A 144,179-nucleotide genomic window follows, 5' to 3' on the forward strand; every position below is an offset into this window, starting at 1 on the left:
ATAGTTTATGTAGCAAAAAGAAGCCAAAAGTCAAAATCCTGTTACTTTCTTTATTCTGACCCCAACAAATAGAAGATATCCATCCTACTCTCTTTACCTCAATTTATGTCCTTACCTTACTTTGCTTCATTTTTTAAAATTGTGACAAAATATGCATAACATAAAATTTACCATTTTCAAGTGTACAGTTAAGTGGCAGTAAGTAGAGTCACACTTTTGTGTACTGGTCACCACCATCCACCGCCAGACCTTTTCATCTTCCTACACTGAAACTCTGTACATGTTAAGTGATAACTCCCTCCGGTCCCCAGCTCCAGCAACCACCCTCCTACTTCCTGTCTCCATTAATTTGACCGCTCTAAGTACCTCCTCTAAGTGGAATTATACAGAATTTGCCCTTTTGTGTGACTGGTTTATTTCACTTAACAAAACGTCTTCAAGGTCTATCTATTGTGCTTCAGATTTTTTTTTGTAGAGATAGGGGTCTCACTATGTTGCCCGGGTGGTCTCGAGTTCCTGCCGTCAAGTGATCCTCCCGCCTTGGCCCAACAAAGTCCTGGGATTACACGCGTGAGCTACCGCACCTGGCCTCATTTTGCTTTATTTTTAAAGATCAGCATTTGTAAGATCCACAAGCTTTGCACAAGTGAAGTCCCTAAAGAGGTTTTAAGAGGCATGCTCTCTATGGACTAGTGAACAAAATTACACAAAGGAGGCGCACTGCTTCTACCTCTTACATCCTAAAAACATTCCAAAGTGGAAAACCCATCAGAATTTATTTTACCTTTTTTTTTTTTTTTTTTTTTTTTTTTTTAAGATGGGAACACAACTCCTGGCACTATCTCTGTAGCATGTTTACACACTGGTCTTCTCTACCCCCAGCCCCGCTGGCTCTGCTCATAGGAGTGTGCATTTTTGGGATCAGCACTCACGAGGGCTGCCTCGTAGAAGGGTTCCAAGTGGAAACCCGAAAACCAGCCACAGAGCACTCGTTTTCACCACATGCAAAGTCAACACGTGCCTATTTCAGACAGCGGTTGGGAATGACTTTTGTAGGGTTAATAATATATGGGTTGTTTTGTTCTTTCCTTTTCTTTATGAAGCCAGAGGAAATACTAAGGCAAAGCACAGAGATAGAGCAAATTCAGAGATGCCGGGGCGGAAGCGGGTTCAGGATGTGAAAAGTTTTGCTTCTTCCTCTTTTTCTCATGCTGAGTGCCAGCTCCAAAGAACCCACACTGCCTCAGAGATAAGCAGGGACTGTCATTTAATTGTATTGTTTGGCTTATGTTTTGTATAGAAAGTCAGCAAAGATTAACTAAAAATAATAAGAATTCAAAGCTGCCGGGGTGAGAGGCATTTCTGTATCCATAAAAATGAACTGGGGAGGGGCAAGGGGAGCAGCTGGGGGGAGGGGAGGGAGCTGGAGGGGAGGGAGGATTGGCTCTGCATGTTGTGGTGTGCGCATCTGAGGCATATCCAAGCAGGGTGTGTGTGAAGACTTCTTAATGACATAGGAATACACCTTGTATAAAATACCGCAATAAAAGAAAAAGCCACTTCCCATCAGCACAACAATTAACTATTTCCAAAATCATTTTTTTTTTTTTTTTTGAGACAGAGTCTTGCTCTGTTGCTCAGCCTGTAGTACAGTGGCGCTATCTCAGCTCACTGCAACCTCCGCCTCCTGGGTTCAAGCGATTCTCCTGCCTCAGCCTCCCTAGTAGCTGGGACTGCAGGCACACACCGCCACACCCAGCTAATTTTCTGTATTTTTAGTAGAGATGGGGTTTCACCAAGTTAGCCAGGATGGTCTCAATCTCCTGACCTTGTGATCCTCCCGCCTTGGCCTCCCAAAGTGCTGGGATTACAGGCATGAGCCACCACACCCAGCCCGAAAAACAATTTTTTTAAGCCCACCTCCTTGGAGTCACAAGTTCTATTCAAACTTAGACAATAATTTATAGTCCCAAATCAAAACATCAGCAAATGCATTCAGATCCATTTGTCCAATAAATACTGACATGCATTGCTTACCGACACGGATACGTTTTGAGAAATGTATCCTTGGACGATTTCATCGTTGTGTGAACATCACAGAGTGCACTTACACAAACCTAGATGGCCTGCATACACCTAGGCTATATGGTACAGCCTATTGCTCCCAGACTACAAGCCTTCACAGCATGTTACTGTACTGAATACTGCAGGTTGTATGGAATGATGTTTGTGAATCTAAACATACAGAGCCTAGGAAAGGTACAGTAAAAAATAGTTTTATAATCTTATGGGAACACCGAATGTGTGGTTCATCATTCATTATGCGGTCATGACTATTGTATTCCTACTGCACAGAATGAAGAAAGCAGCATGGCCCTTGCTCTCCTGGAGCTTCTGGTATTTGGTATGTTTACGTGGAATTGTTTTCTATTTTACGGATGTCATCCACTGAATTCGGCTTTCTTGTCTGTTTAACACCATAACCTCTTCCCATCCACATCTGGTGCTCGGATTTCTCTTATCCTACTAACATTTCTCTTTTTCCAAAGCAGGAATCGCCCCCTAACATGCTGTATAATTGGTTCATTTTTGCATGTATTGTCTGTCTGGCAGAATGCAAGTTCTATGCTTCTTTTCTGCTTGTTTTCCTGATATACCAAGAACAGCGTGTAGCCCAGCTCACAGTGAAGATTTGTTGAATGAAAAAATGAAGTGACACATACTATTCCTAAAACAAAGAGAGGTCTGTTCCAAAGTTGATGTCTTTACCCCTAGAGACAGATAACTGCTTAGTATTATTCATTATCCTGCACCCCTTTCAACAAAGTTTCAAAGGAGGTTTCATATTTCCTCCTCAGCCTCAAATTCAATCTGTTCTGCTTCACAACTTTTCTCCGCTCCATCGACTTCTGTCTCCATGCTGCCTGACTCATCCAAGCTCCCACGATCTCTTCCAGACTCTTGGGCCTGGACTCCTTGCCTTGAGTTTACCACCTTAGTAAAGCAATCACAGTCAAAAACTGCAAAACTGCAGTCACAGTCAACTTTTGAAAACGTACGTAAGGTAGATCATGTAGCTCCCCTGCTCAAAGCCCTCTAACAGCTTCCCGTTACCTTTAGAACAACCATCAGGGTTGCGCACAGTGGCTCATGCCTGTAATCCCAGCACTTTGGGAGGCCGAGATGAGCAGATCAACCTGAGGTCCGGAATTCGAGAACAGCCAGACCAACATAGAGAAACCCCGTGTCTACTAAAAAATGCAAAATTAGCCGAGCATGGTGGCGCATGCCTATAATCCCAGCTACTCAGGAGGCTGAGGCAGGAGAATCTCTTGAACCCAGGAGGCAGAGGTTGTGGTGAGCCAAGATTGTGCCGTTGGATTCCAGCCTGGGCAACAAGACAGAAACTCTGTCTTGAAAAAAAAAACAAAAAACATCAGACTGCTAATGGGCCCACAAGACCATACTTAGCCTGGTCCTTGGTCATGTCTTGACTCAGCCCTTGCCTGTTTCTCTGGAAACTCACCAGCCTCTGCAATAGCACTTGTTTATTGTCCCTTTCCATGCTAGAATGTAACTTCCCAGAGAAGCTGAGACTGCGCCTGCCTTTTTCACCCATGCATCCCCAGCATCAAGCATATTAGGTGCTTAATAAATGTTTCTCAAGTGAATGTACAGGGCAGGAAGAAGGAAATTAATGAAAATGCTAACAGTCTGTTGCTGGGTTGATAATTCTAAAAGAGTGAGGTGAGGATAGGCATAAGACCACCAAAAATCCCTGAAGATCCTGGATGCCACTCTGCACCCTATGAGAGCCTGTGGTTCCCCAGGCTCACCCTCCCACAAGTCATTTCTGCCCAGGCCGAAAGTCTCATCGAGTCCTAACACGTCACCATGCAATTAGGATTCTAGGTCAGTGTGTTCAGTGCTGAGTGATGCTGCACGTGGGAGCTTACCAAATGACATGGTTTGGCTCTGTGCCCCCACCTGAATCTCATGCTGATTTGTAATTCCCAATGTTGGGTGAGGGGCCTGGTGGGAGGTGACTGGATCACAGGGACAGCTTTCCCCTATGCCTTTTTCATGCTAGTGAGTCCGTTCTCACAAGATCTGATGGTTTAAAAGCGTATGGCAGCTGGGCAAGGTGGCTCACGCCTGTAATCCCAGCACTTTGAGAGGCCGAAGCGGGTGGATCACGAGGTCAAGAGATCAAGACCATCCTGGTCAACATGGTGAAACCCTGTCTCTACTAAAAATACAAAAAATTAGCTGGGCATGGTGGCGCGTGCCTGTAGGCCCAGCTACTCAGGAGGCCGAGACAGGAGAATTGCCTGAGCCCAGGAGGCGGAGGTTGCAGTGAGCCGAGATCGCGCCATTGCACTCCAGCCTGGGTAACAAGAGCAAAACTCCGTCTCAAAAAAAAAAAAAAAAAAAAAAAAAAAAAAAAAAAAAAAAAAAAAAAAAACTCTTTTCTGGCCAGGTGTGGTGGCTCATGCCTGTAATCTCAACACTTTGGGAGGCCAAGGTGGGCAGATCACAAGGTCGGGAGTTAGAGACCAGCCTGGCCAACATGGTAAAACCCCATTTCTACTGAAAAAATACAAAAATTAGCCAGGCATGGTGGCGTGCCCCTGTAATCCCAGCTACTTGGGAGGCTGAGACAGGAAAATTGCTTGAACCCAGGAGGCAGAGGTTGCAGTGAGCTGAGATCACACCACTGCACTTCAGCCTGGGTGACGAAGCAAGGCTGTCTCAAAAAATTTATATATTTTCTTCATAAATTACCCAGTCTCAGGTAGTTCTCAGGAGTGTGAGAATGGACGAATACACCAAATAATTCACCTCCATTCATCTTGCACTGGATCCTGTCACACTTCTCCAAATTTGCACAACCACTCAAAGTTCATGGCAGACGGTGGCAAGTTGCAGATTGTTGAAGGGATGTATTTTGTGGAGGGAGAAGAGGTCGTTAGAGAGCCAGGCCCACAGGGTAGCATGTGTTTGTTTCTCAAACTCACAGAACTGGAAGGAATCTTGGAATGTCGTTTAGAATCATCTATCCATGCATGCTGAGTGCCAGTCTCTCCCAGCATTGTCCTAAGGCAGTGGGGAGGAAAAATTACATTGCTCTGTAAATCAGTACAAAGCCATTCCCAGATGAGTGCCTGAGGATTTGGGTGGATGCTTGCAGAACTGAGGAATGAGATGAAAGAACTTTTAAAGTAATAACATTTATGCTGATTCTGTATATCCTAGCGTACTTTCATCGCCAAAATGGAACTCTTAGGTAACATAGAATGACTTGGCGTCCCCAGGCTGGCTCCAGTGTCTCAAGTCTCTAAACATGCATAAACTTCCTTGGACAGCTGAAGACGATTAATGAATCCTAATCAGATATGCTGACCATGTGGAATTTAGGAGCCAAAAGAAACTCTGCTAAAAAAAACTCTGCATTCTAAACTGTACAATTAGAGAGCGAAGAAAATCACCACGTATGCTTATGACAAGTAACGTCCAGAGCACCCACTCTCTTTCAGACAACACAGGCTCATTTTCATGTATCAAAATAGTATTTCCAGCATGTCTTACATATGTTTTGGGGTGTTTGTGATCGAATTATCCAATTCAACTCAAAAAATCTCAGGAATTTAGGGCAACTCCTTCACTTTCTGATGAGAAAAACGGTGCTAGGAGGTCAAGTGATGCTGTGAGGCCAGTTCTTCCACCTGTGGCTTCAGACATGGGTGTCCTGGAACCTACTGGTAACGTATTTTTCCATTTCACAGAAGGAAAAGCCAAAACCCGGATCAAGCATCTGTCCAGGATTACCAGGAGTCTGTTCTGGGCTTTGAACTACAGAGAGAACATCAAATCATTGCATTTCTGTTCCAAAGAATACAACACTTTGTGTGAGGCACACTGCTTGGTTTTAAAAATGACTTAAAGCGAGTTAGTAAAGTCATTTAAATTATCCTAGAAGAGAGCAAGCTCCGAGTAATACAAGCTGAACCTGAGCAATCAGATGGGATCTAAGAAGTCCAGGGTGTGAGCCCAGGAAGCTGTTGCACAAGCATGTAACATGCCCTGCCTTGCCCTGCTGCCTGGGGATGCTGCCACTCCCTCAATAAAATGCTGCATCCTTTCCAAACAGGAGACAAGGGCCTCAAAGTGTGCTCCTGTGGCTTTTTTTTGGTGATGCCCTCCTATCGTGCCACCTGCAGATTTTATCCAGGTCTCTTAAGCAGCCTGGGTTAAAGTTATCCATTTTTCTTGTAGATTTCCTGTTTTCATGTTCAGCTAATTCTTACCTATAATTGTCTGTTTAACATCAACTTAGCTGTTGCCATTGCCCTGGACTTCGATGTTTCTGTGATTGCTGAGTGCCATAGGGAAACGTCTAGCCATCCTAGGGGTATGTCTCAGAGGAGAAGCTATTGGTTTGCAATAAAAATCTTGAGATGTATTTACGTAGAAGACCCAGTGGACAGAAGAGTCTCTCTCCTTCTTTGCTGGTTGAACGTAACATGTTTATACACTGTTTAGTACCTGAAGAAACATCTGATACTTTGCCTTTGTTTTTCTAGATCTCCTTACGTAGGAAAAAATTTTAATAGCATTTGTTGTTCCATAATGTTTTTTTCTCTTTTTAAGGTTTCCTGAGGCAAATGTAACACATGATCACTTTCAAATGTACAAACACTGCAGAAAATTGGAGGGTAGAAAGGGAGTTTCCAGCTCTCAAGGACGATTTTGGTTTAGGTTCAGTATATTTTTTGAATGGGTAAGACATTCACATGGCTTAAAAATCAAACATGAAAAAGACATGCAATAAAAATGTCCTTGTCCTCCACCCATCCAGGTCCACCCCACCTCCTCTAATAGCCGCTTTTATCAGTTCCTTCTGTTAATGCCCAATTTCTTTAGCAACTATAAGCAAATACAAATATACAGCATACGAATTCCCTTCCTCGCTTTTACAAAAAAGGTACCATACTGTATGCGTTGTCCTTACCTTGAATATTTAACATAACAAATTTAAGCATATTTTGATTAGGATGTAAAGAAACCAGAAGTAACTGTCCACGTGCATACACACACAGAGATATGCACACTTTTCTTTTTTGGTATTACTTTACAGGATTAAGTATTTGAGCCAATAATTTTTCAGCCTACTCCTCTGCATGGGCTTTAGGAAGACATGAAACCGTAGAAATTTCCATTTCTGAGATAACAGTTTTGGATGAGAAGATCCCATTCAATAGCTAGTCGAAGAAGGTTGGGACAGGTGAGCCTACCTTAGAGCCAGAACAGCTCAGCTATGTGTCTTGCTTGTTTAGAAGACTCTGTGAGACCCAATTTCTTTCTGGGTTAACCAAAATTGGGGATGCCTCTTCTCTTCAGGCAATTTCATCTTGTGATTGTTTTCATCATAGGAAAACAGAAATCACAGCATACTGAGAGACAGAAACTAGAGGACAGGCATTTTTCTTCTTTACCCTCTATGAAATACAGTGTTGATACAGATAAAAATCTCATGGTCTGTCTGAGGGTAAGACTTTTCAATAGTCCGAAGAGGCCGGGACCCCAGAGCTGATGGCGTTTACTCCCCAGCATGCGTCCAATCGTGGGTTTTGCTGCAAAGCCCAGCCGAGCCTATGAAAGCACAGCTGTTCTGAGCAATCCTCTGACCAATTTTGTTATGTCTCTGAACACAAAAACTGAAAGTTCATGATGGTCAACCACTTACAGTCTTCTTTAACTTATTTTGGACACACATACACCTTTTCAAGGGATAAACAAGGATATTTTTCAGAGGGACTTGTCCTTTTGAAGGAAATCATATTATCCTCCTTTCTCACAACATTGACAAGATATTTTCTGAAAGCAATACAGAAACTCTGGTGTGTTTTGCTTAAGAACAGTAGTCTCAGTCTGTTCAAAGTATCTTAAATGGTTATTTTGAGGGAACTCAAGACTTAGGAAATTTTTCCACAGATCTTCCATAATAACTCTACTCTTCAAACAGCAGAAGGCAGCCCCTGGCTCCATCTCCCTTCTATGTCTGGCCATTTCTGTCTTGTGGTAAACCATTAGCTGGTGAACGCCTCCAACCTGGAGACCAGAATATGCCGAGGACCATTTGACAGTTCTTTCTTTTGTCTTCTTTATGCCCAATTGTGGTCATAAATAGATATATTTTCTTTATTAAATATCCGAGTGCTTAGTTTAACTGGGGAGACATAGGGTGTGCTATTTTTTTTTTCCTGTCTTCGTTCCTCTAGCCAATTTAGGAAGGACCAAAAGTTAAATCTTGTTAAAGAATTAAGCAAGACATGAACAAAGAAATGAAGACAGAGTTGAAGTCAAAACCAACAGAAAACTCAGCAGGATAAATCACATTGACACTTAGGTATCTGAAAGAATATCAGCGCTACACGTGGCCTTTGAATGTCTAACCCCTCATTTTACAAAGAGCTGGGATTACAGGTGCCCGCCACTGTGCCCGGCTAATTTCTGTATTTTTTTTTTTTTTTTTTTTTTTTGAGATGGAGTTCCGCTCTTGTTACCCAGGCTGGAGTGCAATGGCGCGATCTCGGCTCACCGCAACCTCCGCCTCCTGGGTTCAGGCAATTCTCCTGCCTCAGCCTCCTCAGTAGCTGGGATTACAGGCACGTGCTACCATGCCCAGCTAATTTTTTTGTATTTTTGGTAGAGACGGGGTTTCACCATGTTGACCAGGATGGTCTCGATCTCTCGACCTTGTGATCCACCCACCTCAGCCTCCCAAAGTGCTGGGATTACAGGCTTGAGCCACCGCGCCCGGCCTAATTTCTGTATTTTTAATAGAGACGGAGCTTCACCATGTTGGCCAGGCTAGTCTTGAACTCCTGATCTCAGGTGATCTGCCTTCCTTGGCCTCCCAAAGTGCTGGGACAACAGGCTTGAGCCACCACGCCAGGCCGATTTCTTTCTTTTTTAACTTTGCTTCTGTCTTCACGTGTTTTATCCACTCGAACTGGCATTCTCCTCAAGCCTATAACCATGGCCAGTGATTATATCATCTTAGCTATGAGAAAAGAAGGGAATCTCTTCCCCTGTTTCTAGGTTAAACATCATCTCTCAAGGACTTCAATGCCTTTGGGTCACACACCCATCCTGTACCCAGGAAAGCAGAGCAATCAGATTGGCACCCACTGAACCACAATACTGAAGAGAGGTAGAAACAGTTCAACCATAAAAGGGGTTCTTCTCTTTGCAGAAGAACCGCAGAGGGCTGGGAAGGCAAACACTACATGCATCTCCCCTCTGTCCTTTGCACAGCTCTGCCCAGTGACCCCATCTCCATTTTCATCAGTGATCTCAAGCCTGAGATGTTTTGCTGATATACGCTGTCTCCCACACAGTTTAGTTCATCATCCACACAGGTAGACTACTTAGAATGAGTTACTACCCCAGCAGAAATCCGAGTTTCAACAGAAGGTCAATGATTAACATTTTATCCCAAACCAAAGTGCTAGGTAATATTATAAAAGCAAGAAGTTTTTATTTTAAAATCACTGAATCCTTATTGCTCTGAATTGCACGTGACCTCAAATAGCTGAACTCAGAAGATGATATCTCATTGAGAACTATTTACCATGCAAGAATTCTTTATCTCTCTAAGCTTTAGCAAAAAGCCCATCTTTCCTACACACCCTGTCCTGTCATCTCAGATTGAACTACTGAGATTTATTAGTTGTATTTCTCTAAGACAACTCAAAAATATTTCACCCCTTTTGTTAGAAAACTACAGAATTGTTTCTTCTGCAGAAATCTCAATGACTCTTCATTTCCATTTATGAACTGCATTGTCACAGATATTTTTCAGCCACAGGATTCCAGAGCTTCCCCATATCTCACTAATTTCAAATTATATGAAGGCCAGCAGTAGTGGACGTTCACTGCTCTTCCCTCCACACAAATGGGGGCTCCTGTGTTCCGAGCTCACTGCTAATTGGCCACAATCGGTTGCATCAGGATAATCTCCTGATCCAGTGGGTAGTCATCAAAAATCTTCCCCAGGATTTTAAAAAATTATGGTAATAAACACTTCACATTACATTTACAACCTTAAACATTTTCCAAGCGTATAGTTTCATAGTGTTAAGCACATTTACACTGCTGTGCCATCAATCTCAAGAACTTTTTCATCTTGCAAAGCTGAAACTCATTAAACACTGCAGCTGAAGCCCATTAAACACCCCTCCATGTCTCCTTTCTCCAGCCCCTGGCAACCACCATTCTACTTTCTGTCTCTATGAATTTGACCACTCTAGGCACCTCCCATAAGTGGTATCATATAGGCTGTGTCTTTTTGTGACTGGCTTCTTTCACTTAGCATAAAGTCCTCGAGGTTCATCCTTGTAGTATGTGTCAGAACATCCTTCCTATTAAAGGTTGAAAATATTGTATCATATGTATTATATATACCACATTTTTAAAATCCATTCATTCATCAGTGGACACCTTCGGGCTCTTGTGAATAATGCTGCTGTAAACACGGGTATACAAATATTTCTTCAAGTCCCTGCTTTCAATTCTTTTGGATATATACCCAAAATTGATACTACTGAATCATACGGTAGCTCTATTTTATTTTTGGTTCTTAGTTTTTGCATTTAAAAAAGTTTAAATAGCTGGGTGCGGTGGCTCACATCTGTAATCCGAGCACTTTAGGAGGCTGAGGCGGGCAGATCACGAGGTCAGGAGTTCAAGACCAGCCTGGCCAACATGGTGAAACCCCGTCTCTACTAAAAATACAAAAATTAGCCAGGTGTGGTGGCAGGTATCTGTAATCCCAGCTACTTGAGGGGCTGAGGCAGGAAAATTGCTTAAACCTGGGAGGTGGAGGCTGCAGTGAGCCAAGACGGCGTCATTGCACTCCAGCCTGGGTGACGGAGCGAGACTCTGTCTCAAAAAAAAAAAAAAAAAAAAAAAAAGTTTAAATAAATACTTTGTTACTCAGGCTGATCTCAAACTCCTGGCCTCAAGTGATCCTCCCAAAGTGCTACAATTATAAGAATTAGCCACTGCTCCCTGCCCTGTTTTACCTTGATGTTTTTGAGGAACCTTCATACTTTTTCCCATAGTGGCTATACCATTTTACACTCTCACCAACAGTGCACAAGGATTCAGATTTCTTCATATCCTTGCCAACACTTATTTTCTGTTTTGTTTTGTTAATAGTAGCTATCCTAATAGACGTAAGATACTTCCCCAGGATTTTTAACTAGAACTGAGAAAATTGGTCTTTCCTATGACAGAAGCTCAGAAGCTATGCTGTAGGGGTGGGACTCTAGAGTTGTCATGTTTCTTTCTCTTTCTATTTTTATTTTTTTATTTTTTTTTCCAGCATCTCACTCTGTTGCCCAAGGTGGTGCAATCACACACAGTTCACTGCAGCCTTGACTTCCTCAGGCTCAGGTGATCCTCCCAACTCAACCTCCCAAGTAACTGGGACTACAGGTGTGTACCACTAAACCGTCCTAATTTTTGTATTCTTTGGAGAGGTGGGGTTTTGCCATGTTGTTCAGACTCGTCTCATACTGGGCTTAAGCAATCCACCTGCCTCTGCTTCCCAAAGTGCTGGGATTACAGGAGCGAGACACCATGCCCAGCCACAGTCATGTTTCTTGACACGTGAAGGAAGATGATCCATATTGAGTGTTTAGGGTACTAATTACTACAATCCTTCTCCCCTCCAAAGTTCTGAGTCCAACTGAAACCTGCTCACAGAAGCATAATAGACTCCAATAAAGACGGTAATAGCAGCTTCAGTACTTTTCAAGGTGGATTGGAGACTGTGACTAGAAGCCAGATAGATGCAGGCTGGTCTTCCCATTCCTCTTCCCCAGCAAATGGAATTTACTTAAAAGGTAGTGGCCGGCCTATGTCCCGCCTTGCAACAGAGGCAGAGAAGGCCCCTGTGAATCAACTGCAGAAAATGAACAAGACCAAAGACAAAACTGCATGCTACTTGGGGACAGGCAAGATCCAAAGGAGAAGCAGAGGGAGTAGGCCAGCCTGTATAATGAGCCTTTTGCCAACCTCAGCAGCCTGAATGAGTCATTCCTTCATCCTGGGAGGATATAGGTAGTCTGAAAAAAAGAAAGCTTGGTCCCCAAAACATCTGAGGACTTTATGACTTAGGCTGACATCTGAAGAGAGAAGGAAATGTCCCTTTTCCTTACCTCCCAGTGTTTCTTATGTTTGGCTTGCTTAGTTGTTGTTTGGAGATAGGGTCTTGCTCTGTTGCCCAGGCTGGAGCGCAATGGCACTAGCACGGGGTTCACTGCAGCCTCCACCTCCCGGGTTCAAACGATTCTCCTACCTCAGCCTCTCAAGTAGCTAGGATTACAGGCGTGTGCTACCATGCCTGGCTAATTTTTATTTATTATTATTTTGAAGATTTGTATTTACTTTAAGTTCCAAGATACATGTGCAGAACGTGCAGATTTGTTACATAGGTATACTGCACATTTTAAAACTTTCTGTAGAGGTGGAGTCTTGCCATGTTTCCTAGGCTGGTCTCAAACTCCTCGATGCAAGCAATCCACATGCCTAAGCCTCCCAAAGTGCTGGGATTCCAAAGTGCTGTGAGCCACAGGGTGCAGGCCTCGTTTGGCTTTCTTAACCCCTAGGGCGTAGCATAACCAGATGCAGCTGTTCACCCTGGGCAAGGGAGCTGAGTGACTCTGAGCCCTCCCCCTCATCCGGGAGCCTTGATCCCGGCTGTCAATCACAACTCCTTGAGGAGTCCTCCTGAGGTCAGTGATTGGACTCTGGAGGTTCTGAAATGGGTAAGAACAGAACATTGGTTGCATTTACTGAAGGTCATAAATGTCCTAGGCTGGAAATTCACTCCCCAGTCTTCCATCTTACATTTTCTCAGGTCAGACATTCAATAGAGTTCACTACAGATTATGCAGTGAACTCAAATGAAGGCATAAAACTTCTCCAAATAATAAATGCCAGCAATATTAAAATGCCCTGACTTGAAATACATGAAATACTTCACATTATTAAATTCTCAGGGAGGTATTAAGGTCTAAAAAAATGTAATTTTTCTTGAAAATTGAGGTCTAAAGAAATTAAAAGTCCCAAAATTATTTCCTCTCCAATTTTTTTTTTTGGGGGGGGTTTGGGGTCAGCCAGAGGGTTCATTTAGCAATGGTGATAGTCTGCCTCCTGAACAGCTGCAGTCCCCTGCAGAAGAACCTTGGCCTCAGGCTCTCCAAAATGCCACTCTCTTGGGCAGCTGTCCTGAGTCCATGACTTGTGAACTTAACTGGCAGAAATCCAGTCTTGTGAAGTCAGTCCTGCTGCCATGGGGCCCTCCCCAAGCCTGGCAGAAGTCCAGGGTTGCCTGAGGCCTGTGTTCCTGCTGGGGTGGCTCTCCTCTGAAGCTGCTGCTTCTCAAAACCATTAAAAGTCAACTGCTTTCTGAGAGGCATCTCTTAAGGTAAGATTTTCCCAGCTCTAGCAAGCATCCTGCCTCATCCACATGGGACTGTGAAGTCCTTGGAGAAATGAAGTTATTTCTCATTTCCCTGGGAGTTTCTCCTGATAGGAGGCCCACTGGTGCTTCAGCCTGCAGGGCTAGGGCAGATACAGGAGGCCAAGGACCAACAAAGGCCAAAGGCATGAGACTTTCCTTCTATGGAGAACAGGTGAGATGGAATAGCCAGATGGATAAGAATCGTGTTTGTAGAGAAAAATCATGGGTTTCCTGATGAGAAACATGGAGAAATCCTAAATGATTATAATATTTGTAAACTGTGAAGATAATTTAACTCAGGTTTGTGGAAAGTTTCATCATGGTCCTCTTGAAGAAAGCAATCACTTGAAAAGCATGGCAAAATCACAGGCAATTGATGGTTTTAGACCTGAAGTTCTGTTTTAAAGTGACAGGTTTAAAACATTAACCCCAGGAAAAGACTCAGGACAAATCTACTCTTGTTAGTGAGAGAAAACACCACACTGTATCTTGTCTTTTATATTCAACATCTAGGGCTTAACCACTATGGACTTCACATGTAGGGTGAATGATTTCAGGGAAAAGTTATTTAAATTAAAATTTTAAATATTTAATTTCTTTTTATTTTGAGATGGAGTTGCCCAGACTGGAGTGCAATGGCATGATCTCAGCTCACTGCAACCTCCACCTCCTGGGTTTAAGTGAGTCTCCTGTCTCTGTCTCCCGAGTAGCTGGGATTACAGGCACTAGCCACCACGCCCAGCTAATTTTGTATTTTTAGTAGAGACAGGGTTTCACCATGTTGGTCAGGCTGGTCTTGAACTCCTGACCTCAGATGATCCGCCTGCCTCAGTCTCTGAAACTGTTGGGATTATGGGCGTGAGCCACTGCACCCAGCAATTTTTACAAAAACAAAAATGAATGGAATGGAAAGCTGTAACAAAACATTTTGAGGCATTAGCCAATTTAAACTTGCAGTTGTTATACCAACTAAATTGGAAAAGAGAGCAACTGTAGAAAGTTATATAAGCCTAGGTGTCCCTGAAGAATAGAAAATGAATACCATGTTTCTTAGCCTCACTTGCTGTTCCAGCCATGCATCACAAAAACAGCCTGCAGTTTCCTCTCCCATGAGCAGCAGTGTGAACCTGGGTGTGACTCACTGCTGCACCCTCTCTGTTACATAGCTCTGTTCTTTTGTTACACTTGGTGACAGTAAATATATGTGGAACAATATTTGTTCAGGAAATATGCAAAGGCCACACGGTGAAGGAAGAAAACAGGTTTAGAAGTCAGCAAATCCTGCTTCTACCTTGTGCTACTTGAAGCCCCCTAACCAAGTTAATCTATACCTCTTGCACCTCATTTCTTCTTCTTTAAAATAATAACAACTGTTACTCCCTATACGTTTGCAAGATTTGGAATAATATACAAAAGTGTCTCCTATCCGGTTATAATACGGAACTTGATTCTTAGGTAAGATGTACATAAAGTTTGGCTTTGGCATAAAGAAATTAGAGCTGGTTATTTGGCATACTGATTTTAGTGTTTTCAAACCCTGCTCAAATTTTATCATTTAAGATGCTGAACTAGGATTATCTAGCTCTTAAGATTTTGTGGAGTTTTCTTGTTTTCTTAAAGAGATAAAAGCTGCCTTCACATTTGAAGGACTTTGAGGACCGTCTTTCTAAGACATTAAATAAACCAACTAATTTTCACTGATCTCTCTGAAACAAGCTAGTTATTATTTAATCTATAAGTGGGTCCTTATCTATTTCTAAACTGTCAGGGTTGCTTTTTTTTTTTTTTTTTTCCAATTCACAGTTGTTTAAAATGTACAAACTGCACTAAGAGAATTCAGGCATTCTCTGAGTCGTTTCAGCCCCAGTCACTCACTATGTGCCTTTGTTAGCAGCCAGGTGTACCAACCCAGTGCCCCAGTCACAGGGCAAAGTCTTACTGTTTTTTAACTTTTTGACCAAATTATATCGGAAAATTCTCAGGTATAGTGTCAATTTGAAGAAGACTCAGGTTTTCAGTGTCACGAAAGGGTTCTGAAAAGGGAAATCTGAAGAAAATTACCCTAAGACTATTGAAAGGTAAAGAGCTCAAGGAAGGTAGGTCTGGGAAGTAATTTGCAAATGCAGAAATGACTTATAGCCATAAAATAAAACAAATGCGGGAAAGACTTGTGCTGTCCTACCAGTAGCAGTTTTGTCAGAGGTACAGCAGATGGTTGAAATGCTAGGCAGTATTTCCCAACAGTAGGACATGTCCTATTAGTGAACTGCGAAACATACTTAGTGGGTTGCCAACATAATTTTCTTTAAAGGCATGGAATAGAAAGCACATGCATGAGTCACTAGAAGTACAATAAGAGTTGTTTGGTGCAATTTTCCATTAATTACATGTGCACACAAGGAAGGTGGGGCCAGGACACTACTTTTTACTTTGCAGAAAACTTCATTTTTACTGTGGGTTGTGATTAAGTTAAAAACCTTTGACTGTGCTATGTAGGCAATTCCAACACTTCAGGAATACAAAGCTCTGAAAAAAGGTTATGTAGTAAAACTCATTTTCATTCAGATTGCTAAGGAAATAGGTCAGACAAACTGCTGAAGAAAAAAATGGACACAGAGCGTAAAGGGTAACTTAGTACACACTTTCATTTACTACGATGAAAAAGAATTTTAAAAATTGTCTGTTTTACATAAAACCATGTTTATTTTCGATCAAACATCCTAGAATCAAACGGAGTAAAATGTGAGAAGCCCCCCTTTATTCCTCCTTCAGCAGATAAAATCACTGTCAACAGCTTGATATGTAGAACTAAAGATTCTTTTCTAGGGTGCACACAGGCATATGTGCTACCAATAGGTAAACAGGCTTTAACTATACAAATGTAAACAGGAGTGTGTGGGTACTGTGCAACTTGTTCTTCCTGTCGATGTCTTAGAAATATTTTCTGTCCACACTAGACAGCTATTGTCTTTATCTGCTGCAGAGTACTATATGTCAGACATTAGTATGTACTAATTCAACAATTTCTGCATTTCTGTACATTTATGCTGTTTCTAATTTTTTATTATCTTAAAAAATACTTCACATAGTCTTGTATCTGATGCTTTAAGCACTTGTGTGATTATTTTTTTAGGCTGGATGCCTACAATTAGTCATTAGATCAAAGGCTGGAGACGTTTCATGTGTTGATAAACAGTTAAACTGTCCATCCAGAAAGCTGCATCAATTTCTACAATGACTGAGAGTACTCTTGCTCCCATTATCTCCAGCACTATGACCAATCTTTAATATCTGCCATTTCAATGTACTGAAAAACAGTATCTCATTTTAATTTTCCTGATTGCTTACGAAGTTGAATTTTTTTATGTTTGTAGTCTGTATTTCTTATTTACAAAATATTTTAATGTCCTTTGCCCAATTTTCATTTTGTTTGTAGGTGCTCTTTATATTATTTTAAATCTTCTGTTTTATTACATATATTTTCCCATTCTTTTACTTATAAAATCTAATTTTATCAAAGTTTTATAAAAAGTAAAAGGTTTTACTTTTTAAAAATGTAATCAAATCTATCATATTTTTTTTCTTTCCTGGCTTCTGGGTTTTGTGTCTTGGTTGGGAATGCCTTTCTTACACTACATTTATTACATTTTTTCCCAGTATTTTCTTCTAGTTACTTTTACATTTCCATGTTTAATTCATTTTTTTCATCCATGATACAAGAACGAGTAGTAAATAACCTCAATATCATTTACTGAATAGTTGAAACCCTTCTCTACCAACTTGCGGTGCAGTTTTATATATATATAATTGCTCTGTTCCTAGGTTCTTGGTTTCATACCTGTAAGTGATTGTTTATTCCTGTGTGAACAGCACATTTACTCTAGCTCCATGGATGGCTGAGATCTAATCAAAATTGCTTTATGCCTGATGTCTTTCAGATGAATGTTATAATCAGGTTATTACATCCATTTAAAAAGTTTTGCTGCGGTTATATGAAATTGCTTTGAATTTATAAATAAATTTGGTAGAACTGATATATTTATGATGTTGGGTCTTATAAATGGCATGCCTCTATTTCTGTGTTTCTTTTATACACTCTAGCATAGATGTATCATTTTATTTATATAGGCCTTACATTTCTGGTTAACCTTATTTCTAGATAATACTTCTTGCAGCTATTGTGGATTGGAGTCTACTTCCTCAAATGTTTTCTAATTGGTCCTGCCGGTGTGCACAAACACTTTCATACCAGTGTGTTGGTGTTGTGCACAGCCTCCTTACTAGGCTTTATTAGCTGTAAGAGCATCTCAGTAAATCATCATGGGGAATTTTTTCTCCAAAAAAACCCCCCCATATTTACAAAAAGTGACAGCCTTGTCTCATTTCCCAAAATGCATACCTTTTAGTACCGTTTTTGTCTTAGCAAAAACTTTTCACCAAGTTTGTTTCCTGTAGATTTCTGTGAGGTATATTTAATCAAGCCACGAAGCTAAGCTAAGGAAGTTTCTTTCTATTTCGAGACTGTTAAGAGTACCAGAGGATGTGGAATTTATCACGTGCTCTTTCAGCTTGTGAAGATGACTGCATAATTCTTTAATCTGTTAATTTAGTGAGCGACAGTGAGTTACTCGACTCAATCTTGCATGTTTTCATATAAATCTTACTTGAAAATGATGTATCTTTTACTACACTGCTGAATGCAAACTTCTAGTTTTATTTTGGATTTTTGCATCTACATTAATTGAATCTGGTTTAGTTTTCCTTGTGCTTTATTTGTGCAGTTTGCTATAAGGATTATGCTAACCATATGGAATGAATTAGAGAGCTTTACATTTCTTTTCTATCCTCTGGAATGGTTTACAAATAAATGTGACCCTGGAAGGTTTCTCTTTTTCTTTTCTTAAGTCGGGGTCTCACTCTGTTGCCCAGTGGAGAGAGCAGTGGTGGCATGATCACAGCTCACTGCAGCCTTGAACTCCCAGGCTCAAGCGATCCTCCTATCTCAGTCTCCTGAGTGGCTGGCACTACATGCACAAACCACCTGGCTAAGTTTTTGTTGTTGTCGTTGTTGTTATGTTTTAAATTTTTGCAGAGACAAGAGCTTGCCTAGCCTGATGTCAAACTGCTGGTTTCAGTGATTATCCCACTTTGACCTCCCGAAGTGCTGGGATTACAGGTGTGAGCCACCACACCTGGCCCCTTCAAAGTTTTTCTAATTGTCTTTGTCTTTTGTTTTATTTTTGAGACAGAGTTTCACTTGTCTTCCAGGCTGGAGTGCAGTGGTGCAATCTTGGCTCACTCCAACCTCTGCCTCCTGGGTTCAAGCAATTCTCATGTCTCAGCCTCCTGAGAAGTTGGGATTATAGATGCCCACCACCACACCTGGCTTTTTGTATTTTTAGTAGAGATGGGGTTTCACCATGTTGGCCAAGCTGGTCTTGAACTCCTGACCTCAGGTGATCTGCCTGCCTCGGTGTCCCAAAGTGCTGGGATTACAGGAGTGAGCCACCATGCCCGGCCTCTTTTTAAAAATAAGTTCTTGTCCTATTTTTTCAATTTCTCCTAAGATGTTTCATTTATTTGCTTTTTCTACTTTTTATCAATTTTTACAATCCATATTTTTTAAAAGTCACATTTCATCTAGTCTTTCAAATTTATTGGTTTGATGCTATACAGTTATTTGTAATAAATTATAAATAGTAAACTTGTAATTTAAAATATCTGTTGTATTTGTAGGTATCCTTCTAAAATTATTCCTAATGCTGGCAATTTTTGTTAGTTACTTCTTGCCCTTTATTCTTTATCATAGTTTGCAATGGTTTTTTATTTTAAAAATCCTGTTTCACTGATCAAAATTTGCTTTGTATTTTACTCATTTCTGCTTTTTACCAATTCCTCACCTTTCTTTGGGTTTATCTTTTTTTTTTTTTTTTGAGACCAAGTTTCACTCTTATTGCCCAGGCTGGAGTGCAATGGTATGATCTTGGCCCAGTGCAACCTCCACCTCCCAGGTTGAAGCAATTCTCCTGCCTCAGCCTCCCGAGTAGCTGAGATTACAGGCATGTGCCACCATGACCAGCTAATTTTTGTATTTTTAGTAGAGATAGGGTTTCTCCATGTTGGTCAAGCTGGTCTCAAACTCCCAACCTCAGGTGATCTGCCTGCCTTGGCCTCCCAAAGAGCTGGGATTACAGGTGTGAGTCACCATGCCCGGCCTGGTTTATCTTTTCCTTAGTTTTAAATTGTTAATTCATCTCTTTTATCTTCTTTCTGGAAAGTAAATCAAATTCTATAAAATTTCCTCTAACACCTATTTGGGTAGAATTCCTCAGCGTTAGAGAAGTATTTTTTATTAATTCTAAGCAGTTTGCAATTTGTTTGGATTTCTCCTTTAAATGAGTTATTTAGAAGATTACTTGAAAATTTCCAAGTGGACAGCCCCTTTGCTATTATTATTACATTATATAAAGAACACATGATCTGTATGATCTTTGAATTTTGTAAATTTTTTTTCCTTCATATGAATCATTTATATGAATGTTCCATTGGTTTTCCAAGAGAATATGCTTTGTATTCAAGACAGATACAAAATATTTATGTTCGACGGTATCTTTCATATCTTGATCTACTAATGGGCAAGAGGGATCTGAGTTTTTTTCAGCTCTAATATTATACAGTAAAACTGATTTTTTGAAAAGTGTGCAGTTCTATAAATTTAAACATATGTATAGACTCATGTTACCACCATATTCAGGATACAGAAATGTTTATCATCAAAAAAACCAAAAAAACCAAAAAACCCCTCCTTCTCACAGCTTTTTTGTAATCAACTCTCCCCAACCCCAACACCTGGCAACCACCAATCTGTTCTGTCACTATAGTTTTGTCTTTTCAAGAATGTCATATAAACGGAATAATACAGAATGTAGCCTTCTGAGACTGGCTTTTTCACTCACCATATGATGTGCAGATTCATCCAAATTGTGACATGTGTGCCATCATATCGATGCATCTCTATCCAGTCACCTGTTGGAAGACATCTTGGTGACTATAGAGCTGCTATAAATATCCATGCACAGGTTTTGTGTGAATGTAAGTTTTCATCTCTAAATACCCAGGGTCATATGGTATGTGTGTGTTAGCATTTAAAGAAACTGCCTGTTTTGAGTGACTAAGTCATTTTGCATTTCTACTAGCTGTGAGGAACTCCAGTTGCTCTGCATATTTATCAGCATATCAAATTGCAGATATATTTCAAAAATCTTCTGCAACACTGATATCAGCCAAAAGAATCTTTGTCCCGTTTACTGATTTTCACCTTGGGTTCTATTTAGTCTGAAGTTAACACAGCCACGTTTACTCTTTAGCATTTGCCTGGTATACTTTTTTCATCTCTTCATAATCCATGACAGTGTTGTAGATTTTGCAAATAGCAAAATGGGATTTCGTGTTTTTACTCAAGCCTAAAGATTCCAGAATTTAACCTGTTCATGCTTATTATGAGGAAATAACTTGATGTTGCTATATTGTGGATTTAAAAAATTTCTATGTAGCTTGTTTCTTTTTTCTTTCCTGTCGTTGGATCTAAAAAATTCATTCCCTCTTTTCGGGTAGTTTTGTAGCTGTTAAAGTCGTTGATATATATTTGCTTCGCTCTCGTCTCATGGCAAATGACAATTATGCACTTTCCTGGTCTGTTGAATTCAGGCATAGCCATGTGACTTTCTTTGGTCAAATAAATGTGAAGTGACAGATGTCACCTCTAGAAAAAAGCTTTACATCACAATATATGCTGCATCACATTCTTTCTTTCCTTGGACACTACAACCAGCAATGCTCCAAATAGTGACGTTCCACCAGCCTCGCTCCTAGATCAAGAGTGGTATTCAATAGGGGCCTCTAGCCAATCTGCCAAAGGCAAATTGCATGGGCACAACTATACCTACGTTGTTGAAAGTAATTAAAATTTGGGAGCTGTTAATGCATCATCACCTAACCTATTCTTACTAACATACTCTTAACTTTATATATATTTTAATATATTTTTTCAATCAACACCTAGAATCAAACACTACCTATATCTTTCCCTTGAATAAGACAAGATCTGGGAGAAGCTTTCACTTTCTATGTCCTGCCCTGCCTCCATTCATGTTAAAACCTAGAATTTTAGTTGGACTTTGTTTTCACATGTTCATTAATATTTATTTAGACGTTTTCTGATTGCAGGCAACTCTAGTGATTATAGAGGGGATTTACAGGTCACAAAGCCAAAGTAGTTTGTCTCACATCTTTATCAGTTTATTTGATTTAAACATCTTTTCATTGGGCTGGGCACAGTGGCTCAGGTGTGTAGTCCCAGCACTTTGGGAGGCCAAGGTGGGAGGATCACTTGAGGCCAAGAGTTCAAATCTAGCCTAACAAAGAGCCCATCTCTACAACAATTTTTAAAACCTAGGCCTGGTGGTGCATTTCAGCTACTTGGGAGGCTGAGCTGGGAGGATCATTTAAGCCCAATGATTGTGGTTACAATGAGCTGTGATCCCATTGCCACACCCCAACCTGGGGGACATGAGACCTTGACTCAAAAAAAATAACAAAAAACATAAAAAACCCCTAATGGATTCATTGTTCATTTTGTTTAGTTACTCTGAGAAACATTTCTTCTAAGTAATTTAGTTGCTGATGAAACATCTAATACCAATTAATATCTTCCATTTCATGAATTTAAGCTTCAACTGAATCCATTCTGCTATACAGTCCGCCTTCTGAGTGTTTCAGTTTTATAATCATATTTTTAATTTCCAGAAACTATAAATATTCATTTTTCATAGCATCCTAGTCTTTAAGGACACAGTGTCTTTATGAATTGCTAAAGGTCTTGATTCATTAATTTAAAATTTTCATGTTTCTTTCTTCTAGTAACTATCTTCTTGAACAGGTTAATTTGTTTTAATTTCATGCCTTCTTTTATGTTACTGGTTGTCTTCAAATTTGATGATTCTTGGCTGCCCATATTTATAAATGAGGGCCTAAGATTAAAGTTTGAAGTGCTGTTTTTTCATCCAAATAGGAATTCTGGTTCACTTTCAATGAACACAAATGATTACAGGCACTTATACGGTGATTATAAACGGAAGTGGCAGGTCACCGTAGTCAGAGAGAGATCATGTGGGCAGCTTAACTTCAGTTCCTCCTTGTAGTCATTTTGGATAATTCCCTTATTCTCCGATCCCAGCTTTCCTGGGTCAGAGCTCCCACTTCAGACAGCTGCTTTCTTAGCCTGGTGGTAAACTCCAGAATCAGATGCTCCAAAGATGAGTGCAATGGCTTAACTGTTCCACCCTTTAATTGACTGGTACGTCAAACATCTGCTTTTTATCTTCCAGAAATTCCACATTGTTCAATTTCTGGTTTTCCAACTCTGCTATCATTTTTAATATTTCTCCAGTCATTTCAAAGGGATTCTAGAAGAGTAAAAGAGTGTGTTCAGTCATCCATGTTAACGTTCTAGCATATAGCTTTTAATCAGAATTTTCCAGAAAACCTAATCATCTCCTATCTTGCTGATCCTCTGAAAATCAAGAGTTACTGTCTTGAGATTAGAGATTCTGTAAAAACCCATTTGAAATTAGACTAACTCATTATTGGACATAGAACTGGATGGGTAAGCAAGAGTGATTTTTGACCACTAGTAATTATGTATGGATTTAAGGCAGGATGACAAGCTCTTTGCTATTATCACATCTGACAATTTTCTTAAAAAAGTTCTGTTTGCATAGATGGTATATGTTCTGCTAAGTACTCAGTAAAGGTGCACAATACACGCTTGTACCTTTCTCTAAATCAAATGAAAATACTATATTTCAAAATTAAATGACGTTATTTCAAGTATATTCGAAGTTTAACAATCACTTACAGGGCTAAAATTGTACACATTTAGCAGCAAAATATCCACATTTATAATTCCAGTGGTACAATTTTCAATGTTTGATAAAATATATGTAAAATATGGAAGAATTTTAAAACATAATTATGTGTACATGTGTATGTCTTTTAAAAATCCGTAAAGAAAACTGGGGCTAGCAGGTACAAGCTCATTTAACTTCTAACTCTTCCCATCTTTGTCTCTGTCCACACTTCCCAGGATCCCCCAACTCTATAATAATTTTTACATATTTTACAATGTGACCCCATCCTTGATTTTATTTTTTTTTAATCTATATTTCTTTCCCAGATTCTCTAAATTACTTATCTAACCATTTTGCACTACATGTATGGGAGCCATCTCAAGTTCATTGAGAAATCAAATATGTACATCCCCATCTGTTCAGATCTGTTTCTTTCAGTCTTAAGAACATTAAAGTATCTCATGCTCCCTCCTTGTCTGAAATCCTGCTGCATAACTGAGCCTCTCCTTCTTTAATTGGTTCCTTCCTTTCACCTTACCAACATTTAAGTCCTTCTTACTCTAAAAAATTCCTCCTCAGCTAACTTCATTTCCTCTTATCATCCAAACTCCTTCAGAGTAGCCTCTACCCAGTCTTCAATCTCCCCTCAGGGAATTCCTCCCCCTCAATTTACTGCAATCTGGCATTTTTATCAACCAATTCAGTGAACTGCTCTCATTAAGGTTACCTGGGACCAAACTGCCAAAATCCTGTGGACACTTACTCTCTGTATTCTACTTCTTCCTTCCTGACACTCTTTTCACTTGTCTCTTTCTCAGAATCCTTTTTTGCTTATCACTTAAACCTTGACAGTCCCCACACCTTGACAGCCCCCACAATTCTGTGTTCTCAACATTATGATTTTAAATATGATTTTAACTACTGCTTATATGTGCTGATGACTTTCAAATTCTTTATTTCCATGTCTTCACATGCACATCCAATCATCTACCAGTGACTTCCTCCTGAAATCTACAGGTGCTGTAAAATTCAGCCTGTCCCAACCTAAATTCTTTCCAAAGCAGTTCTTTATCCCATATTCCCAGCCTCAATGATACCACCACCCAACCTTAGTCACAGAAACACAAATCCACCCCCTGCCTCTTTTTTCCTTTCTTCCCATAACCAAATCTTATTTAATCGCCTAAATTAGATTAAAACTTATTTCCTCCCTTTATCTATACCTTATTTTAGATCCCTTTCTTGTCTTGCTAAGTCATAAGTTACCAAATTGGCATTTCGTGGCACCAGTTAGGCATTCCTATTAAAAAAGGATTCTATAATCAAGTATATTTGAGAAGGGCTGCATACCATATGCCTGTTTTGAAGACTCAGAATGAACACTAGCCTCTAGTACCCCTGAGAAGTATTTCTGTAAAGAAACCTGCTTAATTCTATTTATGCAGGTTCTCCCTTATGTTTGTCTAAAAATTATTTCAGTAGCATAGGAGAGGAAGTGGGAGGATAAATCCTGTTTAAAAATCAAAGGCAAACACTCTTCAGAAGAGTGTGATCTCCATACTTCTTTAATGTATCAGCCTAAAGCTAATGATCTGAAATACAAGCCTAAGCACATCATTTCCATTCTTTACTAGCTCACCATGTACTGAAGAAAAAGAACCAGCTCCATGCAGTGTGGATTATAAGACCCCAACCCATTCCCCTAGCTGCCTCCTTGAGCGACATCTGCCAGTGGCTGATGACGTCTCGGTAACTCTCAACTACTTGTGTTTGTGGTTCCTCAAACACACATACTCACGTTCATGGCTCTGTAATTCTGCTTAGGCTATTCCCTCTGCCCTGAGTATCCTTCCCCTTCACCTCCTTATCCTCGAGCCTCTAACTCATACTTTAAAGATTACTTAGCTTAGGAATTAACGCGACCTTTGGTGTCTTTAGTTGACCTTTCTTGGCCCCATGGTTCTCCTCCTTCTTCCCCAAACACTGACTAAACTCCCTCAGCATTCCCACCATCAAACATAATATACCGTATTACAACATCTGCTTGTGTGTCTCCCCTTCACTCGACTGTTACAGGGTCAAGATGACATCTTGTTCATTGTTTCATTCCCATAACAGTCAATCCATGATTAATGAACTCAGTAGTATTGTAGTAGCCCTTTTGATAACAATCAGGCAAGACCATCCAGAAGGAATCTGACACTCTGGCTTCTCTCTCATCTCATCTCTCAAGTCACAATCTGGTTGTAGGAAAGGTCTAATCTATGCATGTTTTACCAGGGAGGGATATTTGCTCCAAAGATGTATGTTCGTACTCTAACTCTGCCTTTAAAAAATTCAACCCGGGTGTGCTTTCTTGATAGCCCCATTCTTATCTACTTACGGCGTTCATTGGCTTTTTTCTCAGAATCTTCCTTAAGTGGTTCCTCTCTTAACAGAGAAACAGGATAGCTGATTAAAGCATGAGTTCTGGTTCAGATCCCAGCCCTACCAAATATTTACAGCTGTACAATTTTGGGAAATTCACAGAGGCTGTCTCCTCAGACTCTTTATCTATAACATGGGCATAAAAATATTTATATAGTTCCCTATCTTATAGGGTTGCTGTAATCCATGAACATGGGGAAGCATCTAGACATGTTTGCTGCTCTAGTTATATATTCAAATATGTCAATGGCTTCTGGCCATGTGATATATATTTATTTCCACATTTAACCAAATGGTACAATTATTCCATTTATTCACTCCTATCCCTTTCTAGTCATCATACTCTGCTCTGTTGTTTTCTGTTTTCTTCCTCCACAGAATATTTGTTCCTTGAGAGTAAAGGCTTTCTTTTGTTTGCTGCTGAAAGCCATAGCACCCAGAATGGTATTGTACATACTAGGCCCTCAGTAAACACTTGATGAATGAATGCTGTAAACTCTCAAAGGGAAAAACAGATTAAAAGTTTCATTAAAATAAAAAGTATAGAGAAGTCTTCCTTTAATGGCTTCCAATCCTATATTTTAAGACACCATATGCCACAATAAAAACATAAGAAAATTTATTAAAATTTAAAGGCAAAAACATAATTTCAAAATATTTAGTCATACGTCAGGCGTGATAGAGAATGGATGCTTTCTTGAAATTCAAAATCAGATCCAAGAGTATCACTTTCAGAATGTTCTAGTGGATTGGGTTTACTTTTATTTGTCTTGGGTGAAACAGTCACTATTTTACTTTCTTTCTTGACAGAAACGTATTTTTTCAGAGACCCACTTTTACTTGGTTCATTAACCAAAGAACTAGTTTCCCCAATTCCTTTGCTTTTCCGGTTTTCAGGAGAGTCAGAGTAGGAATGCAGGTCCTTTCCAGGGAGTTTCTTACCAGAGTGTTTTTTGGTATATTCACCTGTTTTAGCCTTTTTCTCTGAAGATGATCTGCTATTTCTGGACAACTCCTCTTCTTTTCTTTGATTTCCAGTTCCAGAAGTCGCATCTGCTAAAGGAGAACACATTCTAGCAATGAATCCTTCAAAAGACTCCTGCTGCTGCTCAGTGGCTGGGGCTCCCAGGTTGTCTTTGGAAGTCACTAAGGCCTCTGGAGTAGAAACTGGAACAGGGAAGGAGTCAAGAGGCAAAGGAATTCTAGCATCACCTGTAATTTTCTGAAACTAGAAGGAAAGACAAAACAAAAATTTAGTGACAAATAAAGCCATGCATTAAAAAGTTGAGTTCAAAACGTCAGTGTTATTCTGTGACCTTAGAAGTTTTCCAGGTCATTTTTCCCCTAATTATATCTTGCCAAGTGATTGCCAACTTAGCTATATCCAGGGGTAGGCCCAGCACATTTTCAGACTTGTGTGTTTTACATAATTATTACTCATTTCTCTCTCCCTCATTAAAAAAATAAAACCTTATTCTAGAAGAAAATTAATTTCTTTCCTATCCTCCATACACAGGTAAGCAGTATCCAGTTTGTAAGTAGACTTGAGTTTTCAAGTCATTAGTTGCCAAGACCAGTCTGAGACTGGCTGAAATGGGAGATGGGGGCTCCAAGTAAGGCCAGAGGAAAAGCAGCAGGGGATTCCTGAGGCAGACAGGTTTTCCCCTCCCATTCCCATAGCTAGATGATGCCTATAATATACTGCCTGCTGGTTACATATGGATTACTTATTTTGAAATATTATCTATATCAGTACTTGTACCTTCATTAGTGTTCCTTCATTGTAAGCTGACTGCATACAAATAGAAACCTAGATGAAATATGAATAGAATAGACATTTACAAAATTTAAAATTTAAAATATTTTCTCTTTCAATTCTCCACTGAGGATAGTCTGCTTTAAATCACAAAATTTCAAAAGAACTTTCTTATTTCTTATTTACAATATAATATAATGAAATGGGCACAAACTTACTAATCTCAGTCTTGGAAAGGACCCCAAAGATGCTTCTGGGCCCCAAGCATGTGAACAGATCACTTATTCTTTTCTCTCTGAGACTTAGTAATTCCCTTTTTGCTAATCACTTGTAGAGTCATTAAGTTCTGTTCTATTCACCTACCTGGATATTTTGCATTTGCCCTAGGGCATTCTGCTTTGGTTCTGGTTTTTCTTCTTCAAGTGTCTTCTTTTCTTCTTTAGGTGGATTACTAGCAGTAGAATTCATCTGGGGATGACCTAGTAATTGAAAATCTGACTGATCTATGCCAGCCATTGTGGCAAGCTGCCCAAGCCTGGTCAAGAGAAGAAAAGGAGGAAAAGGCAAGGATTGCTAGAATCACACAAGGACAGCTGACATTTCCCCGAACCTAGAAACATAAAATACTTCTAAAATCTTAAAAGCCATTATCCTACTCCAGACCACACCCCCATCCCTCCCAATTTCTCAGACCTTCCCACATTTGTGCTTTGGGACAAACCGTATCAGATCATCCAATCCTTTAAACACTGCCTCTTCCCCCAGCAATGTAGTAGATGCCTCTTGACTTCATTTCCTTTACTTATTCCCTCCCTATTTTATATACTGTCTCAGTAGAAGCTGCAATTTCCACCACATACCTAGTGCCTCTCACCTTCATCCCCACACTACCAGCTTTCCTCCAGTTCTCAAGAATAAGTTTGTTCCTTCCCTCACCAAACTGTTTACCTACAAATCATAACTCCATCAGTTATCTATATCAAACCCTCTCTTTTAGTATCTCCTTTCAGCAAAATCATTCTTGATTGAGGACCACTGATCTATATCTCTATCTACCCTGTAGATTAATAACAATTTTAATGTCTAAGACAATTTTAATTCAAACTTACTTAACAAGCAAAGTGAATAAAAGAAAAATTCCTATAAATTCCTGAATATTTTCAATTAAAACTACCTTGAATTTAGTCTTTAACAAGAATTACACCTACCAGTTACTCTATCTACAAGTTACTCATTTTTTCTTATTAAGAGATGGGGTCTTGCTATGTTGTTCATGCTAGCCTTGAATTCCTGGATTCAAGAGATCCTCCTGCCTCAGCCTCCTAAGTAGCTCGGATTACAGGTACAGACCGCCGAGCCAAACAGGTTTACTCTTTCATATTGGGCCCTCAACCAAGGCAGGTGTGTCATTTTGCATTTCTTTTAAAATTAATTCCACATTTAAAAAATCAAGTATATTACTTATAATTACACAGTAAATATGACTTAAGGAAGCTATAAAGATTGCTCAAGTTCCTCAGCAAACTACCATTAAAGTCATAGAGGGAAGAATGTCACAGGGAGAAATTAACTAACCCAGCATCTTTAAGGAGATCCAAGAAAGCATGAAACTTCTGAAAAGAATTCTCAATGCTGCCCAAAACACTTTCATCATCCAGGATCATATTTGTCAGTGACTGTGCATGAAGGGCTTCAGACAAAGAGAAATTTATATTTCTTAACTGGGCATTTTCATGTTCCAGCTGTAAAAGAAGATTGAAAATGTGTGACATGATTTTCTCTCATTATCAACAGATTAGTTTTTATGAAACTAAAATAAAACATTTTAAAAATATAATTAATTTGCAATTAATCTAACTCTCTACCAGTAAAGACAGACCATATTACATAACAATCAAAACCTGGAGACACTTGAAAAAACTTCCTACATAAATAATATAAACATTACTTCATTAATGATATTTCAAAACGATCACATTTCTAACAGGTTAAATTCATACCTGGATCATTCTATATTTAAAAATAGCTGTTTAAGGTTTCCTTTAAATTAGACAATGAAATATAGAGTAAGTATATGACAATTTGGCTGTTAAGGACTAATTTTTGCCACCAAGATACTTAATATATAAATTTAAAAGTCTCAAATCATACCCAATTTACTAACTGCACAATTACCAATATTCCCCCTTTGCTTCTGGAAAACATGTACTCTTCTGCACACCATCCACCTTTATCATTTATTTAATACTATACAGATATGTAACTCTAGTATTTCTCTGAAAGGCCATGTGTTCACAATGTACCTTTTGCCTTATACACTCAGGTCTTCAACCTTTGCTGAATGATTACGTGTCTGCCAATCCAATGCAACACTTTCAAAAATTCCTCCTTAAAGTTATTTTGTAATAATAAATTACAGTTACATAGAACTTTCTAGCTTACTTCCTGCTCTTATGCACATTCACCTAATTTAGTCCTCATGGTATAGATTTTTATCTTTCACTGTATTCTTACCAATTTTCCATTATCTTTCATCTTATTTATTCATTTTCCTAATTCACCATCAGTAGGTAGTCTCATCCTCATCTTTTACATAATTGTATATACAGTATAAGCCTAATAAATGCATTCTTGAATTGAAGCATTATGAACAGAAAATAAGTTCCAGTCATATAAAAGCACAGGAAAAGACAACACACTTCAATTTTTACATTTTTAAAAACATGCTTTTTGGAACATAGATCACAGGATCATAAAATATAAGTAAAAAGAAACATTAACATAGCGTGACCAATTTGCAATATATGGTATTTTCTCACTTTAAAGTTTATAAAGTGTCTCTATGTATGGCTCAAAGTTAAACCAAAACCAAAACAAAAAACTCTCAAAAGGTGAGAAAACTTTTATTTACCTCACTGACTCGTTTATCAGCCTTAAGCCTTATCACTCTTTCCTCCTTTAACTGCTTTAAGCACTCCTCCAGTTTTTCCTAGTGAAGTAATAAAGTAAATATTATAATTAATTCACAATATGATCCCCAAAGCTCTTCCAGCTGTTGATCTCACCAAGTGTTTAGGGACAGAGCCAGAAGTGAACTTAGATATCAGGATTATAGCCTATTGCTTATATAATATCATATCATACTAGGAAAATTAATTACCAAAAACATAGCAAATTCTCACATTACAGATTTATTTAAATCCCACTCTTTCCAAAATAAATTTGTGACAGCTCACTATAGAAGGCATGCATATATTTATTGAGTCAGAAATAAAAATGAAGGCTATGAAAAATAAATTCTATTCTCATTTGTGGATCCCTTATAATAGGAAGCCCTATTAACAAATTTAACACAGCTGAATTATGTAACAGCAAAGTAAAAATCAAGTAAGCAATTAAAAGGGACAGGGCTCTTTTTAATAAAGATTGAAGTATAAAAGAAATTAGACATGAGGGAGATTCTCCAATTCCCTCCAGAGTGTTGTGGGAAGGAACTCTCCTGTATACTTACATTAGGAAAGAAAATTGGTACCGCTTTCTGGAGTAATCTTTAGTAAATACTACCAATTCTGTGTCTGGGAATTTACCCTAAGGAAATCATTAAACATGTGGACAAAGATTTGTCTACCAACATAATGTCACAGGACTGTTTATAACTAATCCCTAGAAGCCAAAAGCCTCCAAATTGTGATTGGTTAAAAAAAATATATCACATCCATATGATGAAATGCTCTATGAAGCCACTAAAAACAATGATATGGGTCTTAACCAGAGTTAGTGAATGGTAACTTTTTTTGGGAGATGGTCCATAAGCTAAGTAAGATTCTCTGATATGGAAAAGCATTCAATGATGTGACAAAATATTTTGATACCTTTTTAAGATAAAAGGGCAAATTACAAAATATGCAGGTGTGTGTACCATGCAGAGATGGTTTTCATTTCCCTCAATGTTTTTCACGATTTTCAAACATTTTCTCAAAGGGCGTATATTTTCATACTCAGAACGTATGTTTGAAAAATCAGTAAGTTCCCTAATAACTACAAATTCTTTCATGTTTCATTATCAGTTAAAGCCAACCAAGCTTTTATGGGAAAAAGAAATTGCAAAATTCCTCTATTTACTATTCACATAATGGTTTCAATATTTAGAAAGTTATCAAAGAAGTTCTAAGCAAACATGCAAACAAGCAAAATACTCATAACAACTGGAGAAAGACTAAAATCCTCCATTCCTAACTGGTTCTAAAAAAATCACACCAAAGCACAATTACATGAAATTGTTTCTCCCTCTAGTGGAGGAAGTGAGAACATATGTTGTATTTTAATGAAAGTGCTCTCCTCATTACTCCTTTAAAGAGTAATTCACGCTCCTTAAAGAAAATAAGGAAATATGAAACAAAACAATTAGAAAGTAAAATCACTTAACATTCCACTACTTAAAAACGACTAATGGCAAAGTTTTGTAGTAATTTTCCTTCCTGACAGCTGCTCCCTTCTTCCCTTCTGTATATGGACAAGTTGATTTTTTCCTGGAGCCCAGCCCCAGAAATATCAAATTTTATCCTGTACAACACCACTTGAACATCAGAAACTTAAAGTGTACAGGCCCATTATATGCAGATTTTTTTTTCAACCAAATGCAGATCAAAAATACAGTGTTCCCCAACATAGAACCTCATAAGGAGGACTGACTTTTTATGCATGCTGGTTCTATAGGCCAACTGCGGGGCCTGAGCGCCACAAATCCATGTGTGCATGGATTTGGGTATACGCTGGAGAATGGGGTCATGGAATAACCCAAGTATACTAAGGGAAGACCGTATATAAAATTTTATGCTAGACATTCTTCCATTTAACATTGAATCAATTATGTCTCATCTGATAAGAGAGTTCATAACTTTGACTTTTGTAGTGGGCTACAAAATATTCCACTGAGCCCGCTTATTGATTCATGTAATCATTCCTTTATGGCTAACCAGACTGTTTCCAACTTTTCAACATTAAGATAAAAGAACCGGCCGGGCGCGGTGGCTCAAGCCTGTAATCCCAGCACTTTGGGAGGCCGAGGCGGGTGGATCACGAGGTCGAGAGTTCGAGACCATCCTGGTCGACATGGTGAAACCCCGTCTCTACTAAAAATACAAAAAATTAGCTGGGCATGGTGGCACGTGCCTGTAATCCCAGCTACTCAGGAGGCTGAGACAGGAGAATTGCCTGAACCCAGGAGGCGGAGGTTGCGGTGAGCCGAGATCGCGCCATTGCACTCCAGCCTGGGTAACAAGAGCGAAACTCCGTCTCAAAAAAAAAAAAAAAAAAAAAAAAAAAAAGATAAAAGAACCACTTTTAAGTTTGAAGGCTTTGTTCTCCCATATTTAGAATAACTTTCCTGTAATAAACTAATAAAAAACCAATTTTAGGTCTAGGCAAATAAACATTTTTAAGGCTCTGTGATACCCACATCCAAATTGCTTTCCAAAAGATTTCTAACATTTTATACTGTTATTGGCAATGAAACAGTCTATGACTTGGATATATCACCTCTACTCTAATTGTTGGCTTACCTTCCCATTTAAATAAGTGCAAGATATTTGAGAGAAGGGAGTATATTTTAATAAGTGTTTATCCCCAGCATCTGTGCCAACCACAAAACAGACAACCAATAAATAACTGCTGATAAAGAAAATCCCTGCCAATATAAGATTTATGTGTGTGTGTGTGTATAATACAGAAGATGTGTTTTCCTCTAATAGAAGCTTACTGTCTTCTTTAAATGTGCATTTCTCTGCTTACTAACTAGTATGTACATTTCTCTTTTAGGTTTTTTTTTGGAAATTCAGACTTGCTGAGGCAGTTCTGGCCCTTCCTATCAGCTGTATAACCTTGGGCAACTTGAGTAACTCTAGGCCTTAATTTCCTCACCTATAAAATGGAGATAAATTCATGTATCATAGGGCCCTTGAAAGGAGTAAATTAACACACATATAAAACTGAGAAGAGTGCCTGGCATACAAAATATGTTCAATCAATGCAAAATGAATAAACATACAAATGGAATTAGTAGAGAAGAGCTTAAAATGAAAGTTAATCATCTCCTCCTCACTCACATATCCAGCTTCTCAGAGGCAACCATTTCTTTAAGCAGGTTTTTAATTGCAAAATATGCTACACATATTGAAAAGTGCACAGAACACACTATCGAGGAACACTTATGTAAGCATATACCCAAGTTTGAAAGTACAACCAGCCAGCATCTCTAAATCCCCCATTATCTTCTACTCATCACAAGCTCCTCTCCTTCTCCCAGAATTAAACACCATCCTCATTTTCCTAATAATTATTTCCTTTATATGCACACATCCCTAACAATCTAGTTTTGCCTACTTCTAACTTTATGTAAAGGGAATCATAGTGAATGTAGACTTCTATATCTTATTTTTCTTTCAACACTGTTCTTAAAACTCATCTGTTGTTGCCTGGAGCTCTTGTTCATTCAATTTTTTTTTTTTTTTGAGACAGAGTTTCGCTCTTGTTACCCAGGCTGGAGTGCAATGGCACGATCTCGGCTCACCGCAACCTCCGCCTCCTGGGTTCAGGCAATTCTCCTGCCTCAGCCTCCTGAGTAGCTGGGATTACAGGCACGTGCCACCATGCCCAGCTAATTTTTTGTATTTTTAGTAGAGACGGGGTTTCACCAGGTTGACCAGGATGGTCTCGATCTCTCGACCTCGTGATCCACCCGCCTCAGCCTCCCAAAGTGCTGGGATTACAGGCTTGAGCCACCGCGCCCGGCCATTCAATTTTATTACTTCTATAGTTTTCTCACTGTACAATCTAATTTTTAATTCTTAATGGACATTTGGGTTGTTTTCAGGTTGGGCTTTTATAAATAATGCACATGGACCCTATTGTACCTGTTTTTCTGGTGCATGTACCCTCAGACGGCTTTTTGAGTCATAAGGTATTTATAAACTTTCAATGGATAGGCAATGCTAAATGCTTTCTAAAGTAGGTTTGCTGACTTATACTTCTGGTACAAGTAGAGTGAAAGACTCTTATTACACTCCAGGTCTACAATACTTTCCACTATAAAATTTTATTTTTTGCCAATGTGGTAAGAGTGTACATCTCATATGATTACAGTTCATTTTTCTCTTATTATCTATATGGTTGAACACTTTTCCATATTTATGGGCTACTTAGATTTCTTCTCTTTGTGAGGTTTAAATCAACCATTATGCTTTTTAATTCTTCCTATTTCTAAATAACATGTAAGTATTACATGACTGAATTTTAGACATTATTTACTAACTTCTTGCTTTACTAAATAAGAGTTTGGTTCATTCTTATTTACTTACTTATAGCCACTACTCTCGAAGTTGTATCACCATTAGTTTTTCCAATGGTCATGATCTCATCAACTTCTAGTGATATACATTACTTAAAAATCTAAACTCTCTCAATGCTCTGCTTTGTAAAATAAGGACATATTTTTGTCCCTTCTTTCCATCTGTGTCCACCTTCCAAACTTAGCTTTTACACTGTTCTAGTTAATAATATTTATATTCTGTTCTATATGCAGAGTTGTCTACTTTTTGAGGGACAGACAGATCAGTGTTTAAGAGAACAGGCAGAAAGCTTAAGCTTTAACCCCTGATCCACCTCTAAATTTAAGTACAGTCTGGGCAAGTTCCTTCTTTGCCTTAGCTTCTTTTCTGAAAAATAGGACTAATAATAACACCTATAACAGGTTATTCTGAGGATCAAATGAATTAATATAAGCAAAACACTTAGAACAGTGTCAAATATATGCTACATTTGATACAAGTTAGTTATTATTGCTATTATAAGCAAATTGATAATCAAAGCTGCAGACCACAGCAGTATTTCCATTACTATGATTAAATTAATACTGCCTACTGCAGAGTTATATTGTATCTCCATATATATACAGATTACACAGCCTTTAAACAGTTTCAGTACCACAGCCCTTGTACAGAGTAACCACGTATCTTAAGTTGCCCTGGACTGTTCCAGTTTACAACCCTTGTCTTGATGTTAGTGCTAACAGCACCTGCTTACACTATTAAAGTGCGCTGGTTTGTACAATAAATTAGATAGGTGGTCACCTACTGCTGTGCCACTGAAAAGGGTAGACAAGATGAAGTGGATTTTTCCCATCTGTACATCAGTGGTAGCTCAAAAATCTGTCATAGTGAGAGGGGAGACCGCCACCCCATCTCGCTCCTCACAGGCCTCTACCTCCTCCCTCTGAATAAGGAGGGTAAAAAGAAATAAAATATCAAAGAACTGGAAACCGTGGTCAAGCACTTGCTGACACCACTGACCAGGCCATAATAAGGCCTAAGGACTGGGAAGATAAATCCCTTTTTGGTTCCCAACATCTAAGCTACCTATAAGCCTTGAAAGTGTTGCAAAGAACATTATCGCTACCCACCAGAGCCCGGAACTGGGTCATGTCCTCCATGTTTGCACAATCCAACCCTCTCCCCTTAAAGTTGCATCTGCCACCAAGTAATTTACTGTCTTTGTTCAGCTCCTGTAACCCTTCCCCTTCTTTCCCTCCCATGTGTGCCAAATATAAATTAGCAAATCTACGAAAGCCAAAGACTGTGAGGTCAGCTGCGTGGCCTATGGGCAATGACACAGTTTCACTTCTGCTCCCCCTTTAGAGTTGTGAGCCCTTAAAAAGGGAAAGCTGCTGCTTCTCAGGGAGCTCAGTGAATGAGGCTGTAGCCCCCCACAACTCCCAGCCAATAAAAAGCCACTTCCTTCCTCAGTTCGGTGTTCAAGAGGTTTGTTTCTCACTGCTCCTGCTTCAGTAGTTTAATTTGCTTTATGTTTGTGCCAACAAAGCTTTCTCCTCCTCTGGAGTTTGATTCTCTCCCTCCCTCTTTTCTTCTCTTTCCTCCTCCTTTCTAACAGTGCCTAATACATAGTAACATGCTTCACGGTTTTTTTAAGCTCGCAGTCACACAACCAATGGAAGCCTCTCAAATCCAGACCCAGTGCTCTCTGCATTGAAACCACTGATCCCTGATACCCTATTATCTTCCTTCTTGGTTTATTCCCTCATTTTGCTAGACTACATTTTCAAATAACAAGAAAAGGTGTAGAACAGGTCAAAAACATCCTATTCAGCCCCAACTTATAATTGACAGTTTGGCTGGAGGGGAAACAACTTTGGAAGTATCTTTCTAATTCCAGGATCTCTGATAGCTGATGAGAAGTATGATAAAGTCTGTTTTTTATTGTTTTTCAGGTGACTGGTATTTTTCTCTCGGGAATTTCTTTCTTTTCTCAGTATCTTGCAATAACATAATGAAGACTGTCTACTTATATGCACCTATCTAAGGCAAACTTTCTTTCTTTTTTTTTTTTTTGGTAATTTCCTTCCATCCATTTTTTTCTGCCTTCTGAGTTTTCTTACATGTTAGACCTCTTGGATGCAACCTCGCTACCATATCATCTCTGTCGAATATTTTCCATTCTTGCCTTTCTGTTCTATCTAATGAGAAATTTCCTTAATTCCTAATGAATTTATTTCAACCATTATAATTTCCAAGAGACCACCTTTGCTTTCTGCTATTCCTTTTTTAAAAACGCCCTATTCTGTTTTACAGGCACTGTATCTTTTGTTCTTGTGCTTAACAAACCTAAGGATGTTAAGTAGGATTTTTTCTTAAAGTATATTTGTCCTTTTAATTAGTTCTGGTCCTACCAGGACATATCTTTCACTTTTTATTTTCCTTGCCATGTTGTGAGTTTTACTCAACTATCAGGTGAACCAAGGTTGTTTTCTATTTAAGAGTAAGGGAGCAGAAGATCACTGGGAGCTGATGACTAGCTTCTCTTATGCATGAAGAAGGGGGCAGCTAGCTAGTACAGCAGGATATCCTCGGCTACCATTTTCTAGGGTGCAAAATCCACACTATCTACCCTAGTTCTCCCCAGTTACTTTACTGGTTTTCAAAATCAAATGATCTCATTTCAGGAGAGTGAAGGTAAGGCTGAGAGCCAACTCTTCCATATATAAACTGTCAAGGAGCTCCCTCTATGTCAGTCACATTTCTAGTTCCTTCCTTCCTCCTATATGCATATCTGAGTATGGAGCTGTTTCTGTAGTGGGGATTAGATTCCCTCTGAGCTGTAGGCTTCCCTATACATATTTTAGGTGACGGTTTTCCTTTGTTCTACTGCTTCGGTTTCATACTCATTTCCATCTGTCTTCTGTATTTCAAAAATACGTTGAAATTTCTCCAATTCTCTTGACTATTGTAGGCTTACATATTTCAGAAATTTTGATAACATGATTTTATGGGGTTCTTAAAATAGAAAAGAGCCGAGAGAATTCTCAGTGCATTTTGAATCAGAAATTCTCAAGTTATATTTCCTAACGTTCTTGGTCTTTCCCAATGGCTACAATCACTTTTAGAATACAATTTCCTAATCCTCTGGTGAAGAAAATAAATATAACACATTTAAAACAATAACCGAACATGACTTAGACATTCTAGGATTTTGTTTTTCCTCTGGAACTTGGTAATAAACCACTTAGGTGCTACACACTGTAGGTGCTCATTTATAAAAGGAACAATTCTACATTACCTATAGATTTTTCCCTCTAATATTCTATCATTTTTGTAATTAGTTATCTTAAAAATTCTCTAATTACATATCATTAACTTTAATTTTAAAAATGAAAATCAGTCTTCATTTTTTTAAATCAAAAAGTGACTTCCATCGTCACATAAAAACAAGATAACTGCCCTTCCACCATGTGCGGACATGGCGAGAAGCCATCTGTGAACCAGAAAGTAGGCCCTCACCAGACACCAAATCTGCCTGAGCCTTGATCTTAGACTCCCCTGCCTCCAGAACTGTGAGACATAAATTCCTGTTGTTTATAAGCTAAATACAAGTATATAAAAAAGGGATAATTCCTTCTATATTTGTAAGTTTCATACTAAAAGAAAACTGTATTTATTTTAATAAATTAATTGTGGACTTCCTAGCTTACACAAAAAAGATAAGGGCTCCCAAAGAGTCCTGAATCAGCTGGTTATATTCATTCAGGGCTTAATTTCTTTGAGTTTGTCTTATGATCATTAAGGCCTTCCCTAAATCTAATATTCTATGATTCTAAGGAAAAAAAATATATTACTGATGACGTTTCAATTTTTATTTCTTAGAGTTCAGACATTCTCCCTTTTACCTTGTTGTATGATAAAGAACCATTCAAGGGATATGAGAAAGAAGCAAGGGAAAATCCTATGCAAGCTGTCCAGTGCACAATCAAGCTTTCACCAAAACTAACTGCAGTTTGAAATAAACTTCTCCATATCTTTAAAGTGATAGCTTTGTACCTGTAATGCTTCCTGTTTTATGCTAGTTTTCTCAGGCACTTCATGAACACTCTCTGATGAATCATCAACTTCTTCACTTTCAGAGGATGAAGGACTCTCTACTGTCACAGTCACAGGAAAACCTGGTTGCTTAAAGAAAGAGGACAAGATTGCATAATAATATAAACCAAATACCAAATATAAAGAACATCTAATCAAAGTGATCTTTCTGAAGTGTTAAGTTATAAATGTCTATCACTACACCTTAGCCTAACATAATCAATAACAAAGTAAAGACACCTATTCTTGCCATGTCACTGACAGAATTCTCTCATACAAGGTTTATGATTAATATTGGAATTGCCCATATTACTTATTTTCTTTTTTCATAAAATCTTTCCAAAAAGAACCCCTATTATTTTATTACATTTTTCTCACATAAACCAGGTGAGGAGGCGGGATAAACATTTTTTCTCAGATCAACTTTATAGTGCAGATGAGAAATTTATTCTGTACCATTACACACAGTCTTAAAGAAAGTATAATTATTAGGAGAAAAATCCATCAGTGAAGGCTTCATAAACAATTGGAAGAATAATTAAAACTGTGAATAATAAACACTAGAATAGCCTGTAATCCCAGCACTATGGGAGGCCAAGGCAGGAGGATGCTTGAGGTCAGGAGTTTGAGACCAGTCTGGAAAACATAGCAACACCCTGTCTCTACAAAATAAAAACTAGAATTAAAAAAAAAAAATTAAGCAAATATATACACACAACTAAAACTGACACATCAAAAACCTCATCTTTTCCTCATTCTTAAGCCAAAACTAGTGAAATAACCATGCAATTCTGTCAAATTTCAATGTTACTAGAAAGTTGTTCAATATGATGTTTCCAAATATTTCAAAATTGACTGCATCACAATCCCCTAAAAAGTCCACAGATCAAATGGAATTTCTATTTCTAGATCCTTGAGGAATCACCACAATGTCTTCCATACTCCTACCAACGGTGTAAAAATGTTCCTTTTTCTCCATATCTTCTCCAGCATATGTTGTCTCCAGATTTTTTTTTTTTTTTTTTTTTTTGAGACAGAGTTTCACTCGTTACCCAGGCTGGAGTGCAATGGCGCGATCTCGGCTCACTGCAACCTCCGCCTCCTGGGTTCAGGCAATTCTCCCGCCTCAGCCTCCTGAGTAACTGGGATTACAGGCACGCGCCACCATGCCCAGCTCATTTTTTGGATTTTTAGTAGAGACGGGGTTTCACCATGTTGACCAGGATGGTCTTGATCTCTCGACCTTGTGATCCACCCGCCTCAGCCTTCCAAAGTGCTGGGATTACAGGCGTGAGCCACTGCGCCTGGCGTCTCCAGATTTTTTAATGATCACCATTCTAACTGGCGTGAGATGGTATCTCAATGTGGTTTTGATTTGCATTTCTCTAATGACCAATAAGCATTTTTTCATATGTTTGTTAGCTGCCTATATATGTCTTCTTTTGAAAAGCACCTGTTCATATTCTTCATCCACTTCTGAAAACCACCACAGCATGTATGCACCTATGCAACAATCCTGCAGGATGCAGGAAGTACACATGTATCCCAGAGCCCAAAGTACAACAACAAAAAAAGTCCACAGATCAAAAAGAAGAGTGCTGGGATACATAACTATATAGAACAGAAGTCACAAGAATGCAGTATCTACTGCAAGCAATAAATCCTGAAGTACCTGAAAATTCTAGATGGTAGAATGAGATGCATGCCCCTACTTTTGGCTATGCAAGAGGCAGTATGGACACACAGGCGTTCCTTCATCTCAGTAATGCTTTCTTTTACAGAGAAATTACAGTCTCTAAAAACAACTGAAAAGGAGAACCTGATACTCTGACAGAATTGGCTTGCTCTAACACCATGATGCAGAATGACAGGCAATGTGTTTGATCCTGACGAGGGAGGAAGAAAAGCTCCGAGAAAGCAGAGGTTTTAGGACTGGTTGCTTCAGGCTTTATAGTTTAGAATTTAACATATATAATATGTATGCCCCCAAAAACATTTCTTTTAAACTTAAGGACATTCTTGACAATGATAGCTCCACGTGTCGGGTGAGAAACAGTGGTCAAATCTGTTTCGCTGGGGGCAACAGCTGACTTGGGGACCCAGAGAAATGAATTCCTTGTCTACAGATGAAACCACAAGGCCTCCATTGTGTGACATATCCACATGACTATAGTGTGGCACTGGGAAATCCCAGAAAATTTTAAATGAATTTACTTCAGGGAGGGAAATGTTTTTGTAAGACTATTCAATTTAAAGAGCACAGAGAATGATCTTCCACCCTTCCCATTCCAACCCCCTACATATTATAAACATGGTAACTACGTACCTGCAACTGTTTATATATGTCACGTGTTTTGATTAATGGGAAACCCCTAAAGAGATAACGATAAATTAAGTTATATTTTGATGTAAATACACCACCAGCTAATACTAGGTAATAACACTTGCTAGTATTATGCACACTATCCATACATAACTATATAGAAATAAATAACCTCAAAATAAGGGCCTGCAAAGTTCTGCTACGGAAAAAATTGAACAATTTAGCAGAATCGCTTCGGGGTAAGTCTCTGATGATGCATTTTGTTCTTATGTTTAGGATGGTTCAGATTTCCAATCTAAGTTCTTTATCTGGTGATGTTAATTGTTCTCTAATTTATAGCTCCTTGTGACCAAGATGGGGCTTGAAATTAATAAGTATTTCAAGAAGATCTAAAACCGCATAAATGGAAGTGTAAAGACTGGGGCCTCAGCATTATAGTTAATGCAATAATAATTCACATTACCAGTTGTGAAATAAGCATAGTCATCAGTTGCCTAATAAAAATTATACATATTCAATTTAATCTGAGCAATTGAACAGATATTTTACATAGTACCTATTTCCAGTCCTAGCTAAAATCAATTCTCTTTGTTTTCTTAAGCAATTGTTAATCCCTAATTTCTTGAATACTAAAAGTCAGTCATTCGAAAATAATTTATAGTAATCTAATTCATTTATTAAGCCTAAAATTATAGTACAATAATTTTAAAAGACTTTTTTGACAAAAATTACTATGAATAGCTATCTCCTAAGTAACTGGCTAAAACTACTTATATCTGGTTTGATTCACTAAAATAAGTTAGGCCTGTTAGCTGAGTTCGATTAAGTGTAATCAACACTTCCCATCCATTCTGCATTGAACTATTTGCTATGCTTTACAATGCCCATTCTTAAATATCCAAATTCCTATTTCTGTCCTATAGGGCTTGGTTTAACTGCATGTGCTTTAAACGAAACCTTGTCTCACCTGCACAATTGTAGATAATTTCAGTTTCCTCTGGACTCCCACAGGGATACAGCTTGTTGTGACACTTAATCACTTGAAACCCTAATTAGAATAATTTTTTGTTTTTCTTTCTTAAAGAATTCATGAGGCAGAAGCCATATATAAGTCATTTTTACCCTATAGATACAAGTGGAGAACTCTCACATAATAGAAGTGACAATAATTCTGAATCCCATTTTTATCTAAAAGATAGGATATAAAAATACCCTACCTGTTCCTTTTTGCACGTGCTGCAGTACGCCATGGCAAGAAACCAGACACACCAGGTGGTAGAGGTGTGGGCGCATAATATTCTTTACCAAGGGAGTGTTTTCTGCCATTACTTACAGGTTTCTTTGCAGCCAATCCTACTTGAGAAAAGAATCAAGATGCACTAAGGGTCTACAGATTAATTAGCCCATGTGCATACTCTTAAAAGAATACAAATGTGCACTGGACAATGACACAAAGGCCATTAAAACAGGATCCGTTTGTAAATATCTTTTTACATGGGTTAGTAATGTTTTAAAAATATAAGATGTCTATAGTAACAAGTTATCACTTAAACTAAAATAAAAGCTGAATATATGAGACATACAGAGCACGAAAAAGTAAATAAAGCATGTAACCCAAGGAATGAAAGATGACATGTGACACATTTCATTATGCATCATGCAGAAATATTAAGTTATTAAATCTCAGAACATTTTTGGCATTCCTGAATCTCAAGGACAGAACATAGATACACTCATGACTCCCATCAAACAACCTTCTGAATTGGCCCAAAATTTCAATCTGAGATTAATTTTATCATGTAAAAAATTATCAAAGTTGTAAGACTGAAGGTAGCTGGGTGGTAGGTGAGTCAATGTTGCCCGTCTATAAGTCTACTGACCTTCAGTGCTCATTTGTTTTTACAGAACACAAAGAACAAATGATAAAAGAATGAAATGTAAAAAGTCTTATCCTACACTTCAGTAAGTCAAGTCAAGTATCTTTGTACAAAATACTTGGTAGCAAAAGCTAGACCTACCTATTAATATTTTATTTAAAACAAATAATGTATTAAAATTCACATTTAAATATAGAATTGCTTCCGATATCACTGAGAACAAAGAATACAGGTTTATTAAAATGGTCATATTTATCCTTCCAATCTATTTTACTATGTAAGATCTACTTTAGCAGCATTAGAACAGCATCTATAAGAACGTGTATGTGGTAATACAGGACAAACATTTCCCAGTGTAACTTATTGATAATCATCACCACATGGTGCTATGGAATTTCTCTAGACAAATTTATATACCTCTTAAAATATACAGGAGCTCTGTTCATCGTGTGCTGTTTTTAATGTAATTATCCTCAAAAAATGTTCCTGTGCATTGTTTGTATGTGTAGAAAGTGTTTGTTTGTTTTTCTTGGAGATGGACTCTTGCTCCGTCACCCAGGCCGGGGTGCAACGGCACAATCTTGGCTCACTGCAACCTCTGCCTTCCAGGTTCAAGCAATTCTCCTGCCTGAGCCATCTGAGTAGCTGGGATTACAGGTGCACGCTGTCACGCCTGGCTAATTTTTTGTATTTTAGTAGAGAAAGGGTTACCCAGGCTGGTCTCAAACTCCTGAGCTCAGGCAGTCCGCCTGCCACGGCCTCCCAAAATGCTGGGATTACAGGTGTGAGCCACGGCACCCAGCCACAAATATAAACTGTAATTAAAGCCAAACTAATTGACTTATCTTGTTAGAAGATGATGAAAAAATTATACTGAAAGTTCCTATCTTCTTTCTGCACAAATAACTGAAATATGAGTGTGACATAATCTATATAAATTATATAACCCCTATACTCACTGATACCTATTAAATATGCACCCAGACCCTGATTTGGCTTACCTCTATGTCTCCAAATAACTGAGGCAAATACAAAAAAAGCCCAAGAAATAAAGTTACTCTTAAAATGCCTGTGAGCTTGCAAACTTCAGTCACATTTCCAATTTCTTTAATCATGCTAAGAAAAAAGATTCTGTTTTTTATTCTCATTCAATGATTTCCTATTATGTACCACTAGCTACTAAAATTACAACATTTCTAATATGTTTTATATTTTATGTCAAATTGTTTTATATCTTAGCCATTTTTAAGCATACAGTTCAGTGATATTAAGTCAAATTATATCTTAAAAATTTCGAGTAGCATCCAAATAAAAGATCATCCTGGTGTTAATTGTTCAGAGATCTTAATGTACAGGGTATGTAACGAAAGTCACCACAAACCTTTTTCTGAGATTATAAACATACAAAATTTATTTTGTTTCCTCTGTATTAGTGTTCCTGGTTTTACTCTTTCAAAATTCAAAGCTACTAACAAGAAAAGGTCACTTTCATATTAGATTTGGCGTAACTTATTCCACTGTCACTCATTCTTATCATTTAGAAAAGGCTACTTATACTAAAGATAATGTGTTCTAGAAAACAAAACTTAAAGACTCTTTAAAAACAATACAAAAATATCAGAATTAGATTATACCAAATTTATATATTCAGGAGAATGTGAAATTTATGCCATTAGCTGTAAGGAGTTTTATAAAGATTTTTTTCATTATCCTTGGTCACAAAATTATAGATGATTACAAAATTCTAGACTAAATATTATTTGGCAGATTAAATAAACAATAACTCTCAAACAATTAGGGAATGTTTGTCTAAAATGTTCCATCTCTGGGTAATAAATTTACCTGCAGTATTGTTTTATGAGGATTACATACATTTTAACGTTTTTCATAATTGAAAGAAGCAAGGTATTACCTGATTCAACAACTTTGGGTAAGAATTTGCAAAGAAGGAGGAAGAAACAAAGGGCAAAAAATAGAACCGGGAAAAATTTTGTTTTCTATAGTATGAAAGGGTAATTCTTAACAACAACAACAACTAAAATCATACAAAAGTACTGCTACACTGTCATCAAAGTGCACCCCAAATTTCAATTACAAAGTATCAAAAGTAATCATCAATCAGAAAACATACCCAAAATGATGAATATTGTATGAAAAACAAACAAGGGTAATTTTAAAAAATGAAGTACTAGCATCCCTTTCCTAATGATTCATTTACTATTTCTACATTCCATAAATTATCATAATCTTATCAGAACAATTGTAGCCCTCATAATATGCATGGAGGCAATATTGGTTGTTACTGTCAATAGTACACAATGAGAAGAGATTTTAACACACTAGAACATTAGTAGCATTAAAAAGCCAAGACAGAAAAGGTTACCAATTCTAATAGTAGCTTTTCCTTTGTGACCACTTCCTAGAATTATAGTTCTCTTTTTCTGTTTTACAGTTTTGGATGGTTCCTTCACTGATGGAGAAGTTATCCACTGGTACTAGGAGAGAATAAATACTCCATTTCAGTTATAGGTCATTTATGAGGGCTTGTTAAGATACTCTAAGTTAATAAAAGGTTTGCAATCAGCAATTCTGGGACTCTAAATTAAAGAATCATATGGTATTTACAAAAATAGAAAAGACATTTGATCTGACTGAAAATTTAAGATGGCAGAAAAGTGACTTAATAGTTTCATTTTATTAAAAACAAGACGAAAAACTGGGCACAGCGGTATATACCAATAATCTTAGCTACCTAGGAGGCTGGGAAGGGGGAAGATTGCTTGAGCTCAGGAGTTCGAGGCCAAGCTGGGCAAGAGAGTAGTAAGATCCCAGAAGAAAAACAACAATAAAAGAGAAATTCTTTCTGGAGGAATAAAACATGATATACCTCTGATTTAGCACTCCTTCCATTCTGGAGAACTTTTTTGATAACTGCTTTCATCATAGAATGATCTAAAGTAAAATAAAATTGAAATTACAGTAATTGTTTCCTAATAAGTGGCTATTCCCATTTAAAGACAAAAGCCAACTAATTATTGCTTTTCCCATGAAATTAAATATAAATTCCATATAATGTAATTATATACCTTTTCCCCCTTTCAGTATTCGAACTTCTTCCTCAAAAACAAAATAAAGTATGCCAACACACATATTGTCCCTAGTGGCTACTATTTTGGCAGCAGTAAAGATCAAATCTGAACACTTTGGAACTAAAGCAGATTTAGATACCTCTACATAGGAAATCAAAAGCCTAGACACCCGTCCAGATACTTAGATGCCTAAAAGGAACCTAATACACCCAAATCGAAGTCATGATGCATCCCCAAAGCTGCTCTTCGCCACAGCCTCCTTTTCTCTACAAATGGTACCACCCAGTTGTATACAAAATCATCTAAGACTTTTAAAAAAATTACTATTTCCTTTATATCCCAAAAGTCTTGTTAGCTACACCTTGCTTCAACCACTTTTTACCACCTCCAACTTTCCACCCTAAGCGAAGCCATAGCTATCTCTAACTTGGATCAGTGTGAGTCTCCTAACTGGTCTCCCTCTCACTTAGAGCCCCCTACAAGTCTATTCTCCACACCAAGTCGTCTGAATTACTACTCGGAAAATAACCCTTACCAGCTCAAAATCCTCCCATGGTTTTCATTTCATTTAGAATTCTCTAAGTCGTTACTGTGACTTTCAAACCTTACAAGATCAGGCCCCTGGCTAGTTTTCTGACTTTGTAGGATACCAGGCTCTTCCTCACTGAGTGCTCCAACCATGTTGGCCTTCTTGCTTTTCCTTAAATACTCCATCCACCCTGCCACCTATGTACCTACATATTCATTGCTTCCTCATCCTGGAATGTACTTTATCTGCATCTTCCATGGCTTGTTCCTCTCTTAATCAGGTCTCTGCTCAAATGTCACTTTTTCAGTGAAGCCGTCCCCTAACAAACCTATCTAGTATAGCCCCACCTGCCCCCATCTATCTTCTTCCCTTAAGGTATTTTTGCACTTCCTACCATATAAATTACATTACCTATCTGAGCTCTGATATCACTCCCCCACTAGAATGTAAGCTCTATGAGAGCAAGGCTTTTTACTGCTATATGTTTAGTGCCTAAACCAGTACCTAGCAGATAAAAGTATTCAAAAATTACTTGTCAAATCAACAAATGAATGAAATACTATTTACAGGAATTCAGAAGTTCCACAAGAAGAAAATAACGCACTTAGTGGAAGCAAATTTATTATCTACGTTCACTCCCATTCAGAGTAGCAATCAAGAGCAACTTAAGTATAACTCTTTTCATCAGTAAATTATCTACTAAAAACATACGAAAGTGCAAGATTGTAACGACATACCAATGAGTGGATTTTTTCTTATATCCAGAATGACCAGAGTTCTATTGGTTTCAAGGGCCTCTAGCAAAGCCTTTGCTCCTTCATTGGTAAGGCCGCACTGTTGCAGGTCAAGAGCTTTTGATGAAAGACAAAGGGTCACTTGTTAATTCCATACGGATATAACATACAGACAACTTCCACTTATTAATGCCTGGAAGACTACTGCCCAAGACTACTCATGGCCAGTTTTTAATCTTGGGTATTGAGAAAATAAAAATAGAAAAGCATATGTACACACATAGTCCAAAAAAGAAACCCTCTTCTTGGATGTGCCATGATTATCTTCCCTTGAGTACCAATAAACTACTCAACACATTTTACAATTACGGAGCAGAAAAACAACTCTATATAACATAATCCCAGCACTTTGGGAGGCCGAGGCGGGCGGATCACGAGGTCAAGAGATCGAGACCATCCTGGCCAATATGGTGAAACCCTGTCTCTACTAAAAATACAAAAATTAGCTGGGCGTGGTGGTGTGCGCCTGTAGTTCCAGCTACTCAGGAGGCTGAGGCAGGAGAATTGCTTGAACCCGGGAGGCAGAGGTTACAGTGAGCAGAGATTGTGCCACTGCACTCCAGCCTGGAGCCTGGTGATGGAGTGAGACTCTGCCTCAAAAAAAAAAAAAAAAAAAACCAAAACAAACAAACAAAAAAAAACACAACTCTATATAAAACATCACAGAATATCTGTTCACAATTAGGAAGGATGCTAGTGATAGTGTAAACCTCATAGGCAAAAACTGGGTGGAGCTCAGAATTTGCACTAGATTTATCTTCAAACTCAAATTCAAACTCGAAATGACTCAAAAAATTACATTAAAAGGGGAAAAGAAAATAGAAAAATGTAAAAACTGTTAGTTTTAGGATAAAAATGTCAAAGAAAGAACACTAAGGGGATAGAAATAATGAATCCAAAGAATGTGTGAATAGAGATTACACACTAAAAACCTATCAAGAAAAAATGATGGTGAAGAACTCTCCCTCAAGTAAAAGGTCAAAGAACTGAACAAATGCTCATGAATACTAGTAACACTGAGGTGAAACAATCTACTCATTTAAACCCAAAAGGATTATCACAAAAAAGTACAGGTATAAAAAAAGATTATATCAGAGCAAACGCACCATGTATACCATTACATTCAAATAACTGAAGTGTTTCAAAACCCCATGTTATCATGTTATGGACTACATGTTTGTATTCCCCAAGAATATATATTAAAACCCTAACCCCCAACAGGGTAGTATTAGGAAGTGGGGCCTTTGAGAGATAATTAGGTTCAGCTGAGGTCTTGAAAGTGAAGCCCTCATCATGGGATTATCGTCCTTCTAAGAAAAAAAAGAGACTAGAGCCCTCTCTCGCCACCATTTCAGGATACAAAAGCCTTCCATAAGCTAGGAAGAATGCCCTCACCTCACACCTGTCTACTGGCAGCTGGATTCTGGACTTCCCAGTCTCCAGAACTGTGAGAAATAAATGTCTTCTCTTTAAGTCACCCAGAATATAATTCTGTTATATGCTTCTGTAACAGAATATCAGAGAATATACCATGAAGCCCTAACTAAGACACCAAAAGACACACAGAAATAAGTCAGATACATGGATCTGATAGAATATGGTACAGCCTTCACAAATTCTTACTGCAGAAGAATGAGCATAGGATATAATTATCCAACTAGCCAAATTAATAAAAATAGCCAGTAAATCTCACTAGTAAATCAAATGAATATAAACTACAATTAAATGCAATTATGCTTCTATCAGATTGGTGAAGGTCACATTAAAAAAAAAAAAAAAACCTTTAAAATGTGCAGATTCTGTTAACACAGCAACTCTCCTTCTAAGAATTTACCAGAAGGAAATAATAAGAGACATGGGCAAGGACATGTATCAAAGTACTGTTTATAACAATGAAAAATTAGAAATAGCTTATATATCTCAAAGGAATGGATAAGCTAAGTGTACTATGGCATATTAACATAATGAAACTCTGAACAGGCACTAGAAATTGTGGAGTAAATGTAAATTTATTGATTTAAGATACGCTATACTCAGTGAAAAAAGTTGTAAAATTCAGAGAGCAACCCCATTTGCATTAAAAAAGAAAAAGCAGGGTATTTCTCGTTTTTGTAAAGTTTAAGGTTTTAAAACAGACACAATCCAGTATATGAGACTATAATATGGCACAGCATTTCTGGAAGGCAATTTGGTGACACGTATCAAAAGTTTTTAAGAGATATATTGGGCCGGGCGCGGTGGCTCAAGCCTGTAATCCCAGCACTTTGGGAGGCCGAGGCGAGTGAATCACGAGGTCAAGAGATAGAGACCATCCTGGTCAACATGGTGAAACCCCGTCTCTACTAAAAATACAAAAAATTAGCTGGGCGTGGTGGCATGTGCCTGTAATCCCAGCTACTCAGGAGGCTGAGGCAGGAGAATTGCCTGAACCCAGGAGGCGGAGGCTGCGGTGAGCCGAGATCGCGCCATTGCACTCCAGCCTGGGTAACGAAAGTGAAACTCCGTCTCAAAAAAAAAAAAAAAAAGAGACATATTATACTGAGTTACTCAACTTTAGTAATTTATCCTACAAAATTAAGTTCAGGCTGGGCACAGTGGCTTGTGCCTATAATCCCAGCACTTTGGGAGGCCAAGGCAAGAGGATTGTTTGAGTCCAGGAATTTGAGACCAGCCTGGGCAACACAGCAAGACCCTGTCTCTACAAAAATACAAAAAATTAGCCAGCCATGGTGGTGTACACCTGTAGTCCCAGCTACTCAGGAGGGTGAAGTGGGAAGATACTTGAGCCAAGAGTTTAAGGCTACAGTGAGCTATGATTACGCCACTGAACTCCAGCCTGGGCAACAGAGCAAGACCTTGTTTTTTAAAAAAATGTAAGTTCAATGGACACAGAGATACATGCATAAGAGTTTACCACAGAGTTGTTTATAATAGGGGAAAAGCGCAAACTGTCTAAATATCAAATAGCAGGGAATTTAATAATAGAGTACTACATGATACATCATTAAATGAAAAAAGCAGAGTTACAAAATGGTAAGCGCACTACAGTTCTGTTCTTGTAACTCTAAGCACACAAATATATCTGCAGGGAAAAAATACTGAAAGTATATACACCAAAATGAACAGTTTATCTCTAGGCATTGAGTTCATGGGCAGTAATTATTTTCTTGGTTACTTGGTATTTTGTATAAAAGATACATGTAACTTTTATAAAGGCTTAAAAGAAAAATAAAACCTATTAGAAAAAAGGAGGCTTTAAAAAAAACCTTAGTACATTATTGTGCCAAGAGTTAAGCATATTTAATATCAAAAAATTCAATATTTTCATTTAACTTACCTCTCAGCCATAAATCCTCACTGAGAGAGTCTGCAAAAGCACTCGCACCTAGGTCACCAATGAGTGTGTTGCAATTCAATGTGATGCGCCGTAAGCCAGCCATACAGTCAAGATCGGGTCTCCTATAGCGAAGACTCTCAGCCCAAGTTTCTTCATGCCTTCTCATGGTCTGATACTTCAAAGATTTAATAAGATGAAATTAATATACTTGGATAAAGAAATAGGAACACTGAAAGGAACTAAATACGGCTGATTACATCAGAGCTTTACACACACACCAAGTACATATGCCGGGAGAGTTAATCTGAGAGACTGATTAAATTGATTTTGATTAAGGAGTCCAGTGACCCAGACCCTAGTCTGCCACTAACTAGTTGTGTGACCCTAAGCACTAATAACCTGTTACTGATTACTTTATGTAAACTGATAAGTCAGTTAACTTCTATTAATTTTATTTTCTTTATGTCAAGTGAAAGTATTGGTTCTAAATTCTATCATTGCTAAGCCTCTAAATTATATCATTCTGTTCTCTAGTGGTCTCTAAACACTTGACTGGCCATCCCACAAGTAAACATTTAACATGTATGTTATGTATTAATAAACTATAAACAAGGAGTTCAATATACACATTTTACGTAAATTATAAACCAAACAGAAACAAAATATTTTTTAAATGATATAAAAACAAACATAGAGGTTGATATTTTCTTCTCTTAACCTAAGGGAGCTCACATATTTCTTTTTTTTTTTTTTTTTGAGATGGAGTTTCACTCTTGTTACCCAGGCTGGAGTGCAATGGCGCGATCTCGGCTCACCGCAACCTCCACCTCCTAGGTTCAGGCAATTCTCCTGCCTCAGCCTCCTGAGTAGCTGGGATTACAGGCAAGCGCCACCATGCCCAGCTAATTTTTTGTATTTTTAGTAGAGACGGGGTTTCACCATGTTGGCCAGGATGGTCTCGATCTCTTGACCTCGTGATGCACCCACCTCGGCCTCCCAAAGTGCTGGGATTACAGGCGTGACCCACCGTGCCCGGCCCGGGATCTCACATATTTCTAAGCATATACAAACCAAATTTGGAGGCCTGGAATATACAAAGCCAGGTTGATATGCCTTAGGAAATTGGTGGGTTGAATTTTAACCACAAGTATTATCTTAAAGGTATAATCAATTCTCTACATCCATAAAGTAAATTTTGGTAACAGGGAATACTGATTTTAAGAGAAAAAAAAATCTTATTACATTCTAAAACAACAAAAGATTCAAAGCTCCTATGATACTGTCAAATGAAAATTGTGTCATTTTCTATTCAGAATAACTGTATAAAAGCAGTAAGTGGAAATAACGGCAAACACTTAAGATAGCCAGGCACTATTTCATATACATTAGTTCATTAAATCCTCAGAATGATAGAGACGGTAGGCTTTCTTATCATACACATTTGATGGATGAGAAAACTGAGGCACAGAGAGGTTAAGTAATTTGCCCATGGTCACAAAGTTATTAAATGGGAGAGAGCCTGGGTTTTAAACTAGGCCATCTGGCTTCAGAATCCACACTCTTAACCATTATCTATCCCATGGAGAGTGGGCTTTCACTGTAAAAGCCCCAAAATAAATATTTTCAGCTTTGTGGGTCACACAGTTTATTTTGCAACTACTCAACTCTCCTAGTGTAGGGTGAAGTAGCAATAGTTAGTATGTAAACAAATGGGCATGACTATGTTTCAAAAACTTTATTTACAAAAATACGTGATAGGCTAGATTTGGTCCACAGGCCACAGTTTAACTACCCTTGATCTATACCATCAAATTACTAAAAAAGGCTTCATGTCAAATTAGTATGTAATTTTATCCTAAATATAGTAGTTATAACTACTATAAAGTTGTTAAGGCACCTTTAAAATCACTGTTTTACAAACTATATTTACAGAAAAACATTATTATATTTTAAGTCTCCTATTTCTAAGATTAAGCATACTACCTTTACTAAATTGTAGAATCCAAGGCTGAAAATTGGTCACATTTTTTAAACAAAGCTTCAATCCTCATATGTATCAAAAGACAAAAATAATTGCTGTCTTGTAACAAAGTATTAATGTGCAGCAATCATATAACACACTTTCATGAAAGTTGGAACATAAAGTTACCTTTAAGATCTTGGCCATGTGATCTGCTCCCTGCCATGTCAGATTACAGCCTGTGAAGTTAACTGTCTTAAGAGTGATAGAGTTCTTTATACCTTGACAAATAACTAAAACGAAAAAAAACCACACACACATAGAATAAGATGAAAAGTCTATACAACCCAGTCAATCTTGATTTATTTGCTCATCTTGTATCTTTTTAAATTTATAGTTGCAGTCTTAAAATCACTATCTACAATCTACCACAGCAACTGATAGATTGGTACATTCTATGTGCCATAAAATATGTCAGTAACAAAGAGCTACTCCATTTGATAGCAATAGTTCGATTCTACTTAGATGCTAAAATTGAATAGACTGAATACTGCCACCTTACTCCCAACCACACAGTGCAGTTCTATATGTTTTGAGACATCTGAAAGAAAAACATAAAAAATATAAAACTCTTCCTATTTTCATTTCCAACAGCAGACCTCAATCTGTTATCAATTAACAATTCGGTGTCAACTACAAACACAGAATTTATTAGGTTCTATACTAGAGCATCTAACATACTAGAAGAATGGAAGACAGAGGACTTCAAACTCTCTGCTCCCTCAAACTGAAATACAGGCTTCCTTACCCCTCCAGACCACTATTCTACACAATGAACACAGATTAAGACTTCAGGATCCCAACCAATAGTCATCTTCTGTGATTATTTTCAGGACCCCCGCCCTCTTCCCCACTGAGTTTGCCAAGTCTTTTATATGCTCCTATATAGCACTTTGCTTATATTTCCTATCTTGGAACATATCACAGTACATTAAAGTTGATTGTATATATGTTTTAACTATTTAAAATAATGATTTTTCTCTTTATATCTTGCTTATTTCCTCTCCATAAATATTTCTTAAAGAAAACCCCTAAAAGGTGAACAAACACAAAAAACAGAATACCAGATGGTATGTATTTGTGTGGTCTGTGGTTTAACACAAACTTTAGTAAAGTTAGTTCAGATTATAATCAGCATGCCAAGCTTTCATGGTAGACTTGAGACTGGACCAAGGTTTGAACAAGCATATGAGGCAGTAGTAAGAGAAAGGTACAGATGGGAATTAGCATAGCATGTAGGGAAAAACATGAAACCAGCCTGATAGGACAAGAGTTAAATGAGATTTAAACTCACCTTCTAAACCTCCATCTCCAATTGGACAATTTGCAAGAGACAGGTGCACCAAAGAAGCGGATTTATTTAATCCCTTTAATGAGGGAGAAAAGTTAAAAATGTTACTGAGGTTTTTTTCCTCCAAAAGCAACTATCAAATGTCTACAGGCCAAATTAGAGAAGGCTTACCTTTGCTAAAATAGTTAAATCCTTCTCTCTCAGAATCAGTCCATTTAGCTCCAGGTTCTTTAGCACATTTGATATACTTAAACAGCCTTTAAGAGCTTTACACAACTGGAAGCTCACATCTTTGCATCTTATCGCAGGAACACGATTTCTGCAAACTTTATTTATGTCAGAACCTAAAACAAAGATAAAGGAAAGTTAGTGACTTCAATCCCACAATTTATCATTCAAAAACATCTGCTCTGTGCTAAGATATAGAAATGACCCATGTCCTTAAAGTCTTCTTAATGACAGACACATGTAAACTCAAGCCACATGAGATACACACAAACTACGTACGTAGAGGTTCTTATGGAAGCAAAGTTGCACTGAAGGGATGGCTTCAAGATAACCCTAAAGCTGAATCTAGAAAGATGAGAATGACAACAGAGGGTCAGAGTGGGGGATGCACTAACCAGAGGGAGCAGCATGAGCAAAGGCATCTAAGCCTGACACCTGCCGGGCACTGGAAAACTGCAGGTAGAGATGACTAGAGGTACAGCAGGAAGAGTCATAAATTTACAGAGGCAGGCAGAAGCAAGCCTGGGAGAGTTGGCTATTATCTCACAGGTGATGAAGACCAAGGCTACCACTGACACATTAAGGGTACCTCTAGCAGGTTAGAAAAACGTACCTTGCCGGGCGCGGTGGCTCAAGCCTGTAATCCCAGCACTTTGGGAGGCCGAGGCGGGTGGATCACGAGGTCAAGAGATCGAGACCATCCTGGCCAACATGGTGAAACTCCGTCTCTACTAAAAATACAAAAAATTAGCTGGGCATGGTGGCGCGTGCCTGTAATCCCAGCTACTCAGGAGGCTGAGGCAGGAGAATTGCCTGAACCCAGGAGGCGGAGGTTGCGGTGAGCCGAGATCGCGCCTTTGCACTCCAGGCTGGGTAACAAGAGCGAAACTCCGTCTAAAAAAAAAAAAAAAAAAAAAAAAAGAAAAACGTACCTCACTACTGGAGGACAAAAGAGATCAAGGAAATGAGAAAAAGCTCCTCTTCCTCAAGATGAACGAACCCCAGGAGGTTTGACAGAACACAGCTGGGGATTTCAGTGCCTCTGTGCAGAACACAAGCTGTGAAACTAATACATGTGGCATGCCACTTTAAGCCTATCTTTTCCTTTTAGAAAGATCACTTGAACCAAAGAAAGCAGAGAATTGACGGGCAGCAAAACTAGCGAGAAGCTTCTGCAACAGTCCAGGTAAAATGTAATTAAGGATGCACAAGCAATTTTAACTTCCTTTTAAGGAGGTTAAAATCTACAAACTAGACCGACCAGACGCAAGAGATAAAGAAGGTTCAGTGAAGAATATCTGAAGAGAAATGGTCTGTAATACATTTTTCTTACATTCAGTGAAAAATATTAGGCAAGATCTAGTAGGCTAGCCTTGACTCTAAGGTCTCTCCCATCTTTAATTTCTTTTGGGGGGTGTGTGTGTGTGTGTGTGTGTGTGTGTGTGTCATGGACAGGGTCTCATTCTGTCACCCAGGCTGGAGTACAGTGTCACAATCACAGCTCACTGTAGCCTCAACCTCCTGGGCTCAAGAGATCCACCACGTCCAGCTAATGCTTTTTACTTTTTGTAGAGACAGGGATCTCACTATGTTGCGAGACCAGTCACAAACTCCTGGCCTCCCAAAGTGTTGGGATTACCGGTGTGGGCCACCATACCTGGCCTGGTTCCTGTTATTATTTAGGTTAAGTAAAGTCCCTTCAGAGGTAAAGAACAGTTCCTATACCTGAATGAGATGTAGATAATAACCTTACTTATTTTCAGAAGTAGATGTATTGAACTGTCCTTGTAGAAGAGAGGGTGCTAACCCCAGAACCTAGAAAAGGGCTAGGCACATGACAAGTGGTCAGGTTGTTTTTAAATATATCAACAATCATTTCCTCTCCTATATCGCACACCCTCCCTCTTTCTCTCAGCTTACAAACATATTCACATCCACATCCATTTAAAAAATCAGACCTATGATTATTTGCATCTTTGTGGGTAATCTAGGTCCCTCCCATGCTTTCAAATACCTGTCCTCCCACAAAGCCTAAATCTTGGGTCCAGATCTGCCTAGCAGACACATTTGGATGCCCCACAGGCCCCTCTTAAAACATTAAAGACAAACTGAGATCCTCTTCCCACCCCCAATCTCATTCAGCTCGGCTGTGTGTTACGGAAAGATGCTGCTGTAAACTGTCACCCACATTTGCTGCCCTCCTCTTCTAACTGATCACCAGGCCCCTCCATTCTCTTAGATACCCGAAATCTGGTCCTTTTTTTCTTCTTTTTGAGATGGAGTTTCGCTGTTGTTGCCCAGGCTGGAGTGCAATGGCACAATCTAGGCTCACTGCAACCTCTGCTTCCCAAGTTCAAGCGATTCTCCTGCCTCAGCCTCCCAAGTAGCTGGGATTACAGGCACCCACTACCACATCCGGCTAGTTTTTTTTTGTATTTTTAGTAGAGATGGGGTTTCACCATGTTGTCAGGCCGGTCTCAAACTCCTGACCTCAGGTGATCCACCTGCCTTGGCCTCCCAAAGTGTTGAGAGTACAGGCATGAGCCACAGTGCTGGGCCCCAGCCTTTCTTTTCTGTACCTTAATTTGGGCCATTAAATTACAACAATTTACCCTCCTTCCAATTTTAATTTGCCTTCCATATGGAGGTTAGAGTCAGCTCCTATAGAAATTCCATCTCATCATCCTAAAGCGGTTTCCCAAAACCTTCAGGATAAACACCCAACTCCGTGACAGGACAAACAAAGACCCTCCCTGTTTGGCCCCCACAAGGTTTCCAGCTTCAACTCTCTCTGCTCTTTCTCAAACCTCAAATTCCAGTCCCGTGCCTCAGCTTGCCATACTCTCTCCTACTTCCAAAACTTTTGCATAAACTGTTCCCTCCTGTTACCTAGCTAGCTTCTATAGGAAGCTGCCTCCATTTTGTAAAAATTGCTAAGTGCTCAAAGGAATAACAACATTTTATCATATACCATGGTTGACCTAACATATTTTCCGAATAATCAGAGAATCTGGATCCCTAATTATAGCACCTTACACTTACAAATGGCTTGTATTTGTAAAGCACTTTACACATTTCTTATATACAGCTTAAAAAATGAAGGCAGGCCGGGCATGGTGGCTCACGCCTATAATCCCAGCACTTTGGGAGGCCGAGGAGAGCGGATCACCCAAGGTCAGGAGTTCGAGACCAGCCCGACCAACATGGTGAAATCCTATCTCTACTAAAAATACAAAAATTAGCCGGGAGTGGTGGTGTGTGCCTGTAGTCCCAGCTACTCGGGAGGTTGAGGCAGGAGAATTGCTTGAACCTGGGAGGCGGAGGTTGCTGTGAGCCACGATCTTGTCACTGCACTCCTGCCTGGGCGACAGAGTGACACTGTGTCTTAAAAAAAAAAAAAAGACGACAAAGGCTGACATGTATTAACTTCCTACCTGCTTAGTTCTCTATCAGGCAAATTAAGGCCATTCAATAAAATAGGTAACATCTGTCCAATGTTTAATGACGTCCCAAACTGTGCTAAGAGCTCTGCAGGCATCAGCAGCGCAGGGAATCCTAGCAATAGGCACGTAACCCAGGTCTCCTTATTAAGTCCATGTTACGGATGAGCACGCTGAGGCCCTAGAGACCTTAAGCGACTCACCTGGCTAGTGAGTGTCCAGGCCGCACACCCAGGCCTTTGCACACTACCCCAGCACTGGACACCATCCACCTAAAAACCCGCTTTGCTGCACGGACTGAGGGGCCCTGGAGGCGGGAACGACAAACCTGTGTCCCCCAGCCAGGGCTGGAAGTAGCTCTTGATGGAGATCAAGGGCAGGTCTTTATTGATCTTGAGGGTGCTCAACAGAGGCGCCCAGTCCACCCCGCGGAGGCGATCTGCGTTGAAGTCCAGCACGCCCTCCCGCAGGCAGGCGCGCACGGCGGGCAGCGGCACCGAGTCCTGCAGCGCGCAAAGGTACTCGTAGTGTGAAAAGAAGTCCGCCGCGCTGTCGCGGCGCAGCTTCACCGAGTCGATCATGGCCCGAGCGCGGCCTCGGGGGATGCCCGCAGCGGAGACGCCGCCCGCGCCCACCCAGGAGCCCCAGGTCGCCGCCCGGCCGCCCCGGCGCCCACGGCCAGGCGGAGGCGGCGGCCCCGCACCAGGCTCAGGAGCGGCGGTTGGGTCGGAAGACGTAAGGCCGGAGCCCCAGGCTAGGCCGGCCCCCAGACGCCCGGCTCCCGCACTGCCTCCCGCCCAGAAGTCCCAGCCGTTGGCGCCCGCCACATAGTCCTCCGAGGCGCGGGGTTTCAAGCCGGTGGGCGGGGCCGCGGGGCGGTGCGCGAAGACGTCAACGCGCTCGCTGTGCGTCGGCACGCAGGCCCCGCCTCCTGAGGACGGGCGAGCTGGCTGGGACCCGGGACGGCGGTCGAGTGAGTTTGAGGGTTTGTGAAAGATTACTGATCGATCCGATTAAAAGCGAAATGTGTAGTCGGGCGCGGTGGCTCACGCCTGTAATCCCAGCACTTTGGGAGGCCCAGGCGGGCGGATCACGAGGCCAGGACTTCGAGACCAGCCTGGCCGACGTGGTGAAACCAGTTTCTACTGAAAATAGAAACGTTAGACGGGCATGGTGGCGTGCGCTTGTAGTCCCAGCTACTCGGGAGGCAGGAGAATCGCTTGAACCCGGAAGGCGGAGGCTGCAGTGAGCCGAGTTTGCGCTGCTGCACTCCAGCCTGGGCTACAAGAGTGAAACTCTATCTAAAAAAAACAAAAAGAAAGAAAAGTGAAATATGCATATAACAACACACTGTAAAAAAATAATTTAAACATCTGAGGAATGTGTCTGGGCTCGCAGCGTCCAACCAGCACAGAGACTGCACTCAAAGAGTGTCCGAACGGCTGATTGAACGTGAATTGCCGTCCATTAAGTCTTTTATGTCTGTGTTAATGTCTACAAATAAGCCTTGATATCCGTTCCTGGCAAATTGAATTCAGGACTTCACTGTGTTTGCGTGAATCAGTTTGTTTTGTACTGATGATGTTGGCTAACTCCCTGATAACTAGTACTTATTTGAAAAAATGTCCTCGGGATTATTTTAAGCACTGTTTAGGTATGAAATTTCATTCTCCTAACATCTCCTCAAGGAATATACTATTACATTCTACTTTACAAAAGAGGAAACTGAGGGACGGGGAAGTTAAGTGGAAGTATCTAGATAATGGACCCCTCCCTCTATTTGTATCCAATTACTAGAACAATGATAGTCCTCTGGTAGACATAGTGTTTATTGGATTCCTCTTCCAACCACTGCATTCTGGATACCCCAACTTACTACCAACACACACACACACACACACACACACACACACGCACATGCCTCTAAAATTATGGAGATAAGGTCACCAGTGATTTTTATGTGCGACATGCTCAAATCGTAATATAGTAAACACCTGTATATTCATAAACCGGCTTAAGAAATGAAACATTACCATTCCTGCTGAGGAGCCTTGTGTAACCACCCTCCCAGTCACAGCTACTCTTTAACTGACCCTGAGGTAACTGCTCTTCTGAACTTGGTATTCATCATTCCAATGTATGTCTTAATATTTCTGCTATATCTGTAAGTAAGCAGTATATAGCACTCTGTTTTCTTACTTTATTGTTACCTTTACTAGGTTCATCCATGTTGACATATAGAGCTATTCATTTATTTTCCCTGTTGTATATAGAATTTCCATGTAGAAACATACAATAATGTGTCTATTTTTCTGTTGATAGAAATTTAAATTGTTTCCAACGATAACTGTGTTTTTTTTTTTTTGGAGACAGAGTTTCTCTCTTGTTTCCCAGGGTGGAGTGCAATGGTGTGATCTTGGCTCACTGCAACCTCTGCCTCCCAGGTTCAAGTGATTCTCCTGCCTCAGCCTCCCGAGTAGCTGGGATTACAGGCATGTGCCACCATGCTTGGCTAATTTTGTATTTTTAGTAGAGACTGGGTTTCTCCATGTTGGTCAGGCTGGTCTCGAGCTCCCAACCTCAGATGATCTGCCTACCTCAGCCTCCCAAAGTGCTGGTATTACAGGCATGAGCCACTGCGCCTGGCCTTAGCTATGGTTTCTTTGTTTCTATATCCATTTTCTTTCTAGTCTCCAGCATCAATTAATGTAGTGTCCGTTACCTCCTCCCTCTTCCCTGTTTCCCGTGAAGCCACCTGATTTTTTTTTTCTTTACCTCTGGAATTTCTTCTTCTCAGTCTCATTCTTTGGCTTCTCTTGGTTACCCGTTCTAAATGTTGCTGTTCTTCAGGTTTCTACTCTCAGCTTTCACCCCTTCTGACGTATTATAGTTTCTCTGGGTATTCTTGTTTTCTGCTCAACCTTAACTTCTCCACTCTAGGCGGATGACTTCTAATACAGATAGTTCTCCTCCTCCATCAAATTGCCCCCTAGAAAGCCAAGATTTCTCATAGCTGTTGAATCAGATCTATATTTTGTAGCTTGATATACAGGTTCCTTCATAATTTGACTACGTCTGTTATCTCTTCCTTGCATGTCTTCTCTAGACACACAGAACTGCTTGAAGTTTCTGATGTCCTATTGTTGCTATCTGGGTCTTTCCATAGACCACTTCTTTATTTAGTGGGTTAACTTCCATTCTTTTCCCAGCCTTGCTTTGGGGCCCCTTCCCTAGAAAGCCTGTTTCTCTTTTACCCTCATCTCTCCTCCATTGGTTGTTTAGTACCTCACTGCTGTGCTCCCTGACATCCCTGTTGTATAACACTTAGAATGTCCAATGATAAGCATCTTTTTAGATGGTTTTCCTTCCAGTCTGTAAGCCCTTTGAAGGCAAGGATCATGTCACATTTATGCTTACATTCCCTATGCCTAGCACAAGTGTGGAATAATGACTAATTATAGGAACATTCTTCCCTATTATCCCCAGAAACTTTTTCCAGCACCCTGTGGCCACTGCCTATGCATGCAGCTCGGAGAAGACTTCCTCATATTAATAATCATTTAATATATTAATTTAAAATTTATATTTCCTGTGCTTACTTATTTTTAGTGTGGCAAGATTTCTTCCAAGACTTGCCTGATAATCTCTTCTCTGCTTCAATTAAATTATGACTTGATAGTTGCTTCAAGAAAAAGTGGCTCCAGTTCACCTTTCAGCATCTGGTGGGTTCACCCACATGCTTCCCTGAACACTGGATGAAAACTGCCTCTCTGTGGTACCTCTGGAATCCTCCAACAAACCAGGCTCACACCTGGCCCAGGACGAAATGCCTTGGCTTCCCTGCAGGTGCATGACTTGGGAGGGATATTCTATGGGGTGGTATAGGAGATGGGCTCTCCTCCTTCCGGGGATCTGCTGAGTGAGTGTTTGAGTAGAATACAGGTAAATGGTATCATTTAAGCTCTTATTCACTGTACTCTACTCCCAGTCAATCCAGGCAACGTTATACCTAGAATCCCTAGCCCACTTACCTTTCCATAGAGCCACAATGTTAATGTTGTCTGCTCATCTCTAACATTCATCCTGTGTGTACTTGCTTCCAGAGCAATGAGATTTGATGCATCCAAGCACAGAGCAATGTCAACCTGGTCAACAACATAAGCTGTCTTATTTTAATGGACTTGTGGTCCCCATTTCTTTTTCCCATTACCTTCCTTATGGTGACTCACAATGGCTGTTCCAAATCTCCTTCATTCTTTTCATGTTGCTACTTGGTATGGTTTGGCTGTGTCCCCACACAAATTTCACCTTAAATTGTAATAATCACCACGTCAAGGGCAGAGCCAGGTGGAAATAATTGAATCATGGGGGTGGTTTCCCCTATAGTGTCCTCTTGATAGTGAATAAGTCTCCCAAGACCTGATGGTTTTATGCATGGGAGTTCCCCTGCACAAGCTCTCTTGCCTGCTGCCATGTAAGATATGGCTTGGCTTCTCCTTTGCTTTCTACCATGATTGTGAGACCTCCCCAGTCATGTAGAACTGTGAATCCAGTAAGCCTCTTTCCTTTATAAATTACCCAGTCTCAGGTATGTCTTAGCAACATGAGAACAGACTAATACACCACTATACTTCATTCTACATCCCTGCTCTGTCAACCTGAACAGGACATCTCTTACTTTACCAAGCAGACAAGTTCCAAATGCAAACTTTCTTGTCTTCTTTCTTCTGAGTTCAGCTGCCTTTCAATCCATGCTCCACCCTGCAGCCACCACCACCTCTTCTGCAAATCCTTCTGTGACTTCCCTTTGCTCTGGGGATAAAGACAGGCTTCACAGTGGTCTCAAATGGTACTCCACTCAGTGTGGAGTACACAAATTGGCAATTGGTTTTAGAACTGTTACTGTTCTTTTCAATTCAGAATATAAATCACATGTGCCCTAAACATACTGCTTAGATCGGTAGGCAAGTATTCTTCAGAATGAGACTTTCTTCGTGAAAACAGCAGTATGTGGAGTTCCATTCTAGAACAAGTTCTTTATCTCATTGTCCAGTGGCACTTTGAGTAGCACTAGCCTGCAGAGTGCTGCATCCTCGGGGAATGATGGAGGAGGATCTCTGCAGCTTTGTCTTGTACACTAGTCTCTTTCATTCTTAGCAGTCCAGCCTAGATTAGTTTCATTTCAGGCCTGCATACTTACAATAAACCACTGTCCATGCTGTCCCATCTACAGGAAATGTCTTTCCTTTCATTCTGCACCTAATTACACCTTCTTATCTCAGTTCATGTGTCACTTTGTCGAGGAAGCATTGCCTTCCTCCCTGACTCATCACATCCCCATCATAAGCTCTCATAATACTATGTAACTCTTGTTGATAGCCTTCATTATGTTTTGCATTCATATTGAAATAAGCGTTTACCATATGGTTTGTGAGGAAGGGCTCCTGTCTGTTTTGCTTATTCTGTCCCCCCCACCCCCCACCTCTGAGATAGAGTCTTACTCTGTCCCCCAGGCTGGAGGGCAGAGGGGCAATCTTGGCTTACTGCACCCTCTGCCTCCCGGTTTCAAGCAATTCTCCTGTCTCAGCCTCCTAAGTAGCCGGGATTATAGGCATGAGCCATCATGCCCAGCCAATTTTTGTGTTTTTAGTCCAAACAGGGTTTCACCATGTTGGCCAGGCTGGTCTCAAACTCCTGACCTTGTGATCTGTCTGCGTCAGCTGTGAGCCACCACACCTGGCCTGAGCCACTGTGCCTCACTGCTTACCTTGCATCCCCAGCAGCTAGCCCAATTCCTGACTATTTGTTAAATGAATAAATGAGTGCATCCAACCAGTGACAAAGACTTGACAGTTTATCCTTGATAGCATCTCCCATGCTCTTCCCTTCCTTCTATTTGCATTGCCATTATTCAGTTTCACCATTTATTATTTTACACATGAATTTGATAATTATTGCTTCAGAGAATAACATGTCTTCCTACATTCAGGTTCTTCCTGCATCCCTTATTACACCTCCCATGGTTCTTTGCTTATGCCATTGCTTTGTTCCAAAAATCTTCCATGACATGCACTACCAACAGAATATAGCCCAGTCTCTTAAGATTGACATCCAAGGCCCTCCATAATGTGACTTTTATTGAACTTTCCAGGCTTTTGTATCTCATGGGACTAATTATATCTACATGTTTGTTCCCTTCCAGCTCTTTCTATGATACTACGTGTTCTTCTGGTTGCTACCCTTATGTCTCATTCTCTGAAGAAACTCTACTGTGTAAAGAAGAAAGATGTGGTTACCTTCTGTCCTCTGCACTCGCAAATGGGTGAGTAGAACACACCTGAAACTGCCATGAGGTATCTCTGTCTTATCCCCCTACCTGGACTGTAAACCCTCTGAGAGGTTTGATCTCTGTGTTCTGTGCAATCCTCAGTATAGTGTTATGTACATAGTTAACCCGATCGGTAAATATTTCATGAGTGAATGAATGAATCTCTGTGAGAAGGTATTCTCTGGCTCTTTCTCTCTTTTTTTTTTACCTTCAGGTTTCTGTAGTTAGGGCTATGCGTGGACAGTGTGCCACTTTGTTCATTTGGCATTTAGAGGCATTGGGTGGGAGGATTGCTTGAGCCCAGAAGGTTGAGGCTGCAGTGAGCAGTGATTGTGCCACTGCACTCCAACCTGGGTGACAGAGCAAGACCTTGTCTTAAAAAAAAAAAATGGTGGGAAGGAATGGAGCTATTAGGAATACAGTTTCTTCCAAGCACTTTGGAGGCCAAGGCGGGCAGATCACTTGAGGTCAGGAGTTCGAAACCAGCCTGACCAACATGGTGAAACCCCTTCTTTAAAAAAAAAAAAAAAAAAGAATACAGTCTCTATTTCACTGGAATGAAGCTAGTATAAATCTGAAGTAGATTCTAATAAAATGAATACCGTAAGCTTTAGGGCAACTATTAACTAAAGAAATACAATTAGAGATTATTACATGTTACACTAGAAAATATCCACCAATATAAAAGAAAACAGGAAGGCAAGAATAGAGGAACAACAACACAAAAACCTGTAGAAAACAAAAGGCAAATGACAGACATAAATCCTACCATATCAGTAACAAAATTAAATGTGAATGCATTAAATAATTCCATCAAAAGGCAGAGATTGTCAGAACTGGATTTTTTAAAAGATGAAAATGTATGTTATCTATAGAAGACACCCATATGTTCAAAGATACAAATATATTCTAAGTAAAAGGGTGAAAAAATATATATCAGGCAAATGACCAAAATAAGAATGCTGGAGTGACTATACTAATACCAGAAAAAAATAGACTTTTAAACGAAAAATGTTACCAGCTATAAAGAGGGACATTTTATAACTTAAAAAGATCATCAAGAAGACACAAAAATTGTAAATATATATACACATAATAAGAGAGTACCAAAATACATGAAGACCACTAACAGAACAGAAGGACAAAATAGATAATTCAGTATTAGTTGAGGATGTCAGTAGCACCATTAGGGCTAGGCACTGTGGCTCACACCTGTAATCCCAGAGATTTGAAAGGCCGAGGTGGGAGGGTTGCCTGAGGCCAGGATTTGGAGACCAACCTGGAAAATACGGTGTGATTTCATCTCTTAAAAAAACATAGGCAGTTGTGGTAGTATGCACCTGTAGTCCTAGCTACTACGAAGGCTGAGGCAGGAGGATCACTTGAGCCCAGGAGTTCAAGGCTGCCACTACACTCCAGCAGGGGCGACAGAATAAGACCCTGTCTCTAAGTAAATAAATAAAATAAAAATTAAAAATACACCACTGTATATAGAGGATAGATCAAGTAGGCAAATAATCAACAAGGTTATAAAAGACTTGAACAGCACAATAAATTAACTAGACCTAGCAAACATTTATAGAACACTCAACCCAACAACAGCAAAATATACATTCTTCTCAAGTGCATGTAAAACTTGCTCCAGGATAAATCATACACTTGGTCTTAAAACAAGATATTTAAATCCTCATATGTTGCCGGTCGAAATGTAAAATGGTGCAGCCATTTTGCAGAACAGTTTGAGAGTTCCTCAAAATGTTAAACATAGACTTCCCCTGACCCATCATTTCAACTGCTAGATTAATACTCACAAGAAATAAAAACTTCTGTCCACTCAAAAACATGTACATAAATGTTCATGGAAGTGTATTTATAATATGAAAAAGTGAAAATAACCCAATGTCAATCTATTGATGAATGAATAAACAAAATCTATCAATGGAATATTATTCAGCCGTAAAAAGAAAATAAAATATTAATATAAGTGACAGATGGATGACTCATGAAAACATTGTGCAAAGTAAAAGAAGCCACTCATAGACGACTACATGCTGTATGATTCCATTTATATGAAATCCTCAGAATAAGCAAATCTCTAGAGACAAGTAGATGAGTGGTTGTCTAGGGATGAGAAGGTTGTGAATAATGGGGAATGATTATAATGTTGTTGTTGGGTGTGGGATAAAAATCTTCTAAAATTGGATTATGGTGATGGTTGCACAGCTCTGTGGATGTACTAAAAGCCATTAGATTGTATATATTAAATAAAGTAAGGTGTGTGAATTATAACTCAATAAAACTGTTAGAATTATAAATTTTATGCTTTTCAATTGGAAAATTCATCCAAAATTACAAATTCTTAAAAGAATGCAACCTAGCCAGGAGTAGTGGTGGGCACCTGTAGTCCCAGCATCTTGGAGGCTGAGGTGGGAGAATCACCTGAGGCTGGGAGGTCAAGGCTGCAATAAGCTGTGATCACATCACTGCTCTCCAGCATGGGAATCTGATTGAGACCCTGACTCAAAAAAACAAAAAAAATGCAACCTAACAAAACTGACGCAAGGCAAAAAAGAGTATCTAATAATCCTATGTCTATTCCAAAAGTTGTTCATGTGTGTGTATGGATTTTTTCAGATAGGGTCTCATTCTGTTGCCCAGGTTGAAGTGCACTGGCTGATCACAGCTCACTGAAGCCTTCATCTCCTGGGCTCAGCTGATCCTCCCTCCTCAATCTTCTCAATAGCTGGGACTATAGGTGTGTGCCACTACACCTGGCTAGTTTTGTTTTGTTTTTGTAAAGACAATCTTGCTGTATTTCTCTGGCTGGTCTCAAACACCTGGGCTCAAGCAGTCCTCCCACCTCTACCTCCCAGAGTGCTAGGATTACAGGCATGAGCCATAGCACCCATCCTAAATGCTTCCTGATGAAATAATATGCCACTGTCTATAGTCATTCCTAAGGATTAATCAAGCCTCTGGATCCAGTTGCTACTTCTGTAAAGTACAGAGGACAGAGGAACATGCTGAACTGCATCATGCATATGTGTTCAGCAAAATCCTTGTTATGGAAAACTACAGGTCAAATGGCCTGGATTCTTCACCTGACAAATTTATGGGTAATAAAGGGTTGAAGACTGAGCTATAGATTAAAAGAAATTTGAAAGTCATTATGAAAACCGGGCAAATTAAACCATACTGTCTAGTGAGGCAAACTTGAGGGGTACGTTTATATAGAAATTTAAGAAGGAATTAATTACAAAAGTTAGGAAGATTATTGCATCTTGGAAGAGAAAGGGGGTTATGATTGAATCAGGGCACAGGGAGGGACTTCAAACAAAGCTTTTTTTTTAAATCTTCGTGGAAATGACAAGGGTGGTTGTCTTACAATACTGTTAATCTACATCAGACATCCCCAAACTATGGCCTGCAGGCCGCATGTGTCCCCCTGAGGCCATTTATACAGCTCCCCCCCACCACCACACTTCAGGAAGGGGCACCTCTTTCATTGGTGGTCAGTGAGAGGAGCACAGTATGTGGCGGCCCTCCAACGGTCTGAGGGACAGTGAACTGGCCCCCTGTGTAAAAAGTTTGGGGACGCCTGATCTACATATTTGCCTTTTGTGTTTTTTGAATGTGTCTTATTTTACAATAAGATTTTTTTTTTTTTTAATGTGGCCTAGCATGGTGGCTCATACCTGTAATCCCAGTGATTTAGGAGGCCATGGCAGGAGGATTGCTTGAGGTTAGAAGTTCAAGACCAGCCTGGGCAACATAACGAGACCCTGTCCCTACAAAAACAATTACTGGGCATGCTGGCATGCACCTAACTACTTGGGAGACTGCGGCAGGAGGATTACTTGAGCCCAGGAGTTTGAGGGTGCAGTGAGCTATGATTACGCCATTGCACTCCAGCCTGGGTGACAGAGTGAAACCCCAGCTAAAAAAAAAAAAAAAAAAAAAAAAAAAGGAGGGAAAAAAGAAAGAAAGGCACCTAGGAATAAATGTAACAACAACAGCAAAATGATTCTTTACAAAAATTTTACACAGAAAACTAAAAAACTTTTTTGAGAGAAATTAAATCAGACTTAATAAAATGGGCAGTGGAGGAGAGATGCAAGATGGCCATTTAGGAACAGCTCAGGATTGCAGCTGCCAGTGAAAGCACAGAGGGTGAGTGGACGCCGCATTTCCAGACAGATTTTTATTGCCCACAGACCAGGAGACTCCCAGGCAGAGGAGCCCCACGGGTCACCAGTGCGGCTGTTTTGGCTGGCGAGGCTGCTTTGCCGGTGCCCCGGCGCGGTGGTTCTTCGTACAAAATACACTGGTTCAGATGCCCTTTTAGCTGGCAATTGGAACCCCGGGAAGGCATAGTTGCCCATTCATCTGATTAAAAAGGGGACTGAAAAAGGGAGCCAGGCCAGGAGCTTCCTGGGCAAAAAAAGGCCCAGGAATCCCAGCGCTGCTGTTTCATCCTGCGCAGTGAGTTGCCGCAAGGGAAATCACACAGATCCCAGCACCTTTTCAACAGGCGACTGGAACACCTGGGAGAGAGTCAACTGTTCAACTAAAAAAAAGGCTCAGAGGCAGGGAGCCAGGTGATCAGGCTCGGCTGGTCCTACCCCCTGCCACCCCACAAAAAAAAACAGCAATTGGAAATGCTCTGGGCTGAAAGTTTTGCAGCAAGCACAGCTGAACCCGGGATGGTCCAGCTCTGTGGGGGTGAGGCGTCCGCCATTACCAAGGCACTCCACTACTAGTGGAGGTAGTCCACCCTTGCCAAGGCAACCCGCCGTTGCCAAGGCAACCTGCCATTACAAAGAGAGTCCACCATTACAGAGGTGGGCCACCACTATCAAGGCAGTTCTAACTGCACCCATATAAACAGGACTGCAGGGAAGCTCACATGGCACCTGGGCAGAGCCCACAGCAGCTCAGCAAAGCCTCTGCAGGCAGACAGTGACTAGGCTGCCTCCTTGCTGGGCAGGGCAGCCCTGAAAAAAAGACAGCAGCACAACGGAAACTCATAAATAAAGCCCTAACTCCCTGGGACAGAGCACCTGGGGAAAAAAAGGTGTTTATGAGTTCTGCTGCAGCAGACCTAAATGTACCTGCCCAGCAGCTCTGAATGAACAATGGAGCTCACAGCTCAGCACTTGAGCTCCTATAAAGGACAGACTATCTCCTCAAGCAGCTCCCTGACCCCCGTATATCCAAAAAGTCACTTCATAAAGGAGAGATCAGACTGACATTTGGCAGGTATCCATCTGGGACAAAGATAGCAGAAGAAGAAACTGGTAGTAAACCTTACTGTTCTGCAGCTGCTGCAGGTGATAACCAGGCAAGCAGGGCCTGGAGTGGACCTCAGCAGCCCTACAGCAGAGGGGCCAGACTGTTAGAAGGAAAACTAAGAAACAGAAATAACTTCATCATCAACAAACTGGACGTCCACTCAGAGACCCAATCTGAAAGTCAGAGACGACAGGTGGATAAATCCACAAAGATGGGAAGAAACCAGCACAAAAAGGATGAAAACACCCGAAACCAGAAAACCTCTCATCCTGCAAGGGATCACAACTCCTCATCAGCAAGGGAACAAGGCTGGATGCAGAATGAGTGTGATGAAATGACAGAATCAGGCGTCAGAAGGTGGGTAATAAGAAACTTCTATGAGCTAAAAGAACATGTTCTAACCCAATGCAAAGAAACTAAGAACCTTGAAAAAAGATTTGACGAAATGCTAATGAGAATGGACAACTTAGAGAGGAATATAAGTGAATTGATGGAGCTGAAAAACACAACACAAGAACTTTGCGAAGCATGCAGAAGTTTCAACAACCGAATTGACCAAGCAGAAGAAAGGATGTCAGAGGTCAAAGATCAACTCAATGAAATAAAACGGGAAGACAAGATTAGAGAAAAAAGGATAAAAAGGAGTGAACAGTCACCAAGAAATATGGGACTACGTGAAAAGACCTAATCTGCATTTGATAGGTGTAACTGAATGTGATGAAGAGAATGAATCCAAGCTGGAAAATACTCTTCAGGATATTATGCAGGAAAACTTCCCCAACCTAGCAAGGCAGGCCAATATTCAAGTCCAGGAAATGCAGAGAACACCGCAAAGATATTCCTCAAGAAGAGCAACCCCAAGGCACATAATCATCAGATTCACCAGGGTTGAAATGAAGGAGAAAATGCTAAGGGCAGCCAGAGAGAAAGGTCGGTTTACCCACAAAGGGAAGCCCATCAGACTCACAGCAGATCTCTCAGCAGAAACCCTACAAGCCAGAAGAGAGTGGGGGCCAATATTCAACATCCTTAAAGAAAAGAACTTTCAACCCAGAATTTTATATCCAGCCAAACTAAGCTTCATAAGTGAAGGAAAAATAAAATCCTTTGCGAACAAGCAAGTACTCAGAGATTTCATCACCACCAGGCCTGCTTTACAAGGGCTCCTGAAAGAGGCTCTACACATAGAAAGGAAGAACCAGTACCAGCCACTCCAAAAATCAACCAAATGGTAAAGAGCATCAACACAATGAAGAATCTGCATCAACTAATGGGCAAAACAACCAGCTAGCATCAAAATGGCAGTATCAAATTCACACATAACAATATTAACCCTAAATGTCAATGGACTAAATGCCCCAATCAAAAGACACAGACTGGCAAACTGGATAAAAGGCCAAAACCCATCAGTGTGCTGTATCCAGGAAACTCATCTCACATGCAAGGATACACAAAGGCTCAAAAAAAGGGATGGAGGAAGATTTACCAAGAAAATGGAGAGCAAAAAAAAGCAGGAGTTGCAATTCTCATCTCTGGTAAAATGGACTTTAAAGCAGCAAGATCGGAAGAGACAAAGAAGGACATTATGTAATGGTAAAAGGATCAATGCAACAAGAAGAGCTAACGATCCTAAATATATACACACCCAATACAGGACCACCCAGATACATAAGGCAAGTTCTTAATGACTTACAAAGAGACTTAGACTCCCACACAATAATAGCAGGAGATTTTAACCCCCCATTGTCAATATTAGACAGATCAACCAGACAGAAAATTAACAAAGATATCCAGGACTTGAACTCAGACCTGGAACAAGCAAACCTAATAGACATTTACAGAACTCTCCACCCCAAATCCAAAGAATATACATTCTTCTCCACACCACATCATACCTACTCTAAAATTTACCGCATAATTGGAAGCAAATCACTTCTCAGAAAATACAAAAAAATGGAAATCATAACAAACAGTCTCTCAGACCACAGTGCAATCAAGTTAGAATTCAAGATTAAGAAACTAACTCAGAACCACACAGCTTCATGGAAACTGAACAGCTTGCTCTTGAATGTTGACTGGATAAACAGTGAAATGAAGGCAGAAATCAAGACGTTCTTCAAAACCAACGAGAATGAAGACACAACATACTAGAATCTCAGTGACACATTTAAAGCAGTCTCTAGAGGAAAATATATAGCAATAAATGCCCACATGAGAAGAAAGGTTAGATCTAAAATTGACACCCTATCATCAAAATTGAAAGAGCTAGAGGAGCAAAATCAAAAAAACTCCAAGTAGAAGACAAGAAATAACTAATCTCAGAGCAGAACTGAAGGAGATAGAAACACAAAAAACCCTTCAAAAAATCAATAAATCCAGGAGCTGGTTTTTCGAAAAGATCAACAAAATAGATAGACCACTAGCCAGATTAATAAAAAAGAAAAGAGAATAACTGAATTGATGCAATAAAAAACAATAAAGGGGATATCATCACAGATTCCAAAGAAATTCAAACCATCATCAGAGATTATTACAAACAACTCTATGCACATAAACTAGTAAACCTGGAAGAAATGGATAAATTCCTGGACACTTGCCTCCTCCCAAGTCTAAGCCTAAACCAGGAAGAAGTTGAAACCCTGAATAGACCAATAACAAGGTCTGAAGTTTAGGCAGCAATTAAGAGCCTACCACCCAAAAAAAGCCCAGGTCCAGATGGCTTCACAGCTGAATTCTACCAGACATACAAAGAGGAGCTGGTACCATTCCTTCTGAAACTATTCCAAATAATCCAAAAAGAGGGAATCCTTCCCAAATCATTTTATGAGACCAACATCATCCTGATACCAAAACCCAGCAGAGACTCAACAAGAAAAGAAAACTTCAGGCCAATATCCATGATGAACATAGATGCAAAAATCTTCAATAAAATACTGGCAAGCTGATTGCAACAGCACATCAAAAAGCTTATCTACCATGATCAAGTAGGATTCATCCCGGGGATGCAAGGCTGGTTCAACATAATGCAAGTCCATAAACGTAATTCACCACATAAACAGAACCAAAGACAAAAACCACATGATTATCTCAATTGATGCAGAGAAGGCCTTCAACAAAATTCAACAGCCCTTTATGCTAAAAACCCTCAATAAACTAGGTATTGATGGAATGTATCTCAAAATAATAAAAGCTATTTATGACAAACCAACAGCCAATATATACTGAATGGGCAAAAACTGTAAGCATTCCCTTTGAAATCTGGCACTAGATAAGGATGCCCTCTCTCACCACTCCTATTCAATATAGTATTGGAAGTTCTAGCCAGAGCAGTCAGGCAAGAAAAAGAAATAAAGGGTATTCAAATAGGAAAGGAGGAAGTCAAATTGTCTCTCTTTGCAGACAACATGATTGTATATGTGGAAGACTCCATCATCTCAGCCCAAAAACTCCTGAAACTGATAAGCAATTTCAGCATGTGGAAGACCCCATCATCTCAGCCCAAAATCTCCTGAAACTGATAAGCAACTTCAGCAAAGTCTCAGAATACAAAATCAATGTGCAAAAATCACAAGCATTCATATACACCAATAACAGACTTAAAGAGAGCCAAATTATGAGCAAACTTCCATTCACAATTGCTACAAAGAGAATAAAATACCTAGGAATACAACTAACAAGGAACGTAAAGGACCTCTTCAAGGAGAACTACAAACCACTGCTCAACAAAATAAGAGAGGACACAAACAGATGGAGAAACATTCCATGTTCATGGTTAGGAAGAATCAATATCATGGAAATGGCCATACCGCCCAAAGTAATTTACAGATTCAATGCTATCCCCAACAAGCTACCTATGACCTTCTTCATAGAACTAGAAAAAAACACCTTAAACTTCTTATGGAACCAAAAGAGAGCCCGCATAGCCAAGTCAATTCTAAGCAAAAAGAACAAAGTGGGAGGCATTCACACTACTGGACTTCAAACTGTACTACAAGGCTGCAGTAATCAAACAACATGGTACTGGTACCAAAACAGAGATATAGACCAATGGAACAGAACAGAGGCCTCGGAGGCAACACAGCATATCTACAACCATCCCATCTTTGACAGACCTTGCAAAAACAAGCAATGGGGAAAGGATTCCCTGTTTAATAAATGGTGTTGGAAAAACTGGCTAGCCATGTGCAGAAAGCAGAAACTGGAACCCTTCCTGACACCTTACACTAAAATTAACTCCAGATGGATTAAAGACTTAAACATAAGACCTAACACCATAAAAACCCTAGAAGAAAATCTAGGCAAAACCATTCAGGACATAGGCATAGGCAAGGACTTCATGACCGAAACAAAAGCATTGGCAACAAAAGCCAAAATAGACAAATGGGACCTAATCAAACTCCACAGCTTCTGCACGGCAAAAGAAACAGTCATTAGAGTGAATCGGCAGCCAACAGAATGGAAAAAAATTTTTGCAGTTTACCCATCTGACAAAGGGCTGATATCCAGAATTTACAAAGAACTAAAACAGATTTACAAGAAAAAAAACAAGCCCATTCAAAACTGGGCAAAGGATATGAACAGACACTTTACAAAAGAAGACATACATGAGGCCAACAAACATATGAAGAAATGATCATCATCACTGGTCATTAGAGAAATCTACAATATTCTGGGCAGATCAAAATATTCTGGGCAGATCAAAACTACACTGAGATACCATCTCATGCCAGTTAGAATGGTGATCATTAAAAAGTCTGGAGACAACAGATTCTGGAGAGGATGTGGAGAAATAGGAACACTTTTACACTGTTGCTGGGAGTGTAAATTAGTTCAACCATGTGGAAGACAGTGTGGCGATTCCTCAAGGACCTAGAAATAGAAATTCCATTTGATCCAGCAATCCCATTACTGGGTATATATCCAAAGGATTATAAATCGTTCTACCATAAGGATACAGGCACACGAATGTTCATTGCAGCACTGTTTACAATAGCAAAGACCTGGAACCAACCCAAATGCCCATCGGTGATAGACTGGACAGGGAAAATGTGGCACATATACATCATGGAATATTACGCAGCCATCAAAAATGATGAGTTTGTGTCCTTTGTAGGGGCATGGTTGAACCTGGAAACCATCATTCTCAGCAAACTGACACAAGAGCAGAAAGTCAAACACTGCATGTTCTCACTCATAGGCAGGTGTTGAACAATGAGAACACATGGACACAAGGAGGGGAGCACTACACACTGGGGTCTGTTGGGGGGAAGTAGGGGAGGGACAGCAGGGGGTGGGGAGTTGGGAGGGGATGGCATAGGGAGAAATGCCAGATATAGGTGTAGGGGAGAAAGGCAGCAAATCACACTGCCACGTGTGTACCTATGCAACAATCTTGCATGTTCTTCACATGTACCCCAAAACCTAAAATGCAATAAAAAAAGTGAAAGCAAAAAATAATAATAAATAAATAAATAAATAAAATGGACAGATACATCATGGTCATTAATTGAATAATTCAATATTGTAAGTCAATAATCTCCAAACTTCTATTAATTCAATGAAAGAGCAATCAAAAGTTCTTTAGCTCATATGTGCATGTGTGTGTGAATTGACAAGCTGAATCTAAAATGTATGCAAAAATTCTAAGAGAATATTAAGACACTGAAAAAGTAGAAGACATCTGGAGGACTTACACTATCAAACAGCAAAATTCATCAAAGCTATAAAAATTAAAACAATGTGATATTGCACAAGAACAGAAACAGAGCAATGAAACAGAATAGAAGGTTAAGACACTGACCCACACATATATTGTCACTTCATTTATGAGAAAGCTGACACTACAGTGAAGAAAAGATAGCTTTTTCAATAAATGTGGTGTTAGTGTTCTCATGGAAAAAATTTAGATTCTTCTATTATCCTGTACACAAAAATTAACTCCAGTTGGGTTGTTTATCTAAACATCGAAAGTAAAATAATAAAGCTTCTAGAAACACCTACATGAGACATTTTAATAACCTAGGGGTAGGCAAATATTTCTCAAGCAGAAAATAAATCTTAACTATAATGGAAAATATACATAAGTTGCAGTGTATTTAAAATAAGGAATTTTAGCCAGGCACAATGGCTTACACCTGTAATAGTCCCAGAACTTTGGGAGGCTGAGGTAGGCAGATTACTTGAGTCTAGAACTTCTAGACCAGCCTGGACAACATGGTGAAAATCCATCTCTACAAAAAAAAAAAAAAAAAAAAAAAAAAAAAAAAATTAGCCAGGTGTAGTGGCAGCATCCGTAGTAGTCCCATCTACTTGGGAAGCTAAGGTAAGAGGCTCACTTGAGCCCAGAAGATCAAGGCTACAGTGAGCTGAGATCGTGCCACTGCATTCCAGCATGGGCAAAAGAGCAAGATCCTGTATCAAAAACAAGAAGATGAAGAACTATTAAAGTACCACTAAAGAGTAAAAAGGCAAGCAGAGAATGACAGGAAGTTGTTTCAATACCTACCTGTGACAAGAAATTGATTCTACCTTATGTAAGAATCCATTAGTGAAAAAAGACAGTCAATAACAAAAATGGGCAGAGCTTGAATAAGCACTTTGCAAAAGAGAATATCCAAAATAACCAAAAGAAATGAAAAGGTATGAATTTGCATTTCCCTAATAAAGGAAATGCAAATTAATTAATGTAATTAATTGAAGTTTTAAATGAAAATTAATTTATTAATCAGAGAAATGTAGATTAAAACCATAATGTCACACCACTACATCCCCACCAAAATGGCTAAAATGCAAATGCCAGAGCTAATGAGGATATGGAGCAACTGGAACTCTCATGAACATCTGGTGGAAGAGTAAATTGGTGTCAGCACTTTAGATGCTGCCAGAAGTGTGCATAGCCTATGATCTGGCAATTGTACTTTTAGTATATGTTCAGGAGATGTGTGAATATGTGCATTCGAAAAGGTGCATGGAAAAATGTTCAAAGTAGCACTAGCCATGCAGCCCCAAACTAGAAAAAACCCAAGTGTCTGTCAAGAGGAGAATAAATAAATTAATTGTGACTAATTCATAAAATAAAATACAACAAAAGTGAATGAACTCTTGCTATATGCAAAAATATGACTGAATCTCAAACTTACTGTTGAATAAAAGAAGCCAGACACAAGTGACTACATATTATAAATTAGCTGTCTATTGCTTCATAACCAATTACCATATAACTTAGCATCTTAAAACAATGAACTTTTATTAACTCAGTTTCTGTGGGTCAGAAATGCAGGTGTAGGCTAGCTGGGTATTTCAGCCTCAAGATTTCTCTCAAAGCTATAATCAAAATGGTAGCCAGAGCTGAGGTCTCATTAAAGACTCAAATGAGGGAGGATCTGCTTCTAAGTGCACTCCTGTGGTTGCTGGTAGGATTCAGTTTCTCCCAGGCTGTTGGACTGAGGGCTTCGTATCCTCACTGGCTATTGGCTGGTGACCTCCCTCAGTTCCTTGCTATAATGAGTTTTTCCATAGGACAGCTGATAACATGGTAGCTATCTTCTATTGCAGCAGCAAGCAACAGAACAAGAAAGGGGTTTTTGTAACCCAATCTTGGAAGTGACATCTTGTCACTTTTGCCACATTCTCTTTTGTAGAAGTAAATCACTAGTTCCAGCCCATACCAAGAGGAGAGGATTACACAAGGACATTAGTACTAGGAGGTAGGCATCATTGGGACTCATTTAAAAGCTGCCTATTACATGACATGATTTTATTTTTGAAGTGCAGAAATAGGTAAAATAAATCCATGGTGATAGATGTTGGGATTATAATGAATCTTGGTGGGGCTCAGGTTGCTGGTAATGTTCTGAGTTTGGAGTGGTTAAGTCTGGTCACACTAGTATACTTTATTAAAATGCATTGATTTAAATTACCTCTGATTTTTGTAGCTTTCTTTTGGAATGCCAAATTTCTATTTAAAAACTTACTTAAACATAGGTTGGCATGGTGGCTCATGCCTGTAATTCCAGCACTTTGGGAGGCTGAGGTGGGAGGATTGCTTAAGGCCAGGAGTTCAAGACCCACCTGGACAATATAAAGTGACTCCTTCTCTAAAAAAAAAAAAAAAAAAAAACAGTGTAAAGAATTAGCTGGGCATGATAGCACACACCTGTAGTCCTAACTACTGGAGAGGCTGAGGTGGGAGGATCATGATCCCAGGAGTTTAAGTCTACAGTAAGGTAGGATTGTGCCACTCTTGTCAAGCCTGGATGACAGAGCAAGACCCTGTCTTAAACAAATAAAATAAGATAAATAAAAACAAAAATTTACTTAAAGAGTTCGCTTAGGGAGGTGGAGGCAGGCAGATCACTTAAGGCCAGGAGTTTGAGACCAGCCTGGCCAACATGGCAAAACCTTGTCTCTATTAGAAATACAAAAATTAGCCAGGCATGGTGGCATATGCCTATAATCCCAGCTACTCAGGAGGCTGAAGCTGTTTTGTGTTTTTAAATTTAAAAAAGAGTTAATATTCTTTTGCAGAGGCCCATCCTGCTGATAAGCAACTTTAATTGCTCCTGTTCATTAGTCACTTCCCCTCTTCTGGGCCAGGCAGTAAAATGCAATCCTAATTTGTACTCTGCATCTTAAAAATCTAATAAATTTAGCAAAAGTACAGGCAGCACTGCTTATGTTTAGAAAAAATATGGATTGAGGAGGGATATGGTTTGGCTGTGTCCACACCCAAATCTCATCTTGAATTCCCATATATTGTGGGAAGATCCCAGCGGGTGGTAATTGAATCATGGGGGCAGGTCTTTCCTGTGCTGTTCTCATGATAGTGAATAAGTCTCATGAGATCTGATGGCTTCATAAGGTGAAATTTCCCTGCACAAGCTCTCCCTCTGTGCCTGCTGCCATCCATGTAAGATGTGACTTGTTTCTCCTTGCCCTCCACCATGATGATGAGGCTTCCCCAGCCACTGGAAACCTCTTTCTTTTGTAAATTGGCCAGTCTCAGGTATGTCTTTATCAGCAGCATAAAAACAGACTAATACAAGAAGTCAGACTCTGATTCAAATCCTGGTCTTACCACCTGCTGATTGTGCAACCTTAGTCTTCATTTTCCTCATCTGTATTATTGGTGTGCATCAGAGGGCAGCATAGCAAGCTAACAGCTGAAAACCATACAATATACACATATTGTAAAATAACCTGAAGTTCCCCCAAAGATTTGTACTGATTTGTAATTGCAACATCTGTTCAACCTTCATGCTCATTTTGGCCTGACTCCCAGACCTTTTTTCATCCACCCTCAGACAGAATATTCCTGAAGCATTCTCTTAGGTTCAACATCGGACAGATTCCTCTACTTATCTCTACACATCTTCATCCTAAAATAATAACCTTCTTTTTATTTGCCTCAGAGAATATACTCATGCTAATATATAAAGAAGGTTTTTGCTTCATTTTCTCCTCAAGTATTTTCTTTTAGGAATCAGTGTTTAATTAATAGGAAAATGGTTAAACAAATTATGCTGTCTCCATTTTATGGAATAGTATGTAGTCAATAAAACAGCAGCAGAGGATGTGAGAGGCAGGTGAAAGTCTTGGCAGAGCTGGGAGGGAAACAGGACGTTCTATTTTTATTCCTGGACATGAAGTCTTTACAGATCCCCAAGCGACACGCAGATCACTCTCCAGCCAGGGACACAAAAATTTCGTTCTAGCCTCTGCCATATCACTTGATCATCCACCCTTGGCAACTATGACAATAGCCCTGCAGGGTGTCAGGAACAAGAATATCTTTCTGAAAACTGCCCCTGTTTTTGTTTGCTAGCAGACATAGCCAGTGTGCAGTGGACACAGATTTGGTTGGCCTTGGGTGAGGGTGTGTGTTGTGGGTGGGGTGCTGTTCTGGTGTGATTGGGAGAGCCCAGGCAAAGCCTAAGAGGAGGAGCTGTCATGTCTGGAGTGTCCATCTGTCTGGCAACCCATCTAAACTCAAGCATGAGGTCCCTGCTGGCTAGGCATCTTCTCAGAGGGGAGGCCCTCTTCGCTGAGTCCCTCCATGGTGCCTGGATTGGTGACTTCATGCAGAACAAAGAGATCACTCATCTCTCTATGGTGGGAGCATTCTTGGAGCAGCCATACAGAACCTGCAGGAAAATGAGAGAGTAAGGGAAAGATTGATGGATTGAGTGGGAAAGGAAAAGGGATAAAAAAGAGAAAGAATGAGGCAACAGAAGGAAGAAATGAGAATATCTCCATCATATTTAACATGTCTCCCATTGTGTCTTCCCTTCCCCACCAAACTTGATCCAGACCACATGACTTTGTGCCTGACCCAATCAATGTGTATCACCTGGGTGCTGTCCTGACAGGGGCGTGAATGGCTTTATATGTGAATGCAACCACAACATCTGCATGCAAGCACTGACCAGTTTGGAGAAGGTTTTTTTCTAGCCATGCTAAAGGACAATATGTCAGATCTTGTCCCAGATGCAAACTGTTCACTCATCTGGGTTGAGTGCCATGTTGTACAGGTTTGTGGCCTAGGAGCCATAAACTGTACCAGATAGCCTAGGTGTGTAGTAGGTTTTACCGTCTAGTTTTGTATAATTGCACTCTGTTATGTTCAAACAATGACGAACTCGCTTAATGATGCATGTCTCAGATCCTATCCCCATTGTTAAACATGTATACATGTACGCAATCATATTCTATGTCCCAGGATATAGCTCGTATTTTCTAAAAATGACCATGGTGCTATTTCCCAGTTCCTCGTTGTCTTCCAGAGCTTTTGCTACTCTCCACCAAATGTTGAAGATGTATTACCTTTCCTTTAGAGTTGGGTGGAATCCATTGCTGTCTCGGTGAATGGAATGTGACATGAGTGCGTTCATTTCCTAGAGCTCCTGCAACAAAGTGCCATAGATTGGGTAGCTTAAAAAAGAAAAACAAAACAAAACAAAACAGAAATGCATTCTCTTAGTTTCTGAGGTTAGACATCTGAAATCAAGGTGTTAGCAGGGTTGGTTCCTTCTGGAATCGCTTAGAACAAAACAGAAATTTTTTTTCTCAGAGTTCAAGAGGCCAGCAGTCAGAAATTAAGATGTCTGCAGAGATAGCTTCCCCCCTTCCCTGAAGGCTCCAAGGGAGAATCTTTTCCATGCCTCTCTCCTCATTTCTGTTGGTAGCCAGTAATCCTTGGTATTCCTTGGCTTGTCAATCATCATTCCAATCTCTGCCTCTGCTGGCACGTGACATTATCCCCCATGTATATCCTGTGTTCAAATTTTCCTCTAAGTTCTTATTAGGACACCAGTCATTGGATTAAGGCCCATTCTAATGCAGTATGACCTCATTTTAACTTTATTATGTCTACAAAAATGTGGTTTCCAAATAAGATCACCTTCACAAGTTCCACGGGTTACCCTTGACAGTGAGAGTAAGGTTAGGTCATAAAAGAAAATCCCACTTCTGCCTGAATCTCTCTCTTAATAGATGATCACCTTTGGAACCCAGCTACTATTTTGTGAGGAAGCCTAGGACACATAAAGAGGCCACATATAAATCTTCTGACAGCCCCAGTGAAGGCGCAGCCCACAGCTAGACGTTTAAGGGAACAGGCCTTCAGGTGATTCCAACCCCAGCCTTTCAGCTGTGCCAGCTGAAGCTGAGTAGAGCAGAGAGGAACCACCCCTACTCACCCCTGCTCCAAAATGCAGATTTGTGAGCAAAATATATGTAGTTGCTCTTTTAATCCACTAAATTTTAGAGTGGTTTGTTATGCAACATTTAATTACTGGAACATTACCCAATGTCCACTTTCCTGCCTGAGACATTTGGAATCTCCTGTGATAGGGTCCCCTTTTAAAGTTCGATCATGACCTGGGGATCTTGCTGTGGATTTCTTTTGAGTTCAACCGTCCTTCTCACTGGACACAGTATGAAGCAGATTGGCTAGATACATAGGTGTTAACAGTTTCAGCCTGGCTTAAGTAAAGATGTAGCTAAGTACTGAAAGAACTTAGCTACTTCCATTGCTGGTGAGGTAGCTCTCTCACCCTCTGGAGGACCAACCAGTGGCACAGAAGTGTACCTCTGACACCAGTTGTGTGATCTGAGCCAAATTCCTTAAATTCTCCAAACTTTATTTTCCATCCGTAAAATGGGAATAATACCCATCTCATTTATGTTAGCTTGTAGCTCCATGTCTGACTTATTTTAAGTGTTCAAGAAGTAATAGGTGACTGTTTTAATTGAAAGTTAAAATGGTCAAAAATTTTTTTCTTTTATGTAAAATAATCTCATTGATGGAGGTCGTATGAACTTGCAAAACATATCCATACTTAGTAACCAACTGTAAGACTATGCTACTCTGGAATCTGGATTTTTCAGCATCAAATAAGGGATAATAAATATTTATAATAGCAACATAATCCTTGTTGCCACAGCTTACAAGGGCCTATTTACTAAAACAGGTGGCACTAAGCCAAGAATGCCTATTAAATTCGCAAGTTGAAAAGAATTTTTTTTTTGACTCGCAACAGCCCCCTTACTAAGCAAAAGAAGAAGAAAAAGGCCTACATCAAACGTTTAGAAATTTCTAACTAGTTTCTTTTTTGAGATGGTAAGATTTATCCCTTACATGAGAAACACACGTGAGACCATGAGACCATGAATCCATGATATGAGTTTGAAGACTGCAGAATTAGCTGGACTTAAGGAGCACTTGGTTGATCCTTGCTTCTCAAGTGGGGGCCAGATGTAATGCTTCTAAGTTATTTTATTTTTATATCTGAGATTCTGTGTACTATTTACTAGTAATTTTTTTCAGCCTTGTGCATGCATCTAAAACTCAGTCATTTTACAAATTACAACATAAATAGGAATTCCATCCACACAGTTTTTGGCAGAAAGACATTTCTTTCAACAAAGTCCACTCAGTTTTGCTTGTTTTATTCTCCTTCTTGCCAGTATATACTACAGAGAATCCATTCTTATTGATATTGCTGGCCTTTTAAAAAGATCTTCCCACTTGCCTCTTACAAACTCACGCTCTATGGCTTTTTCTCCCTGCATTTTGTGGAAAGCTTACAAATGCTGAATGCTAAGTGGAAGGCAACCAAAACCCAAATTCACAAATCTGTGCACTTGAAAATGTGCGATTGGAGTCAATCCTTTGCCTGGAGCCCACAGGAAAATACTTGATTCTGTTGCTAGGTGGCAATGTTCCTTTACCAAAAGGGTGGATATTAGCGTCTGCTCTGAAACAGAAAGGAAAACACTGCCTTCTTGACCCTTCCTTAGCAACGTTTTAACCAGACTTCTTGGCTTAACAAAGAGACATCAGTAATGTCAGAAATGGCAAGGCTGGAGTGCGCAAACAAAAACTTACTCCCCTGGCCACTGTACATTGCAAAACTCTACAGTATAAAGCACATGGTTGCTTCCAATGACTGTAAAAATCCTCTCTATGCTGGAATGAGAAGTCTATTCCAGGTCTTAGTGAGCAAGTGATATAATCTCACTTGTCCAATCATCAGTGTTATAATATTAATTTTATTTATGAAAAAACAGCCCTTGCATTGAGGTTCTTTAAAAAAAAAAAAAAAGGAGTTTCTTCCATCCCATTATCAGTTAGGGTTACCAAGATTTAGTAAACCAAAATACAGGACACCTAGTTAAATTTGAATTGCAGATAAACAATGAATACATTTCTTAGTATAAGTATGATCCATGCAATAATTTGCAACCTACTGATACTAAAAAAAGGTCTTTGTTGTTTATCAAAAAAAGTTCTGAATAAGTGGACCTGGTACCTACATTTTAACAAATACTTAACGGTGTTTTCAATACAGGTGATTCTCAGATCACACTTTCAAATAGCAAGAATCTGAAGCTGTGGGATCGTGAATCTCCTTGAGAATCAAGTCTTTTCCCAGAAAAAAACACACATATAAACTCAGCACTTTCACACAACTTCAGTGAAAGAACTAAAATTCAGGATTGGCTGGAGCCTACAAACCCTGTGAACCCCAACTTAGTGCTAGCCTCGGTAATCTCATGTGGTTTACTAAAGCTTAGGTTTTCCACAGAAGTGACAGGAGAATAGGCTCATTCTGAGCCCTCCCACTTGGCCTACTCCTTGGCCTTCCCAATACGTCTCAGCACAAGAAGCTTTTTTTTTTTTTTTTTTCATTTTCCACAAGAAATAATCTCCTGCAACAGTCTTGAGTTCCCTATTTAAGTGACATGCTTTTCCTTTAGTGTCTCCGGTTAGCTCTGTAAAAGGGTGGTTTTGAAATAGGGTCTGCCTGAATGAAGCCTGGAAGATGTAAACAAAATTCATCTTCACCAATGATGCAAGTAACCAATTCAGGGCCAAGCTGAACCACAAAGAGGACATCTTAAATGCCCATCAAGCCATAAAAGGGTAGCGAGGAGATTGAAATTTTACACATGTGTAAGGCAGGGAAGAAATACTGTAGTTAAAATAAAATAGCAGGCTCATACACTTGAAGACGGTTATTAAGCAGAGGTTCTCACCTTAACTCTATGACTCTCAACCAAGGGCAGTTTTATCCCTTAGCCAGGGGACATTAGGCAATGTCTGGAGACATTTTTGCTTGTGGCCACTGTGTGTGTGTGTGTGTGTGTGTGTGTGTGTGTGTGTTGGTGCTACTGTAATCTAGTGGGTAGAAGTGAGGGAGGCTGTAAAACATCCTACTAGACACAGGAGCACTCTCCTCTTCTCCTTCTACAACAATGAATCGAAATGTTCAGAATTCAAAATGTCCATAGTGCCCATGAGGAGAGTAAGACCATATCAAAGGCCAGTGTTTCTCAGTCCTCTCAACCCCGCTTTTGAAGAGTGACTGCCCCAATTTGTTTTCAGAGCGAAATGCCAGTGCCCCCAAATGGCAGTTACAGCATCAGTCAGGAGTCCCAGCCTGTCTCTCTCCAAATATCCCAGCCTCCCCTCTTCCTACAGCCAGTGAGAACTAGTCTTGCAGATGCCTTTAGAGGGAGGAGTCCCACTTTGGGACTCTGAGGGCCTTGGTGTGCTGACCCTGTGGCAGGGCTGTTGCCCGCTAGGCACTAGCTTTGTGGGTGGGAAGTGCAGATGTTGCAGCGAAGCCCCACACCCATGTAGCAGCTCTGGTGCTGAGAAAGTGTCTTAGAACGCATACATTGTGTTTAGAGACAAGCCACCCATGATGCCTATCAGAAGGCCCTTCAAGTGCTCATCTGGCCAGTCCTAAAGCATCTAAGACACCCTGGCCTCAGGTCGGGGGATGGAACCACAGTAAGGCTGTCCCTTGGAGCTGAAAAAAGTGCTGGGTGAGATGGCACTGGAACTTGGTTGAGTCACTAAAGCAGAAGCCCCAAGGCCCTCCATTAAGTTTCCCCACCTGAAAGTCCAGGCCTCATGAAGGTAAAAACTGCTACACAGGGGCTGGGCTCACTCCTGTAATTCCAGCACTTTGAGAGGCCAAGGCAGGCAGATTACGAGGTCAGGAGTTGGCCAACATGGTGAAACCCCATCTCTACTAAAAATACAAAAATTAGCTGGGCGTAGTGGCACGTGCCTGTAATCCCAGCTACTTAGGAGGCTGAAGTAGGAGAATCGCTTGAACCTGGGAGGCAGAGGTGGTGAGCCAAGATCACGCCACTGCAGTCCAGCTTGGGTGACAGAGCAAGCCTCCATCTTAAACACACACACACACACACACACACACACACACACACGGCTACACAGGTAAGCTGTCTTTGAAGCTGCTGGAGCTCCTTGAGCTGGACGAGAGCCCTTCCATAAGCTTGGCACTCTTGCAAGAGAAGGTGACCCAGTATATATATTACACTCTCATAGACTGGAATAGGCCTGAGTCTCAGGCTTTAGCACTTTGGGTTTTAGGGATAGCTGCTTCTCCAGATGTACCGTGGTTGATTTATTTCAATGACTCTATTGGCTAGCCTGCTACTGGCTCTCAACCCAGCCTCATGGACCTCTTTAATTCATAAGGGTAGGCTAGCATGGGGGCAGTATTGCTCCATTTTCCTTCTGGAGATAAAAGTCTTAGTATATCTTAATTACAAGACAATGGAGTCTTCCTTCCTTCCTTAGATTTACCTAACCAAGAAAACCTCAGAGTGACATTCCAAGAGCAAAGATGAACATCTATTCTGAAAACAAATGAACAAACCAAAAAAACCTCCTTTCGACTACAGAGCTACAGCAGGACACTCTGGGGTGAAATGATTGAGTCAAGGGATATGGGCATCTGAAAAGCCCTCTTTTGTGTAACCGCTATGTGGAGTAAACACAACTCATGTGACTGAATTGTAAAACAATTCCTTATTTCCCAGCGCTCCCTTAACTCTTTTGTTCTTCCTCTCTCCTGATTGAAAACTTCTCCAGTCCCAGGTGATGATCAAAACTTTAATCTTCATTCAAAGGTAAATCATCCTGCCTTTCCCACTATGGTACTGTTTCAGGACACGGTTGAATTCTCTGTCCTACCCACAGCACTTTCCCTCCATCTGCCCATCAGGGCTGTCTTGGCTTCCTCAGGCTGGAACTGGGAGGTGAGAAAGGAAATGAAAAGGGCAGGTAAGTTCTTATTTGATTGATGTTGTCAGTGGATGGCTTCTGCTTGCTGGAGCATGAAGCTGTTTCTTTTCTCTTAACGTGAATTTTCTGTGGTTCTCATGAAAGCTGTCATTGTTGGGGATGCTTCTCTTTCCATTTCTTTGATGTGGGCAAATGATGTCTCTTCTGGCTGATCACTGGCAACTCCTCTTGTGACCTCTCACCATCCAGTGACCCACAGCTAGCTTCCTTCTGCTGTGTTCGATTAGTCTTCAGACAGCCTCAGAAAGATTCTTCATGCTCCCCGACTGCCTGCCTCTCAAGAGTGGTACAAACCTGTTTCTCAGGAAATATACTTTCTTTGGTCACAGCCACCTCTTCTAGATCAGCTTCTAAACATTCCTATCTCACTGTGTTTGTGTTTCTCAGTGGGAATCAGACACCAGTATAAGTCCCCTAAATCAAGCTTGTCCAACCTGCGGCCCGTGGGCTGAATGCAGCCCAGGATAGCTTTGAATGCAGCTCAGTACAAATTCATAAACTTTCTTAAAACAGTATGAGATTTGTTTGTGATTTTTTAAGCTAATCAGCTACTGTTAGTTAGTGTATTTTATGTATGGCCTTAGACAATTCTTGCAGTGTGGCCCAGGGAAGCCAAACGATTAGACATTGCTGCCTTAAACTGAATGTGGCGCATCTTGAATTCTCTATGTGGGCTTCTTAAAACCATTAAGAGGGAAACATTTTCTATTCCTCACCCTGGTTGAGGTATCTAGCACTCCCATATCTATCTCCAGCATCCTCCTCCCAGTTTCACCTTCAACCTCCATGGACTTCATCCTCTTTATATTTTTAATGTGTATGCGGGATGAGTTCTGTCATTGGTGTTCAGATATTTCTTTTGAAAATTTGTATTTTGTTTTAGCAACTCACTTTGAAATGCAGTTTATAGAGTATCTTGATTCCTCAGTCAGAATTGTCAAGGAACAGCTAATTGCATAAGAAAGATTTGCTTTTGTCACATAATCATAATTTCACATCAGGTGTAAACCTGAAGGATTTGCAGGGGATATTGTAGCTGCTGTTTACTAGCCACCCGCAATATTCATTTGCTCTTGAGATATTATTCATCAGTGGCCCTATGGAAATCAGATCCTCATTTTATTTCTCATTGATATGGTCATTGCTAAATCTTTGAAGGTAGGAATCAGCTTTTCCACTTCCTCCACAATCCTCTTGGGCTCATCCACAGTGGCATAAAAGTACTGAAAAAACTGGTTGATATGGTTACTATTTTTCTTACAACCTCAAAAAATTAAATACAATGTGTTTATTAAAGCAAAAGACAATTGATGACTTACATATAATAAAAACCATACACCTTTATCACAAAAAGCTCAAATTGCAAAGAAAATTAAAAAGTGGAAAAAAGTAATGTGTAGTCCTGCCACCCAAAGAGGGTAGTGAGATAGTTTTACTTATTTGTCTTCATTTTTTTCATAGCTGTAATAATATGTACTGATTATTGGATCCCACCCCAAGTATTCAGATTTATTTGGTATGGGGGCATGTTCTGGACTCAGTGTTTTTCAAAAGCTCCTTAGGTGATTGTGACAGGTGGCAGTTTGAGAGCCACTGCTCTAGGCACCTGCCATTGACTTGTTCTCCATGCTCTTTCTGTATTCTTGGTTGATTAGGCCATGCAGAATGGATTGTAGTACCCACTGAGAATCAACTGTAATCGTAAGTGTGTGTCTACATGAGAGGGAACAAGTCTGCTAATTACTAGTTCGTACTGGATGGACATGTACGTCTGGCCACTCATGATGGATAATGATGGATAGGGATAAGTTGATTCCCTTATCACCATGAGGACAGCCTCACTGCTTCCCTACTCCCTAACTCTCTCAATGCTGGCATCAGAGACTGGTTAGCTTTCCATGTGGGAGGATTTACTCCAAGTGAAATCACTGTGGCAGTCTGACTCTTTAGTAGTCACAAGTCATAGTTGCAAGGGTGTTTTAATCCAATGACAACTTTTAGGTTGCACTGAACTGTGAGAAAGGAATTCGAAGAGTCTTGGGGCTTATATTATGAGAAGTCTCAAGGAACATTTTATGGTTGGTTGCACCCACAGACAACTCCATAATCACAATGACTTGCTCCATCATAGTTTCAGAGACCTTGGACGGGAGGACAGAAATGATCGGGACCCTTCTCAATGCTTCCTCTTCTCAGGAGGCCACATATCAGAAACAGATGTGTTAGCCCTCAGATTGCTGGGGGGAAAATGTGTCAGGAGATTAAGAATGGAGATTCACGTGCTCAGATCACATACTGGCATTGCAGATAGCTTGTGTTATAATTTAAAAAAAAAATTATGGTAGTTAGCAGTCAGCTGATCTTGTTATTTATTAATAAAGCAGCACATATTATATAATATTTTAATATTTTGTCAACTGTATTTCAGTGTTACTGGTATGATCCTAGGTTTTTATAATGTATTTACAAACATGAACAGGCTTTTGTTTCATATTATTTTGGTAAGTGATGCATGTCATTTCCATTTTTAATTTAGAGGCAATTTTGGAATTGGGAGGAGAAAACTAGCAGAGATAACTAGGAAAATGTACATTGTCATAGCTTCTATTTTTGAAATTCTCTATTTCATTTCCTGTGTTTCCAGGATGCCTTTTATCTGATATTATGGCTTACATATGCTGATTTGTTGTCACATTTTAATTACCTTTCCCAGTGAATAATTATTTGCTTCCAGATAGTGGGCTGGTACAATTCCCGCTGGTTCTATTTTGGAACCAATGACAAGGTACATTAACGAGGCTCAAAGTTGCTCCCACGAGACTGTTTTCCTTTTCCCATTGATGTGACCTCTTCTTTTCACAGTATTAGAAATTGTAACTCGGGCACAATGCTTATTAGCTTATTCTCTTATCCCCAGATCCAGATGGAGATGTGGTTTTAAAAATATCTCATATTAAAAGTTCCAAAATCAAGAATAGGGTGATGTACTACCACTCCCAGGTTGATATTCTAGGAATAAATGTCAAGAGTAGAGATAGAAATTACCTATTCCAGGCAGCCTAATCATACACATTCTCAGGGATGTTTTTCTTGGGGAATATGCTGCAATCCTGCTCCTGGACTCTTTTCTCAGAAGTACAGAAGCCAGAATGGCATCTTAGAGCCTTGTTCTACTAGATATAAGAGAAAGTGAACTTATATTAGCGTTGGTGAAAGTTAATATTCAAAAAATAATGAAATATGCTTGTTTTTGTGCATTTTAACACCTCCCTATCTAATGGAGAAAATTGTATTTGCATCATATGCACCGTCAAATGCATCACCATATGCATTTATCATGATGTATTCCATCATTTGTGAGTCCTATGTAATTCCCTTGCAATTGTCCTGATATGATACAAAGTCAGCTCGTTTCCTATTCAACATCTTTGATGAAGTATCTAGAGACAAAACAAAGGGTTCGGGGGCAGATTTGTATGTCATGCTATGTAGCTAAATAGTTCTTTTTATTATTATTATACTTTAAGTTCTGGGATACATGTGCAGAACGTGCAGGTTTGTTACATAAGTATACATGTGCTATGGTGGCTTTCTGCAGCCATCAACCCGTCATCTACATTAGGTATTTCTCCTAATGCTATCCCTCCCCTTGCCTCCCCCTCCCTCAACAGGCTCCAGTGTGTGATGTTTCCCTCTTTGTGTCCATGTGTTCTCATTGTTCAACTCGCACTTATAAGTAAAAACATGCGGTGTCTGGTTTTCTGTTCCTGTGTCAGTTTGCTGAGAATGATGGTTTCCAGCTTGATCCATGTCCCTGCAAAGGACATGAACTCATTCTTTTTTATGGCTGCCTAGTATTCCATGGTGTATATGTGCCACATTTTCTTTATCCAGTCTATCATTGATGGGCATTTGGATTGGTTCCAAGTCTTTGCTGTTGTGAATAGTGTTGCAGTAAACATATGTGTGCATGTGTCTTTATAGTAGAATGATTTATAATCCTTTGGGTATATACCCAGTAATGGGATTGCTGGTTCAAATGGTATTTTTCATTCTAGATCCTTGAGGAATTGCCACACTGTCTTCTACAATGTTTGAACTAATTTACACTCCCACCAACAGTGCAAAAGCATTCCTATTTCTCTACATCCTCTCCAGCATCTGTTGTTTCCTGACTTTTTAATAATTGCCATTCCAACTGGCATGAGATGGTATCTCAATATGGTTTTGATTGGCATTTCTCTAATGACCAGTGATGATGAGTTTTTTTCATATGTTTGTTGGCTGCATAAATGTCTTTTTTTGGGAAGTGTCTGCTCATATTGTTCACCCACTTTTCTGGGGTTGTTTGTTTTTTTCTTGTAAATTTATTTAAGTTCCTTGTAGATTCTGGATATCCCTTTGCCAGATGGATAGATTGCAAAAATTTTCTCTCATTCTGTAGGTTGCCTGGTCACTCTGATGATAGTTTCTTTTGTTGTGCAGAAGCTCTTTAGTTTAATTAGATCCCATTTGTCAATTTTGGCTTTTGTTGCCATTGCTTTTGGTGTTTTAGTTATGAAGTCTTTGCCCATGCCTATGTCCTGAATAGTATTGCCTAGGTTTTCTTCTAGGGTTTTTATGGTTTTAGGTGTGATGTTTATGTCTTTAATCCATATGGAGTTAATTTTTGTATAAGGTGTAGGGAAGGGATCCAGTTTCAGTTTTCTGCATATGGCTAGCCATTTTTCCCAACACCATTTATTAAATAGGGAATAATTTCCTTTGCTTGTTTTTGTCAGGCTTGTTAAAGATCAGATGGTTGTAGATGTGTGGCATTACTTCTCCGGCCTCTGTTTTGTCCCATTGGTCTGTATATCTGTTTTGATACCAGTACCATGCTGTTTTTGTTTTGTAGCCTTGTAGTATAGTTTGAAGTCAAGTAGCATGATGCCTCCAGCTTTGTTGTTTTTGCTTAGGATTGTCTTGGCTATACAGGCTCTTCTTTGGTTCCATGTGAAATTTAAAGGAGTTTTTTCTAATTCTGTGAAGAAAGTCAATGGTAGCTTGATGGGGATAGCATTGAATCTATAAATTACTTTGGGCAGTATAGCCATTTTCATGATATTGATTCTTCCTATCCATAAGCATGAAATGTTTTTCCATTTGTTTGTGTCCTCTCTTATTTCCTTGAGCAGTGGTTTATAGTTCTCTTTGAAGAGGTCCTTCACATCCCTTGTAAGTTGTATTCCTAGGTATTTTATTCTCTTTGTAGCAACTGTGAATGGGAATTCAGTTATGATTTGGCTCTCCGTTTGTCTGTTATTGGTGTATAGGAATGCTTGTGATTTTTGCACATTGATTTTGTATCCTAAGACCTTGCTGAAGTTGCTTATCAGTATAAGGAGTTTTTGAGTTGAGATGATGAAGTTTTCTGAATATGCAATCATGTTATCTGCAAACAGAGACAATTTGACTTCCTTTCTTCCTATTTGAATACCTTTTATTTCTCTCTCTTGCCTGATTGCCCTGGCCAGAACTTCCAGTACTATGTTGAATAGGAGTGGTGAGAAAGGGCATCCTTGTCTTGTGCCAGTTTTCAAAGGGAATGCTTCAAACTTCTGCTCATTCAGTATGATATTGTCTGTGGGTTTGTCATAAATAGCTCTTATTATTTTGAGATACATTCCATCAATATCTAGTTTATTGAGTGTTTTTAGCATGAAAGGCAGTTGGATTTTATCGAAAGCGTTTCTACATCTACTGAGATAATCATGTGGTTTTTGTCATTGGTTCTGTTTGTTTAACGGATTATGTTTATTGATTTGTGCATGTTGAACCAGCTTGCATCCCAGAGATGAAGCGAACTTGATCGTGGTGGATAAGCTTTTTGATATGCTGTTGGATTCAATTTGCCAGTATTTTACTGAGGATTTTTGCGTCAATGTTCATTAGGGATATCGGCATAAAATTTTCTTTCTTTGTTGTGTCTCTGCCAGGTTTTTGTATCAGGATGATGCTGACCTCATAAAATGAGTTGGGGAGGAGTCCCTCTTTTTCTATTGTTTGGAATAATTTCGGAAGAAATGGTACCAGCTCCTCTTTGTACCTCTGGTAGAATTTGGCTATGAATCCATCTGGTCCTGTGCTTTTTTTGGTTGATAGACTATTAATTACTGCCTCAATTTCAGAACTTGTTATTGATCTATTCAGGGGTTTAACTTCTTTCTGATATTCTGGCTAGTCTTGGGAGGGTATATGTGTCCAGGAATTTTCCATTCTTCTAGATTTTCTAGTTTATTTGCATAGAGGTGTTTATAGTATTCTTTGACAGCAGTTTGTATTTCTGTGGGATCAGTGGTAATATCCCCTTTATCATTTCTTATTGTTTCTATTTGATTCTTCTCTTGTTTCTTCTTTATTAGTCTGGCTATAGGTCTATCTACTTTGTTAGCTCTTCTTGTTGCATTGATCCCTTTACCATTATATAATGTCCTTCTTTGTCTTTTTTTTTATCTTTGTTAGTTTAAAGTCTGTTTTATCAGAGACTAGGATTGCAATTCCTGCTTTTCCATTTGCTTGGTAAATATTCCTCCATCCCTTTATTTTAAGCCTATGTGTGTCTTTGCACATGAGATGGGTCTCCTGAATACAGCACCAATGGTTCTTGACTCTTTATCCAATTTGCCAGTCTGTGTCTTTTAATGGGGCATTTAGCCCATTTACATTTAAGGTTAATATTGTTATGTGTGAATTTGATCCTGTCATTATGATGCTACCTGGTTATTTTGCATATTAGTTGATGCAGCTTCTTCACAGTGTCAGTGGTCTTTATTTTGATATGTTTTGCTGTGGCTGGTACCAGTTTTTCCTTTCCATATTTGGTGATTTCTTCAGGATAAGACAGGCCTGGTGGTGACAAAATCCCTTAACATTTGCTTGTCTGTAAAGGATTTCATTTCTCCTTCACTTATGAGGCTTAGTTTGGCTGGATATGAAATTCTGGAATGAAAATTCTTTTCTTTAAGAATGTTGAATATTGGCCCCCACTCTCTTCTGGCTTTGTAGGGTTTCTGCAGAGAGATCTACTGTTAGTCTGATGGGTTTCCCTTTGTGGGTAACCTGACTTTTCTCTCTGTCTGCCTTTAACGTTTTTTCCTTAATTTCAACCTTGGTGAATCTGAAGATTATGTGTCTTGGCGTTGCTTTTCTCAAGGAGTGTCTTTGTGATGTTCTCTATATTTCCTGAATTTGAATGTTGGCCTGTCTTGCTAGGTTGGGGAAGTTCTCCTGGATAATATCCTGAAGTATCCAACTTGATTCCCTTCTCCCCATCACTTTCAGGTACACTGATCAAACATAGGTTTGGTCTTTTCACATAATCCCCTATTTCCTAGAGGCTTTGTTCTTTCCTTTGCATTCTTTGTTCTCTAATTTTGCCTTCTTGCTTTATTTTATTAAGTTGATCTTCAATCTTTGATATCCTTTCTTCCACTTGATTGATTTGGCTATTGATACTTGTGTTTGCTTCATGAAGTTCTTGTGCTGTGTTTTTCAGCTCCATCAGGTCATTCATGTTCTTCTCTAAACTGGTTATTATAGTTAGCATTTTCTGTAACCTTTTTTCAAGGTTCTTAGCTTCCTTGCTTTGGGTTAGAACATGCTGCTTTAGCTAAGTTTGTTATTACCCACCTTCTGAAACCTACTTCTGTCAGTTCATCAAATTCATTCTCTGTCCAGTTTTGTTCCCTTGCTGGTGAAGAATTGTGATCCTTTGGAGGAGAAGAGGCCTTCTGGTTTTTGGAATTTCCAGCATTTTTGTGCTGTTTTTTTTTCTCATCTTCATGGATTTATCTACCTTTGATTTTTGATGTTGGTAACCTTCAGATGGGGGTTTTGTGTGGGCTTCCTTTTTGTTGGTGTTGATGTTACTGCTTTCTGTTTGTTAGTTTTCCTTCTAACAGGCCTCTTTTCTGCAGGTCTGCTGGAGTTTGCTGGAGGTCCAGTCCAGACCCTGTTTTCCTGGGTATCACCAGCAGAGGCTGCAGAACAGCGAAGATTGCTGCCTGCTCCTTTCACTGGAAGTTTCATCCCAGAGGGGCACCTGCCAGATACCAGCCAGAACTCTTATATATGACATGTCTGTCGACTCTCGCTGGGAGGTGTCTCCCAGTCAGGAGGCATGGGGATCAGAGACTCACTTGAGGAGGCAGTCTGTCCTTTAGCAGAGCTCTAGCACTGTGCTGGGAGATCCTCTGCTCTCGGGAGAAATGTTTAAGTCTGCTGAAGCTGTGTCCACAGCTGCCCCTTCTCCCAGGTGCTCTGTCCCAGGGAGATGGAAGTTTTATCTATAAGCCCCTGATTGGGGCTGCTGCCTTTCTTTCAGAGATGCCCTGCCCAGAAAGGAGGCATCTAGAGAAGCAGTCTGGCTGCAGTAGCTTTGCTGTGCTGTGGTGGGCTCTGCCCAGTTTGAACTTCCTATAGGCCTTGTTTACACTGTGAGGGGAAAACCACCTACTCAAGCCTCGGTAATGGCAGATGCCACTACCGCCACTAAGCTCAAGCATCCCAGGTCAACTTCAGACTGCTGTGCTGGCAGCGAGAATTTCAATCCAGTGGATCTTAGCTTGCTGGGCTCCATGGGGGTGGGAACCACTGAGCAAGACCACTTGGCTCCCTGGCTTCAGCCCCTTTTCCAGGAGATTGAATGGTTCTGTCTCACTGGCATTCCAGGAGCCACTGGGGTATGAAAAAAAACTCTTGCAACTAGCTCAGTGTCTGCCCAAACGGCTGCCAAGCTTTGTGCTTGAAACCCAGGGCCCTGGTGGTGTAGGCACCAGAGGGAATCTCCTGGTCTGCATGTTGCAAAGACCATGGGAAAAGCATAGTATCTGGGCTGGATAGCATTGTCCCTTATGGCACAGTCCCTCACGGCTTCCCTTGGCTAGGGGAGGAATTCCCCTACCCCTTGCTCTTCCCAGGTGAGGTGACACCCCACCCCGCTTCTGTTCCCCCTCTGTAGGCTTTATCCACTTTCTGACCAGTCCTAATGAGATGAACCGGGTACTTCAGTTGGAAATGCAGAAATTGCCTATCTTCTGCATTGATATCACTGGGAGCTGCAGACCAGAGCTGTTGCTATTTGGCCATCTTTCCAGCCGTCCCCTGTTAAATAGTTCTTTACCTCACTATTCCCTTCATCTGTTCTTGGGTCTAGGATCTACAAGGAGGCTACAGACATATCCCCTCTCCTCTTGGCATTAACCATGAAAAAAGACCTCATGGCCAAGGTATGGAATTTCTTCTAGGGAATGCTACTCTGCTTATTTTCAGGGAGGTTATAGTTCTCCTGTAATCTATTTTATACCTTCTCCTTTATAGATATAATAGGTTATATATTTTCATTGTAATAATGCATTCAGTTTACATATGCTTAACTTTAAACAACTTCAACTGTAATGGAGAATGATTATGATGAGGGAGTGTTTTCCATGATCTATCTTTTGTTTTCAACAAAAATAGCCCCAAAAATCGCTTCATTTCTAAACATTTATTAAAATAACTATTTGCACAGGTTTCTATTTGAACAAACCAATTCCTTTTGGACTTCAGTGGGTTATAATGTTGTAAAGAAACAATTGCATATGTCTTCAAAAAGTGTTATGCTACAAGCTGCAGAGTATTCAAGGATGTTCGCTGCCTTGATGACCTTCAAATCTTGTAATGGAGAAGAGATAATACATAAACAAGGCACAAAGCATAGGGAGGTAAATGACATAAGAGAGATATATGTAAAGAACTTTGGGAGTTCCAAGGAAGATGAACATCAAATTCCAAGCCTCACTCACAGAAGCTCATTTAGAAAGTTTGCAGGGTGGCACAAAATCTGTAACACATTTCAGAGCATCGGAGGCAGGTGGTCCTCAGACCACACTTTGGGAAATATGGATCTCATAGTCTTTTAACAAAGACAGCTTTTATGGGGTAGGGAGGAGTATCTTTCTCTTACTCAGTTTCAGAACGCTATCTTGTACGTAATTTTTAATATTATCCAGAACACAGCATTTATATACCGTGACAGAAAAGACTTTTTGCTATGTCTAAAAATTACTTGTAGGTCCAAAACCTCTTATCTGAAAACTTTTTGGCCAGATGTGTGTCAGAATTCAAAATTTTTCTTAAAAGCTCCTAAACAAGGCCGGGCGCGGTGGCTCAAGCCTGTAATCCCAGCACTTTGGGAGGCCGAGGCGGGTGGATCACGAGGTCAAGAGATCGAGACCATCCTGGTCAACATGGTGAAACCCCGTCTCTACTAAAAATACAAAAAATTAGCTGGGCATGGTGGCGCGTGCCTGTAATCCCAGCTGCTCGGGAGGCTGAGGCAGGAGAATTGCCTGAACCCAGGAGGCGGAGGTTGCGGTGAGCCGAGATCGCACCATTGCACTCCAGCCTGGGTAACAAGAGTGAAACACCATCTCAAAAACAAACAAACAAACAAACAAAAAGGTCCTAAACAATTAATCTCTAATAAAAATGTTAACTTACATTCTTCTATCAGCATCAAAACTCTTCAGGATCTATAATCTCTCTCCAGTCTTCCCAGTACAACCCTACCCACAGCACTGCTTCCAAGGCTGTCCTTGTTTTTCTGAAGTGATGTACAAGTTTAAGTCTAATTATCAACTTTTCTTTATATTATGCTTCTGTTTTTATTGACATTAAGCACTCCAGGTCTGGGCAACAAAGCAAGACTTTGTCTTGAAAGAAAGAAGAAAAAAAGAAAGAAGTCTGGGTGTGATGGCTCCTGCCTGTAATCTCAGCACTTTGGGAGGCCAGGCGGGAGAAATACCTGAGTCAGGAGTTCGAGACCAGCCTGGCCAGGATGGGGTGAAACCCTATCTCTACTAAAAATGCAGAATTAGCCAGGTGTGGAGGTACACAACTGTAATCCCAGCTCCTTGGGAGGCTGAGGCAGGAGAATCACTTGAACTCGGGGAGCAGAGGTTGCAGTGAGCTGAGATGGTGCCACTGCACTCCAGCCTGAGCAACAAGACTGAAACTCTGTCTCAAAAGAAAAAGAAAAGAAAAAAGAAGCCTTACGTTTTTAGATACAGTGATATATTTTTGCTTACTACTGCTTCTTTTCTTCTACATGTTACCCCTCTTTGTTCTTCCTGGAGCACATTCTTGTTTACTTCTTTATAAAATGATTTTGAATGATAAATTTTATGGAAAATGTTTCTTCAACAATCATCCTTAAATACTGCTTTAGATTAAAGAAGAACTATGGACCAGAATTTCTACAGAAATTTGAAGACATATTTCTTCTCCCTCTTGCATACTGTACTTTAAATGAGTTACAGGTCAATTTGATTCTTTCTTCTTTGTACAGTTTTATTCTCTCTGAGTAACACAGAATATTCATTTTATACCTAAAATTTTACTAGGCATTTGTAGGTATTTTCACTATTTTTATAGATATTTTAAATTATTTTTCTTGCTCACCATTTGGTAGACAAACCTTTCTAATCTGAATGTTGAAGGCTTTTCCCAAGGCAGGAAGATTTTTCTATTATTTGATTCTTTCTTTCTTTCATTGTACTCCTAAAGTTGAGACATTAGAGCACCAGGGATCTATCCTCTGAGTCTCTTATCTTTTTTCTAACATCTTTCATTTTTTTCTCTTTTACACATGCTGCACAAATAAGGTAGACTGACATTCCGCTTTACTCATTCTGTCTTCAGCGGTGTCCCTCAAGCCCTTCATCAAGTACAGTTTTGTGTTTCAGGAATTGTTTTTAATTTACAAAATTCCTGAGTGCCTATTTTTCACAATAGCTTTCTTTTCCTTGATAAAATTTCTTCCTAAGTTCATCTAAAGTTATGGCTATATTATTCATCTATTCTTTGAATTGGCTCTGCTTCCATGAGGATTAGTTCTGTATGTTGCGTTTAGAGCCTCTTTCTTGCAACCAATTTTCTGATGAGTAACTCTTTCTCTTAACTCCAACTATTTCTGAGCTTGGGAATATTCAAAGGGTCTTGTAATATTCACTTTTTTCTCTTAGGAAGTTGAGAGTTGCTTATCTCCCCTGGGTTTTGTTATCAATCTATTCCTTCTTGGATCTTCCAGAAATCCCTGAGGGTTTTTGAAGTAGGGTGGCATATCTTCAAACTTGCACAACACACAAGTGTATGTTTATGGTTGTATATGATTCTTGTAGTTAATAAGAAGTTATTTTGTTTTCTATTTGGTTATTGCTTCTTGCATATATTTGGTCTACAATCCCACAAGAAGGAGAAGTGAACAACAGGGAAGGACCCTTTGATTCTTGGCAGTAATGCCGTCATTACAGCATACAAAATCCCTCCTTCCCAAAGCCCATATATATTGACTACCAGTGAGGGTCATGCGGATCTCTACATAAAAACTAGTATTGGGGGCAAAGCATCACATAGGGAGGAATGAGGTCCTTGGTGTACCAGTGACGGCTGATATTGTAACTCGAATTAATACTAGTTTTTAGGAAAAGAGATACTTTGGGGTCAGAAAATGCTCGTCTCAAAACAGAGCTTCCATATATAAGTGTTTTAGGTCTGGCAAGTGGAGTAATTTTTAAAGAATTTTTCCCCACAGCTTTATTCCCCTTTAGTGTAGTTCTCAGGCAGGACGATGGGCCAGTATTTTAATCTGTAAAAGCCATTTCATTCCTAAGGACTAGAGAAAACTAATGTGTGAAATATTTGGAATTTAAATTCTTAGTGCACTAGAATGGTAGTTCAAAATCTAGTCTCTCTGTATGCTGTTTTGAAGAGAAGGCAAGGAAAAGAAAATCACCGTGGAATTCAGCTTTGGATTCACGTGGCTTGTCCCTAGGTCCTCAAATTTACCACCCGGCCCCTCCCCATCATGGTCTCCACCAGCCTATGACCTTGTGCTGGTTCTCACTTGTTCCATTTCATAAGCTCAAATCTTAAATGTGAGCCCAGCCTGTGAGGTCAACTGTGATGGGCTGGAGCTGGGGGTTGGCATGAGGATAATCTTGTTTTGTACAATGAATATGTAAAGATCATTGGAAAGCCATATATTAGTCAGGTTGGTGTTGAGGAAAAAACTCAGTGTAATTGTTAAAAGTCCAAGAGCTGAAAAGGAAATTGAAAAGCCTGTGCCCAAACACTGTGCCTCCAGGATGCAGGTTTGCTTCAAACTTCAAAATGGAATGTGATTGTCTCATGAAACAGGTGTTGGTCATACAGTCAAGACAGGCAGAATATGAAACATGTTTTTATTTTCTCTTTCTTGTTTTCTTTGTCTACCCACCTTTCCCAAGAAAACATTGAGTGTCTGCTATATTCTTTGACTGCCAACAGCAAGGCAGTCTGGATTATACCATCTGCTGAGATCTAGAGAAATAACTTTGCTTGGAAGTAAACTGCTGTCATGACTCCTCATTTGCTTTATTTTGTGGGCATAGGCTAACCCACTGATGTTCTTGCATGTTCTGCTGACCCTTATGAATGTCAGAAAACCAGAGTGGTGAGACAAATGGGGTTGGATTAATCCTATTTTAGAGGTGTTTGAGGGAGCTCCACCCATCCTGATGGAAGACGTTGCAGGCCACGGCTTCTGAAAAAGGAATTCAAACTCCATCTGAGTTTAGCAACTCCAGCTGAGAGCAAACAAAATAAGAAATGAGGATGGTGAGAATAACAGACTATGATTTCTTTCAGATTTTAATTTCAACCAAAGGAGATAGATTTTGTTTCTCAGCTTAATAAGTTAAATGGGAGAAAGTTCATATTTTTTCAAGTTTGGGGCATTATTTATTGTATTACAGTACTTAGGCTTGTGGAATAAACTCTAGTGAGCTAATCTGAACATCATGATTGTGCATAGGAAATAGAAAATAGGAGTGAATTTTTTTCCCTTAAGTAATCTGCAACCTTTAAGTTAACTTAATATACTGTTGTGACTCATTTCAGGGACTTTTGGGGGCAATAGTTAAACAGATTCTAGGAAGGTTCTAAGGGATAATACATGATATAATATAATTCCATCTAGTGGACAGGAGCCAGGTATAATATTGGGGAAATTTCTCAACGTCTGGTGGAACCCAGCTACTTTACGGTACTGTTGGGCTCTGACCAGCTGATCATGTTTGCCTCGGACGTTCTTAATTTTAGTGTCCCAGGAACCCTCATCCTATCCCTGTATGAGTGGAGGACAGCCCACCATCCATGGACCTTAATCCTTGTTTGGCATCCCTGGAGGATGAGAAGCAATCAGAAATGAAGATGAAAGTACAGGGGACACTTTAATTGTCTCTCCCCACCTGTTCCTGAGGGAATGTATTCTCTTCCTGGATCCACAAGGGGGCATAGTTTCAAAGGCAAGAACTTCCCAGCACCATACCTCCACCCATCTCTCCATCTGGGATCTTAGAGGTCTTTGTTTGACTTTCACGCACATGGGAAAATAATCAAAGACTAATCACTCCAGCGGAAGTTTAAAGGAACTCCTTACATAGGCCAGGAAACTTTGAATGAGATGAGAATTTCTTCCAAGTTAAAAGCCCCTGTCTCCCACATCTAGGCGAATTCCATATCTGGATCCTCTTCCATGACCTCATGGAAGTTGCTTTTCTTTTTCCTTTTTCTCTCTCTCTGCCTAAATAAATCACTTTCTGCAAAACTCTTTGGGGTCTGATATTTACTTACGAGCGCACTGGGCCCGGCAGGGTCCTCTCTCCCATTCTTGGGTGAGTAAGGGACTAGGAGCCTGGAAGAACACATCCTAGGGGGGAGCTGAGCCTCCCCTGCACCCCGGAACCTGGTCACATTCCCTCAGAAGGATAAAGGGTGTGTGTTTTTTTTTTTTTTCTTTTTTACTGGTTGTCATCTTCTTTTTCTTTTTAAATTTTTTTTTCTTTGAGAGAGAGAGAGAGAGAGGCAGGGTCTTGCTCTGTCACCCAGGCTGGAATGCAGTGACACCATAAGAGCTCACTGCAGGCTAAACCTCCCAGGCTCAAGGGATCCTCCTACTTCAGCTTCCTGCATAGCTAGGACTACAGACGTGAGCCACTGTGCCTAGCCAAGAATAGAGATTTTAGTCAACATGGTAAGACCTACTGGGCTTTCATCAAGTGTTTGTTGTTGTTGTTGTTTTGTTGTTGTTTTTATTTTTATTTTTGAGCCAGAGTCTCGTTCTGTCACCCAGGCTGGAGACTGGAGTGCAGTGCTGTGATCTTGGCTCACTGCAACCTCTGCCTCCTGGGTTCAAGTGATTCTCCTGATTCTCTTAGCCTCCGCAGCCTCCCAAGTAGCTGGGATTAGAGGCGTGCACCATAATGCCCAGCTAATTTTTGTATTTTTAGTAAAGATGGGGTTTCATCATGTTGGCCAGGCTGGTCTTGGTCTCCTGAACTAAAGTAATCTGCCCGCCGTGACCTCCCAAAGTGCTGGGATTACAGGCCTGAGCCATTGTGCCCACCTGTCATCAAGTATTTTTTTTTACCTGTGGGTAGAAGAAGTACTGCATTCTAAAAGTCGGCATCCACAAAGAAACTATTCTCTTGCTTTCCTGCCTCAGAACAAAGTTGAATCTACTTCCCAGAGACAGGCCAATTATTCTCTTCTCCTCTAGTTTCCAGGGGGATTTTGGCTCCAAAATCCTGCCTAATGGTTTAAGAAGGAATAATAGGTTTCCCTTTTGCTGGTTACTCTTCATATTTGGTTCCTTCTTGATATGTATCCCAAATCTTATCTTGAATTGAAACTTCCATAATTCCGTGTTGTGGGAGGGACCTGGTGGGAGATGATTGAATCATGGGGGTGGTTTCTCCCATACTGTTCTCGTGGTAGTCAGTGAGTCTCATGAGATCTGATGGATTTATAAGTTGAAACCCCCTTTGCTTGGTTCTTATTCTCTCTTGCCTTCCACCATTGAGATGTACCTTTTGCTTTCTGTCATGATTGAGAGGCCTCCCCAGCCACATTGAACTGTGAGTCCATTAAAAAACCTTTTTTTTTTTGTTTATAAATTACCCAGTCTCGGGTATGCCTTTATCAGCAGTGTGAAAACAGACTAGTACATCTCCACTGAGAATTCTGTAGGGAAGAGTGATGAATGTCAAGCTATAACATGGTTATTCCTTGTTCCTGGGCTATAGTGCCATCATAATATCATGAACACTTTGCCTCCATCCATAGCTTGTCCTTTATCCATGTATCATCAGCTTTTCTCTCTATGCACAGTGGGAAGCAAACATGCTCATATTTCCTCCTACTGTTTAACAAATAAATAAAAAATTTAAAAAACACAATAAAAAGCCCCTTTTCTCGATCTCACATCCTTGTTCTCTTTTTCATTTAATAGTGAAGCTTTTTAAAGAGAGTTGAGAAATAGCAAAGTAACATAGCCAATATATGTTCCATTAATATGTGGTGGTTGATGAGGCGAGCCTGTGCTCAGTCACAGACCAGATATATGGCCACAAGCAAAGTACAGGTTATTGCTTTCATGCAGCCTACCCTTAGTAAATATTGCTAAGGATGAATAAAAAAAGTAAGCAGTTGAATCATTTTTCAAAGCTCTTGCTAAAATCTGAACATGAAAACACTAAGAAGGTAAGGAAAATTCAAAACTTCAGGATCATCTGGGTTGGGAACAGATACTTCCAACTCTGGAAGCCAGATTCTCACCTTCCCTTGCTCACTTACAACTAGGACACACGCATGTGACCTACAGCTCAGCAATCAGGTGCTTGGAGGCAGACTTTGACTCAGTGATCAGCAACACAAAGAGTCAGGGAATTAGCGACTACATAGTCAAATTATCAGGATTGATCCTAGGAAACTCCACCTTCCAGAGGCAGTAGTGATGTTTTCTTTAGCCAGATCCAAGGTCCACAGGGGTGATGAAATTAGTACTTGCTAAGTTTCTTATTCAGTAGTGGAGGCAGTGTGGACTCTTGAGGTACTGTGGACTCTGTGGGACCACTTTTGTGGGCTTTGGATGTTTCTTGCTATGTAGCTGCTAGACCTGGTTCTTCAGCTTTCCTGGATATGAAGAAAGCTTCCAAATATAATTTAGTACATTAGTTTCTGATTCAGTTGCCCAAAATTTGTTTCTGTTGTTTGCGACTAAGAACTCTAATTTGCCGAGCATGGTGGCTCATGCCTGTAATCCCAGCACTTTGGGAGGTTGAGGTGGGCTGATCACAAGTCAGGAGATCAAGACCATCCTGGCTAACACAATGAAACCCTGTCTCTACTAAAACTAGAAAAAAAAAAAAATTAGCCGGGCATGATGGCACATGCCTGTGGTCCCAGCTACTTGGGAGGCTAAGGCAGGAGAATCGCTTGAACCCAGGAGGTGAAGGTTGCGGTGAGCCAAGATCACACCACTGCACTCCAGCCTGGGCAACAGAGCAAGACTCTGTTTAAAAAAAAAAGAAAGAACTCTAATTGGTACCCAGCTGAGGCTCCTTTGGCCAAGTGGCAGCCAAATGTGATATAAATATGACACTGTCAGTCCCTGTTGCAAAAAGGGCAGTCAAGCCAATTGTTGAATGGCAACACCGTATTTGATTAAATCATCCCCGATTTTTCCTTCTCTGTTCCCTCCTTCCCCACTTATGGTAACTATATCTGTTAAAATAGGAGTGGTATCAAAATTCTTTTTTGGATCTTAGGGTGAAATTTCTTCTTGTCCCCTAAGCTATACTGAAGCCTTGGGCACACAGTAATAGATGAATAAAAAGAAAAGAAAAAATAAAGGCAAAAGTAATAGGAAAATAAAAAAGAAATGATAAGAAATATGGATGTAAACTGTTCAGATTTTAATATTCTATGTCAGAAGTCTACAAACATTTATTATACAGGATTAGTAAAGGGTTGCTGTATGTATTTTTGGCTTTCTGGGCCATAGGTTTTGGTCACAATGATTCACCTCTACCATTGTAACATACAAGCAGCCACAGATAACACATAAACAGATAGGTGCTATTGTAAATAAAACTTTATTTACAAAAGCAAGTGGTAGGCTGGATTTGGCCCATTGGTCATTGTTTGTTGGCCCTTGCTCAATGACAGGGTAGGTGAGGATTATTTTTTTCTGTTTATATTTAAGAGTCAATACTCTTTTTTTTGAGACGGAGTTTTGCTCTTGTTACCCAGGCTGGAGTGCAGTGGCGCCATCTCGGCTCACCGCAACCTCCGCCTCCTGGGTTCAGGCAATTCTCCTGCCTCAGCCTCCTGAGTAGCTGGGATTACAGGCACATGCCACCATGCCCAGCTAATTTTTTTGTATTTTTAGTAGAGACGGGGTTTCACCATGTTGACCAGGATGGTCTCGATCTCTTGACCTCGTGATCCACCCGCCTCGGCCTCCCAAAGTGCTGGGATTACAAGCTTGAGCCACCGCGCCCAGCAGCCTGTAAATTCTTAAAGGTTTTTAATGCAGTAAAACCCAGGACACTCACCCTAGCCTAAAATTAGTTATAATCAGCCTTTAACAGATCAAGGATAGGAAATGTTGAGAAAATAAGCACACCTTGTTCCGAGTTCTTCACAAGTAGTAAATTACAGATGAGGATTTCAAAGGCAGGCCTTTTTGATCCCAAAGCTCAGACTCTATCTTGTTGCCTGTCTAAACCAGAAACTAAACTGAAAATAAATGAAATAAGACATCGTGAAAGAAAAAGAGGTAATATGAGTCAAGTCAAGATGATAGATGCTTGCAAAACTAAGGCTGTCCAGTGCTACTTTTTGGGAAGATGTTTCAGAATGTTGCTATCCCCACACTTCCATCCTGCCTGTGTTAACTGTATGCCCCCATTTTTAAACTGCTGTCCTAACACTTATCACACACATTATTGTCCATCTCCACTTGTGGGTGAAGCTCTTCTAGATATCTTAATTCTATCCCTATGCCTGACCTAGTGCTTTCCTTGCTGCAGATACTTTAATTTTGGGAATGGATGAATGAATTCTGGAATATATTGTGGATGCACAAAGAACCTTATCAGTTGGACTAGAGATATAGCTATTAGACATGTGCTGTCTATAACCTGGAGAACAATGCAAAGATGTTTCAAGAGTTAATAAGCTCTCCCACTCCATCCGTCCCCACCCACACCTACCTCCCCAAGGTAATCCATGTTAATAACCTGGTTGCATCCCTCCACACCTTTCTTCACAGTCATACAAATGTACACAAACACATTGTATGGTTTGGGGGGTTGTTTATTGTTATTCACATGTTAGATTACTTTCTATTTCTCTGAAACTTGTAAGCTAGCTAAAAAGAACAGGTTCTAGAGTCCAACTGATTAGGCTTAAATTCTGGCTCCTTGTTTACTAGCTCTGGTATCTTTGGCAAATTATTTAACCATCTTTGTACTCAGTTTTCTTATCTATAAAGTAAAATGGGGAAATAATGGTTCTTGTCTTATAAAACTGTAAAATGCACAGCACTGCCATCGATAAGCAAGGATCTAACTCTCGAAATAGCTACAGAGTATTCCACAGAATAGAAGTACCACCATTTGTTTGACCATTCCTAATGATGGCCATTGGTTATTTCTAGCCTTGTTACTGTTATAAACTTTGCTTCAGTAAACACTTTTGGACTTAAATCTTAATGCTTTTACTTCCATCAAATAGATTACTCAAAGTGGGATTGCTGTGTCAATTTAATTGAATAGATTTATATTTGGCACAGAGAGAGGTGTATCAACTTCCATGCAACTGAATCTCAGAGATTAACTACTGCAACCTCAGTGATATGGTTTGGCTATGTCCCCACTCAGTTCTCATCTTGAATTGTAATTCCCACTTGTGGGAGGGACCCAGTGGGAGATAATTGAATCATGGGGGCAGTTTCCCCCATGCTGTTCTCATGGTAGTGAGCAAATCTCATGAGATCTGATGGTTTTATAAAGGGTTTCCGCTTTCACTTGGCTCTCATTCTTGTCTGCTACCATAAAAGACGTGCATTTGCCTTCTGCCATGATTGTGAGGCCTCCTCAGCCACGTGGAACTGTGAGTCCATTAAACCGCTTTTTCTTTATCAATTACTCCGTCTTTGGTAGGTCTTCATCAGCAGCATAAGAACAGGCTAATACACTCAGCCTATTCGAGGAACGTGGCCAGAGACTGGGCAGTCATTGTCCATATAAATCACATGAATTGCCATGAGTCATATGTCCATCTGCCTTTTGGTTTGAAGTTTGCATAAGTTCCTTTGGTCTAGGATTCATGAGAACTTTGTCTTTTTTTAGGTACATTTATTTTAATCACCATGCTGTCAAGAGTGTTGAAGAAATGCTCAAAAACAAAATCACATTGAAGCTAGCAGCTTCTCTAGCTTAGTAGAGTGGCCGTATAAAATTTAAAACTCAGAATGAAATAATAAGCCCATCTGCTACAAATTGGGTATGCCACATTCTTTTAGGTTTCTTGTTTTATGTGACTCAGTTTGTAACTGATCTTCCACTTGGAAACCTATTGGTAATTTAAACAACTCTCAATAAAAATGTGTGCTGCATAATGTAAGATCTTTGTCCAGTTATTCTTCAGCAGAATAGGCTCTCTTTTTTCTCAAGTGGGTTCTTCTCCTTCTATATTTTTTTCATCTCTCCTTTCCTTTGTACTTAGACAGTAGACCCTTGGTAGGCTCACAGTACCATCACTGAGACTTAGATTACTTTCAAATTGCCATTTCCTTACCACAAAAGCAGCTTTTCCGATTTCTTGGGCATTAATCACTTCCAAAGGTCCTGAGACCGAATATGCAATATTCCTCAACATGTTCCTGCTTATCACTGATCTTACGTCCTAAATATTTTTTAGAAATATTTATTGCTCCCCTTCTGTGAAACAAAATTGATCTAGCTTCTTTCTGCTACTTTCTAATGGAAATGAATATCAATACACCTCCCAAAATAAATAGGCCTCAGTCATCCAGGATCACAAAAAAGTACTCAGCCATGCAAAGGTAATTGAATCTGTACTCAGCAGCAATTTTTTGCCAGTGTACAAACAAAACAAAGAGGCCAAGCCCAAGCCCAGAGTCCTTCTGACTTACTCCTGGCCACCCTTTGTCAATCTTAAACTGAGAACATGGGACCACGCATACAAAAAGTATGAGGGAAAAATGAGTGATTTTAACAAACTGGCCTATTTTACTATTTTCTCTCAGAGACTTCCAGAACGACAATATGGCTTTAGGAAGCTTGGCAGAGCCCTAAGACGGAGGACTGGTATTTACAGGCCCACATCCCACACCCAGCTAATTTTTGTATTTTTTGTAGAGAGAAGGATTCACCATGTTAGCCAGGCTAGTCTCGAACTCCTGACCTCAGGTGATCTGCCCACCTTGGCTTCCCAAAGTGCTGTTACAAGCATGAGCCACTGTGCCTGGCTGGCTGGCTTGCTTTCTCTTCTTTTTTCTTTTCTTCTCTTTCTTTTCTTTCTTTCTCTCTTTCAATAAATGGTGTTGAGATAACTGGCTAGCCATATGCGGAAGAATGAAACTACACCCTTACCTTTCACCATATACACAATTAGTTTCTTTCTTTCTCTCTCTCTCCCTCTTTCTCTCTTTCTCTCTCTCTTTTCTTTCTCTCTTCTTTCTTTCTTTCTTTTCCTTCCTTTCTTTTCTTTTCTTTTTCTAATCCTCTTCTTCCCTTGATCTCCTTTCTGTTCTTACTTTGTCTTCAGGCTCTCCCCACATTTTGTTTACATTTTTTAAAATCTTCTTATTCTCACTTCTGGTTTCTGGTCTTCGAGGAGGAAAGGAGGGAAGTTAGGCGGCTGCCCAGGCTTCTCCCCACAGCATGATGCGTACCAGCTGAGCACAGCTCTTGAAAAGCTCCTTAGATTAGGTCTCTTTCTAGGATGTCTTTGTCGCAGGGCAATTTTCTAAATTGTAAATGGACTCAGCAGCCCTTTTAAAATACAGACAAATGGGCCACTTGAAACTTCTCTAATTTCTCATGAAAAGACAAACTCTCACTTAGGCCAATTTGTTGCGTCTTATCTTTTCAATTTCCCTGCTTTTCCAGGCCACTTTGTGCAGATGTCAAGAGGATGCAGCATTCTATAAGCAGGAAGAATAAAATGCCCATACTGAAAGATGCTGGCTTCCAAAAAGGGTTACATATATCTTTTTAAAAGCAAAATAAAACAGAAGGTTAAAATAAAAGGAAAGACAAAGTTATGTTAGGTAAAGGCTAACAAAAACCAGAACGTGTTACAATATTTAGTTAAACATATCAGAATTAAAAAGTAAAGAATCAAATTAAACTAAGAAGGGTTTATTGAGAAAAGGTAGGATCCTCCAAGAAAATAAGAGTTACAAGCCTTCATGCCACAAGTGACACAGAGTAAAAATACATAAAAGAAATACTGTTAGGAATGCTTAGAGAAAATGAAAACGGCAGGACAAATGTGCAGTTGTGGCAAACTGTAACATATGTATCAGAATTGATCTGCTGGGTGCAGCAGCTCATCTTATAATCCCAGCACTTTGGGAGGCCAAGGTAGGTGGATCACCTGAGGTCAGGAGTTCAAAACCAGCCTGGCCAGCATGGTGAAATCCTGTCTCTACTAAAAATACAAAAATTAGCCAGGCATGGTGGTATGTGCCTGTAATCCCAGCTACTCAGGAGGCTGAGTCAGGAAAATTGCTTGAACCTGGGAGGTGGAGGTTGCAGTGAGCAGAGATCCCACCACTGCACTCCAGCCTGGGCAACAGAGCAAGACTCAGTCTCAAAAAAAAAAAAAAAAAAAAAAAAAAAATTGATGTATCAAGTACTCAAAATTTAAATAAGAATATAAAGCATTGCAAATTAAAATATCCAATTAATAAGAATGATTTAATAGCTATATTCTTAACTATGTTCTCAATGAACAGAAAATTATGTTTTTGTTTTTTGAATAGCCTTAAAAAATATATGACTATGGACCAAACAGTAGGCTATTTAAAAACCTCAATAAGTTCTAGGGAAATATACTGTTGCATTCTTTGACAATGATCAAATAGAATTTAAAACATAATATTAAAATATATTTATATGTGTATGTTTAAGTCAGACATACAACTGGAATTTGAAAATAGCTTTCTAAGCAAATTGTAGGTTGCAGATTTTAAAAAGCTAAATTACCAGTTAATTTGTAAATAATTGATTATCAGAAGCCCATGTACTGTCAATAGGATATGGCCAAAGATACAGATAGAAACAAATTTATTAATAAATAGTAATGATTAAAAAACAAAAGCAAAACAAGACAAAGGAAGTGATCAATAAAGATATTAGAAGAAATCAACAAAATGAAAAGGAAATTAATAGTTCTTAAAAGGAAACCAAATGCTTGTTCTTTGATGAGTATAATAAAATTAACTAGACAGACTTTATTATGATTTATCAAGAAAGAAAAGAAGGAACACACACACAAAATCATTAGGAAGAAAAATAGAATATAAATACAATCAAGGACACTTAAAAATTTTAAAAAAATGTTAAAATTTATGAAAATAAATATGAAAATTTAGATGAAACAGATGATTATCTAGAAAAATATTACTCACCAAATGAAACAAAAGAAAGGCCACAAATAAAATTTAAAGACAGGCTTGGCGCAGTGACTCACTCTGTAATTCCAGCACTTTCGGAGGCCAAGGTGAGTGGATCACCTGAGGTCAGGAGTTTGAGACCAGCCTGGCCAACATGGCAAAACCCCGTCTCTACTAAAAATACAAAAAATTAGCCAGGCGTGGTGGCACATGCCTGTAGTCCCAGCTACTCCAGAGGCTGAGGCAGGAGAATCACTTGAACCTGGGAAGGGAGGTTGCAGTGAGCCAAGGTCATGCCACTGCACTACAGCCTGGGCAACAAGATCAAAACTCTGTCTCAAACGGAAACAAAAACAAAAAACTTCAAGATATTCAAACCTTCATCCTCTTTCTAATAAAAGGCCCCAGACATAAACGGTTTTATAACTGACTGCAAACAAACTTTCAGGAACCAAGTAATCCCTATGTTTGTAAACTCTCTCAGAACATTATTAAAAATACAAGGTTCCCCCAAATTATCCTGCAAGGCTGGCATAACCCTGCTACCAAAACTGATAAAGACAATAGAATTAAAATTAACAAATTACAGAATAGTATGATTTATGACCAGAGAGGCAAGAATTCTTAATAACCTTTTAGCAACTAGAATACAGCAGAATATTTTTTAAAATACTTCGAATTAAATAAGTAGATTTTCCACCTTGAATTTAAGAATGGAAATCTAGCAATATAATTTATTACATTTTAGATCAATAGAAGTGAAATTGATGATTATCCACCAGTTACTAAGTAAACATCTGCTAAAATTCAGTGCAATTCTTTTTTTGTTTTGTAAGCTCTAAACAACCTGGAGGAAAAGAAAACCTCAGGCTGCATTCTCTGAAAGCAGATGCTGAGACAGCATTCAATTTGCAAGATATTTATTAGAATTCACTCCCTGTGGAAGGGAGGAGGCGGTAGGATTTGGCTGAGAGAGAGAAAGCCCATCAGCAATGTTCTGCGTTGAACCTATAAGATCTGGCTTTTATACCCCGCCTCGATCAATAATCGGATGCCCGACACTGCAGGAAGGGTGTGCTGTTGGCTGAGGCAGCTCCCTGTAGCTGACAAATACCCCAAAGGAATTGTGGCACCAAGCCTTCCTTGAAAGGGGTTGGGCAGTGCATCTCCTACTATCACAATCAATTTTTTAAAAGCAGCTTAGAATCACCTCTAGTAAAGGTTGTAATAGTTGTAGTAAAGGTAGTAAATGTAGTAAATGTTGATCGCTAACACCACTACTATTCATTGTAGCAAATCATAGACAAATAAAACAGGAAAGAAAACTGGTGTGAGGTATACATGTTGGAAAATAGGAGCCCAAACTATTATTTGCAGGCACTATGATTGCATGTACAACCACCCCCCCCAAAAAAATTGAACTTTTATTTGTTCCACAAGATACACAGGATACAAAATCAACAGACAAAATTTTTATCTCTAAGTAGCTTTTCTAAATATCCACAACCACAATTATCTGAAAAATATATTAAGTGGATCAAGTAAAGTTTTTTAAAAAGCTTTAAAAACATTGTGTTAATATGGTAAACTGAACTGATATAGACCCCTCTCCCTCAACCACAAGCACATTGAACTGCTGGATAAAATAATGGTTAAAAAAAAAAAAGTCAATACTTAACAGCTCAAAACAAAGAGGAAATTCTTCAGAGAGCTCAGATGGAATATAGTCTCTAGAGGCTACTATCACCCACCAGCCTAGAGGAGCTACAGAATGATGTGAATGGCCACCATAGTACAACTCCCGTGGGAATTCTGTTCCCTAGAGTTGGGCAAGATAAAAGCCTCATTGAGAAAGATAAATTCTAGATAAAACCAGGATCCTGGAAGGGCTGCCTCTTCTGGAAAAGAAGAACTGAAAAAACCTATATACCTGGTTCTGGGCAACCAATAGAGCACTTGACTCTATGAGCCTCCAAGTAGGAATTAAACATGTCTTCTGTCAGAAATCAAAGCCCCACATTTGGACCATGCACAGGGTAAAATAAAAATGTATATTACACATTTAGTATGGCATTCCTCACGTTGAAATATTAATATAAAAATGGGTTTCAGACCAGGCGTGGTGGCTCATGCCTGTAGTCCCAGCACTTTGGGAGGCCAAGGTGGGGGGGGGGAGGTCACCTGAGGTGAGGAGCTCGAGACCAGCCTGGCCAACATGGTGAAACCCCACCTCTACTAAAAATACAAAATTAGCTGGACGTGGTGGTGCACACCTGTAGTCCCAGCTACTCAGGAAGCTAAGGCAGGAGAATCATTTAAACCTGGGAGGCAGAGGTTGCAGTGAGCCAAGATTGTGTCATTGCACTCCAGCCTGGGTCACAAGAGCAAAACTCCATCTCAAAATAAATAAACAAAACAACAGGTTTTGGATTAGTGAAACCTCAGCTGAAGTAAACATTTTAACAAACAAAATAAAACCACAGCCTACTTTTATGGATCTGTGTTTGTAAAATTCCCACCAGGGAAAACAATTGCTAATGAAGATTTGCTCATTATAAGAAAATTACATGCCTCATGGGGAAATGATAACTCTGAGACACTCAACAGATAGTGTAGGAGGATTATGACCCTAAGAATGTAAGTAATAAAATAATCTGAACAATTCTTTAAAAGAAGTTTTTATGAATATTTATATAGTTAAATTTTTCTAAAAGAATACATGCTATAATAGATACTACTAATTGTTTACCAAACAGCTATTTTGCCCAATTTCTGGCATATCACAGATGTTATTATACTTTTGTTTAGATTTTAAAGCAGCCAGAGCTTCAGGGGAGCCTGGGTTCCTGCCCAGTCAGAGGAGACAGATCATGATTACTTTTATATATATATCAGTCATGGTAATTCCATCTCCTTATAATTTAAGAAGGATGTGTGGCAGAATTCTGGTCAACAAAACATGAGGAAAAATCTGCTGTGAAGTTTTTGGAAAAGTCTTCTTGGTTCATAAAGAGGGACATTTGAAGTGATACCTCTTTCTGCCACTAGGCAATCTATGTAAGGATGAGGTGCTTGCAGCTGCTGCAGCTATCTTGTGAGCCGTGAGGGGAAAGGCCCAAAGCACAGCCAAACGTTAAGGATGGAGAACAGAAAGACGGAAAGACCGTGATATTTGATGATATTACTGATCCACTGAATTTCACTACTCTGGAGCTACCCTGTCTTTGAAATTTTTATTGTGTGGCGTAAACTTCTTATAGTTTAAATAATTTGCACTTGGGCCTTTATTAATTACAGCCCAGATCAAACCAACTGATAAATTGCACCAGGAAAGAGAGAATAATGGCAGGAGTGGGAGAACTGGCAATGTTTGAAAAGAACCAAATAATATTTCTAGAAATGAAAAATGTGATGTGTTGAAGTTATAAACTTGTTGGGCAGCTTAAACATCTAATTACTCACAACTGAAGTGACAATTAGATAAACAGAGGGCAGATCTGAGAATTCACACAAAATGTAGCCTAAAATAAGAGAAATATGAAAGACAGTGGCACCGACAGAAGGAAAAAGTCTAATTCACATCTAAGTTTTCCAAAGGAAGAAAACAAAGAGAATAATGAGGCAATATTTACTTATTTAATAATAGGAAATTTTCAATAATTAATGAAATACATCAATTTCCAGATGAGAGGGAAATAATGAATCCTAAGCAGGATAAAAATACTTCCTCAATGGCTACATCATAGTGAAAGAGAAAAGACAGAAACCTTAAAAGTAACCAGAGAATAAAAGTAGGATTATCTGTGATGAAAAATATAATGACCTCCTCACCAACAGGAATCTCCCTGACTCCATGTACCACTGGCCTTCTTTTGAAAATCTCATTAGAACCCTGAATTTTTTCACACGTTGAATGAAGATTTCTTGATCTCAGGAAAGGGTACACTTCATGTGGAGAGGGGCTCTTGCCAGTGAAACATGAGAATTTCCAGCCATGATGAAATCATTGGCACCTAACTATACTCTCATGGTTAAAAACAAAATAAAATTTATTATGACTGTTTGTAGACATTTTCAATAGGTATTCCAAAACTGTGATCCCCGAGAGAAGGGAAATAAATACAGTGAGACCCATAAACACCCTGGATTTCTGCACAGACACTCGTTCTGCATATTGGTATGAGGATAGGTAGCCCAGACAGAGCACAGCAGTCTCAATGAGGTGAAGAGAAAGAGGCCATAATTCAAGGACCCTGAGATTTCCAGAATTTTCCTGGAAGAAGAGAGTGGTGTTGAAAAGAAGATCCAGAAATCTGCATAGTAGGCCAGACACTGAACCTGTCATGCACAGGATTATAGCTGCACACGCCCGGGAAAGAACTATTACCAGGGAAAGAATGACTGTCAGTGTGCTGCGAGATGAACAACTTCCAGGGCTAGTGCAAGGATCAGGATCATTTGAGTCCTGAGCACCCTGAGCACGGAGAATGTACTGAACAGCCAGAGTACACAATAGAGGCCTGAGAAAGGCCATAACTTAGGAAGATGGCTAGTTTAGCATTAAGGAGGGGAACGCCACTTTAGACTTTCCCAAAGAAATTTTATAAAGATGACTTGGAAGAATTAAACTCATTCTCAAGTAAATGGCCTGCATTGCAGAACAGAGCTCAAAACCCTGTCAAGGAGTCAACAAAATCCAGATACTCGAGAAAGTAACAGCTAAAATCCAGCATATAATACAAAATTTCTACTCATGTGAAGAAGTAGGAACGTTTGAACCGTATCTAGGACAAAAACCAATAAACTTTGAAGAAATCATGGTTGAATAATTTTTCACGTTTGTTGACAAGGATAACCCATGATACTCAAATTGCTGAGAACCAATCATAAACTGAAAATCTTACAAGTAAGCACAGAAAACATTTTATTTTTTATTCTTTTTAAAAACATTTTACTTATTTATTTATTTTGTTTACTTGGCAAACGGCAATAATATATAGATGATAGATAGCTATACAATATAATGTTTACATATTAATACATTGTGAAATGATTAAATCAAGCTAATTAATACATCCATCACTTCACCAGCTTACTATTTTTTGTGTATGTGAAGAACATATAAAATCTACTCTTCGAGCAATTTTGAAATATATGATGCATTATTATTAACTCTAGTCACCATGCTGTGTAATAGATCACTAAAATTTATTCCTCTGGTGTAAGAAACTTTGTACTCTTTAACCAACTTCTCTCCTTTCCCCATCCTCACTCCTAGTCTTTGATGACCACCATTTTACTCTCTGCTTCTATGAATTTGACTTTTTTAGATTCCCCGTGAAAATAAGATCATGAACTATTTGTCTCAATGTGCCTGGATTATTTCACATATCGTAATGTTCTCTAGGTTGATACGTGCTTGCCAATGACAAAATTTCTTCTTTATAAGGCTGAATAGTATTCATATATATATATATATATATATATAAAATATCATCTTTATATATTCATCTATTGATGGATATTTAGATTGCTTCCATATCTTGGCTACTGTGAATAATGCTGCAGAGAACATGGAACTGCAGATATGTCTTTGACATCCTACTTTCGTTCAGCCTTTGACTGTATACCCAGAAGTGGGATTGCTGAATCACATGGTAATTCTATTGCTAGATTTTTAGAATGCTCATGCTGTTTTCCAAATTGGCTGCATTAATTTACATTCTCACACACAGTGTACCAGGATTCCCTTTCCTCCACGTCTTTGTTGACACTTACTATCTTTCATCTTTTTTATGGTAGCCATTCGTTCTAACAAGTATGAAGTCATACCTCATTATGGTTTTAAATTGCATTTCTCTAGTGATTAATGAAGTTGAGCATGTTTTCATATATTTGTTGGCCATTTTATGTCTTCTTTTGAGAAATGTCTATTCAAGTCTCTTGCCCATTTTTTAACTGGGTTATTTGTTTCTTTGCTATTGAATTGAGTTTCTTACATATTTTGAATATTAGTTACTTTTTACTCTTAACACTGTCTTTGGATGAACAGAAGTTCTTAATTTTAATATGGTCCAATAATCAATATTTTCATTTATAAATTGCAGTTTTTGCCTACCTCAAGCTCATGAAACTGTTTTAACAAATGTTGTCATTTTATGTGTTATAGTTCCTGAGTGCTTGAATTTCAGTCTCAATATTCTCATGTTCCCAAGATGCTTGCTGGAATGCCAGTGATAATGTACACATGGCTGGTCAGATAAAATGGTGTGCCAAGGCACCTACCCATATTTGAAGCATCTGTCCCAGAAATCTCTCCTATCAATGTCTACGTATAGTCTACATACAGTTACATGACCATAGCAAGCAGCAAGGGAGCTTTCAAAAATTTCAGGTAAAGGTATTGCTCTCTTAAATAAAGCTTGCTTCTACTATTAAACATGGGAGAAATAAATATTGGTGGAGACTTCTCACAGTTTACTGGAATCTAATCTTACCTCTTCCTTGGCACATGGCTGCTTAGCTAAAGGTTATTTTCCTAGCATATTTTATTGTTCTTTATGGCCATGTCATTAAGTTTGGACATTGTAATGTGAGTAGAAGTGGTATGTGCAACATTGGCTTTACTTAGTTAAAAGAAAATCTTTTACCTTGGTAATTTCCTTTTCTTCTTCCTGTGATCTATAATATAGATATGCCTGTAACCCAGCTTAGAAGATGCATATGAGGAAAGTCCTTTAAAGATGGAAAATAATTAAGATGAAAGGAAAATTGGTTTTCTCATGTAACAAAATAATGCCAGATCCCTACCTCATACCATCTAAAAATATAAATGCCAGAGGAATCAAAGATATAAAAATGTGATAAAACAAAATTTCAAAGACTTTCCAAAAAAAAAAAAATCTTGACGGTATCTGGATCAGAAGAGATTTCTAAGTAAAATACAGAAACAAAAAAGAAAAAGTTGAAAATTTTGACATTAAACTTTAAAATTCTTTGACGGTGGAAGAAAATATAAATAAATTTAAAAGACAGGATACGTTGTGACTAATCTCTAATATACAAACTATTTCTACCCACTGACAAAAATTAAATTGCCTACATAGAAATATAAACAAATATTTGCACAATCAATTTATAGACAAGAAAATTCAAAATGGCCAAGGAGCAGAAGTAGTTAGCTTGGACTTGCTGTTGATAGGAAATGCTAATTAAAGCAACAAGGTATTTTTCCTCATAACAAAGATTGTAAAGACTGGAAATATCCAATGCTGTCACAGAACAAGAAAACAACCTCACTATAAAGACAGAAATCATTGCATAAATTGGTGAAGATTCATGCTACAAGATATTATGCAGTTATTAAGAGAATGAGGTAACTTCATATTTATAGATCTGTTTCTGATTTTTTTAAATTAAAAAATCCTGGTACAAAACAATAAACACAGAATTTTTTAAAAATGAAATGACCCTCCTTCTTGTAAGTAAGCAAACAAACCCCTGTAAATGTGTGTAAAAGGAAAACATTGGTTGCTATTAAGTGAGTCCATTTACTAAGATAATTCCTGCATTACAGTATGGGAGCTTTCAAGCAGCTATGAGCAATGCACTTTTTGGCTATCGGCACTGCTATTCCATTTACTTGTTTTCTATTATTTATGAAACCTAATATACAAATTTTGGCTTTTATAGTAATACCTTTCCCAAGGGCACATTGATAAAGTAGATGAGCCAAGCAACATGCACAGGCTTGCGTGTCGTTAGTGCTTCTTTGATATTTGTATAAATGCTTCTGAAATCTTTCAGCAGTCAGTGGGCAAAAGTGTGCTGCCTGTGCCTGTTCATATACAAATATTCAAAAGCTGATTCTGCTGAGAATTTTGTGCTCAAAATCATTTTTATGTTATTCTGAAGCTGCTATAAACCAGCCGTTTAAAAAGGGTGTTAATCTGTGAGGCAGAATCTGCCATGTAGCCAAGTCACTTACTTTTAGTATATTTGACATTTGGGTAGAATCATTAACTTGTTCATGCCATTTAGGATATGATTATTTAGTGCACCAGTAATGGCTAAATGCTTCCCTGGGAAACACTTATTCCCAGGGAGATTCTTAAGAAGAACAGAATTCATTATGTTCACTGATGCTGTGATATTTGGAATCAACAGAGAAACACAGCAATCACAGGGTGATACACAAGCAGGGGAACGACAAAGACACAGGCTGCATAATACAATAGAAAATACCCTCTGCTTGCTGGGGCTGGAGACCTGTACTGTAGAGTCAGCTGTACCATTAATTGTCTAACTCTCTATGCTGTTGTGTTCCCATCCAAGAACAAGGAGCTTATCTTAGAATGTGACTTTTTAGGCAATGTTTCTCTAATTCATAGGCTTCTTGAGGGTGATTTTGGGAGGGATAGTACAGAGAACTAACGAAGATGGGGCAGTAATCTCAGGCCTGTTGAAACCAGAACAGCTCTGCTTGTCTTTTTTTATTATTATTATTATTTTTGAGACTGAGTCTCATTCTGTTACCGAGGCTGAAGTGCAGTGGTTCAATCTTGGCTCACTGAAATCTCTACCTCCCAGCTTCCAGTGACTCTCTTGCCTCACCCACCACAATACCTGGCTAATTTTTGTATTTTTAGTAGAGATGGAGTTTCACAATGTTGGCCAGTCTGGTCTTGAGCTCCAGACTTCAAGTGATCCACCTGCCTCGGCCTCCCAAAGTGCTGGGATTACAGGCATGAGCCACCGTGTTTGGCCTTTTGTTTTTTATATTAGGGTCCTATGTGACATTTGGTATGAAATAAAGTTGGAAAACCCCTACATCAGATTATTTGCTTGCTCTCAAGCAGTCCTCAAAATTCTGTGGTTTTAAGTATAGATGGAAGATGTTACAGTGGACTTTGTTTAATGTACAGTCTTTACTTTGTCAACATCAATGTTTCCCAAAGTACATTCTTTAGAACTCTGATGTTAATAGAAAAAAAAGGAAGAGGAGCTATTATGTAGATAAATATGTCTCATAAAATCTTCATCACAGGACTTCTCAGTCCAATGTGACAGAATCCCTTAAGGACTTTCCCCTATATTTCTTTGCACTTTATCTTTTTTAATATATATTTATATTTTATTGTACTTTAGGTTCTGGAGTACATGTGCAAAACATGCAGGATTGTTGCATAGGTATATACATGCCAATGTGGTTTGCTGCCTCCATTCCTCCATCACCTGTATCTGATATTTTTCCCTGTTATCCCTCCCCAACCTCCCTACCCCCTGCTGTCCCTCCCCTATTCCCCCACAACAGACCCCAGTGTGTGATACTCCCCTCCCTGTGTCCATGTGTTCTCATCATTCAACACTTGCCTATGAGTAAGAACATGTGTTGTTTGTTTTTCTGCTCTTGTTTCAGTTTGCTGAGAATGATGGTTTCCAGGTTCATCCATGTCTCTACAAAGGACACAAACTCATCATTTTTGATGGCTGCATAGTATTCCATGGTGTATATGTGCCACATTTTCCTTGTCTAGTCTATCATCGATGGGCATTTGGATTGGTTCCAGGTCTTTGCTATTGTAAACAGTGCCGCAATGAACATACGTGTGCATGTGTCTTTGTAATAGAACAATTTATAATCCTTTGGATATATACCCAGTAATGGGATTGCTGGGTCAAATGGAATTTCTATTTCTAGGTCCTTGAGGAATCACCACACTGTCTTCTACAATGGTTGAACTAATTTGCACTCCCACCAACAGTGTAAAAATGTTCCTCTTTCTCCAGCATCTGTTATCTCCAGATTTTTTAATGATCATCATTCTAACTGGCATGAAATGGTATCTTAATGTGGTTTTGATTTGCATTTCTCTAATGACCAGTGATGATGAGCATTTTTTCATATGTTTGTTGGCCTCATATATGTCTTATTTTGAAAAGTGTCTGTTCATATCCTTCACCCACTTTTGAATGGGTTTGTTTTTTTCTTGTAAATATGTTTTAGTTCTTTGTAGCTTCTGGATATTACCCTTTTGTCAGATGGGTAGATTGCAAAAATTTTCCCCGTTTTGTTGGTTTCTGGCTCACTCTAATGATTGTTTCTTTTGCTGTACAGAAGCTCTGAGTTTAATTAGATCCCATTTGTCTATTTTGGCTTTTGTTGCCAATGGTTTTGGTGTTTTAGTCATGAAGTCCTTGCCTATGCCTATGTCCTGAATGGTTTTGCCTAGATTTTCTTCTAGGGTTTTTATGGTGTTAGGTCTTATGTTTAAGTCTTTAATCCAACTGGAGTTAATTTTAGTGTAAAGTGTCAGAAAGGGGTCTAGTTTTTGCCTTCTGCACATGGTTAGCCAGTTTCCCCAACACGATGTATTAAACAGGGAATCCTTTCCCCATTGCTTGTTTTTGTCAGGTTTGTGAAAGATCAGATGGTTGTGGATGTGGGGCGTTGCCTCCGAGGCCTCTGTTCTGTTCCATTGGTCTGTTTCTCTGTTTTGGTACCAGTACCATTCTGTTTTGATTACTGTAGCCTTGTAGTATAGTTTGAAGTCAGGTAGCATGATGCCTCCAGCTTTGTTCTTTTTGCTTAGAATTGTCTTGGCTATGCGGGCTCTCTTTTGGTTCCATATGAAGTTTAAGGTGGTTTTTTCCAGTTCTGTGAAGAGGGTCATAGGTAGCTTGATGGGGATAGTTTTGAATCTATAAATTACTTTGAGCAGTATGACCATTTTCACAATATTGATTCTTCCTAACCATGAGCATGGAATGTTTTTCTATCTGTTTGTGTCCTCTCTTATTTCCCTGAGCAGTGGTTTGTAGTTTTCCTTGAAGAGGTCCTTTACATTCTTTATTAGTTATATTCCTAGGTATTTTATTCTCTTTGTAGCAATTGTGAATTGGAGTTCATTCTTTATTTGGTTCTCTTTTGGTCTGTTATTGGTGTATAGGAATGCTTGTGATTTCTGCACATTGATTTTTGTATCCTGAGACTTTGCTGAAGTTGCTTATCAGTTTAAGGAGATTTTGGGCTGAGACAATGGGGTCTTCTAAATATACAGTCATGTCTTCTGTAAATAGAGACATTTTGACTTCTCCTTTCCTAATTGAACACCCTTTATTAATTTTTCTTGCCTGATTTCTTTGGCTAGGACTTCCAATACTATATTGAATAGGAGTGGTGAGAGAGGGCATCCTTTTCTAGTGCCAGATTTCAAAGGGAATGCTTCCACTTTTTGTCCATTCAGTATGATATTGGTTGTGGGTTTGTCATAAATCACGTTTATTATTTTGAGATACGTTCCATCGATACCTAATTTATTGAGAGTTTTTAGCATAAAGGGCTGTTGAATTTTGTCAGAGGCCTTCTCTGCATCTATTCAGATAATAATGTGGTTTTCGTCTTTGGTTCTGTTTATGTGATGGATTACATTTATAGATTTGCATATGTTGAACCAGCCTTGCATCCCCAGGATGAAGCCTACTTGATCATGATGGATAAGCTTTTTGATGTGCTGTTGCAATCTGTTTGCCAGTATTTTATTGAAGATTTTTGCATCTGTGTTCTTCATGGATATTGGCCTGAAGTTTTCTTTTTTTGTTGAGTCTCTGCTGGGTTTTGCTATCAGGATGATGTTGGTCCCATTAAATGATTTGGGGGGGATGCCCTCTTTTTGGATTGTTTGGAATAGTTTCAGAAGAAGTAGTACCAGCTCCTCTTTTATGTCTGGTAGAATTTGGCTGTGAACCCATCTGGACCTGGGCTTTTTATGGTTGGTAGTCTATTAATTGCTGCCTCAACTCCAGCCCTTGTTATTGGTCTATTCAGGGTTTCAACTTCTTCCTGATTTAGGCTTGGGAGGGTGCAAGTGTCCAGTAATTTATCCATTTCTTCCAGGGTTATGTGCATAGTGTTGTTTGTAGTGTTGTTTGTAGTAATCTCTGATGGTAGTTTGTATTTCTGTGGAATCTGTCGTGATATCCTCTTTATTGTTTTTTATTGCATCTATTTTATTCTTCTCTCTTTTCTTTTTTATTAATCTGGCTAGTGGTCTGTCTACTTTGTTAATTTTTTCAAAAAACCAGCGCCTGGGTTTATTGATTTTTTGAAGAGTTTTTTATGTATCTATATCCTTCAGTTCTGCTCTGATCTTAGTTATTTCTTGTCTTATGCTAGCTTTTGAGGTTTTTTTTTTTTTATCTTGTTCCTCTAGCTCTTTCAATTTTGACAATAGGGTGTCAAGTTTAGATTTTTCTTTGCTCCTCATGTGGGCATTTGTTGCTATAAATTTTCCTCTAGACACTGCTTTAAATGTGTCCCAGAGATTCTGGTATGTTGTATCTTCATTCTCATTGGTTTTGAGGAACATCTTTATTTCTGCCTTCGTTTCATTGTTTATCCAGTCAACATTCAAGATCCAGTTCAGTTTCCATCAAGTTATGTGGTTCTGAGTTAGTTTCTTAATCCTGAGTTCTAATTTGATTGCACTGTGATCTGAGAGACTGTTATGATTTCTGTTCATCTGCATTTGCTCAGGAGCCGTTTACTTCCAATTATGTGGTCAGTTTTATAGTAGGTGTGATGTGGTACTGAGAAGAATGTATATTCTATGGATTTGGGGTCGAGAGTTCTGTAAATGTCTGTTAGCCTTGCTTGGTCCAGATCTGAGTTCAAGTCCTGGATATCCTTGTTAATTTTCTGTCTTGTCTAATATTGACAGTGGAGTGCTAAAGTCTCCCCCTATTATTGTGTGAGAGTCTAAGTCTCTTTGTAGGTCATTAAAAACTTGCTTTATGTATCTGGGTGCTCCTGTATTGGGTGTGTATATATTTAGGATTGTTAGCTCTTCTTGCATTGATCCTTTTACCGTTATGTAACTCCCTTGTCTCTTTTGATCTTTGTTTGTTTAAAATCTATTTTATCAGAGACTAGCATTGCAACTCCTGCTTTTTTTTTTTTTTTTCCTCTCCATTTGCTTGCCCTATGCCTTTATTTTGAGCCTATGTGTGTCCTTGTATGTGAGATGGGTTTCCTGGATACAGCACACTGATGGGTTTTGACTTTTTATCCAGTTTGCCAGTCTGTGTTTTTTTGATTGGGGCATTTAGCCCATTTACATTTAAGGTTAATACTGTTATATGTGAATTTGATCCTTTCATTTTGATGCTAGCTGGTTGTTTTGTCTATTAGTTGATGCAGTTTCTTCCTTATGTTAATGCTTTTTACCATTTGGTACGTTTTTGGAGTGACTGGTAATGGTTGTTCCTTTCTGTTTAGCACTTCTTTCAGGAGCTCTTATAAGGCAGGCCTGGTGGTGCTGACATCTCTGAGCAATTGCTTGTTCATAAAGGATTTTATTTCTCCTTCTCTTACGAAGCTTAGTTTGGCTGGATATGAAATTCTAGGTTGAAAATTCTTTTTCTTTAAGGATGTTGAATATTGGCCCCCACTCTCTCTGGCTTGTAGGGTTTCTGCCAGGAGATCTGCTGTGAGTCTGATGGGCTTCTGTTTGTGGGTAATCCGTCCCTTCTCTCTGGCTGCCCTTAGCATTTTTTCCTTCATTTCAACCCTGGTGAATCTGACAATTATGTGCCTTGGGGTTGCTCTTCTTGAGGAATATCTTTGTGGTGTTCTCTGTTTTTCCTGGACATGACTATTGGCCTGCCTTGCTAGGTTGGGAAGTTCTCCCGAATAATATCCTGAAGAGTATTTTCCAGATTGGATTCATTCTCTCCGTCACATTCAAGTACACCTATCAAACGTAGATTAGGTCTTTTCACATAATCCCATATTTCTTTGAGGCTCTTCATTTCCTTTCACTCTTTTTTCTCTAATCTTGCCTTCTCATTTTATTTCATTGAGTTGGTCTTCAATCTCTGATATCCTTCTTCTGCTTGTTTGATTCAGCTATTGAAACTTGTATATGTTTTGCAAAGTTCTCATGTTGTGTTTTTCAGCTCCATTAAGTCATTTATATTCTTCTCTAAGCTGTTTATTCTTGTTAGCATTTCGTCAAACCTTTTTTCAAGGTTCTTAGTTTCTTTGCATTGGGTTAAAATATGTTTTTTTTAGCTCAGAGAAGTTTGCTATTACCCACCTTCTGAAGCCTGTTTCTGTCAATTCATCAGACTCATTCTCCATCCAGCTTTGTTCCTTTGCTGGTGATGAGTTGTGATCTCTTGGAAGAGGAGACGTATTCTGGTTTTGGGTGTTTTCATCCTTTTTGTACTGGTTTCTTCCCATCTTGTGGATTTATTTACCTGTGGTCTTTGTAGTTGGTGACTTTCAGATGGCATCTCAAAGTGGATGTCCTTTTTGTTGATGATGAAGTTATTTATTTCTGCTTTTTAGTTTTCCTTCTAACAGTCAGGCCTCTCTGCTGTAGGACTGCTGGAGGTCCACTCCAGACTCTGCCTGCCTGGGGATCACCTGCGGCAGCTGCAGAACAGTAAGGGTTGCTGCCAGTTTCTTCTTCTGTTATCTTTGTCCCTGAGGGATACCTTCCAGATGTCAGCCTGAGCTCTCCTTTATGAGGTGGCTCTTTGGATATATGGGGGTCAGGGAGCTGCGTGAGGAGACAGTCTGTCCCTTATAGGAGCTCACGTGCTGTGCTGGGAGCTCCATTTTTCTGAACAGAGCTGCTGGGCAGGTACATTTAAGTCTGCTGCAGCAGAACTCGTAACTTCCTTTTTTCCCAGGTGCTCTGTCCTGGGAAGGTGGGGCTTTGTTTATAAGTTCCTGACATGCTGCTGCCTTTTTTCAGAGCTGCCCTGCCCAGCAAGGAGGTAGCATAGTCACGGTCTGCCAGTAGAGGCATTGCTGAACTGCCATGGGCTCTGCCTAAGTGCCGTGTGAACTTCCTTGTGGTTTTGTTTGTAGAGATACAATTAGAACTGCCTTGGTAATGGCAGTCTGCCTCAGTAATGGTGGACTGCCTCTGTAATGGTGGACTGCCTTGGTAGTGGCGGACTGGCTTGGTAATGGCAGATGCCCTTCCTCCAACAGAGCTGGACCATCCTAGGTTCAGCTGCGCTTGCTCTGAAACTCTCAGTGCAGAGCGTTTCAGATTGCTGGTCTTTGTAGGGGTGGGACCTGGTAAGCCAGATCACCTGGTTCCCTGTTTCAGCTGCCTTTTTTTCAGTTGAATGGGCAGCTCTGTCTCCTAGGCATTCCAGGCACCAGTTGAAATGGCCACCCAGATATGTGTGAGTTTATGTGTGGAGACCTGCTGTGCTAGCTGAAATAGTCGTGCTGGAAACTCATGTCACTTTTCAGCCTGGGAATCTCCTGGTCTGTGAGCAGTAATTACTTGTCTGGAAATGTGGTGTTCACTCATCCTCTGTGTTGTTCTCGCTGGGAACTGCACTCCAGAGGTGTGTCTCTTTGGCCATCTTGGGTCCCACACTTTATCTTTTTTATCTGATTTCCACTAAGCTCCACCTTCCCACACTCTTCTACTGTGTTCCTAGGAAGCTGGAAGTTAGGACTTCAACATGTGAATTTGGGCTCTGGGTGGGGAATCACAATTCAGTCCATGCCAAGTGTCATTTGTTACTAGGACATAGCCTAGTATCTCCTCATATACCATCTACTGCTTGCAGACACTAATATTTGGAAATTACCTTTGGTTTCTTTCACCCTTGACACAAATATATTAGCAAGTCCTGTAATATTTGTCTTGTAAGGATCTCTATAAAATGTTCAGCATCTTCATTCTCACAGTAGTTAGCTCAAGCCATCCATGAAGAGCAGTCCTGTGTACTCAATGATGCTTCCCGTGCCTCCAGTCCAATCGGGCTCTCTCAGAAAAGCCAGCTTGGAAACAATGAGGCTAGGTAGCCCCAAGTGACAGTGTGCTGTTGAACATGATGTGATGAAGAGGAAGCTGTAAGCTGTGTGCATGTGGCACAGAGAAACAGTGTCTAGGGCAAGAGAGAAAAAAGGCAGACATGATGAGAAGGGAGTACAAACCATGTGCAGGTTGGGAGAGAGGGAACCCAGCTGTCTCTGTGCTTAGTGGCCTTCCTGGTCCAAATTTCTTTTTTTTTTTTTTTTTAGACAGAGACTCATTCTGTCACCCAGGCTGGAGTGCAGTGGCACAATCTCAGCTCATTGCAAACTCCACCTCCCTGGTTCAAGCAATTTTCCTGCCTCAGCCTCCTGAGTAGCTGGGAATACAGGCACCCACCAATATGCCCAGGTAATTTTTGTGTTTTTAGTAGAGATGGATCTTTGCCATGTTGGTCAGACTGGTCTCGACCTCCTGTCCTCAAGTGATCCCCCCACTTTGGCCCCCTCAAAGTGCTAGGAGTACAGGAGTGAGCCACTGCACCCAGCCCTGGTCCAAATTTCAATCCCTGGCTCTACTTCTTTCCTTGCCTCCATGTTTCTGCCCTGGTTTTGCTCCTGACAGTTATCTTCCCCCTTTCTGGCATTCTCTAGTTCCACTTCTACCTTTCTAAGCAGTGTGTCAGTGCTGAGGGCAGCAAGACTCTTCCTTAAAAATCCTTCAGAGTCAGAATTCCATCCCACCATAACAGCATTTCTAGGGCCCATCACAAGTATATGTATTGTCAAGGAATTTAATGAAAATTTTGCAAAACTATATTTCATGAAAAACAGAAATCTCTAAAACTCAAAAGCAGAATTTCTTTCTTGCTACTTAGTATAGGATGCCTTGTGTCCCCACAAAAGAGATGTGCCTAAGTCCGAATCCCCAGGACCACAGAATGTGACCTTATTTGGAAATAGGGTTGTTGCAGATCTAACTAGTTAAGATGAGATTGTATTGGGGTAGGTGGGCCTTTATACAAACATGGTCATGTGAAGACTACACAAGGACACACAGGGAGATGGAGGCAAAGAGTGGAGTGATTTATCTACAAGCTAAGGAAGACCAAGAATTGATGGCAAACAGCAGAAGCCAAGAGAAGCAAGGAAGTTTTCTTCCCTAGAGACATCAGAAAGAACACAGCCTTGCAGCCACCTTGAATTCAGACTTCTAGCCTTCAGAACTGTGAGATAATATATTTGTGTTGTTTTCAGCCACCTAGGTTTTGGAACTTTGTTCCAGCAGCCCTGGGACACTAATACCCCAGTGTTCTGGAGGTCCAGGTCTGGGGGATGCCATTCTTTCTTCACTGAGGGATACTGAGTTCTCCCTGGGCCCTGCGACTCACCATGCAGAGACCAAGGCAAAAAAGATAGGCCGGGTGTGGTGGCTCACTCCCGTAATCCGAGCACTTTGGAAGATGGAGGCAAGTGGATCATTTTAGGTCAGGAGTTTGAGACCAGCCTGACCAACAGAGTGAATTCCCATCTCTACTAAAAAAAAAAAAAAAAAAATTAGCCGGGCATTGTGGTGCATGGCTGTAGTCCCAGCTACTTGGGAGGCTGAGACAGCCTGGGTGACAGAGTGAGACTCTGTCTCAAAAAATAAATAAATAAAAAATAAATAAAAGAGCAGGTAGGTGGGAAAGACAGGCAGCTTCTCCTCCCTCCTGATCCACAGTAGACCCCTTCTGCTTGTAAGAAGGAGGTGAGGGGCTTTGGTGCCCCATCCCAACCTCCAACTCCACATTGCTTCTCTGTTCTCTTCTCCCTGACCCAGCATCAATATCCACTGCCACCAGCCTTCTGTGTCTAAGTTTTTAAACAAAATAAATTAAAGGAAGTTTGAGAATATCATACTCATCAGTGTACGATCTGAAAGTACAACCAGTTAAGATGATGGGGAATCAGCTGATTGATTTGGTCCCAGTGGTTGAAAGCCATGTATTTATCCCAGGCCACAGGTCCCTTAACTTCTCTCAGTGTTGTCTCCTAGGCAGCCTCCCTCTCCTTGCTCTTTCCCCACAGTCCTGGCCTGTCTCTCCCTAACCTGACACCCTTCTTGGTTTACTGGCTGCACTCAATGTGTCTTAGAAAGCCACTTTCTTTTCCTTGTAGAATCCAAACTGTGAAGACAATGAGTTAGTAAATGTCCTTTTCTGGCCAGGCATGGCGGCTCACGCCGGTAATCCCAGCACTTTGGGAGGCCAGAGTGGGTGGATCATCCGAGGTCAGGAGTTCAACACCAGCCTGGCTAACATGGCTAAACGCTGTCTCTACTACAAATACAGAAAAATTAGCTGGGCATGTTGGCAGGTGCTTGTAATCCCAGCTACTATGGGAGGCTGAGGCAGGAGAATCACTTCGGAGGTTACAATGAGCCGAGATCACGCCACTGCACTCCAGCTTGGGGGACAGAACGAGACTCTGTCTCCAAATAAATAAATAAATAAATAAATGTCCTTTTCTGTGGGAACTTCCAGACCCTGGTGAACACGTACTCCCTTCAGTATGAAGAATAGATTTGAAAAATGTGAGGAAAGAAAAAAGACCAGTGCATCAAGTATAAGCCTGATTACGTCTCCAAAGTGGTCTGGACAGACTCCATGTCAGATCACCAGGGCAGGTCTTCCAGGTATGCTAGCTAAGCAGCTCCTCTGACTATGTCAGGAAGAACTTCAGGATTCCAACAGCCACCTGGAAATGTCCATGTTTTCTCTGGAGTAATGTGATCCTACCATAACATAAGTAAGTAGCAACAATAACTAAAGCCAATGCAGATAACGAAGACTCCGGAAGGAAACACAGCAAAATGTTAGCTATTGTTTTCTCTAAGAAGTACAGCTAAGAAGGAATTTTGCTTCTTTGTTTGTATACCTTTCTGAATTGTACGACTTTTTTTTCTTTTTCTTTTTTTGAACAATAATAGGGTTCCATTTTAAATCAGACAAAGGTGTCTCAAATTTGGAAGGCAACCAGTGTCACCCACCTCAATGTAGAGAATGGGTAATATGATGATTTAGCTTAACCAGAAGGAAAATTTTTTGATTAGCTGGTAAATAAAAACAAAATAGAAAAGTGGGCATTAATCTGGCCATTTTACTAACATTGATTATTAGATTACTATGTTCATTACAAGGCTGTACACTATGAGCTTATCATGGATATACTGAAAAGGTGGTATGGCTTCAAGGTACAGAACATCTGACTAAAATGCCTTAAATCATAGAGGTTTATTCTCACATAACCAGTATGTGTAGGTAGGCAGCACTAGCTTCAGCTTCTCTGATATTCTTTCGGCCTCTCCTTATGGCCTCAAAATGGCGGTTGTAGTTCCAAGCCTCATGCTTTTGTCAGGGAAAAAAGCAAGAAGGGGAGGGTTTCTACATTATTGAAGAAGAAAATCTTTCCTAGAAGCTTTCCTAGCACATTGCTCTTAGTTCTCATTGGCCAGGGTTGGTTACTTGCCCATTCTCTGACAGCAAGGCATGCTGGGAAACAATACTGGCATTTTCAGACTGTGGTAAAGAGCAGTCTCTTCCCATTAAGAGGCATCATGAGCACAAAGAGCAGAAAACCTGGAGGAGGAAATAATCCAGAGCTAAATATATCCCCAAATAGTAAGTCCTTTATAAATTTTTTTATAAGCGTCTGAAATTTCTTAGCCTGGATAAAAGAAAACTAAAGATCAGATTAATAACATGCTTCAATAGTATGACATTTTTATATCACAGATATCTGGTCACTATCCATCATATGCAAAGGATGATTCTCAATGCTTTTAAAAATATAGAAGTGTGATAAGGGAAGGAAAAATACTACATGCTTACTCTAAGTCATATACTGTAGTAGGTGATTTAAATGTATTATTTCAATTATGCCTTTAAGGGAGTTACTGGATTTGTTTTATAGATGAGGAAATGGAAGCCTCAGGGAACCAGAGCATTTTTGCCACCTGCCCTTCCTGGACCTTTACACCTCATACCAATTCCACAACTAGCAAAACCTCTTCTAGGGAAAAACCACAACCAGATTATACTGGTATACACAGAATATGACTAAACAAAACTGAGTTTATGCATCGATAAAAGATAGTGGAGGTAGATATGAATGATCTCAAAGCTGGTTAAGCTTTGATTATTTACCCTTTAAATTGTCTTAATCTAAGCCAGGCATGGTGGCTCACGCCTGTAATCCCAGCACTTTGGGAGGCTGAGGCGGGCAGATCACTTGAGGTGAGGAGTTTGAGAGGTTGACCAACATGGTGAAACCCCATCTCTATTAAAAATACAAACAAGCAATTACCCAGCATCATGGTGCATGCCTATAATCCCACCTACTTGGGAGGCTGAGGCAGGAGAATTGCTTGAAGGATGCAGAGGTTGCAGTGAGTCAAGATCACGCCACTGCCCTCCAGCCTGGGTGACATAGTGAGACCCCACCTCAAAAATAAGTAAATAAATAAATATTCTTAATCTTAATGATGTTTTAAGAGTTTGTTTGGAGGTTCTAGCAAGGGAGTATAGCACTCATATACCCTTGACAGAAGAACGATACTTCTCTGTGGAGGAAGGATCTGATCTGTTCCAGGGCTTTGGTTGGTATGCACATGGAGCAGTGAGGTAGAAAGGGGATACCCACCTAGCTAGCCAGATCAGCTGAATCAACCCTGCCAGTCGATGAGGTGACAGATGTCACAGCCAGATTGCCCTTACGTTCCTTAATGGTGTTTGGAAAGTTGAAAGAACTTTTGGAAGTTTTTCTGTAGGTCCAAGCTAAGATGTAAAAGCACTGTGCTTGGCTAGTAGTACCTTTCCATATTTACATTGTTTCAGTGGTTTAAATATAGGAGTTGCCACCTTCTATATCTTATGTTTTTATATTCATTAGCATGCAGATATGTCCTATTATTAATACTTTAAAATTGTTTTTTTGGTCAATGGTTTAAAAATATGCTTTTTGCCCAGATAAGTAAAATACAGTTGCTTAAAAGGTTGAAGTATGTTGTTTTTCCTCTTAAAAATGTATTCATGTAAATTACAGAAACTTTGCAGTAGAAAGAAAAGAAAAATCATTGTTTTTTACATGATATGAAGACACTGAATTGATCCAGAATTTTATTTTTATTTTTTATTAAAAGACTTTTTACTTTTTAAATAAAAATAACACCTCTATGATGTCTATAAAAACCTCCGTCTAGTCCCCACACTCCTACTTCCCAATTTTTATTCCCCAAGTGCAATTATTCTAAATTTAACTTTTTGTCTTCTATTTTAAAAGAAAGCCTAGATATTAACTGTTGACTTTCTCCTATGGAAGATGAAAGTTCACACCTCTGTTTCCTTCCTACTTCTTGACTCCCAAATATGCACTTCTCCCCCTTCAATTACCCCAACAGTATTATATCACGACTCAATAAGTATATTCTATATGTATATTATTATAACTGTGCAAATAATATTCACAACTAAGCCATGAAATTAACTTCGATTACATTTTCTTCATTGTACAACTTTTTGTATTACACAATATAAATTTTTCTTTTTCTGCTTGCTTCATGTTTTATGTTATTAAAATTTTTTCTTAAATATCTGAAAGAAGCATATCTGAATTTAATTAATTACATAAGAAAAATTCTAGTTGCTTCTCCTTTACTCTTTTATTTTCCTTATTTTGTTGTTTTTTTGGAGTCACCCTTCCTGAAGCCCTTTGTCCTTCACCTCCAATCTAGACTCTCTGGTCTCCTTTCTCTAGTTTGAAAAGTCACTTTCTCTTAGAATTTTGAAGTCATAGTCTTACTGTTTGCTAACTGCCATCTAATTTCCATTTGTATGTGTGGGCCGGGTTTTTCTCTCTGAAAACTTTTAGAATTGTAGTTCTACTCCTAATAATCGAAAACTTTGTGATGATATCTTTTGGTGTGGAACACATTTTTCATCTATTATTCTGGGCACCCAGTTTGCCTTTTCACTCTGAATTTCTTTCTTTCTGTTCTGGAAATTCCTGTTTGTATAATTCCTTTTTTTCTTTTTTATTGCATTTTCGGTTTGGGGGTACATGTGAAGAACATGCAAGATTGTTGCATAGATACACTCGTGGCTGTATAATTCCTTAATAATTTTCTGCTCTTTCTCTGTTCTCTCTTTCTAGAATGTCTGTTAGATGTGGAATATCCTGTCTGATCTTTTAATTTTCTTGTCTTTTCTCTTCATTTCCATCTCATTGTCTTTCTGTTCTAATTTCTAGAAGATATCATCGCTTATTCTCCAGCCATTCTAGTGGCTTTTACATATCAGCTACTGTATCTTTAAATTCAGTACAGCAACCTGACCCACTTTTGAATGTAATAACTTTTTTCATATCTCTGAGGATGTTAATGATTTGGGGTCTTCTTCTGGTTTTGGATTGACTATTTCTGGTGTTTCTTTTTATTCCCATTTGATCTGGTCTCTATGCTTAATTGTAGGGATTGTTGTCAAATGGCTGTTGATTCTTGGCTTTCCAAACATGTTAATATGCAAAGGTCTCAAAAGCTGACTACAAGCTCTTTGTGAAAGTGGGTGGTAGGCTTTCCTAGAAGACAGCCTGTCTGTTCTGTGAGGGAATCTCCACTTGTTAGTATCTTAGGCCTTTTTTCATAAGCCAGAATAGAAAGGAATTCAGCCTTCAGTCTTAAAAAATCATATGATCTGACAGGCTGTGTTCTTGGAGGTAAGTAAAAGAAAATAGAACAGGGGTGATCTTGTGTTACCACTTGTGTATCCGCTTTCCAGAATCTAAATTTTAAATAAAGTCTCTCATCTTCTTGCATCTCTAACCACATTTTCTTTGACCTGTTCATTTATTGTTTGTTTTTAAACAATTATTTTATTGTTATTTTACTCTGGTTTTAGGAGGCAGCAGAAAAATGCTCGCATTCAGTTTATAATGTTTAACCAGAAATCTCATCTAATATTCCACATGCTTTTGAGTTTAGTTTACATAGTTTTAATCATATTGAGGAATACAATTTAGGATCCTACTTTTAAAATGTATCATTTATCCTAAGCATTTCCCAGATAATATGTCAATACTTTTTGAACACTAGTATGACATAGGATGATATTTTAAAAATTCATTCTTATTTCAAGTATATAGTTCATCTAGTCTCTAATAAGCCACTGTGTTCTCTCTCTCTCTCTCTTTGTGTGTGTGTGTGCGCGTGTGCATGTGTGTGTGTGTTACATATGCATAATGATCTGAGAAATGCTACCAAACCATTTGAATAGGCCACTGAGTTACAGAATATCAAATAATAATCTCAGATCTGTCTTACAGTATCATGAAAATAATGTTTATGTTCCTCGAAGAGGGAAAAATGAATTTCAGTTCATTAAACATTAGGGAAAAAATGATATTTTATCTAAGAAGAAAACCTCACACCCAGTAATTAAAAGCAATCATGAACTTTCCCTTCACGATATGGGAGTGGTGAAACCTACTAATTTCACTACCTTGCTCAAACACATGGAGAGCTTTTCATACATTGAACATATTTCTGAGTTTGAGCAAAAAAATCTAAAGACAGACTAAAGGCCCTGTTTAGCTTTTAAAATATCCAAGTTAGCACCTAGGATGCTTATATATCAGTATTGATTATGTGTGTCAAGAGGTGTAAACATTGCTGGACTTTGGTGCTTTTTTCAAAAAACTATTTTTTGTACTCACTTTAGTTTTCTACTCTGACTGCTTTCTGTACACTAATCTTTCAACTGGCCTCCCAGCATCTGGTCCTTTCACATTTGATATTTAGTACACACACAACCAGATACTTTTTAATGGAGATGCACACATTCCTTTTATACCTTCCCAGAAGGAGTCAATATGTGTCTGATATAAAATTATGGTCATGGAAAATTTTAACGCAGTTTTCAAATCATTAAGATTCACAAAATTCTAATCAGCAATAGAAGCATGGGCCTTGTTTATATTTACCAGATGCCCCCAAACAACTGCTTCCACTCCTGTTTTCCTTCATTTTCACTTAAAAATATATATTTCTTAGAGCCTGAGATTTTTTTCCTCCTAATGAAGGGGGTGATGGCTGTTGGCAGTGTTGCCTGCATTTTGCTCCCTTACTCTTGCTATGTAATATGATAAAGGGCAAGGGTCTAGAGGGAAATAACAGGTAATCATTATTCAACTATGTCTTCAGTGATGACACATTCCTATCTAGAAAGAGCTTTATTCTATACTAAAGCTATTTAAATATGTCTAACCCATCAGTAAAATGAATTCAGAAGCCATTTAAATGAAATTAAACAGAGAGACAAATTGGGTGAATGTTATAAGAGAATATGTTTTACAAACTCCCTAAAAAATGCTTCCCTCCTGCAGATTACAAAATTGGAGTAGAGACAAGATATAAAAAGAATGGGGAGCTTCTCATGAGCAGACAGATGTCTGCTCAATGTCCCATTCTTCTAAAAACAGAGCACTGGCAAATTCTGCCCTGACGATCACTTTCCTTCAAAGTGGGCTGTGGAGGGAGTGAAGGGAAAGACTGACTTGGACCTAATTAGTAAGAACAAGGAAAACATTACTGTGAAGTAGAATGATAGAATTCTGAGTACTATCAATGTGAAGAGTATCAGGATAAAGGACAGGAAAGCTGAGAAATAAACATGCATATCCCTTAGACTCTAAGCAAGTTGTTAGCCGGGCGCGGTGGCTCAAGCCTGTAATCCCAGCACTTTGGGAGGCCGAGACGGGTGGATCACGAGGTCAAGAGATCGAGACTATCCTGGTCAACAAGGTGAAACCCTGTCTCTACTAAAAATACAAAAAATTAGCTGGGCATGGTGGCGCGTGCCTGTGATCCCAGCTACTCAGGAGGCTGAGGCAGGAGAATTGCCTGAACCCAGGAGGCGGAGGTTGCGGTGAGCCGAGATCATGCCATTGCACTCCAGCCTGGGTAACAAGAGCGAAACTCCGTCTCAAAAAAAAAAAAAAAAAAAAAAGAAAGTTGTTTTAAAAATACAGAAAATAAAGCTAATCAAATGGCCAGAGAATAAGGGATTCTATAAATAAAATTCTTTAATGTGGAATGTTTTTGATGCAAAAGTAAGTTCTAAATATATTTCATGGTATACAAAGCCAATTGTGAGTTTATACTTTAAAAGAATATGTACAGAAGTTATTTTCCTCATAATGCTTAAATTCCAGGAAGGTGAGACATAGATTAATACACAATTGCACTGGCTAAAAACTTCTTAGGAGTTTTTACTAGTTATTAAGATATTGTGCTCATTTTTCCTTCCTGCCGTGAGGCACTGAGAGTCTGCAATTAACCTCTCACCATAAACAACTAGAAAGATGGATGAAATATAGGAAATACGTATATTCAGATATTAAACGAAAGCAGCAATGAAGTTTGATTCCTGAAACAAGGGAAATAAAAGAAGTGAGCCCTGCCACTGCCTAGGTTTTTTCTTTCCTGGGATAGTTCTTGAACTGTGACACAGAAAGAGTTTGGCAATCTTCATAAATTAAGGAGACAGAGACTATATTTCAGGCAACTAGAATTTGTTGGACAGAGTACCCGAGAAGACAGATATACACAGAGAATGAACTCTATAAATTCACTTAAATGTTTCCTCACATTTTGACAAAATATTTATCTGTAAATGTATATGATGAGACCCCATGGAGCTGGAAAGGAACAGCTCTGGAGGAAGAAACAATTACTGGGGAGCTGTAAGATGAACAATTCCCCAACTCACACAAATTATTAGTGTTTCTTACAACCAAACTGGAGAGACTCAGTTGAGTACCTTTAGTAGCAATTCAGATATACCTCATAAATGGGATGAAAAGAATTAGTTCCAGAAAAGGCTCTTCTAGACCCACGCTGAAAGAGTGGATTTTAAAACAACCTCAAAAAGTTCAAGCCAAACTGCCAATAACCTATCTATCAGCAAGAAAATACTCAGTATTTTTAAAGGAATACAACATTGAGCCTTAACAATATAAAATTTACAATGTCCAGCATCCAATCAAAATTATTAGACATACGAGGAAGCCCAAAATGGGACCTATGTAACCAGGAGAAAAATTATTTAATAAAATAGACTTATAAATGGTAGAGATAAAACAATTAACAGACTATAACATTAAAATAGCTATTATAAATGATCAATGTTAAAAAAAGATAAGATACAAACATGATTAGGAGAGAAATTGATAGTATGAAAAAAAAATGAGGCTGGGCATGGTGGCTCACGCCTGTAAACCCAACACTTTAGGAGGCTGAGCCAGGCAGATCACCTGAGGTCAGCAGATAGAGTCCAGCCTGACCAACATGGAGAAACCCCGTATCTACTAAAAAATACAAAATTAGCTGCATGTGGTGGCACATACCTGTAATTTCAGCTATTTGGGAGGCCGAGGCGGAAGAATTGTTTGAACCCAGGAGGCAGAGGTTGCAGCGAGCGACTGTGCCATTGCACTCCAGCTTGGGCAACAAAAGTGAAACTCCTTCTCAAAAAATAAAAATAAAAAACAAAAAGAAACAACTATAAATCAAATCAAATCAAAAATCACATTGAAAAATATATTAGATAAAATTAACAGTAAATTACAGATATTGCAGAAGAAAAAAGTCAGTGAACTTAAATGCAAGCAAGTTTTTTGGAGCAGAGAGAGTACAAAGAAAAAAATACCAGAAAAAAATGCCCAGAGAAGCAATGAGCCCTGGAGAATATAAAAAGATGAACATAGATATAATTGGATTCCAAAAAGAAGAGGAATGGAAAAGGAAGAAAAAATATTGAAAGAAACTTTAGTCAAAATATTTCTAAACTCTGTGAAAACTAAAAACTATAAATAAAATCAATGAACAAAAAAGAGAGAAAAAAAACTACCCTGAGGCATGTCAGAATCAAGTTGCTGAAAGCAAATGATAAAGAAAAAGGTCGAAAAAGCCGCTTGAGAAAAAAAGACTTGAGTATGTACTGAGGATCAAAGATAAGAATGACCTCATATATTTCCTCATATATTCTGCCAGCCAGGAAACATTGTAGCAACGTATTTAAAACAAAGTAAAACACTGTCAACTGAGTTTCTATAACCAGCGAAATGAAAACAAAATAAAGGAAGTCTCAGAGAAACAAAAGCTGAGAGAATTCACTGCCATTTGTGAGGCTCTTGCTATATACAGGAAGTTGTATGATATTTGAGGGTAAAATGTGACAAGATTAATATTTTTACTGTAAACCCTAGAACAACCCTAAAAACATAAAACAAACTGATAGGTTTAATAATCCAAGAGTGGGGCCGGGCGCGGTGGCTCAAGCCTGTAATCCCAGCACTTTGGGAGGCCGAGGCGGGTGAATCACAAGGTCGAGAGATCGAGACCATCCTGGTCAACATGGTGAAACCCCGTCTCTACTAAAAATACAAAAAACTAGCTGGGCTTGGTGGCGCGTGCCTGTAATCCCAGCTGCTCAGGAGGCTGAGGCAGGAGAATTGCCTGAACCCAGGAGGCGGAGGTTGCGGTGAGCCGAGATCGCGCCATTGCACTCCAGCCTGGGTAACAAGAGCGAAACTCCGTCTCAAAAAAAAAAAAAAATAATCCAAGAGTGGAAACAAAGTGGAATCATAAAAATACTAAACAAAAATGTGCTGCCAAGAGAAGGCTGGAAAAGAGGGAAGAAATAAGGAACATATTCAAAGAGAACACAAATAACAAGTAAGATCCAATCATAGAAAACTACATAAAAACTACTTTAAGTATAAATATACAAATAAGTTAAAGGCAAAAATTTGGCAAAAGATAAACCATATAAACACTAATCGAAATAAATTTGGAGTCGCTATATTGATATGAAAGTACATTTCCAAGCAGGGATAATTCTAGGGAGAGGAAGGAACATTTTATAATGATAAAGGGATCAAATCAATATAAATACTTACTAATATTAATGACTATGCAACTACACTTAGAGCCTTAAATTATGTGGATCAGAAACTGATAGACCTGAAAGAAAAATAAACAAATCCAGAATTCTATTGGATATTTTCGTAATTAAGTAATAATTAAGTAAAATAAGTAAAACATCAAAAAGGTTATAGAACACTCTTAACAAATTGACTAATTGGCATTCATAGAATTTTCTACTCAATGATGGGAGAATATATATTATTTTCAAATCAGATGGAACATTCGCCAAGAAATAACATTTCCTGGGCCATGAAGCAGGCTTAAAATTTATTTTAAAGTTTGAAATTATAAAACATATATTCTCTGACTACAAAACACTAAACTAGAAATCGATGAAATAATGATAGCTTTAAAATCATCCTTTAAAATCAATAAAACAACAGCCTTTTAATAACCTGTGGTTCAAAGAAGAAATCACAAGAGAAATTAGCAAATATTCTGAAGTGAATATAAACGGAACATACCAAAATTTGTGTAATACAGTTAAAACCATTAAAGGAAAATTTTAGCAAGAAATATTGATATTAGAATAGAAAAAAAAGATTAACATCAATTATCTAAGCCTCTATTTTAAGAAACTAGAGAAAGAACAGCAAATTAAATCTGAAGAAAGAAGTTTAAAAAATAATGAGAAGAAACAAATGAACTAGAAGATAGAAAGATAAAAGAAAAATTTAACTAAACCAAAAGTTGATTCTTTGAAAATATCAATGAAATAAACAGCTAGCCACATTAATCAAAAAGAGAGAAACCACAATTTTTCAATATCACAGATGAAAAAGGGGACATCACTACATGCTAACAACCTTACAATTATGTTAAGGGAATATTGTGAGATTTTTATACCAATAAATTCAGTATCTTAGATGAAAGGTACAAGTTCTTTGAAAGACGTAACTACTAAAGCTCACTCAAGAAAAAAATGAGTAACTTCAGTAGCCCAGTGTTAAAGATAATAAATTAATAGTTTAAAAACCTTCTTATAAAGAAAACTTCAGCTCCAAATCGCTTTACTGGTAAATTCTACATAATATTTTTATTAAAAGTTTCACCAATCTTACACTAACTGTTCCAAAAAATAGAAGGCACACTTCCCAACTCATTTTATCAGGCTACCATCACCCTTTTACCAAAATTAGACTGCAATGTGGCTAGGAAAGAAAACTGCAGTCCAATATTCCTCATGATCATTCCCTAACAAAATATTAGCAAACTAAATCCAGAAATAGGTCGAAAAATAATAGTTCATTACCAAATTAGGTTTATTCCAGGAATACAATGTTTGTTTGATGTTTGACAATCAACCAATGTAGTTTACCAGGTTAATAGATTTCCTTCCCTTCCTTCCTTCCTTCCTTCCTTTCCTCCCTCCCTCCCTCCTTCCTTCCTCTTTCTTTCTTTTCTTTCTTTCTTTTTTTTTTTGAGACAGAGTCTTGCTCTGTCAGCCAGGCTGGAGTGCAGTGGCGCAATCTCAGCTCACTGCAACCTCCAACCCCAGGGTTCTAGTGATTCTCCTACCTCAGCCTCCCAAGTAGCTGGGATTATAGGCACGTGCCACCACGCATGGCTAAGTTTTTTGTATTTTTAGTAGAGACGGGGTTTCCCTCCATGTTGGCCAGGCAGATCTCGAACTCCTGACCTCAGCTGATTCACCCGCCTCAGCCTCCCAAAGTGCTAGGCCTACAGGCATGAGCCACTGCACATTAATAGATTTCAAAACTCATGTGATTACCTTAAGATACAGAGAGAAAGTTTTGACAAAACTTAACACCCTTCATGATAAAAACTGTCAGCTCACTAGGAATAGAAGGGCACTTCCTCAACCTGAAAAACAACCTCTACAAAACACCTACAGCTAATATTACACCTACGAGCAAAACCTGAAAGCTTGCCACCCAAGACTGGAGAAAGGTAAAGATGTCTGCTCTTACCACTTTAATTCAATTTGGTATTGGAGGTCTTAATGCCATAAAGCAAGAAAAAGAAAGAAAAGGCATACAACTTGGCAGGAAAGAAATAAAACTGTCATTATTTGCAAATATTGTGATGCTCCTAAGGAATCTTAAAAATTAAGAAAATATATTACTTAATATAATGAAAGTATGATTTTGTTACAATTTATAATTGTCATAGATGAGCAAAACATCATATATTACGTTATGAACTTAATTGAATTATAATTAAAATTAATAGGAAATTCTTTTTCTTTTTTTTTTTTACTTTTATTTTAGATTCAAGGGTACATGTGCATGATTGTTAGATATGTAAACAAACGTTTGTGATACAGATTATTTCGTCACCCAGATACTAAGCCTAGTACCCACCAGTTATTTTTTCTACTCCTCTTCCTCTTCCCACCCTCCACCCTCAAGTAGGCCCCAGTGTCTAATGTTCCCTTCTGTGAGTTCATGAGGGCTCATCACTTAGTTCCCACTTATAAGTGGGAGAACATGCAGTATTTGGATTCTGTTCCTGTGTTAGTTTGCTAATGATAATGGCTTCCAGCTCCATCCATGTTCCCACAAGAGATAATATTGCTTTTTTTATGGCTGCATGGTATTCCATGGTGTGTATGTATGACGTTTGCTTTATTTAGTCTGTCACTGATGAATATTGAGGTTGATTCCATGTCTATGCTATTGCGAATAGGGCTGCAATGAACTTTCCTGTGCATGTGTCTTTATAGTAGAATGATTTATGTTTCTCTGGGTATATACCCATTAATCAGATTGCTGGGTTGAATGGTAGTTTTGTTTTTGCTCTTTGAAGAATTACTGTATTGCTTTCCATAATGGTTGAATTAATTTACTCCTGCCAAATGTAAAAGTGTTCCCTCTTCTCCACAACTGCACCAACATCTATTATTTTTTTTTTTACTTTTTAATAATAGCATTCTGACTAGTGTTAGATGGTATCCCATTGTGGTCTTTATTTGCATTTCTCTAATGATCAGTGATGTTGAGCTTTTTTTAATATGCTTGTTGGCCATATGTGCATCATCTTTAGAAAAGTATCTGCTCATGTCCTTTGCCTACTTTTTAATAGGGGTGTTTGTTTTTTTCTTGTAAATTTTGTTTAAGTTCCTTGCAAATGCTGGATATTAGACCTTTTTCAGATGCATAGTTTGCAAATATTTTCCCCTATTCTGTACATTGTCTGTTTACTCAGTTAATAGTTTCTTTTGCTGTGCAGAAGCTCTCAAGTTTAATTAAATCCCATTTGTCAATTTTTGCTTTAGTTGCAATTGCTTTTGGCATTTTCATCATGAAATCTTTTCCCAGTCCTATGTCTAGGATAGTATTGCCTAGGTTGTCTTCAAGGGTTTTTATCATTTTGGTTTTACATTTAAGATTTTAATCCATCTTGAGTTGATTTTCATATATAGTTAAGTAAGGAATCCAGTTTCAATCTTCTGTATATGACTAGCCGGTTATCCCAGCACCACTTACTGAATAGGGAGACCTTTCCCTATTGCTTGTTTTTAATCAGCTTTGTTGAAGATCAGATGGTCATAGGTATGCAACATGATTTCTGGGCCCTCAGTTCCATTTGTCTATGTGACTGTTGTACTAGTACCATGCTGTTTTGCTTACTGTAGCCCTATAGTAAGTTTGAAATCAGGTAATATGATGCGCCCAACTTTGTTCTTTCTGCTTAGGATTCCTTGGCTATTCAGCCTCCTTGTTTGGGTCCATATGAATTTTTAAATGTTTCTGTTTTCTTGTTCTGTGAAGAATGTCATTGGTAATTTGATAGGAATAGGATTGAATCTATAAATTGCTTTGGACAATGTGGTCATTTAAATGATATTGATTGTTCCTATTCATGAGCATAGGATGTTGTTCCATTTGTTTGTGATATTTCTGACTTCACTGAGCAGTGCTTTGTTATTTTCATTGTAAAGGTCTTTTACCTCCCTAGTTACCATTATTCCTAGGTATTTTATTCTTCTTGTGGCAATTGTGAATGGGATTCTGTTCCCAGTTTGGCTCTCAGCTTCCTGTTGCTGATGTATAAAAAGATTATGACTTTTATACAATAATTGTATCCTGAAACTTTGCTGAAGTTGTTTATCAGCTGAAGAGCTTTTGGATTGATACTGTGGGGTTTTCTAGATATAGAATCATCTTGTCCACAAACAGGGATAATTTAAGAAAAATGTTTAAATGCACCACACTTATAAGTGAGTTTCACAGGTCAATATGTGAAAATCAATATTATTTCAATATAAGATCAAATAGCAATTAAAAACTGAAATTTCTTAAAGGAAACTAGCATTAACTATAGCACCAAAAAACATGAAATACTTGGAGTTAAATGTAATAAAACATGTTAAGACCTGTATGCCAAAATCTGATTCTTTGAAAAGATCAGTGAAATAAATATCTAGCCATAGTGATCAAAAATAGAGAAAGCACAATTTTTCAGTATGACAGGTTAAAAAGGAGACATCACTATAGATGCTAATTACCTTAAAATTATAATAAGGGAATGTTATGGATAATTTTTTACCAATAAATTTGAAATCACAAAAAAATTACCAAGAGAAGTTAAGAAACATAAGGAAAAGGAGAGATATACTGTGTTCATGAACTAGAAGACTCAGTATTGTTAAGATGCCAATTTTCCCTAAAGTGATCAATAGATTCTTTCCAATCACAATAAAAATAGCAGTAGGATTTCAATATCCAGCAGTGATATTAAACTGGATCTAAAACTCATATGGAAACACAAAGTACAGAATAAGCAAAACAGTTTTGAAAAAGAACAAAGTTGGAGGTAAATTACCTGGCTTAAGACTTACTATAAAGCTTCAGTAACCAAGACAATGTGGTATTGGCATAAAGATAGACATATGTATATGTCTAAATATTTATATATCTATCTATATCTATATATCTTCACAGAACGGAACAGTGATTTCACAGAACAGAATACACACATATCTGTCAATCGATATCTACCTACCTACCTATCTATCTATCTGTCTAAATGTTTATCTGTCTCTCTGTTTATTCACAGAACAGAGTAGAAACTCCAGAAATAGACCTATACAATTGATTTTTTTGGTCAAATGTTCTAAGGTAATTAAATGAAAAAAGTATAGTTTTTCAACAAATGGTAATAATAATTAGGCCCCCAAAATGAGCTTCAACCCTTGTCCTCACATCATATGCCAAAAATAATTCCATATAGATCATAGACCTAAATGTTAGAACTATAGTTATAAATATAGGCCAGGCGCAGTGGGTCATGCCTATAGTCCCAGCACTTTGGGAGGCTGAAGCAGGCAAATCATTTGAGACCAGCCTGACCAACATGGTGAAACCCTGTCTCTACTAAAAAGTATAAAAATTAGCTGGGTTATGGTGGTGCATGCCTGTAATCCCCCCCTACTCAGGAGGCTAAGGCATGAGAATCACTTGAACCCAGAAGGCAGAGGTTGCAGTGAGCCAAGATCATGCCACTGCCACAGCCTGGGTGACAGAGCAAGACTCTGTCTCAAAATAAATAAATAAATAAAATAAAATTATAAATATTTTTGAATAAACCACAGAAGGAGATTTTGTGATTTGGGGCTAGGCAAAGATTTTTGGTAGGACACAAAAAGCATAAACTTTATAAGAAAAAATGGATAAGTTGGACTTTTAAATGTTTGCTTCTCAAAAGACTCATTTAAATACATAGAAAGTCATACCACAAAGAAGCATGAAATCTTTACAAAACATATATTGGATAAAGAATCTATCCAGAAGTATGCAAGATTCTTACTATTCAATAATAAGAAGAAACTAGTCAAATTTTTTAATGTACTGAAGATTTGAACATATACATCACAAAAGCTATACAAACAGCAAATGAAAAGGCACTCAATTTCTTTAGTTATTAGAGAAATGCTAACTGAAACCATAATGAAATACCATTACATATTCATTATAATGGCTAAAATTTAAAAGGCTGACAATAGCAATACAGGTAGGACTATGGTGCAGTTGGAGTTCTCAGACATTGTTGGTGGAAATGCAAAGCCGCTTCAGAAAACAGATTGGTAATTTCTTATATATTTAAGCATACACTTACTATCACCCAGCAATTGCAATATTAGGTATGCCTACAGATGCTCATACAAAGAACGTAAAGGTTTGCAATGAGCTTTATTCACAGTAGCTCCAAACTAGAAGTACCCCAAATGTCCAACAGGCTTAATGAACAAATCTTGGTTATCCACAAAATGGAATACTAGTAAACAACAGCAAAAAGAATATGATTTATGCACAAACATAAATAAGTCTCAAAACCATTAACTGCAGTCAAAGGAGCCAGAGTCAAGAGACTACATACCATCTGATTCTATTTTTATGACATTCTAGAAAAGGCAAAACTATGGTGACATAAATCAGATCAGTGGTTGCGAAAGAGTGGAGGTGTGAGAACAGAGTTGAATGTTATGTGACAGAAGGCAATTATAGTGGGTGATGAACATATTCTATAACTTGATTATGGTGGTGGTTACATGACTACATGCATTTGTCAAAACTCATCAAACTGTGCATTTAAAATACATGAATTTTATGTTTTATAAGTTATAC

General features: G+C 39.2%; 1 protein-coding gene across 10 annotated transcripts; it reads right to left on the reverse strand.

Moving 5' to 3' along the window:
* Positions 1-8,511: 8,511 nt before the first annotated feature.
* Positions 8,512-58,838, reverse strand: CEP78 (centrosomal protein 78). 10 transcript variants are annotated; one of them, XM_074394624.1, is made up of 18 exons: positions 58,308-58,838; positions 54,483-54,655; positions 54,315-54,387; positions 53,150-53,253; positions 51,001-51,175; positions 47,607-47,720; positions 46,139-46,203; positions 45,635-45,746; positions 44,253-44,270; positions 42,592-42,727; positions 41,378-41,423; positions 39,013-39,141; positions 30,540-30,617; positions 29,204-29,370; positions 27,992-28,163; positions 27,635-27,682; positions 26,839-27,100; positions 8,512-20,563 (listed from the first exon to the last, which is right to left on the reverse strand). In XM_074394624.1, the coding sequence occupies exons 1-18, from the start codon at positions 58,558-58,560 to the stop codon at positions 20,490-20,492; spliced, it is 2,199 nt and encodes a 732-aa protein (XP_074250725.1). In that variant the 5' UTR covers positions 58,561-58,838; the 3' UTR covers positions 8,512-20,489. The 10 variants fall into 10 exon arrangements, with proteins under 10 accessions (XP_074250725.1, XP_074250727.1, XP_039317467.1 ...); XM_039461533.2 differs by lacking the exon at positions 8,512-20,563 and adding an exon at positions 22,910-23,001; XM_074394626.1 differs by lacking the exon at positions 27,635-27,682 and having other exon boundaries at positions 8,512-23,001; positions 26,839-26,925.
* Between the last annotated feature and the right edge of the window lie 85,341 nt (positions 58,839-144,179).

This window comes from Saimiri boliviensis, chromosome 2 (genome assembly GCF_048565385.1).
Source record: "Saimiri boliviensis isolate mSaiBol1 chromosome 2, mSaiBol1.pri, whole genome shotgun sequence".
NCBI lineage: Eukaryota > Metazoa > Chordata > Mammalia > Primates > Cebidae > Saimiri > Saimiri boliviensis.

Coding starts and splice junctions, on each gene's coding strand:
- CEP78 (XM_010341324.3), bottom strand. CDS start 58,560: ATGATCGACTCGGTGAAGCTGCGCCGCGACAGCGCGGCGGACTTCTTT. Junction 46,204..47,606: donor AAGAAAAAATCCACTCATTG/GTATGTCGTTAC, acceptor ATTTTACTTTAG/ATCATTCTATGATGAAAGCA. Junction 30,618..39,012: donor TAAAACAGGAAGCATTACAG/GTACAAAGCTAT, acceptor TTACTTCACTAG/GAAAAACTGGAGGAGTGCTT.